Raw genomic sequence first — 144,179 nt, 5'->3', positions numbered from 1 at the left:
ATGCAAGTCATTGAAAATGGTAGTTTTGCAAGGCAGTTAGGATAAGCGAGAGAGTTCTTAGAACCAGATTAACAGTTGGGTATTAGATGTTTGTGGTGAGGGTGAGAGAGAGAGAGAGAGAGAAAGCAGTAGAGAGTGAAGAGGAGTCACAAAGAGGAGCTTTGTTTATGGCCGTCTCTCTTGGCCACACGCAGGGCTTAGCAAGAGAGCATTTCCTGTACTGATTCATTCTCCACTCCATCATTTGTGTAAGTCACATCTCTGTTAACAAAAGAAATCAAATACGTCTGGGACTGCATGCTTCCCTTATGTTTTTTCCTGACATTCTCATGTTCCCAGATTAGTGTGGTTAACCTTTGAAATCTCACCAGTTACTGTATTAATCAAGCTGCACATTTACTGACAAAGTAACCCGGTCCAGTCCTGAGATGGTGAAGAAAGTGCCTCAAAGTCAACTGACATCTTGGCTGTATATTGTTCATAGCATGTGCTTCCTCTTGACTGGTGAGCTGAAGTGAGTGAACTTCCAATCACTGTCATTATGACAGCAGCCAGGAATTAGAATCCGCAGCATTTTGACACGACTCACTTACAGGACAGCACCTTCTAATTAACATGTACGTAAATGAGGCAGATTTCCAGCTGAGGTTATAGCAACAGTATGAAAGTCTTACATATTAGCAAAAGTTAAGACCCTGTGTTGTACATGGGCCCAGTGTCAAAATGTGGTTTTGAGGGCATTGTCATCTTATCTTCTGTTTATATTGAGTTCACAATTTAGTTGTTTCTAAATCTAGCAGTGTTTAACCAACTTATCACACACACAACTGGTACAAAAAAGAAATGTCATTCCCGCATACGGTACTCGGGATGTTTGGGAATACACACAAGATGCATTGTGGTCTTCTGTTTGCACTTTTATGAATTTTGAGGTGACAGTGGCCTAACTGTGGGCCAGTAGTGCCCTCTTTTTCCGTAGAGAAGCAGTTTTTAGGAGACAAAATGGAGGTGGGGTGGGGTGGGGGGGACAGGTAAAATACCTCTAAATAAGCAATAAAATGGAATTCAAAGTTAATTAATTATATTAGAACAAGGCTGGAAAAAGGCTGATCCATAGGAACAGTAATATTTAATACAGAGTAAATGGCATCAGAACGTTCTTAGCAACTTTTTGGGCCCCCTCTGTTTCACTTTTTCCAAATTCAAAAGCCTGATTTTGACTTGCTTTGATCGTTTCCTCAGTAAAAGATCTTCTATTTTCATGAAACTAGACAATTTGCTTTTGTTTTTGACAGAGTATATTAGTAGCTACAAATCCCCTGCTTAACGCAGCATTGGTGACTATGTTATAATCAGCGGCTGCCAAAGAGTTTGATGGACACTGTGGACAGGACATCCCAGCCCCAAAGCTCATTTTGAGGACATGTAAATATGCTCATTTTGCCGAGGATGGAGGAGTAATAAAACATGTGGGCTGTTCCACCACCAGGGCCTAGTTAAGCTTGGCTCTGCTTCTGTGTTTGGGCCCAGCAGGCGGTGTGTCACAGCAGCATCTCTGTGTGTGGCCTCCTTGTTTTGTCAGCATTTCTTATGTGTTTAGGAATTGTCCTCAACAATCTGACCGCAGTGTGTCATCCTGAGATCTAAACGTGGAGAAAGTGCACTTGTGTGCTGGGTGCCCCTTACTCTGTTTAGCTGTAAACATATGCACACACACAAATAAGAAGATACACATGTATGTAAACACACACACACGTACGTGCATGCACTCTGGCTTGCCGCTTCCTCGACTGATTTATAAAGGCCATAAAGATATAATTGCTTTGGTTACATATGGAGGATCAGAAGTGCCACATGCAGAGCTGTAGACGTCTCGCTGTCAGCTGCTGCCCTCTATGTCGCAGTCGTCCTCGAGCAATTCAGGGGAACACCTGAGCTGTTTTCCATATGATGCCAGCATTGGCGAGGTGGGGTAGGGAGGACGGGAGAGGAGAGCACCACGACATGGGCGGCTGTCTTGCTAATGGGACACTTAGACGTCTGGTCTTATGTCATTCAGTCCCAGCGCGCTGCATCCAATTGCCCCCCCTATCGCAGGCATCCAGCTCCGTGACGATCGATCTGCGGCTAGCCTCCTCCACCCTGGCGGTCGTGGCTCAGGCAACTGGAGCCGTCAGGGTCTTGAGGCGTCCCTCTCACCGTCTACCTCCCCCAGCCCAAACACACACACACACTCAGTACTGTCCCACTGCCCGTGCAACTCCTGGCCTGACCTTGATCTGCCTCTGGAGAACCCAGCCAGTGCACTTTGTAGTTGCATTCTGAGTACACAGACAGAAGCATAACAACCCTCATAAAAGTACAATGAGAAAAGGGACATATTAATGCTAAAATCATGCTGATACCTCGATCCGTTTAACAGTCTGTAGGACGGCATATACTGCAACTGCTCACGAAATGAAGAAAGAAATAGTTGTTTGTACTCTAAACCTAAGCTGACACTCAGCAATGATCATGAATAAACAATCACAAATATGAAGAAAAGTTGTTGTAGTACAGAAGCCCAATCATTGATCTTTCCTCTTAAAAGTCTCCAGAACTTACAGTTAGTCTAAACAGCTGACTAACATGAATGACTCTTTTCATATTAAAAAAAAAAAACACTGGTAAATGGTGGATAAGTTAATTTACCCCTCTATACAGCATTTAAGCTGTTTACTCTAAGGTTTATCATCATAGACAACACCTCACTTCAGGTAGCATCCATTCCCGCTTGCCTGAAGGCTGCCACTATCATACCGATCCCCAGGTCTTCCAAAGTGATGGGCCTGAATGACTATCAACCTGTAGCCCTCACACCGATAGTCATGAAGTGCTTTGAGAGGCTAGTGATGGCCCACATCAAAAGTTCCATCGACGCCACTTTGGACCCCCACCAGTACGCCTACAAGAAAAACCGCTCCACTGACGATGCCATCTCTTCAGTGCTGCACACAGTCCTCACCCATCTGGAGAGAAGGAACGCATGTATCCGTGTGCTCTTCCTAGACTTCTCCTCCGCCTTCAACACCATCATTCCACAGATGCTGGTGGGAAAACTATCCACCCTGGGGCTCAGTCCTTTACTGGGGAACTGGGTTCTGGACTTCCTGACAGGCAGGCGCCAAACTGTCCAGATTCACAACACCACCTCCTCCCCAATCACCATCAACACTGGCTCGCCCCAGGGCTGTGTGCTAAGCCCCCTCCTGTTCACCCTGCTCACGTATGACTGCTCTGCAAAACATCCGAGCTGCCATATAGTGAAGTTCGCGGACGACACAGCAGTGGTGCGATGCATCACTAACAACGATGAGTCCCACTACAGAGAGGAGGTAGAACTGCTGGTTGGCTGGTGCAGAGACAACAACCTCTGCATCAACGTTAAGAAGACCAAGGAGATGGTGGTGGATTTCCGCAGAGCCAGACGTCCCCCCGTCCCCTGCACATCGACGGCACTGACGTGGAGGTGGTCTCCACCTACAGATACCTGGGAGTACACCTGTCTGAGGACCTCACCTGGAGCCACAACACCTCCCAGCTGATTAAGAAGGCCCACCAGCGCCTCTACTTCCTCAGGAAGCTGCGGCGTGCCGGTCTGGGAGGCCCAGTCCTGAAGAGCTTCTACCGCGGGGCGGTGGAGAGCATCCTCAGGACTGGCATCACTGTATGGCATGGCAGCTGCACGGCTGCAGGAAGGAAGGCTCTGCAGAGGGTGGTGAAAGCGGCTCAGAGGACTGTAGGAGGCAGCCTACCCACCACCACTGACATTTACACAAACAGATGCAGGAGGAGGGCCACCTCCATCCTGAAGGACTTCACCCACCCTGCACACAAACACTTCTCCCTTCAGGGAGAAGGTTGCGCAGCATCCGGACTAGAACTGCAAGACTAAGAAACAGCTTCTTCCCCGAAGCTGTCAGGCTATTGAACAGGTCTCTGTAGACTCTGTTTTCATATCATCACCATCTCTCCCCGCAAATACACATGCATGCACACATCCCCACATACACACACAAGCATACATACATGCATACACACGCACACACACATGCACACATACATGCACACACGCAAACAGGCACACACATTCATACACACACTGCACTACTGCACTAGACTCTTTATTTATCTATTTACTAAATATTGCACTAACTGATGGTTCACTGCACATATATTTATGTTGTAGGTTTGTATATATTGTATATATTAGTGTGTCTCTTTATACTTATATTGTCTTTTATGAAAGTGTTTTTATATTGTCTTATGGCTAAAACCGGGACCAGGGTCCAATTTCGTATTGGTTCATGTGCAAATGTGGAATGATATGACAATAAAGAACCTTTTGACCTTTTGACTTTGACCATAGTATTTTAGACTTGTAATATGTACTTGTTTAGTCAAGTCAGCATATGTCACTGTCAGTTGTGCCATGAAGTTTGGAAATAAATTGCCATGAAATGTATGACAGTATCTGTGTTGATACTTAATGACTTTAGTAATTCCCTGACCCTCATATGGCTCATATTTATGGTTTTGACGGAAATATCCTAGGAATCATCAGATGAATTATCATGCACTTTGTCACACACATCAATTTCCCCCCTTAGGGTAAAATGCAATAGCTTTGATGACCCTTAAAAGTTCCTTTAAAGCCATCGTCAGAGTAAAAACTGGATGTATCTAGTACTGTTTTCCATGGTGCAAAACTAATACCATTGCCACTGGCTGGAAACTACTTTCTGTTTTGTGCTAACTAGCAAATGCTTGCATACGAACTTCCTAGTCTCACATGAACCTCACTATCATTCTGAGACAGAACGCTCTGGCGTGTTTGCATTGCTTTACAGTTTTTTTACAATTGCTTAAACACAATTTTGAAAACAGGGCTCGGAATTTCAAAACACTACACACAATTAGCACAACCACACACACAATATGGAAAACACTTCAGATCCTGTGCAAAATGAAACACTATTGTAAAAACTATACACGTATAAAAACCATACTATGTTACCATATGAAACACACAAATTTCATAAGGCTTAGTTCTGTTTGAACCAGTTACACACTGCTGTGTTTAACTTAAAACACTTTTGGCAGTTCTACCTCTGGTATCTCAATCTCAATTCTACCTTTGGCAATTCTACCTCTGGACCTTTCAGTGAATAGATTACTGTAAGTGAAGTACACAGAGAAAGTGCAAATATACAACATAGTAAATTCAAACACATCACAAGATCAATGCTGCAGACTTTTGAAAATATGATTTAATTTTCTTCATATAACCACATTCAGTCAACATAGACAATCACAAGAAAACATATCCCAACACTGTAAACCCACAAAATAGACAAATAAAAATACTGTACTACCAGTACAGGTTAAAAATATGTAAAGAAAATGAAGAAAACAAAAAGAAATCTGAGTAAAATAAATTAAATACTCAACATTTCTTCGCCTAGCTGGATCTGGCCAGAGAATTTCATCTACATCACAGGCAATATCTTCATTGGCAAGACAACGTGGGAAGAACCGTCTTGAATGACGGATCCATCCTTGCACAGCTGCAGCGTCAATTTGGTCACAAGCCTCTTCCATGGCCTGAATGAGGGGCATCTGAGTCTGGGGCCGGAGATCATAAACTTTCCACCGCCATGCCGAGAAAAATTCTTTGATGGGGTTTAGAAATGGAGAGTATGGTGGAAGGTATAGGACTGTAAACAGTGGATGGTGCTGAAACCAGTTCTGGGCCAGAGCAGAGTGGTGCAATGACACATTGTCCCAGATGACAATGTAGTGGATCTGGTGCATTTGGTTATTTACTGGGAGGAGGTTGTGCAGTTTGTCCAAAAATCTGATAATTTGATCTGTGTTGTAAGGGCCCATATTGGCATGACAGTGGAGGACCCCATTCAGGGAAATGGCTGCGCAAAGGGTGATGTTACCCCCATGTTGCCCTGGGACATTAATTATAGCCCTGTGGCCAATGATGTTTCTGCCTCTCCTTCTGACTTTACTGAGGTTGAACCCTGCCTCATCGATGTAAATAAATTCATGTGGGATTTCCTCAGCATCCATCTGTAAAACTCTCTGAAATATAGTGAAAGACAAGATTGTGTAGTTCAGCATAGGTCTAGTATGCAGTAAATTTACATGTAGAAATTATTACGTGTGCAGTATGTAACATCACAATGTTAAAGTGAACAATACATACCTCCACATACTCATGCCGCAGCTGTTTGATCCTCTCTGAATTCCTCTCAAAAGGTACTCGATACTAGCCTAGCCATGCTACACCCATGTTTCTGACGGCACAAGGGTATAGGGAAGCTCGACAGGGAGGGAGGCGGGCTAAAAGGTTGTCTATCAAATCCCTCTGCAGCAATTGGGTAGGTATACAACCAATCAACGCAACGAATAGGCTGACGTAGTTCCGAGAGCACCGGCGGATTGTGGCTAAGTCCCATTAGCTTCCCAACCAGCGGAGCCGCGGAGCCAACTGGTATATTAAGGATTTGCCATATCCCGTCGGCATAAGTCCAAATACGTCTTTCTTCTCAATGAAACACTTCAGTGCCGTCCTTTGTTTATCTTTCAAGTTGAATTTTAGCTTCAAATTTTTAAGGGCTGTGGCCAAAGCCGAGTCGAAAGATAACTGTTTATTGTTTCCGGTTGTTTCTGTCAGAATTGTCACGCCTCTGTCGTCACTTCATTACGCCCGCCTTCTGACTCTACACTTCATGGTGATTGGTCCGGCCAGTTTTAGGAGAATCCAGCCTCGAGCCTTATGGAGGGTAACTAGACCCTCCCTGGCAGAGAATTAAATTCGTTGCCGTGGGTTGTCTAGCGCGGCTAGGCTAACTCGATACAGTTGTTTCATGTGAACTTGATGTTTTTTCATCTTCACTCGTATTCCTCTGGCTGCTTCCATTTTGGTGGAAAGCAGGTGAACTCATCCGTTGCATTTTTATAGTGCTCAAACCTGATTGGTGTGTCTACAATAAAGCAATCATGTGTTTGCACACCTGATGTGGGTGTTTAACCAAATGGCTCATGGGTGTGGTGATTTGTCAATCAGTGCTGTGGAATTGCAAGGAAGTGACATCATGATATACGTCTGTGTCTAATGTATACAAGTGTGTTTAGTGTTTTGCAAATGACTGTGTGTATTGTTCTGCAAAAAGTGTGAGGCTGACTTTGTGTTTATAGTGGTGAAAATCTGGTCCCGTGTTTTGCTCCTTGAGTGTAAGGTATTGATAATTATGTGATTCTTTTGATTTTAGTGTTTATGCAATCATAAAAAACTGTAAGCTAATCAGAGTTGTATTTGACGGAGTTAGCAAAGGATGCAGATACAGTGCTGCTGCAAAATGCTGACTGTTGGAATTGTTTTTGCATGCAAGAAAGTAAGCTTCTTCTTTTTTAAATAGCTTACTCAAAGAAAAAAAGCCTGAGTTTACTACATTATCCAAATTCTCTGCAAAATGAAAAATTTTCATTGTTTTAGGTTCCTAGCCTGGAGGTTGTTGTTATTGTTTCACGTATTGATGAGTATTTTTGAAAATGACAGCAAAAGGGGAGCATAAAGCCTTACAACTGCAATCTGCAAGCAGTGAGTCAGACATAATAAACTAAGATGATAAACATGATAGATATATATCAGCTAAACCTTCCATCCAACCATTATCTATACACTGCTTAATCTTCATTAGGGTCGCGGGCAGCTGACTTAGGGTGAAGGCAGGGTTCACCATGAACAGGTCACCAGTCTATCACAGGTCTACACATAGAGACAAACAATCACTCTCAATCACTCTGGACAATTTAGAGTTACCAATTTACCTCAGCATGGGAGGAAGCCAGAGTATCTGGACAAAACCCATGCATACACAGGGAGAACATGCAAACTCCATGCAGAAAGATCCCAGGCCAGGTACCTTGTAGCTGTAAGGTGACATTGCTGACCACGGATCCACTGTGCAGCCCCAGCATGTTTGGTTTGCTATTGAAATCAAGTCACTACACTGGCACACTAGACGCCTTCTTACATTTTCTATCATTAATATCCCAAACACTCTGGGGATAAACAACCAGACAATATAGTAAAATGGAATAAAAAACAATCATATTTCCATTAAAAAGATGTTTATATACCATACTTTCCTTCAATCTCCAAAAAAAATAATTTTATGCTCCACATATATCACAGGGAGAGTTGCAAATCACATTATCACAGTGCTGTTAGTTCAAAGATTTGTAGTCACTATCTAAAAAGTTTTCCCAGATTTTCTTTCCATGCAATCATGGCAGTTGCAGTCTAGTATTCACCACTCAAAGTTACGTCAGCACTTGTAACAGTCGAGGAATTTATGACCATTCACACAACTTCAGTGCTAAACTAACCAAAGCAAGCACTGCACTCAAGTAACAGACAGTTTTGCAGATATGTTTATTACACGTTTTGTGGGGCCGTGAATATTATTCAGAAATCTCTAATATAAATGTAACCTTGTTAGTAGACAAGGTTACAGGGCTTGTGTTTTGTTGAGGAATAGAGCACACATCCATATTATTAAATGCTGCTGGTGATTAAAATCCTCTTCTATGGCCCCTGTATCACCATGAATGTTCAGATCGTCTGTCATGACTCAAAGCTTCTCAAGTTGCGTGGATCTTACGGTGCTGTTGTGAACAATGTGCCGTGAGGAAGGTGGGGGCTTATAAGCTTATGAGTGGCCCTCTAACTCCCATCATTGTCATCTAATATTGATGCTGTGTCTTCTTAGCTAAGCTCCGGTAATGAGAGGGTTGATTTGAGATCAGCACACTGATAGAGATGATAATCTGCATATGCTCTCTCATGAAAATGGAGAAGGGCCCTCTTGAAATAACCCTGTATGTCTCGCTGCATAAACCTTCGGCATAAACAGACAAGAGGCAGATATCTCAAGTGAGACTGGAAAAGTGAGGTGATTCCTCAATACGACTCTGACTCAGGGGTTATCTGGCAGCGCAACAAGCAACGGCAGAAATTAAGTTCTCATGAATTCAAAGCTAAAGCCTCAGAGTTGACCAATTACATTAATATTTATAGTATTTACCAGTTACAAAATAGATTAAAATAGATCCCTCTAAATATTTATGATTTGAAATTGAAACCTTTTATGTCTCACTGTCTCTTTCCCATTTTCTCCCTCTTGCACACACAAACACAGACGGCACCAACAGAACACACTTTGAAATACAGGATGTGAATCTTCTGATGTTCCACGAACCAAAGTTTGTTTTTGTCTGCATGCAATCGCAAAAACCCCATATTCAAAAGAAGCATTTGCAATCACGCTATTGCAATGACACCGTTGTTTAGAGAAATGAAGGCACCCACAGAAAGCGCACTGAAGGGCGGGAGGGGGCTTGTTTGCAGTTTCCTTGTGTTCTAATATCTTCTTTATGCAAAGCTTTACTAAAACACTGTGTGTGGTCCACTTCGGTCCGGTCTGCCGAGCGGATGGCCACGGTGGCCGCGTTGTTGTCTTTTTGACTTCATTTTTCAACATTGGCCAGTGTTGCTTATAATAAAACCAGATTATGAAAACATTTTGGAGTCCCAACATGTACTGACAGATTCAAATATCAACAAGGAGATATGACAAAAAGGGCACCCAAAGCACTCTGCCAGTGCTTGTGTAAACAGCATTAGTAAATGAATTGAAGGTTATTGTGACATTGTTTGTCTATATTTCATCATTCTATTTTCAGGTTTGCTCTATAAACAGCTGAAATTCCAGTGAGTGATCCAAGGTAGGAGGTTTCCAGGTTGTTCTAGTGTCTTCATGTTCTTGCAGCGTACATAAGCGGCTCTCCAGGAGACATCTTTAATATAATTTTACAGCTTGATCTCCTAATCAAATCAACTCTTCATTCTTCATGTCAGGATTGGACAGATCCTCCTGAGACCAGCCCATTCATTTATGTCCTCTGCACTGGACATTTATTTTTGATCTATATCTTTTGAGTTATTTGAGCTACCCTGCTAAATCCTGACACACTTAATAGAGAACATCCTGACCTTTTAAATGATATCTCAAGTGACTGGGTGGGATGAGGGGAACTTTGTTTTCATGCTGAGACAAAGGGGAGATGGCAGTAAAATGCCATGCCAGGAAAAGAGAAAAGTTAAGTCAAAAATTGTTAAGATATCATTGTTTTACGAATGGTAATAATATATTTTCTTGTTTATGAATATGTCAGGAATTATAAATTGGGGTCAGTGTTCAGTTAAAAGTTTTGTCAGGAAAAATAATATGAATGTCAACTGTTATGGACATGAGAACGATTTAATGGGCGTAGCTAAGAGCTAACCAGTGCTAGTACTCTGTTTATATTCAAACTTCTGCTCCAAAACAAATTTCTTTGTTGGGTAATAAACACACTGAATGTGAAGTAATTAATCTAATAAATAAATGGTTGGTTATTACTATGTTACATTCAACCTCTGAATTTTTTACACTACTGTTATCTAATTTTGTTTCTTGAAGTTTCATTGTTTTCTTGTCAGCCTATTTTGATTTCAAAGTGTGGCTGTTTTTTATGGTAAAATTAATCTGTTGTATCTAAAAAATATTTTTATAAAATTCTAAATTGTGAGTTGTTGTTTTAGCTCCATAAACACAAGAAATCACAAAAAAATTACACTGAAAGATTCTTTTTTTCCCTCAGTTTTCACAAGGATTTGATTTGATTTGAGAAATAAATAACTTCAGTTTTCTTATCCACCTGTTGAATCCTCCATCACAACTACTGTGATCACTCCACACACTGTACAAATCCTGTGTAATCCCTTCTTCTTCACTCCACACAGCCTGAGCATCCCTCTGATGGTGAAGTTTGGGCCCCTGCCCAGCCCACGACCATCTCCCAGGAGGAATATCACACTGTTGTGGGTGCTAATCATGTTGAGCGGTTTAGCCTTTCATAAACAAAGTGTAAAAATTAGGCCACACTAACAATCTGGTAATTCAGTAGCGGTCGGCAGACGCTGCTGCTATTCCATTTCAGGCTGGATTATGAATGCATGTGCAAAGCCGTTGCCCTCTTAATGATGGCCCTGTGATATTACAGCTGCTCACAATTAGCTAGGACTCCCCCCCGGTCGCCAGAGCTCCCCTACGTAAATAAACGGAGGGACCGGGGAGGCTGAGCACAGTAAGCGCTGAAACAACATGGCTGATTTGGACATCTGGTGTGGCAATAGAAATGTCTCTTCCACACTTTGACATAATGAATAGGGATCAGAGTCCTGGTTTAAAAATGACTTGTATGAATGATGAAGATGCAGCGCACTTCATACATCACAGTTTTTTCTCATGTAGGGGGTGAGGAGGGGAGGGCTATTCCAGGTCAGGAACAGTGATGCAGAGACACGTGAAAAGTGGCTTTTCTTCATAAAAAAACATTTTGCTGCTTTTCTTCATTAAGTATTTAGTGTCTCCGTTGTAGGAGTTGAACAAAACATCAGAAACATCACATAATAATGGAGTAAATTCAAAGAAAATATACAAAACAAATTCCTATACTAATATACAGAGTAGATATGGTAGAAAGCAAAAATGAATGCTTAAGTAAAAACAGTGTTAAAATCAGCAACAAAGAACCATTTAAATCATATAAATTATATAAATCTGTGTGCCTTTATAAGATCACTTAAGTGTCAAACAAAGTGGGATAGATATAAATTAGAAAAGATGTCCAAAAAGCATGAGATGTTTGTACTTTTATTCTCCAGTATGCATTTTAACTTTTCCAAAATAAGTCTTTTAGTATATTATATTCCAATATTTTCCTACTTAGTGAAAAGAACAATAAAAAGTGTTAAAATGCTATAAAAATGGCTACAAAGCTACTATTACTGGCTGTTAGAGCTACATTAAATCCAGTATTCACTTTTCTAAAAATGATGAAGACATTCACTCTTTAAGTTTTGTTGAACATTAAAATGAATGTGTGTCCACTAGACTAGCATGTGATTACTACCTTGGAACAGTGCATTAGCACTCAGGTTTTCCTAGTCTTTCAAACTCCCTGTCCTCTGATTATGACACAGTGTTAATTTTAAAAGTTTTAAGTCTCTAGCCTAATCCAAGTAAAGCTCTCAGACCTGACAGTAAATCTCCTGAGAGAGCTGCAGAAGACATTCTGACACTGGTATGTCTAGTGACAAGTAAGCTGATCTCTGTGTGTCAAATCAGTAGAGTGCCTCTTTAAGCAGCTAACAGGGTTACAAAGACGCCAGAAAGTTGGTCACTTCATGTGCATCGTCCAGAACAACAGCAAAATCCTATCGGTTTACATTTTCTACTGTATCTCTAAGTGTCCAGCATGGAGGAGGATACATAATGTAACGTACTGGTGTTCATTAGCTCTGATAAGTGCTCCTCTGCCTCATAATGGCCACATAATGACAGACGAGTACAAGTCCATTCTACAGGACCAAAAGCACCCAAGGGTGCAAGCAGTGTTCCCTCATGATGTGCCCGTTTCCCTAGATGAGTATGCCCTTATAGAACGTGGCCTGCATTGCAATAGGATTCAAATATGGTAGTTATAGTGAAATGTGCATGTGTGCACCTTTGGTTTTGAATTCATTTTGTGATTCAGTGTTCGAAATTCAGATTTTAACAGGTATAAAGGACAAAGATGGCAACCACAGCACTGCACTCTCTAGGAATTTGTATGTTTTTGTTTATTTTCTCTGTGTTTGGTCATCTGAGTCCGATAAAGTACAATGTTTTTGCATCATGAACAATATTCTTTGCTTTTTGAACTATTCTCACTTTAGCAATTATCGTTTTGCACTATGGTATATTCTTTTCTAGATATGTAAATCTCAATAGATATGCACTACCGTTCAAAAGTTTGGGGTCTCCCAGAAGATTTCATGTTTTCCATAAAAATTCACACTTTTATTCATGTGCTAACAAAATTGCACAAGGGTTTTCTAATCATCAATGAGCCTTTCAGCACCATTACCTAACACAACGTAGCATTAGAACACAGGAGTGATGGTTGCTGGAAATGTTCCTCTGTACCCCTATGTAGATATTCCATTAAAAATCATCTGTTTCCTCCTACAATAGTCACATTAACAATGTCTAGACTGGATTTATCATTCATTTAATGTTATCTTCATTGAAAAAACTTTTTTTCTTTCAAAAATATGGACATTTCTAAGTGACCCCAAACTTTTGGATGGTAGTATACTTTTTTCTTTACTTCTAGTTAGTCTATACTGAATTATTGATGTATTGAATTTCCCTTTGGGGATTAATATAGTCATTGTATTGTATTGTATACGTTTTCTAGAGTTATTTTATTTTTCTCTTTTCTTTATTGCTAAGGAGACACCAACAGCTGAACCCAAATTCCTTCTATGTTGTGTACCTACTTGGCCAAGCTTGTTCTGATGAACAAAAATTAGTTTTTATATGCATTCCAAATTTAAGAGATGTCTAAAACCCTTTCAGTGCGGGTTTAAAATTAGGTATTCTTAGGAACTTGTATTTAGTCTTTTTTTTTTTTTTAAAGAGTTTATAATCCCTAAATAGTTCCAAACATTTTAAAATGCTTTTTTCTACAGTATTTTTTTCAGAAATGTACTAAATTCAGATCAGTTTTCAAAAGAAAAAAGATACAAACTTTACTCCTTACATTGTGTACACACCACTTGCCCAGACAATCTCTAATTTTTCTTTTTCATATTCCTCTGGTCCTCCTGTGTCTCTGCAGCCAGAGCAGTTAGCCAAAGCCGCTCTCCCTCAGTGTGGTGATCAGTAATCAATCTGCTTTGATACATAGTTTTGTAACCTTGACTTTCAAGATAAAGTTGCACTCATCCATTGGAAAGGTCAGGAGCAGATGTTAATTAACCAAGAGGGAAATGAACTAATGGGGTTTTTCGAGTGGCATTTAACGAGACACCTAATCCCATGGAAAGAAGCATCACAGTATCACATTTTTTTATTTGGTGTACAGTTCCGATGCGCAACAATGGCAGATCCGCAGGTGTTACAGTCACATTTTGTATGCAGTACTATTATATTAATGACAGCTTAGTGTTCTTTTATTGACTCTTTGGTAGAAACTGCTTGTGGATTTATTCAGTTGGATGCAATAGAACTTCTTCTCACCTGTGAGATAATAATGGATTATATGTTGATCATTAGTGCCTCCTGCTGTGCCTCCTAACCAGTTTGCTTGTCTGATGGAAAGTAAAGGTGTAAGCAGGTGTTTGGCTGCTAAAAACCTGTTGGTTCCAAGTGAGACTGAGTCAGTTTGTTCTATTTCTGTGTTAAACACAAGACATACAACTATATTTAGTGTTCTATTTCTCATTTCAAGTGTTGGAATATGATGAAATGGCAAATCAGAGTTTAAATTTCTTTAATGAAGTTATTATTCCTTTCTGTTCTCTGTCTGTGCAGGCCTTGTTCCAGTGGCGTGACTATGTTCCAGCTCAGTGGGATACTTTGTCACAAGGCCAGCAAACGTAGACCAAACACTTAGGTTCATATTTATGGAAATTTAGAGTTGATCCGGTTGGTAGAGGAAGCCCTGGAGAGCTAAAAGCAAACATATAAACTCCACACAGAAATCCCCATTCCTATTATCTGTGACTTCAGCATAATATCTGCAGCTGTTAACATTCCTTTCACCGACTTGCACCCCCCACTGACTGCAAACAACGAATGCCACTTTGTGTGGTTTTGATCACGTGTCTGCCTGAGTAGACAACACTGTCTCTGCATAGCGCTTTGCATATGTGTTTGTATATGCGAGCCCCAGAATAAAGTTTACACAGCGTGCGCACTGGCTTTGAGAGCTAACGTGGCATGCAGGGCACATGTCATCAACAGGAAGCTGGCAATTTTACAACAGCAAACTCTCTCGGTGCGCTCTACGTCACACTGAATGGAGCTTCACCTGTAGTTTTTTTTTTTCCTTTCTTTCTTTTGACTTCTCACAGCTTCAAAGATGAAGCCTCTGTTTTGTGGAGCATGAATCCAGGCCACAGCGGCACCTTACCTGTCTTTACTTTCTCCTTCTTTCATCTTGGCTCTTTTCTACCCTCCTTCTCGTCCCCCTTCCCCCCTGTGGGTATACATGCATGACCCTTGTATCACCATCTGGTCCACATTGGGGACTGCCGCTGTCATCTGCTGATAATTACTGTCACCTGCACATTGCGCAGTGAGATAAACACTTGGCGTTACCAGTGGCGAGCCGCAGCACCGCAACGCTTGTTTAGGCCACCTCATGGCTGGTGGGGGAGAGAAAGGCAGGCTCAAGGAAACATTCAAGGGCTTAATTGCGGTATGAGTCGCCTTTTCACAGATCTTCAGAAACAACGGTTGAAAAGAGTCTACCTGTGTGGAACCTCGGCTGACCATATCAAACACGGTTCCTCACCACTAATGCTGCCACATCCCCTGTTTGTCATTACTGCCAAGACTCTCAGGTCAAGGCACAGAGGGTTCCCCATTCGCGTGTTTATGCATCTAAATCACTGACCTTTGCTTGCACAGGAAATCCATCCGCACTGATATACAGTATCGCAATGATAAATACTTCCCTTCAAATATTTATAATAGGATCAGGAAACCACAAGAACATAATAGTTTAAATTAGGGCCATCAAATGAGAGAGGCTTGTTAGACAACATCCAATTTTTGAAGTTCAGGATACTCCTCCTTTCACACGCTGTGGTGGGTAAAGAAGAAAAAAGGAAACGAAAAAAGGAAAAAACCTCAGGAGTCAAGGGTTGCAATCATAATGATTTAATGACGGGCTTATCCTCGCTGCAGTACAGTGTAAATCCTCCCAGCCAGAGAGTATAGCTCTGTCCCCTCTAGTGGTTCATCCTCCGGTGCTTCAGTCACTAAATCTGCCCTTGACAATTTTTCAACCCTTGTGGAGGAGCTGAACACTCAGCGGCTAAAAACACAAAGATTCAGTGCTTAAAGGTGTTCCCATTTTGTCAAACAAGAAGTTCCATTATGTTAACAATGCATGCAAAATAAGTTACTAATGTTATGAAATTACAATGCAAATCATTACATTTTTTATTGGTAACTGAAAAGTTTCTAGTTTTGACAAGAGAATCTAGGTATTTGTTTATTTGTCAGTCTCTTCGCAATTCATTATACGGTTTTACAGTGAGCAGAAATGACGATGTTTTAATGCAGTTAAAATAAAGACGATTTGAAGAGTATGTGACTGTAAATTGTTGTTTCAATTATTAGTGCATACATATGTATATGGCAAGGCTGTTAGCGAATATAACATCTTCTTTCAGAAAGCATTGTCAATTTAGTTTTTAGTCTTAAAGTCCAACTAACAATTTTTTTTAATAGATTTGTGTTTTTCAAATGTTGCATACTTTACGGCACTGAACTTTTTATATATCTCATAGGAAGAAGAAAAGGTTTTTCTGTCATTTTTGAAAACTATGCCTGAGCTACAGGCCTCAGAGTGAGTTTATTTCATCAGCATCTTCTGAGATTTGTTGCTGTTCAGGGATTTGGAAAATTTCACAGCATCCAATCTTTGAGCTCCACCAAGAAAGCTTTTTTTTTTTTTTTTTTTTAACAACCGGTAAGTTATTTTTCATGAATGATATTGCAAATTTGAGGATTGTAGCTTTTTCAAATGTGACATTTCGCTGCTATTTCTTTTGATTACTTTGGTAGATTAAATTTAGGTTTGAACTATTGGTTTAGCAGAACAAGCATTGTGACAGAGCTGTTTTTCACCACTGTGAATTTTTACATACCGAACAACTGATTATTGCAAGAAATATTCTGAAAATGATTATTAATTGCAATCCAATAAAAAAATAATAGCTAGAAATTATTTCAATCTCAAACAAATCTAAAATAAAATGTATTTATAATATCAGTCTAATAATGGAAAATGCACTTTATGTTTATTTATGATGGACTTTAATTTTTTTATACTCAATAAATTTGTCAAACTTAATTAAAATTTGCATTTTCAAGAGTTTTACGAGCATTTTTACAGTTTGCTGATGGGTAAAGAACCATTGCTGTTTCCTGGTGTTAATTTAACATCTATTGAATCATTAGCAGGTCTCATGAACTCTGTCTTGTGTGTGTTTTGATTTATAGAAAGGAAAGCAGCTAACTAACTTTAGCTTTCTCCCTTTCATGGGTGCCGCTACTGCGACAGCAAACAACCAGGCCGTGGCAAATCTCATCGCAACAGGTAGTTTTCTAACCTCAGCACACAGTATTTCACCCTATGTCTCATAATGAAGGCTTTCCTATGATACCTGCTGCCTCACATGTTTGTCTGCACATGTAATTACCCTCATGTTGTCATGTTTCATCATATTTACCATTGATCTCGCACATTATGTTTATATGAACACCGAGCACGACTCAGCCAGTCTGCTGGTATTATGCTGATGTCCTTTCCTTTACAATTGAAAAGCAGGGAGAAAATGTCCTTAATTGGAGTTCCTAAACTGTCCCCAGTGGCCTGAGAGCAGCTAATAATTGTGAGCGGGATAGATGTGTATATCAAATAGTTTACAAAATGAAGCCAGCTGTGTTTCCCCTCCATACTGTGGCTTCCTGACACGCACCATTAAACCTTATTAGCTACTTCCTTTAACTGAGATCCTCCTCACCCCATCTTCCACCCCTCATATTAACGTTTTTTCTGTTCCTCCAACTGGAAATTATTTGCTTTATTGTAGAGTGTCAACCTCTCGCTGTAGTTTTCTGACGCGACATAATTGGCACTTTAGAATATAATCATGGACGAGGGCTGTGTGATTGTGGTCTTTTATGCACAAATTTCAGCAGATTGTTGATCACTTTGTTCTGCCTGCACCCCCTTGGTCTCGCTGTGTTTGCGACTCATCTCTGATCCCTCTGTCAGTCTGGGTACCTTCTCCCAAAGGTCCTCTCTTCAGTGCGCCGCTCACAATCCATTAGCTTTGAAATGACTCATAAAGAATCAATTGAAAATGATCACAATAGGAAGTGAATATCAGAGGGGATGCTGCGTGGCTCGTGAACAGATGTCGGCATACACACTGCATGTCAGACACATTATTGCTTTATACAGACATTACCAGCGCAGCCAAATGGGAGAGATAATTGCAGCAATGTTTAGATATGACAATAATTTCTTGGAATGCAAGAGGAAGAGGAGATGGGGGGTGGGGGAAAGCTACAGATCTGTGAGCTGAAATGACTCCAAATGCATGGGCAGGTTGGCGGTGGACTGTTGGTGCAAGGACACAGTCTCCATAAATCAGGACATGCAGAAAAGTGGATACATAATATTTGCTGGGGGTGCCTGTACGAAACTAAGCAATGCAGATGATGTATCGCTGGGGGTTGAGAATGTTGATGTAACCCAAAGTTGTTGAAATAATTACTCCTTGTACCCGGGTGGTCCCAGTGAGTGCATGATGCGTGCATGTGTGTCCGTATTGTGGTGGTTGTAGGGTTAGTGTTGGCCTTTTCACAACTGATAGTTTCCTATATGTACAAATATAGCAACAGTGTGTGCCATGATATAAAATTGGAGCAGTTAACCCCTGCAGCACTGGGTGGATTGATGGAAGCTTCTTACAATGAGGCCTTTATGCAGGAAGGCAGGAAGCTATCCTGATAATTGTGAGAACCTGGGATTAAAAGTGACAACACATGATTAGCTATTGAGCTATTAGAGGAATAATTTTCTCTTGAAACATGATTAGAGCTAAATTAATGAATACATTGCGTGTTCCAAATATTTAACCACAATTAACTGCAATGTCTGAAGGAGTTCATTTTGAAAAATTAGTTTCCATCAATTTAAGTTTTTTTCTTTTTGACATGCTAACTTTCACATTTGTGTTGATTTGTGTGAAACTTCTTTGTTCTACCATTTCAACTCAGGTTTTAAAAGGTCTCCCTCTCCACAATCAGCACAGATATTTTCTTAACCCTATTTTCCACACCAGTTCAAGGCTAACTGTGGTAAATGCATCTTCAGTAAATAGTTCCCTTTACTATTCTGCATCAGGTCAGTTTTTACTGTTTAAAATGTCTCAGGAAAATAACTAAAATATTATTTTGGAAAATTGCATGAGAAAAGCCCTCTTCTTGATTGAATTATTTAAAAATCGCACAAAAATAATTAAACAAGAAGCAGCACAAGTGAAGTCATAACTTTTTATATTCTTTTTAATGCAACACAGCCTGATTAAATGCCTAACTCGACTATACTGAGGATTAGATACAAATATTTCTTCTCTCTTTGTCTTAGAGGAGCCTCATATGTCCTTGAAGCTTTGCAAAGTGTGATTTGTAAATGAGATAGGCGAGTATTACAGACCCTTGGTATTTCTCTTGGCGCCCTGCGATCAATTAAAGCATGACAATAATAAATGTATACATTTAGAGGGATTTCGCAGTGGTGACAAATGATTTTACCCTTGAGCTATTGACATTGTCTGGGAATAAGCTGTCTCTGTCCCTGTTGTGTATTCTATCTGAGGGTCCCTTCCTCTGCTCGGGGAGTCTGCGGACATGGCAGACGCATATTCATCATTAACATTTAAGCCTGGATGCACACAAGCACACACACAAGCGCGCACGCACGTGCATTTTCCCATGCATGCTCGCATCCTCTGCTTAACGGGTGCAAGTCTCAGCCACATTGCACACCTCCCAGCTCACAGGTCAAAAGAAAAGTTAGATTTAATCATTGTTCGTACTTATAATGGGATTTAGAAAGAAATATTTGTACGGCTATGTTGCTCACTGATACCATCTCCAGATCAAGGTAATTAGATCCCCTGTAGTCAAATGAATGATGCTTGTGAGATCTCTTATTAAGTGAGAGGAGAAAATTGAAGACTCAATGTGGTTACATGTTCTTTGTTGCGCGAGTGACATTTTCTCTGTTCATTAATTTCACAACTCTCCTTTCAAATGTTTGCTCTATTTCTCTTTCTCCATGGCAGGCAGATTAACTCTTGAGTGCTCCATCTCGTTCGCTTTTCATACTTCTCCTTTAGTATCTGACATAAAAATTGGAAAATATATCTTCTAATCCCCCTTTTGATTTTATTCATGGCTTTGATATGTTACCTAGTTCATATGATTGATTGGCTGAGGGGGTGATGGAATCGTAGTAATAGAAGTCATTAAGCTGGTGGGGATCTAATATTACCAATCTGCGAAGCCCTGAAAGAGCCATCAATAGGTGAGATATTTTCTCGTGGAGAGGGGGGTGACACATTTAACATATTTCAATAACGTAATTTTCATGTGGGGCAGGTCAGGCTGCGAGTACAAAGGGCAATAGTGTTGGATTGTGTGAGTTGAGTCGGGGCGTATGCTAAGCAAATCAATAAAACATTAAAGGCAGCATGCAGAGAGCAGCCCATTTGGTACCTGTCTGCCAAGGGCAATGGTCTAGCCACTCAGAGAAGAGAGAAGGATTGGAGTTGCTGGGCTTGAGGAATGCTCTGGCACTAACATAATTGGAAGGTAGTTGCCTTATGACTGCAAATTGGGTTTTTGCGCTTCATCAATAGGCATTTTGACAAGCAGCGTCCATCACGGCGCATCTCACTCTTGCCACACTGAGCAGAGAAAGTGTCTCAATAATTACATTAAATCTCTCCCTCTCACCTACCCCCAGCAACCCTCCTTATTGTTGAACAAGAAAAGCAATATGGTATAATTAGGTTTGATTGGGATGGTGGCGGTGGTAGAAAGAGGGGGGTTTTAGACACATTTCCGGTGAGATTTGCAGATGAATGAAGTTACCATAGCGACGTGCATCTGTATCCACTAGTGCATAAAGCATAAAGCAAGGCACGTGGGTACAGAGGACAACACATAACATCTGTTAACTGAGAGCATGCCAGGCGTATTGACACTGACCTGCTGTGACAGATGAACTCCTGGTGCCTGAATGCAGATGTGCATCAGTTATAGATGACCTGCTGGAAAGATTATGTGCAGGGTTTGGTAAATTAAGGCAGCACAAAGGTTTTCATTTGTTGAGGTTTTTACCTTCTTTCAATGGCCCAATGAACTAGGTACTGGCTGATGTAATTTACGCTCATAAAACTTATATTAAAGGTATATTTAATGATATTTTTTTAGACTGCAAAATACATGAATGTTAGTTTGGTTTCCGATATGGAGAGCACAAGGCATCGTCAGTGATTCTTAGTATATCTAGCAAATAATATATTAATATAGTTGTGTTTTGCATCATAGGAATGTACTAAAAAATAGATATGGACTTGCTTTTTTAACCTTTAAAGCATAGAAAGTTGAAATGGAACAACCTCCACATGCTCTGTATAAGGCTACCTCTTACAGATATGTCAACTATATATTGCCAGAGAGGCCAAACAAGGTGCTAAAACACTTGCTTTTGTTCATAAAACATATTGCTATGAACACCCCGTAAGAACTAAAGAATTCCAGGATGAGCCTTTAAACATTTTTATCAACTTTTGTCCTCTCTCCTCTGGATTTTGGCAGCTGCATGGGGAATAAGAGAGATTTCAGCCTATAAATCAAACAAACTGTACAAGGGGACCAAGTAAAAACAAAATGAATAAAATAAGAAGTTAAAGCAAAGCAATCTAAAGATCTCTACAAATTACTTTCAGTCAATAGGCCTCTTCTTTCTTGGTGACCGTTGAATCAAGTAGACTGTAATGGGCAGGTCTAGGCAGTATCATTGCTACAGGTAGCAGCATTACACCTACTAGTTTAACTACTCTTCTCAGTAGTGTGGTTATAACAGCACCAAGTGTTCTGAATCTAATACATGGTTATGTTTTGAGGGGAATGTAATTTTGTTTTGAAATAAAAATATTTTGTCACTTGTGACATTGTAGGAAAGGCGGCCATTTTCAAAGAGCCCCAATGAGAGTGGAGGACGGAGGCATACCATATAGAGACTAGAGTTCTTTCCTGTTGTTTACTGTTGATTTTCTCACTGTCTGGTTAGGTTTAAGCACCAAGATTACGTGGCAAGGTTTAGGAAAATGTCATGCTTAATTACAGACTTTTACATCTTCGAAGCTTGGTTAAGTACTAAAATTATTCGGTTAAGATAAGATAAGATAAGATAGGTTTACATGCATCACTTTTACGACATATTTGAAGTTTCTCCTTCATATATTGGGTTACCATGGTGACAAGTCCCCTAATCTTTTGTTCTGTGTAACCATGGACTGTATATGAAAACTTCTGGCACTAAAAAATGCAGCCAATGAGGAAATGCCTTACATCAGCAGTCCTTCCAATGGCCAACATGGAGCGACTCCTCTGGTTGTAGAATAAAAATGTGACTGCATAGAAGTCTATGAGAAAAAGCCCATACTTCTCTTTTCATTTTTTTACCTCAGAAAACATTTCCCTGATGCATTTATGGTCTCAGATGCTACTTTCTAAGACTTGTTGAATACAGCATGAGATTATATTTGTGAATTATGGTCCAATTAAGACTGAAGTAGATGCTAAAGCAGAGTATGATTTAGGGCGGGACTACCTTGTGATTGATGGATTGCTACCATATCAACTTTCAGAGTGTCCTCAGTTGGAAGATACATCTTACAGATGCGCTGGGACACATCATCAGTAATGTAACCTGGGGTCATTGGGTGTTTCGGGTCTTTCAACATCATACACCCTCGCCCAGGTGACCCGACCAGGGTTGATCAGACCCCGGCCTGTGTCCCAGCAGCATTTCCCCACGGTTTTGCCCTCTTGATGCCATAGCCATCTTGTGGCCTTCTCTGCAGCTTCTGTTCCGGATCTAATAGCCTTCCTCTTTGCCTCACCAGTGAGGCCCAGCAGTGTAAACACTTTGCTGAGTGAACGCCCAGCAAATCCTCGGCAGCCCACCTCCAACGGCTCACAGCGAGTTCTCCAGCCCTGTCTCCTACACTCTTCCACCAGCTCCTGGTACTTAGCATGCTTTCTCTCATTAGCTTCATCCATACGCTCTTCCCAGGGCACTGTAAGCTCCAGCATGATCAACTGCTTGGTGGAATCTGACAGTATGATTATGTCTGGTCGAAGTTGGGTTGATGTTATCCTGGCTGGGAACTTCAGCTGCTTGCCAAGGTCCACTTCCAGTTGCCAGTCAGTGGCAGAGGTGAGGAGACCAGACTTTGCCCATGATTGAGTGTTGTGCTTCTCTCTAGCTCTGTGGAACATAATGGTCTTTGGCTGGTGGTGGCCTTTGATGGTTTTGATAGCAGTGGCTAAGCTGTCAGCAACTGCCCTAAGCACCTGGTCGTGGCGCCAGCGATAGCGCCCGTCTCCAAGGGCTTTCGGACAGCTGCTGAGAAGGTGTTCTAAGGATCCCCGTCCAGAGCATTGGGGACATGATGGTGTTTCAGTTTTGCCCCAGACATGGAGGTTGGCTGGACTTGGTAGGACATCATAGACAGCCTGGACTAAGAACCTGATCCGATGGAAGTCTGCTTTCCAGATGTTGGACCAGGTGATCTTTCTTTGCAGAACATTCTCCCATTTAGTCCATGCTCCTTGCTGTCCCATTCCCACCATCATGCTGGCACGCACTTCCTCTACGCCTGCCTGCACTTCCTCCTGAATGAGATGTTGCCGCTCTTTACCTTTGGTGTTTTCAACCCTTGCTGGGAAGTAGCCAATCCCTGCGTGCCCTATGGCTACAGCCCCCACCAGCGCCTTCTGCCTCAGTCGCGACGCAGCCACCTCCAGAGCTTTGTCTGCACTCCATTTCTTGCCTGTTCGCACCTGAATACCAGCCAAGGCCACCTTTGAATCCTTAGAGTCCCTGTAGTGGGAAGGTTTTAACTTCACTGCCCACAGGGGGGAGGAGAGTGAAGGTGTAACATGAATGACCAATATGGATGAAGCTCTAAAAACATGGATTTCTTGTTAATGGATTTGTCACCTAATATTACACTAAAAAAGGGGTTACAGAAACAGTCGATGCTCATTTTTAGTTCAGACGTGTCCGCATATTGTCTGGTTTGCTGTGAAACCCCCTCGTCTTTGTGTCTGCTTCTTATAAACACAGAACTGGACAAATAAAACAACAGGAAGTGTATGACAGAACAGCTCTGTTTGGTGTACGGTTTGATGTGTCATCACATTCGGTTTATGGATGTTTCTGCCCTTGTTTTTGTTTTGAAATTGTGTAAACTTTTTTGCGAGAGATGTACACAGATAAGTGAATGTTTGGATTGCTGCTTGTTTAGTCATTCCCGGCGTCTGTTATTGCAGTTATAATGACAGGCAATAATTGCAAATATCATTTTCATGATGGGATTACACAGGCAGGAATATCTGAGATGTTAGCGTGCGATGTTGGACTGTGACGTTCGTAGAAATGGGTCAGCCAAGTGAGATAATGTGTGTTTGAATGCTGTGAAAAGAACACACAAAACCCTTTGCTCTCCATCATGCACCACCTCTATTCAGCTTTTATAAAATCTAGTTTGGTTGCCATGTTTGATTTTCCTTCTCACGGCTCACCAGAAAAAAAGTAAAAACAATTATCCTGCTATTTTGGAGGCATATTTCTTTAAAATTGGACAGTCTGGGGATCTGTAATAAACCTAAGTGCTGGAATGAAGAAAAAGCTCCTTTTAAAGGCGTCCACCTTGGGGAGCCTGCCACTGGAAATCCTCTGGCTCTTTTTAATACATCAAAGGGGCAAATTAATCCTGAATACAACACATGTACAGGCAGGTAAATGAAGACAAAGCCACAGTGGACCTAGGCTACATGCCTCTTATTACAGGCCCTTGATAAACTCTACCTCAAGCCGTACAAATGGCTTATTGGGAGGTGTGGGATAAACTTATTCTTAATAAGCCTGTCACTTTACAAGTGAAGTGTAAGCAGGAGAAAAATGGAGCTAAGAACACAAAGACAGTCTCTACACACACTGTTGGCAGTGCTATACTGTAACTTCTCAAATTAGGCAATGTATAAAATCTTATTTATCTTTTTCTTTTTTGCCATAAAGCGAGTATTTAAAGCAAAACAACTGGTAGAAGGCATCTCTAGAGTTCCATTCATTTTCCACTCAAGGACACTTAATGATACCATCCTCATTTTTTGCCTCCTTTTTGACTGTGGCAGTGCTCTTGCTGTTGTGACAAAGAAAGGCAAACCATGAAGTGTTGTGGAAGATTATGGTTTGGGGCAGTGACTCAGGAGGAGGTGACGTAAAACCCCAGGACATCAGAATTGTCAACCAGCCCTTAATTGCAGTTATTATACAGTTTTAATTGTTGCATGATGGGTATCAGTGGTTAGTTCTCTAATAAGGGATGAGAAACCCACATTTTAGGCTACAACAAACAGAGAGGGAACTTCAGATTTATCATCCAATGGGCAACTGTATTGTATAGAAGAGATAACAGATACATAATTTTACTGAGTTGAAAAAGAAAATGTGCTATCCACTGTGAACTCTCTATAAATAACAACCACTGATTACATAAAACTGCTCTGCAAAGGCAAAAAAAAAAACAGAACCCAAAATAGTTGATTTATATTTACGTTTTCCAAATATCATTAACTATAACATCTCAGATTGATGCTTAAGGTCATGTTTAATGTTTCATGTCAACTGTTCATCTCTTGTTTCACTTTAGTTCTGCCCATCCCCAATTACTTTGTGTGTGTATTTAGCAGGTGAATGTTCTTCTATCTGTTTTAGTTGGTCTTTCCATCTTGTGTCGAGCACTACACTACTGGTCAAACATTTTGAGACACTTTCTCATTCAAATAAGTGAGAACCTTTCTCAAAACTTTTGACCAGTAGTGTACAGTCATTCTCTTGGGGTTAGCTTCCTATTATTTGGATCTTTGTTAACTTATATCCTGTTATTGGGTTGTGCTACTGAGGATGTAGACATACTGTACATAATATATTTAGTGTGTCTGTAGAGAAGATACGCCCCTTTTGTTGTATAGTTGCAATCTCTACAATATCTGTTTCCAGTATTAATCAGCTATCACTTTAAGGTCATAATGCTTCCCAAATGCAATAGCGAGTGGGGATTTTAACTCCATGTTCCCAATCCCAATCGCGCAACATTGTCTGACAACGAGGAGTACAGGAGGGGGAATCTGAATATTTGGATCTCAAAATAAATATTCGGATACTACCGTAATGACCGAATATTTGGGAATTCGGTTATTCGGGTCCAGCCCTAGAAAACAAGGTTGCATAATGTGTAGGATGAATATGTCAAGGAACAAGTCGTGAGGAAAAAAGAGAGTTTTCACCCACTTTGTCACATCCTCTGTTGTCAACACAAGAAAATGCATTCACCACAGACATAGGAGAGGCTAATTTCAATTGTTTTATTGTCCTGTTGTATAGAATGTGCACATGGAGCATTACTGCAGGACCAACAAGTATGTTGAGAGAAATCAGTACAGAGGTTGGATTGCGAGGTCTGTAGCCAGCTTCGGGATGAGAGATACAAACTAGTATGTATGTACTCATTGCACATGTTACACATTTGTGAGGTGTTAAACTAGCTAAACGGATAGCCTTTTAATTATAAATTTATACAATTTGACTGTCATCATAGTGAAGCAGTAGAATTGTTTTCTAGCTACTTTGTTTCCCCAACTTCCTGACACACAGTGCAGTCTCTTGAAATTCCAACGCAAAAGTTAATTTATTTATTTTTTTAAATTCTTGAAGCAAATTCCAGACTGGAACAGAGTAGAAGGAGGCTTTTTGCATTTAAACTGGAGATCAAGGGCGTTGTCACAAGAATGAATGGATTTCTAACTAACTGGCATCCGTAGCTATGGAGAAACTGTGTAAGAAGCTCCCTTTTGCAAGGCCCTGTCTTATTCCTTCCATTACTGACCACTAGATTGTCAGGCTAATGCAATGCTTTGGCAACACTGTGTCTTTTCTCCTACTTTCAAATGACTGTTGTGTATCAACTGGCAGCATGTGGAAATTATTCCACCTGAGCCTAACTTGAGCTTGAAGCAAAAAGAAAAAAAAAGTGATTGCAGCAAGAGATGTGTCTTCTTGCATGTCATAACCTCCAATCTCACCCAGTGTTTCCTCTCTGCTCCTTCACTGTCAGCTATCCAACAATAGCAAATTGTCACAAAAAAGATAAACAGATCTTAACTGAACATTGAAAGGTCCAATAACTATCCTTCTTAAACTCAGAAGTTGTATAGAGATTATTTTGGAAGTGCCTGCATTCTTACTAAAGGGCAGCAGGAGGCGACCCCTCTGGTTCCAAAATTAAATCTCCTTGTATAAAAGTCCATTAAAAACAATTTGATTTATTACCTCAATAAACATTATCCTAGTAAGTTTATGGTATTAGTTGCCAGTCGAAAGTCTTCTTCAACACAGCAAGGTGTTGATTTTGTAAATTATGGTCACATTGAAAGTAAAACAGACAACTAAATAGGGTATGCTTACCTATAGCTAGCCTTTGATCGTGTTTCTTGGGCTCTCAGTAAGATCCAGCCATTTGTCCATATGTCTGCTTTAAAAAACAAAATGGTGATAATCAAAATGTGAAACGCTAAACTTCAAACTGGTGGTCCACAAACCAGTTGAAGACGTCACTGTGGCTACATCCACATTTGAGATATTGTTTGTTTGAAACCCTCCTTGAAATAACACTTGGTCATTTCTTGAAGTCACATGCTCTCATTTGCATATTTGCTCTGATGAAGGTGCTAATTTGATATCAGAGGATAGATCTTTTGCTGTAATAGTTATATATTCTATTCTATTCTAAAAGTCAGTGGTTTCAGGATTTTATAGTACACTTTATACACAATACACTATATAATGTATGATTAAACATTTGGTAGTACAAATGTATTTTTAAGAAGGACTGGACAGTGTGATTGAGAAATGTGATGTGACCTAATAAAATGTTAGCATATCCCAGAGGAGCCATATCTGATAAGTGTTTATAAAAGTGATCCTTTTCATTTCTATTCTACTAGGTTATGACTGGATTTTGTTGAGAGTGGGTAACTTTAATAAAAATTTAGTGCAAATATTAGACAGTTTGATTATTTGAAGTTACTTTTCCAGGGGTTAAACAGATGTGATGTCCAGGGTTAAGCCCTTATGAGCCATTATTGATAGAGCTTTACAACTGAGGTGACATATTTTATTCCCTGCAAGCCTGGAGGACGGTACGATCCCTCAGAGATGACTTCCTTTTGATAGCGAGCTCTGAGAGCTTCCTGTCACTTAGTGCCGTTTGACAGCATCATCGCAGTGACCATTGATCTGTTTGCTTGACTCTGCATTATTAAGATGACAATTGTGTGCGTGGGTGTATGCTGCATGCTTGTGTGTCCCAACTGTAATGCATGTCTCAGATCCATTATAACCCGATTAGATTCCCCTCTCCTGGAAGCGCCGCTCTATGACAGAGAGCATAATCTTTAATGGAATTTGTGTGAAATTAAATTATACGAGCATCAATAAACATAACATAATTCAGAAGAGTAAATGGGTTTAATTTATTGGATGGGCAGGCGTAATGACATCGCTGTGTATAGAATGAAGATGTCAGGGAGGCAGGTTTGAAACAGTGGGGTGAGAGGGGCTGACAAATGCATCATCGGTGCGGGTTCGCGTGCGTTTGTGCGTTTTGTGTTTGCATGCGCGACACTTTAAGTGAAAAAGATTAATGTTAACGATGAGGAGTAGCAAAGTCTTCACTGTTCTTACTGTTCTCTCTGTGTCTGTGTGTTCAATATTCTGAGGCAGGAATTTGGAACAGCAGGAAACTGGCAGACTCTTCATCCACATGAGTGGTTAAAGAAAGTTCAACCTTTTATTAGAGAGGACTGCAATTAATGGGCAGGGTACACACATGGACCCAGAGAGCCGAGCAAGAGATGAAGACAGAGGGTGGCGAGAGAGAGAGAGAGAGAGAGAGAGAGAGAGAGAGAGAGAGAGAGAGAGAGAGAGAGAGAGAGAGAGAGAGAGAGAGAGAGAGAGAGAGAGAGAGAGAGAGAGAGGAAGGCAAAGATTAGATTGAAAGATAGCAAGAAAGCAATGGAGATGGAGAGGGAGTCAGATGGAAAAAGGGTGGGTTGAAAAGGCTCGCGTGAAAACATATTGAGGGATGGGGTGAGAAAGAAAGACTTGGAGAATGTGTGCTTGTGTGTGCTTTGAAAGAAAGATTTGATGGAGTGGCTCTTGTAGCGGTAACAGTCAAGTGTTTGATTGCCCGGGTGGTGCGAGGTTGTCATTTTGCGTCTTAACGTTTTCGAGGGAGCCTCTCTTTTTATTTTATTTTATTTTTTTATTTTTTTGGAGGGGTGGGAGGTTAATAATCAAAAATGATCTGCTTCACTAGAGCAGATAAATAGTGTCAAACACAGCTGGGATAGAGAGGGGCTTGACTGGCCACCACAGAGCTAAATTGATGGTTGTAGCTGCAAAGGAGAGGAAAAAAGCCCCTTCGCTCTACTGTATGACATGAATAGACTTCTAGGTGTCGCATTTTTTTTTCTGCTCTGTCGTTTTTGTGATGAGCCGCAGTCAGAAGCTGGGAAGCGTAGATGTAAAGTGCCCGAGATGTGAGAGAAGCTCTCCGTAGCGGCCCTTCAGTTTACAATCTGAGAAGTTGAATTTTTATTCATTATTTCTTTTCCTTTCAGTCCATCTGTGTATATTTAAGAAATGCCCGCCACAGTGTTGACTCTGCGTGAGGGATTATGTCATAGTCAGACACACTCGTGCACGCACACACACATAGACACACACTACAGACAGAAAAAAAGGCGCAAGCTGTTGAAGACATATGTCATTGTCACATTTTTTTCTTCTCCTCCCAGAGGGCCTGACTGTTTTTGAAAGATATACTGTCCACAAAAGTCTCTTCTTCTTTATCCTATAAATCTGTTTGTGTGGCGGGATAAAAGGAGATGGACTGAAAGGAAAAAGGAAAGCAACTCACTTTACTTTATCATCTTTCACTCTCCCACCCCCGTCGCCCCACCACCCCCTCGCTCCAGCACCCGATTTGTGGCCATAATCGAGGATAACTTACAGTATAATCTTGTTTGTTCCTTTCTTAAATGGAGCGATAACATCTCTCCGGATCATGAGTGGAGCCGCAGTGAGAGGGGGGTGGTGGGAGTACTAAAGAAGGGAGGGGGGGTGTGGGATTCGGGGAGGCAACGGGGGAGGTGGGAACGGCTAGAGAGGCTGTTGCACTTCTTTTCTTTATGTGGAAATCCTATAGCGCTGGCGTTTATGACCAGCTGCCTCTCTGCTTCCACTCCAGAATTTACTAACCCCCTCACACACACACACACACACACACACACACACACACACACACACACACACACACACACACACACACACACACACACACACACACACACACACACACGTCTGGTTCTTATATCCCCATGGGGACTTACCATTGACTCCCATTCATACCTAACCCTTAACCCTAACCCTAACCCAGACAAAAACAATGCCTAACCCTAAAGACACTTTTTTGCACTTTTACTATTGTCAGTAACAACAACATGGCCAAGAAAACATTGTTTCCCCCCATGACGCGAGTCCCCACCGATATAGCGTGGAGTCAGGTCAAAGTCTCCACCGAGATAGCAGAAATACAAATACACACACACACACACACACACACACACACACACACACACACACACACACACACACACACACACACACACACACACACACACACACACACACACACAGTATAGGCCCAGTGTTGTCTGCAGAAAGGACAGTAATAAATATCAGCAATAGAAGAGGTCAGCAAAGGTCGATCGGCAAGGAATATCCGCTGTCATAATTTGTTTAAGGACCAGCATCCCATAGCTGTTTGGAGGATTGTTGACGTGGCATTGGAAAGGGGGGGGTTAAATGCAAACAGTTCATTATTCAGTGAGGCGAAATGGGCTTTTGTTTAGATCAGTCACAGCCGTAAGAGCTTCCAGTGACACCACCATATAAACTGTGTTTAAAAATCCTTACAGGGAGCAGCCAGTTTGTGATGATTGGTGATGTTTATCTTATTAAATACACCGACAATCAATAGTGGAGGGTAAAGCCTGTAATCCTGGTTCATTCCAACTTTTGACAGGGTGTAAAAAATCAGGAGTGGTAATGAAAAGGAAATGCACTTACAGGGAAAAAAAAGACTGAAATTATTATCAGTTTTTCAGATCAGAGTAAATCTTCAACATGACTTGGATTTTATCGAGATTTTATCGAGAATTTTTTAGCTCATGAAAATGATAGTACTTGAAAATTCAAGTGGGAAGAGAACATGTGCCCATTGTTTGTTTGCACCTAACACAGAATTAGCCAAAACAGGCTATATATGGGTTTACATACTGCTAATAAATGCTACATAGGGAAGTAAAATGTCACTCAAAGCACAATATAGTGTTTTAGTTTTTCTTTCTGCTGTTTCACAGTGGTACAATACTTCAAACCTCAAATTCAACAGATTTTTTTTTAATTTGGAGGAGGAGGTGTGACTGAAACTGTCTACCTACATTAGCTACTTCCACCGAAGATGTAATGTAAGGCCTGCCTGAGCACTGCACTTATTCAAACTTGTTGTTTAAGCCCCTGCTCCTGAGAGAAAAAGGACAGCTTTGCATGCAGATCCCTCATCAGGAGACCTATAGAAATGTACTCCTTGTTAATTATTTAAAAGGCTGCGCAGCCTCAGAAGCTTTAACCGATAAAGCTCATCAGAGATGAGGGGTTGTTTGCTCACTGTCAGGGAGGAGGCACGATAAAGAAGAACCCCAGCGTGGTGTCCGTAGACCCTCCTTGCCAAACCTTCCTCACATTCAGGGTGTGGCTGATGGATGGACCTGCATTCCCCAGTCTGGAAAATCACCAAACACACACCCATCACCCCCTCCTGCAACTCCTCAACCTCCCCCGCTTTGCCACAGCTTGGACAGGTGATACAAGTGTATATTTATTTATTTCCTTTAATACTCTTCTTTATCTCCTTCATTGTTAGTGGGCCTGTGAGATTGATCAATATTTAATTTTCTGGGAGAAGCGGTGGGGAGGAATCGAGGCTGCAGTGACACTCAGGAAATCTTCCTCCGCATATTGGCTTCATTCTCTCATCCTCTCCCTTTTCCTCATCCTTCCCTCATCTCTTGTCTCATCCCATCCCTCTATCTCCCCGACATCTCGTTTCACACCTTCTTCCGGTTGCCCTGTTAAACACTGTTTCTTCATGCTGAACAAAAGGTGCCTGATAGTTCTCCTCACCCCAGTGACAGAAAAAAAAAGGCAGAGGTTAACCTTTAATGTAGTGAAGTATCATAAAGGAAGTTTGTGTGCCCTCTTGGAGGAAGGCCTTGCTACAAACAGACCCCTTTGGTGACCTTTCACCCCACATGGTCATTGCCGGTGGTTGGATTTGCCCTTTAATGACTGAGCAGTCTAATCAATGCATCATTTTTCACTTTGGAGACTGGCTAGTCTAGCTTTATGCCATTATGTGAAGAGCAGAATGGAAAAAAGACAGAAATAAAGGCAAAATTGCTGGATATTATCTGAAACCATGTCTCTCTCTCTGTCTGATGGCAGTCTAAGAAGATGCAAACATTGCAATGTTAAGTCCTAAAGTCGAAAATGCATCCATCAAAATAAAGGATGAGCTGTGACAGAGCAAAAACTGCATCGCTGTGCTTCCAGAATGAGAAATCAGAGACTGCCAATAAAGCCTTGAGACAACTGCTTAGTCAGGTTCAACTAATCATGTCTTTTTGTCGATGTATTTGAAATGAGCGAATTGTCGTCACTGACATAAGCTAATATTGTCTTGACCCTAGAGCCCTCTTTCATTAAGCCATACTTTTGAGGTGGTACTGACAAAACTGAGCCTTTTTCCTTGTTTTTGACATACAGAAGTTACATGCTGGAAAGATTAAAAACCAAAATCTATGTCTTATGTTAAACGTCTTTAAATGTTTTGATACAAATCAGAATCTAAGCCTACTTTAGGTATCAAAGGAGTCAACACATGTTGTGGAAAAGAAGGGCATTTTTTCCTTTCAGATGCCAATTTGCAGAGGAATGTTAAATGTTTCTCTGTGGATAGAGCACATTCTCGCAGTTACTTCAAAAAAAAAGTAAAGATGAAGCATCCCTGTTTTGCCCATTGTAATATCAGTGCTACCATACAGTAGATGATCATGAAAGGGTGCTGATAGTTTTGACTGCAGGCCACTGAGGCTCTCTCTAGATAGAGGGCAGTGCCACTCCAACGCTCATTATACCCCCCTTCCCTTTGCCTCAGCTTGGTAATCGCCACCAGAAGGGAGTCAGGAATTTTTCTGCACATGCTGGTGGTTTCTGGCTCGTTACAAACTCTGCTTTCCATTGAGTGGGGAGGAATTTAAATTTTCATACGTGGAGAGAAGAAATTACTCTTGCAGAGTTGTTCCTGTCTCAAAATGCCCGGCTCGCTTTGAAATATCCCCCCTTAAGACTTTGAACGCGAGTGATAAAATGTTATCAGAAGAGCATAAAGTTTGGGGTGGGGGGGCAGGGGGGGAGCTACTCTTTTATGGCTCTCTCACTCTCTGTGAAGTGGCAGCAGCCAGTTTTAGCTCTCTCTATCTGTGATCCACATAGCTGACTAATAGTGTTGTGCAGCATGTGGTCTCAGGGGCTTCAGGCCAGGTGTTGGTGTTAATGCTGGAGCCCTCACAACACCTGTTAGGGCAGCTTCAGCTTCCACACAGACGCTTGCTCCGGTTGCCCTGCTTAACCAACCTGACGTACTTTCTCTGAGAAATTTAGTCATTTAGAAACCATTCAAAATGAAGCCATATTGCCAGTTGCCATTTGTATTGACTCTACAGGGAAGTTATTGAGAGTCAGTCATTTCAATCTGCAGTGTAAAATTTAGACGCTATAGCCAACCAATTTTTTTTAACAACTTCCTTACTGAAAGTGTGTTCAGACAGTGCACATAGCTTTTGGTAGATGTTCAAAATCAACACATGGACAGACAGGAGCAGTTGGTATTAGCATGGCAAACAGATGTTGTAGTGCTGTTAAAATACCAGTTTTGTTTCTAATAGAAGACAGTCCTTATAATGGTTGGTCATAAGAGGTCAGGAAAACCTACACATACTGTGTATAAGTTTCAGGACAGTACAGATGATGATTAATTGTTAATTGTTAATTAATTGATTAATTTAACTTTTGCACAATCACATAAGATCTGGCTAGCTATAAAATTGTATTGTGTCAAATTAAATATTTAAACAAGCGACCAGTGCCATGGTCATGTCATGAATTGTCATGTGATCTGCAGTAAGTTGTCATTCATCCCGTCAATTAGTGGACAAGTTTTATCTAATAGCAACCTAAGAGAAGTACTAGATACCGCTTAGCTGAAACACAAATCATGAATAATGACCCCCATTACAAAATGTTTTTGTTTGAGTTTATACGTCAAGTTTTATGAGATGATGCAAAGTTATGAATCATTGCTGTTCAATTATGTCCAAACACAGAGCTCAGACCACTTGTGTTGTGACAAGTGTTGGGTAGTAACACAATATTTAGTAATGCATTGTAGTAATGTGATTATTTTTTTCAGTGATGAATAGTGGATTTTAGTTTGAAATCAGACAATTATGTCCAAAATATGTTGCTTTCTGTTTTCACACAGATCTGTGATTTCTTTCTTTTGTATTCTGTTGTTGCTGTAAAAACACAACATCAGTTAAGTATATGTACCTAGTATTGTAAAAATGTCCTTATTTTTGAAAAAAAAATAATTTTTTCAATGAAGATAACATTAAGTGAATCAGAAATCCAGTCTAGACATTGTTAATGTGGTAAATGATTATTCTAGCTGGAAACGGCTGATTTTTAATTGGAATATCTCCATAGGGGTACAGAGGAACATTTCCAGCAACCATCACTCCTGTGTTCTAATGCTACATTCTTTTTTTTCATTTTCCCCCAAATAAACATGTGAACCACTAAAGTAATTTGTCAATTTACTTTTGCTGCTCAAAAATTACATTTTCCATCAAATACAATGAGTAATTGATTATCAAGATATGTACTGTATATACAAGTTCTGATGCATTCTCTTATTTTGAAGTTGCTCTCAGAGAGCTTGTGGGAAAATCAGTCAACTGTCGATGCCATCAGAAGATAACAGGACAAAGTGCAACGAGCCTATGAGAACCTGAAGATGCAAAAGCAGAGATGAATGAAAGAAATGTGGCGCAGTTTAAATTGAAGCTTTATAACCAATCTTAAGCTAGAGACCAGAATCTCCCCATATGGAACAAAAACTACATTAAATCATATCTGGGCCTTGACAGCTTGCCCTTTGTCTCAGAGACCCTCAGCAGCCACCACACACAGCTTTTACAAGACGTTATGACCTCTTAAACAGTGGCACTTTAAAGTATTCCTCTCCTGTTCAGTGGTCCACAGAGGCCAAGTTCTTGCCAGGGATTATCAAAGTTAACAGGATTTTAATGGGTCCAGAGAGACCGGTAAAGACCCTACCAGGGCCAGGTAGTGCCGTTCTCCTGCTACCCCTCTCACTCCCTAATGCAGTCGGGCTGCACATCCAAGCAGCGGCTAAATAATAAACAGATGGCCAAGACCAAATATAGCCAGCCCCAGTTCAAACTACAAAGGGACCCCAAAATGAAATGATAGGGTATTAAAGGGGAGATACAATTTGCAGGTCAGAATGTAATGGTAACCCTTCACTGTGCAAATTGAAAATTAACCTTTGGTGTTACTGAATCATTCACAGCTGATGTTGTATGCTCACGGCAGGCACTTTGGTTGTGGCAGAAAAAGCTGTAGGAGGAATAAAAGAGGGGGGATATAGGTGGTGATGAAGTTGGATCATATTTATGACTCTGGGTTTTGTTCTTTTCATTTCTTTCCCCTCTTTAAGACCCACTGCAGCCAAGAAACCCAAGAATGAGATGGAACACTAAGAGAGCAGAGCGTGTTGTGACTTTGAGCTCGGCGGCTGTCCTGTTGTCACATTTAATCTCCATCGCATTTCATATTTTGAAAAAGTCTGTTTTGTGGCCTGCTGATTGTAAATCAAGGCTTTTAGTGTGACTTTATAAGGCACGAGTGCTTTCCAGATGATTTTGTTTGCAAAACAAAATGCCACTCATTTTTCATAGAATTATGAAATCCAATAACAAATGAGTCAAGGTCCAGCGTGTTTTTCCCCCTCCTGGATTATTGCATTTATACAAATAGGCTGGCCTCTTTTCACTGTTCCTGGAGCATTAATCCGTGCCCTAAACCCCCTCTGCAAGAAAAGGCTTATGATGCTAACCTTGTCATATTCAGCAGCTGTCAGCGAAATGAGCACTGTACCAGGCCAAGCTGGTAAAGTGGCCTATTCATTATCCTAATCTCATTAGTTAAGATCTGTTAAGTAGAGACTGGTTTTAATGCATGCTTTTCCCTTTTAATTATTGACCATAAATACATTGGAGTGCATTAGGGTCCTAGGGCGAAGAGCAGAGCGGCTCCTAATAGATTAGGGGACAAGCACATTATCTAAATGTACATATCTAGCTAATCATGCATCAGCCATAGCCATGTGAGCATTGTGACATCAGTTGCAGTTTGACATTTGACCCCAGCTGCGGCCTTTCGAGAGGCCCAGCCTCATAAAGGTCTAATGCTGTCTGAAAAAGAAAAAACAAAGTAATAATGATTTCATGATTTCAGCAAGGCCCCAGAACGCAGGTCTACCCCGAATCATGTACACCTTTCTTCCCATGATGATTAAAATTGCAGTGTTACTTTTGAATGCTAACGGATTATTTCTAAATTGCCTCACGGTTAATCATGTTACAGATTAAATCATTGTGGGAGATTAGCTTTGAATACATGAATAAAGCGCAGTACGTACTGTGCTGTATGTCGGCCTGCATTGTGGTGATCTCATGTTGAAATAGGGGAGAAGGAGGAGGTCTACTTCCGCTCGCTCTCCTTTCCCCCCTGCTGAGTCTCTTCTTTTTGTCACTTTGGTATTCTGTCTGTCAGGCACAAGCATTTTTCTCTCTCCCCTCCTGCAACACTCAGACATGCTCATTCTCCCGGTGATGAGGGAGAAGAGTGAGCTGTTTGCCACACAGAGGGGCTCTTGTACAGTTGTGAGAGGCTATTGTGTAAAACAACAGCGAGGCCACGCTCCTCAGAAGTATCATCCCAGCTGAGGATCATTGCCATGTTTCTGTGTGTGTGTGTGTGTGTGTGTGTGTGTGTGTGTGTGTGTGTGTGTGTGTGTGTGTGTGTGTGTGTGTGTGTGTGTGTGTGTGTGTGTGTGTGTGTGTGTGTGTGTGTGTGTGTGTGTGTGTTCTTAAAGCACTAGGAGGTAGATTTACTGTCCTTTGGTCTGAATGTTAAAGGTCCTATGACTCCTACAACAAATCATTAGTTTGGTATAATGATGGACATGGTACACCCTAATTTTATTTTATATACACATCTGCAACTTTTACGTGATTATTTCAAGTTAACATAAATCTTTATGACAAAACTATGATCATCTGATCTTCTAGCTGATGAGCTTCTGTTGTAAAATATAACCATTTCTGTTCATTCTGGTATCTGTTATTGCTGCATGAGGCGATAGAACAGCTGTTGAACTCCACTGCACAATCATCCCCTCACTCCACATCCAGTCAGAGACACATAGAATAAGGACTATTGTCTTGTCCTGCAAATATCTGTAACAGCATACAGTGCGTTTGTGTCTGAAATAAGTGCCTCAGTGTTGCTTAGCCTTAATGACCGGCTACAGCAAAAGTCACCAGTTACAGCCAAGCAAAGCACATGTGTAATTTAATGTCCCTCTTGGGTCTTTTACTACAACATTCAGCTAGCTGCGCAACTGTTTGCTACACACTGCAATCTACACATATTCATGTGTGATAGAAACACTGTCAGAACATAGAAAAAATAATAATTTTCAATATTTTCCCATGAGGCGAACAACACTGTCACCCCTCTACAGTCTTTTTCCCAGTACACTTCCAGTATGTGTGCATTTAAAAGGCCACTAAAAGGATTATGAGTTTTCCAGCATCGCTTGTATATTGAGGTCTATGGTTGAAATTACATTGTGTGCTTGCAGAAATTACTGTCTTCTTTTCTGATGTTAAATACAAGTGATGCATTTTCAGTGTATCGCCCCCCGATCCATTTAATTACTGAATGTCTGACAACACATGTATATGTATACATATAAAAAACTCCAGCTTCATCATTATCAGGCCGCTCCATACATTACAGTCTAATTCAGCCCAGGCAATTATTGCTCAGCTAACATGTATGGATGGATGTCTGAGAGCAGCAGGTCATAACAGTCATTGTATCGTCCATATTAGTGAGTCAATACGAGCCCTGGGCAGGTTGATTTAATTACTCTATTATACATTAGGTTGATTAGACTCCCTTCCCCGGAGTAAGTACAGACTATATGTCATAATTATAACAACAGTGCAAATGATGAACAATTCAAAGTAATATCCCTTTGTGGTTTGTCATTGTTAATCATTGTGGTAAATTAATGTGTGTTGATGTGTATTCGTGCTGTGCCTGCGGTGCTGATTTTATTGGGTTTTGACAAACAGGAAATGAAAAATGACATGATTATTAGCAGAGTACTGTAAAAGGGAAAAAAACACATTTAACCGCTTTTATCTTAGTGTTTGTTATTTCCTACTTGTTGAAAAATGAATGGCAAATTTGCACTGATATAGTGACAGCATATACAGACATGCATAAACAACACCCTGGAGCTCAGATATTCATATCTCCTGAAAGCATGCTGGGGAAAACATGAAATGATTTGCTCTCTGTTATGTTCAGGAAAATAATGAACTCCTCAAATCAAAGCGAGGTTGACATGTTGTCATTTCCCCCTTAAATAAGTAAATAAAGGAATTAAATAAAGGAATGGGGTAATGTTTTTGCTGTCCTTGTTTTAATTTAAGGATTACATCCCAAACCGAGCACCTATCACAGTATAACATAATTAATTTGGAAATGTTATTTAGGCATAATTTACATATAAATGTGTTTTGTATTGAAATAAAGAAATAATACAAATATACCATAGTAACAAATGATACCCTCAAGACTACAATTTACAATTAAAATGTTAAACATTTTGAATATATTCAAGAACAACTTCTTCTTGACCTTTCTACATTTAGAGAATGTTTGAGTGATTTATTTTCTGTTTACTTTTCATCACATGTATCCATTTTACAAGACTTTTGACTGCTTGGTTGAATAAAAGGGACATTTCAACTAATTGATATAGTGATCAGAGATGGAAAATAAATTTATCCAAGCAATGTGCCGACTACTTTTCTTGGGTATTTGCCATTTCTTTTTACATATTTTTACCCCACTGCATTTTAGAGGGAAATATTATACATTGAAACATATAATCATCTACTATTAGTCTTTCCACACACAATAATTATCGTAAGTACGAGTGAGAACGTTATATTTGATACCTATGTTGCTGATAATACTTCTACTCTACTCTTAAGAGTAATTTCAAATGTAGGACTTTTTATTTACACATTAAAAAATGATTCTTTTTACCACTGATTGGAATTAAAACAGAAAATTCCAAAAAAAAAAAAAAAGTGTGGGAGAATGTAGAGTAGGAATAACAGTGAAATGCATTTGTTATTGGCATTTGTTTAGAAATAGTTTTTTTTTTTTTAATGTGTGCTAAAGTGAGATTTGTAAAGACAGAAGGCGTGACCAAATTTTTTAAAAAAAGGCTTGGTCAGAGATCAAAATTCTAAATAAACATTGCCCATAATACAATATTAACTTGTGATTAATTGTGTCTACACTTTCAGTTCCCTCAGTTACATGTGCTCCTGCCACCAGCTTCCCATTGTTGCTTACAGAAGCACATGTCTCATGTCTTTTCCACATGGTGGCAGCAAAGTAATGAGTGATTTTGCATGTGTTCACTAATAATCTGTGTCTGTGCGTCCGGATGTGCTTGCACATGTGTACGCTGTCACATATTTGACAGCGTCGATCTGACCCATGCTAATGAACATACTGACACGGACTGACAACGAGACAAGAAAAAGACCCTCTTCTCTCTAACGTCTCCATTTCTGGGCCTGTAAATAGCCCCACGCAGTCTGATGCATGTTTATTAGTCATGTATCAGGCTCGCGGCTGATGGACACGGATGCTCATTACCAGTTAGTGTTGCTTCAGAAGAGGCCAATCTGGCGCCCTGTGAGGCTCGTCACTCAGCAGCAAACAGGCCTGACAGCGGCATAAGTTGCAACTTGAATAGGAAATGTTGCGCATTACATTTAACTGAATGAAAAAGCAGCTTTTACTGACAGAAAAGGGCTTGTGATTAGATCCTGCAGCATGATGGGGATATTACTTTAACACTGCAAAATGTTTCCATGAGAGTTGTGATGAACAATAATAATAATGTGTCTGTCCTTTCTTTCACCTCTCCAGGTATTTTGTCAGTGGGTTAGGTTATCTTACATCTGCATAAGTACTACACATTTTTTCCTTTTTTTTCAGTAGTGGCTTATGTGATATTTTGGCAGTTGTGCGATGTGACATACACAGGCCTGAGAGGCAGACCTGCTCCTCCTCTCCCTTTCAATGCATGACATCACCACATCTGCTTTTAATTAAAAGACACAAAATGGCAGTTGGGGGGAAATATGAGCAAAATATTTGAATTTCAATCACTATCACGTTTCCCTTATTTCACACACGCTGCATCTGCGGAATGCGGCATACGGCTGCATATCCAATGATGGGATCAGTCGCTGAGCATTAGGGCAGGGAGTGGAGCAGACAGGAGAGCGCTCCACAGGTTTAGCAGGGGAGTGAAGAAAACGCACTTCAGTCTGCCTGAGGTAGCAGGTGCTTTTTATGTAAGAGGACACAGTGTTCGGAGACGTTTTCACTTAATTCACCCTTTGCAGTGCTTGCACAAGCCACAGCAAAACCATCAGATTTGAACCTGGGAACAATGTCTTCTTTTGTCAGTATATGCCTGTTAAATTCAAACTAAATTCATCTACTTGGTATGTCAAGTGGGCTGCACAGTGGAGTAGTGGTTAGCACTTTCGCCTTGCAGCAAGAAAGTCCCTGGTTGGTGTCCCGGCTTTCCCGGGATCTTTCTGCATGGAGTTTGCATGTTCTCCCTGTGCATGTGTGGGTTTTCTCCGGGTACTCCGGCTTCCTCCCACAGTCCAAAAATATGCTGAGGTTAACTGATTACTCTAAATTGCCCGTAAGTATGAATGTGAGTGTGATTGTTTGTCTGTATATGTAGCCCTGCGACAGACTGGCGACCTGTCCAGGGTGTGCCCTGCCTTCGCCCGAGTCAGCTGGGATAGACTCCAGCCCCCCCGCGACCCTAGTGAGGATAAAGTGGTGTATAGAGAATGGATGGATGGTATGTTAAGTGACAGGTAATAGTATCCATTTTCTCCACCAGATGGTGCAAGACTTCATAACTGATAGTCAAGTGTTCTTTTTATGCAACATACATATCTAAAGCTAACAATTACCTTTTTTTTAAAAAATTTGACCTCTTATTAATAATAATAAAATAATAATAATAAAAAATCTGGATAATGCTCTAATATTCATAAGGTAAAATCTGCATATTTGTTTTCACATTTGTGATATTTTATAACGTCCCTGGGGTCACTCCAAGGCATAAAGAATGCATTTGTGATGTTTTTGTTTTATATTTTTATTTCTCTAATAGTTTTTCTATTTATGGGCTGCACAGTGATCAGTGGTTAGCACCGCTGCAGATAGAAGTTTCTCAGGTTGCTTCCCAGCCTGGGATCTTTCTGCATGGCATTTACATGTTCTCCCTGTGCATGCATGGGTTTTCTCCAGGTACGCTAGCCATCCAAAATCCACACTCCCACAATCCAAAAACATGCTGAGGCTAATTGGTGATTCTAAATTGTCTGTAGGTGTGAATGTGAGTGTGATTTTAGTCTCAATATGTAGCCCTGTGATAGACTACTGACTTGTCCAGGTGTCCCCTGCCTTCATCAAGTCAGCTGGGACAGACTCCAGCCACTTGTAACTCTAATGAGGATTAAGGAGTGTATAGACAATGGAAGGATGGATGTTTTCTCTTTATTATGAAAAAGTGTCTTGCAATGTAGGGTAAAATGATGCATTTACTCAGCAACCCAGCAGATGGCAGCAGCGACACACAAATCAGCATCACCCATGACACTCCAGCTTTAGAGAAAAAAGTACTCCTAAGATAACTATAGCCAGTCAACCCCGCTATAAAGTAAAAAATCTGGGTGCATTATCTCAACGTTTCATTAGTCACGCTCCTGTTTAGTTTTTTTGCACACTCAGAAATTGTAAGCTATTAATACACCATACACTTCATGAGAATGGTCCAGATTGGCAGGTGAAATTATAAATGTGAAAGCAAAGTAAGCGTTAAAACGTTTTATGCTTTTGTTAGACAGTGGAAGATTCCACTGTCCGCAGTTCAGCCATGGAATTGAACCAGAGATGCTTCTCTGTGCATATGTGATACACTCCTAACCACTCAGCTTTTTGGTCGCATTTCAAGTTTTAAAATCTTATTTGAACTACAGATTGAAAAACATTCAATATCCTTAAACAGTCATGGGATTTACAAACAGCAATGAAATGCATAACCCTTTCAGTGTCACATTTTGCCAGATTCATACCAGATAAAGTTTCATGAGGGGAAGAGTTCACCATCACATGTGCAGTATCGACTCTAACAGTTGCCACAGAGAACTGCTGATGTGCCGTATAGATGTCTTTGTTATGCAATTGTTATAGAGCATATGTGTAAAAGACTGAAACAATATTATAACGTGTATTATCTCTGTATATAATTAACTGCCACTTTTCAAAATGATATTATATTCTGTATTCATAGCGACTGAATAATCCAATTAGTTTATTACAGACAGGTAGTCTTCTCTGACTCATGCTCTCCATCCACTCTATCATTAATGGCCAACTGAAACCCAAACAAAATATATATTCTTGGTGATTGATGTGATTATTTGGGAGAAATTGCAAATCAATGGTAACCATAGCCTGAGTAATCACAACCACCCTGCAGCTGGTTTGGCTTTCTGTGCAACTTCTGTGTTATTTAGAGCCAGAAAAGTTGAGACATTCACGTGAGCAAAATAATGCGGTTTGGTTTGTAGAGATTTTCCCTGCTGATTGGAAATGCCAGAGACCCACAGAGATTCTGAAAGTCTTCAAAGTTGCAGTAGACATCAGCGTCATTAAATCAAACAGGTAGATTGGAGGTAGTTGTTCCAGAACTGAGGATGTGCTTTCCACTGGATAAAGAAGTAAAAGAAACATCTGTAGATGTGATGTGCCCTGAATTGACATTGGTCACTGTAAAGATTCAAAAGTTCTCCTGAACTCGGCAAATGTCCCTCCAGTTGCTGCACCAAAATCAGTTCAACCATATACAAGAGCACAGACCAAAGTTGGAAGAAGTTCATGGAAATCCTATATTATGAGTAAGAGTGTAGAGGAAAACTGCTCTATCTTTGTCACATGACCCATATCTGTGAACATATACAGACAATATTGGACAAATTTACACTGTGCTCTAGTTTGGAAAGACTTCAGTAGCTAGTTTTTAGACATCTTGAAAGTAAAGTGATCATGTTTCGTTTGCATACACTGGTGGTCCAACATGTGACTTCAGGAGCTGCGTCCCTCCATAACCACATCATGGAACCATAACTGAGGTATAATAACCTATTTCTCCGTGAGTTTCATAACAGCCTGGATGCTTTCAAAAAGTCCCCATGGCAACCAGTCTGCACTCTGTACCTAATGTGAGGCTAAGACACAGATCTGGTTCATGTGACGATATGTAAATACTTTCAGGGCTAATTTTCCACCTTCAGGATTTTGGACCGCCACAAAACCCACAAGTTAATGCACACGCAGACACAATACTAATGTGTTCCGACGGGGGATCTATCTTGAATCCAACCGATGAAAAAGTGGGAAACCTCTTTTGTCTGGAGGTCTCCTTATTCATGGCCCAGTATGGGCTTCTGAGAAGCATGGGAAGCTGAGACACTGAGTCACTCTAGACAATGGGTCAGCCTGGTTTCAGACTGTTGTAAGAGAATTATGTCAGAGGAGCCAATATGGAGTGTGTATTCTCAGGCAGGCTAGCAGGGATTCCCTCTGACAAGCCCTGAGCTTTATTTTCTTACAAAGCAAAGCTAGAGGGAGATGGGGGGTGGGTTTGAGGTGATGATGTGTGAAATTATATTGTCCAAATGTATTTACACATGCGGCCACAATTGCAACAGTTGAGAGAGGCATTATAATTGGCAACAAACCTTTCCTGACATGTGTGCACAGGTGTGTGTAGCTTACATCACTTAATACGTACGTACATTTGCCCGTGCACGTGTGTGTTTCTCAGCCTGCTTGCCTATTTTTCCTTGGCAGCTTCTGATCTCCTTTTACTGGAGGATGATTACGGGTCCAGAACGTTTCCCAGAAGCCATGGTGGTGTATGTAGATAGTAGGAAGCCTGTGACACATGGGAGCGGCTGAGTAACACTGCCTCCTGCTGCCAGTGCTGACAGACTAACAAACCATGAAGGAATGCAGGATTTCACAATCCCATATTGGTCACTGGTGCTTATGTGTCATCAGTCCAAAACCTATCGAGCATCTAAATTGCGAGGCATTATTTTACCATATGTTCTGGTAAATGCGATGTAAATATGTAAAGCCTTGTGAATCCACTGTACCACATGTGCAAAAAAAAACAACACAGATATGCATCCTCTTCATATGCTGTATATCCCTGCTAATGCTTTAGATAAATTGAACAAAGCACAAGCAATCTTTATATACACTCTAATGCTGTAGCCTTACCCTGTTGGAAAACACCACAGTATGCATAGAGTTACCTTCTTCTCACAACTTTTGAATGTCATGTCAATAAAAAAACGCCCAACACCAGGTAGCTGGGCGTGCAATCCTTGCACATGCTAGTTCTGGACATACTTGTACAGCACAGATGGGGAGTATCCTATTTATAGTCCACCAGTTAAGCTAATGCAAAGGTGCCAAACATTTCAGGTCCTTAATTGTCCACCTGAGGTTGGCATAAAAAGTAAGTCAATCCCTATAAACTCCATGTTAAAATGTTCAGCTTTAAAGCAGAAATAAATATGTTTACTGCCTAGTAAAACAAAAAGAGAAATATAATTTGGTTTATATAACTGATCTCTTCATTCATGGCAACTGTAAGCTAAATGGTATTAAGTTATGCATAATTAAAAGCGTAACAGTTCTGAGGCGATGGCATTGTAGTCTGACTCACTGGGTATATATTGAAGCTATAACCTTGCCATTGGCCCTGTGACACCATTTTTACTCCACCAAAAAACAGCAGAGTTATGTGACCATCGACGTACATTTTTTTGTCTCTCTGTCGGTTTGTCCGTCTGTCTGTCTGTTAGCAACATTACTCAAAAATGGACTAATGGATTTGGAGGAAATTATCCGGGAAGGTCAGAAATGACACAAGGACCAAGTGATTAGATTCTGGCAGTGATGTGGCTGGATCCATGGATTTGTTAAAGATGTCTATCATTGGGGGATAGCGGCACTGTGTCATTGCCTCCTGATGATCAGCACTGCAGTCCCACAAAAAAAAAAAAACATTGCAGACTTAAAGGGACTTATCCATTGGAAATCATACAAGGAACGATTGATTAAATTGTGGGGGTGTTTCTGTGTCCCATCAATTCCCCCTACGTATTTATGTCACGTGGTTCAGTATCTGTACATAACCTACACATGCATAATGCATGCCTGTGTTACCCCAAAGTAATTTTGTTTGTGGGCATGTCTACATTAAATGGCCACATTCTATAGTGTTGTGATTTCTGCCACAAATGTTTTTAAGATTTCACCTCTCAGAAATGATACGACTGAGGAGCCTTGGTGGAGTACTGTGCTTTCTGAATGTGTTTCTTGTTACAATTGCCCTCCATACAGAAAACAACAAGAACTGCTGGGCAGAAACCTACTGTACATGCTGAACATTTCAAATTTTGCTGGAGATTTTAATCGTTCAAAACAGCATGTCTGCTACATTTTTTTTCAGAGAATTATACAATTTAACAGTAGTGTTTGCCTCCCTGCATGCAAATTTGAATTTCCACTATAGATGTATCCTGTTCTTCTCAAGGCAATTGTGTTTGGTTGAAAGAAACACGAACACTGGAGCTTTTATTTCCCCTATAGCAGAGTGATAATATGGTGCAGCCAGACCATTCTATGCAGCAATGTGTCTTTGCTAAAGAATGTTCTGGTTATGCAAAATCAATGGCCCAGTGATGTTTGTATAATCCACCTCAGCTCCACTCATGCTCCATTTCTTTCCTCATTTTCAGATTGGCTGAATTGCGGTGGAGTCAGGTGCTGCCAAGATCCACACAGAGTTTCAAACCTGCTTTACATGAAACCTATAGGTGATGTCCATCTTTATAAACAGTCCATGATCTGAACACATAGGAATGTGCAACTTCCATGCACTGTTTTATTAATTGCACAAGATCCACACAACCACAGGATGATCCACACCAGGCTCTGGATTTTCAGACACTGGTTAGCAGTGGCGGCTGGCGATGAAATTTGTTGGGTGGGCTAACAAATGCATAATACCGATTAAATGGTTAACACAGCTGCAAAAGCAACATCACCTATGACACACACAGTCATAGGCGTCAGTTTAGGGGGGGACGGTGGGGACGGTGGGGACGTGTCCCCCCCACTTTTTGTCAGGGGTCATTGTGTCTCCAACACAATTAAATTCTTCACATGTAAGCCGTTGTAAACTCAGTTATTTTCAGTAGTAGAGAAAATTCCGATGCTCATGAACGCACCATCCGCACTCGGCCGAGAGCTGCACAGACACGCAGCACACCTTCGTGAGGTTAAAAAAAAAAAAAAAAAAAAAAAAAAAACCGCACAGATGCTAAATTTGCGCCTGTCCCAAGTGGAAGCTCCGACCAGAGGCGTGCAGGGGCAAAATTTCGGCCTGGGAGAATTAGTACTATAGCGGCCCACAGACCCCTCTATGCATGTACCGATAGCTGAACAGCTTGAGCCTCCGCCTTTGGTGTGGTGATTGTGAGTTCGAGCCCAGCTTGTGGCATTTTGCCGCAGTTCTTCGACATTTTCTCAAAGTGCTGTGGTCTCCATCCCCCCCACTTTTAAAAACAAACTGACGCCCTTGCACACAGTTACATCAATTACAGGTACACTATACTTTTTTAGTGCTCTACGTCAACACTCTCTCTCACTCTCTCACTCACTCACTCACACACACACACACACACACACACACACACACACACACACACACACACACACACACACACACACACACACACACACACACACACACCATTACAAAACGTGTTCCAACTGCAACGACTGCCCACAGATAGCCTGCTGCAACTGTCTTATTACAACTGTTTGGCGACATGTAGTGCAAAACACACCTTCAGTACAACAGAGGACCTCAGCAAAAACAAGGTGTCACAGTCCTTTAACAGGTCAACATGGGCCTACCTTATTTGAAAAGAAGCTCACATCGACGGCCGATGTGATCCCAGTCTCTTCCAGCTTTTCCTCCAAAGACATTGAGGAAAATGGACATGAAAGCAAATAATCCACCTCGTTCATGCTAACGCCCGCCATAGCTTAACCTTTTCTCGCGTCAAAGGCCTGTGAGCTGACCGAAGTTAGCCCAAATGATCAGTAAATCACGGGGGCGGGACATGACACCTGTCAATCACAAGAACGAAATGAATGAAAGCCACCGCTGTATTAACTCGCTGCTATTGGTCAAAAGTCAGTGGCCTGTGGGCTGCCTGAAGTTAGCCCAAATGATCAGTAAATCACGGGGGCGGGACATGACACTTGTCAATCATTTACAAGAACGAAATGAATGAAAGCGGACTGTATCTGTTGGGGCTGTAAAAAATAAGCCCATTTAGAGATATTCTATGTTTTTCTTTTGACTGATTGGTGCTGTTGCTACCTTTGTTTTCACCTAAACTTAAAACAATCTGTTGTAAGTTATTTTAAAAATAATTTTCTCATCTTTTTTGTGTTGGCCTGGGAGGGCTTAGCCCTGTTAGCCCATTTATACCAGCCATCCCTGCTGGTTAGTGTTTACTTGTTGGAAAAGAACTGAACTTCATGAATCATTACATTTTGAGTCACTCTGCAAGAAAAGATGACAATGTTTTAACTGAAAGCGCTGATTTTTACTGTGGGTAGCAAATATGACTGTAACATTGGTGACCACAACTAAACTAAAAAATGAATTCTACATTCTAACAGTCATCAAAAACTAAATGGTAATTTGTAAATTGAGACTATTACTTACTGAAATTGTGCTTTTATAATAAACCATGCAAGTTATCAGCAGGAACAGCATCCAGTTTTCCTACTTGAGTATGTTTCCTGGATAAGGATCCCTCATTACACAATTATACTATTTGGTTTCAGCACAGAGGGTCCAAACTGCAGAATCAGGGTATTCCTCCTGATTGGGATTGCTGTGTGAGGTCAGAAACACCACTGTAGGATTCAAGCTGAAAAACATACCACCGTATCAGGTTTCCCAAAACTGGGGAGACTCTTACCGGCTGCAGGGTGGAAGGGAATAACTTCAAATGGATCCAAATTACGGCGGCACGTTCTCTCCCAGTGGATCAGCACTTTATTAGTCTGGTTTAATCTCGACAGCATTTTAGTGGGGTAAAAACTTACTGAGAGGGAAGAAAAACGGTTTCTCCTCTTGAGTGTATGAATATGTTTGCTTGTGCAATTTAGCCACCCGTGAGTCATTCTGACCTGATGAGATTTTCATCCGGACACACACATTCTAAACGTGTGTGTCCGTGTCATGCACGTTTAACACATGCTTTTAAAAAGTGCTTGTGGTTGCCGTTAGAGCTTGTAAAGATCTTTTAAAAGCAGAACATGGCCCAATGTAAAGCTGACATCTACCAGTGCTATCAGGTGAGGGATGGGAAGGTCAAGCTGCTCTCAACAGAGTCGTCCGACACTTGAACATCACACTATGTGGCGTATTCCTCATGTGACACATTCTCGGCCCAGTCATATGATGGTGGTGAATCAAAGGAGATGGCTGACTAACAACGTAGTGTGAATCACTACTTTTTTAACAAGGGTCTTTGTGTTGTGCTGCTTACAGCCACAGCAGGCAGCCGTGTTGAACAGAGTTTGTGACACTAAGATGGTGAATTATTTCGTAGTCAAGACAAATATTTGATAATGATTATATTAATTATTGTTCCAAAGTGACACAGAAGCTGACTAATATGAAAGTTTTGAAGTGAACGGCCTTGGTGGGTTTTTTTTTTTACAAGTTACATTGACAAGATTGCGGAAAGCGAACCAATGTAAGATGGGTTTCTTGTTTTTTTTTTTAGAAAGAGAGATGAAAGAAAATGCCTTTGTGTGTCTGTAGTTCTGTGCTGGATGGGATGTGTACAGTGGGCCTATCAGATTTGCTCCTAATAGATGCCTGCTGTGGCTGTAAATAAAGCTGGTGAGACACGTGAACCAAAACAGAATGTAGCAGGTCCCAGAAAAAATGGATTGAGACGACTAAGTTTCTATAAATTAATCACGTTTTGTGTCACAGGGTAGTTGTAATTTGCCCTATTTTTAGTTTAAAAAATATGGTAGTGATACAGAAGTACATAAAACATAGTCATGTAAGAACAAATACATATAAATCAAAAGTCCTAACTATTTTTTCCCATTAGTTCACTAAATCACTTTGCATTCTTTAATTAAATTCTGCTATTTTTACACAGTTTCAAGGCTAAAGAGGTGGATACATCAGTTTAGTGGAACGGGGCATTACTGTTGCCCATATATCAAAATGCCAGCATGAAAAGTGTAAAGCATCCAGCCCATATACTGACCTTGTAACCTTCCAACCCCTCCAGTCACACCAGTAAAAAGAAAAAAGTCCCTGACAACTGGACAGCTGCCTCAGTTTCCAAGCAACAAACACAAACAGCAGGAAACAGAAGAGGGGATCCCATCAGAGGGGCCGTGAAAAAGGAAAGGCACTGACTGGAGACAGGAAAAGGAGAGAAAAAAAGGGGAAGAAGTCGGGGTTGGCAGTTCAACAGACCCACCTCCACATAGAAGCCATGCAGGCATTATTTTTCTGGACTCCTCAATCAGAATGAGTGTCGGTCGATCTTAAAGTGTGACTTGCCGCGGCACTGTAAGCCAGGATCGGGCTATTTTTAATCTTTTTATGACATGTCAATACCAGCACCAAGGACAGGTCATAAAATCACAGTAACAGCAGCGTCCATGACCTGCTGCAAACTTTCTCTGGGTCAAAAGAGCTTAAAAATTACACCTCTGCATTAGCATTGAAGGATACTAACGCTAATTGACATTTTTCAGTTAGTTAGCTGCCACATTCTTAGAATTTATGAATGATCTCAGTTTAAAGTTGAACTTTAGTAGTGAAGTGCCATAACCTAATGGATAGGATCCTGTTTCAACTTGTCCCTGAAAAGCTTTGCACTGCCGGAGAGCATTACTTGTCTACTATACAATATGACAAAGTTAAAGAGGGTGCAAACATATTGCTCCTTCCCTGGAATGTGAAACAACATGTGGACAGTTTGGAACAATCTGAAACTGGTTGGACAGATGCATCAGTTTTTGTTGAGTTATTGTAGAGCTTCTACTGTGCATATTTCTGTATAAATCAGGAAGGAAAAAGCAGCAATGATGAATCATCTCTGAGCCAATTTGGAGGAAATAAAGTATGATATCTTGACTTTCATGAATATTTTAAAGGAGTTTGTGATTTATTGCAGTACACTGAAATGCATTTCTATTTTTCATTGAACACTGAAAAATAAAGACAACAGCAGCAACAAAATGTGCTCGGTAAGGCTTCCAACAGTAGCTCATTTTAAAGCCTTTTTCACTTTTGCTGTCACAATTAGCATAGAACGGAGTAGTTAAAATGGCTTGTTTATAGTTGAGCTTGTTGAATAAATGCTGTGTGTTTTTATTACGAAACGCTCAAGAGATATGGAAGTTGTTCCAAAGTTGAAAAAGTGGCTTGATATGGAGGCCGGTAATATGTAAGTCATTAATAACAGTGAGCGTCAATTATGTGTCTATCTGACCAATAGCTAGATGAGAAGATTGATACAAAGGTCATTCCAGAATTGGAGGACATTTGGGCTTCCAGTTCTTATGTAAAATTAACCTTCTCTTTTATCTGCCACATATTCATCCATAATAGGTAACAAACTATTAAAGGCTTGATTTGCTCAGTTTACACTGTAATGGTACCATTTTTATTCCATGTTTTTGTTGTTTGCAGTAACAGGGTTGCTAATTCATGCTAATGTTAGCTTTTTCTCAGGAGTAGAAGCTAGATATTTAGCTACCTATTACTGCTGACCAAGAGGACAAATGTACTGATGGAAAACAGCAAAGGAAAAAAATAAAAAGAATTAGTCTTATCCTGATAATATGCATAACAGGGTTGCATGAGGTAGAGTGAGACATTCAGTCATGCTGACAATGTTATGAAAATATGAAAAATAGAAGAGAGGATATTTTTCTCTACCCATTCTTTAAGAAAACTGTTTGAGGATGTTAATTCCAGCGTATCATGTGATTCACTGTTTTCTTCCTCAACAGGGTGAAATAAAAAGTTCCCACATTTACAAGAGACATCAATGAAAAAAATATTATCAAAAAGGGAGATTTAAATTTCATTTTAACTGTTTCATTTGAGATTCAACTTGGTCATCAGGGAAGTAGAGCAAGAGAAAAATGTCAATTTAGGGGGAATTCTAGACTTATTTGGTATTCAGAAAGTTTTTTTCAAACATCCTTGTCTCCTAGTTTATTTAACTGCACGTTCTAGTATTTTGTGCATGGATTATTTGAAATGTGATGGGTGGGATGTAATATGTCCTCCAGTTCTGGAATAACACACAACTTTCTTGTCAAAGTGGCTGATGAGACTGGAGTCAGGAGATGGTTGGTTTAGTTTAACTGGGATCCTTGGAAGAGAGTGAAGCCTGGCTGTGAACAAAAGTTAAAATGCCCATACAAAAATGGAAAAGACCAACAACTGGATGAATTTTTTTCATCAGTCTTCTAAAGCAACTAAACTTATGTGCCAAAAATAATTGAGTAATACATGTTGTCGAATCATATTTTAGTCCATTCAGTGTCCCAGAGGTGTTTTTCCAATTAGCATCTCTAGCAACAAGGAAAATGTTCGATTCTTGCAAACGCAGCATTATGAAGTCTCAAGAATCTGCAACCAGTATATAAAAAGAAAAAATAAAATGAATGCAGTAAAATGCTTCTTGATGACTGACCTGTTATTCAAAATCATGTGCAATGTACATCAAAATGTGTATTCTTTTAGAATTATCTCATGCCTTGTAAACTCCCTGCTCTTGTTATCTTCTTGTTAAAAAACATAACTATGGAAACAGTGACTGCCTGTGACAAATGTTCTGCCCATATTTAGTCGACAGGATGATTCAAGACACTGGGAGATTGAGCTCAGATTTGTGAGTGACCCTTTTGCATTACCGGGACCCGAGCTGTGCTAGCCTATATAAATATGTTTTAATGTAGAGCAGCCAAGCTGGAGAGCCCTGCAGTAAAAATGGCCTTGGCATATATGCTTGGGTTTAAATCACCATAATGGATCTGGATGTGACAGTCATAGGCTAGAAAAATGAAACCATCCGCCCTCATAATCCCATAACCATGACAGGGATTGCAACAAAACTGAATGGATACACATTTTTGTTAAGTCCAAAAATAAAATTAAATTAAAAAACAGTGCTTAGATCATAGTATTTTGTTAGAAACTGACAATCTTGGCCTTCTCAGATGTCTTGTCTGAGTAATTATCTGTCTTCCAAGTGATGTAGGAAAATTGTCTCATAGGTCATGTGCCTTTGACCTATAGAAACTGTTCTTGGCCTCAGGTTTTGAATTAGCGAAACATGTGGTTAAAGATACAGTACCCATGGCGGAGCTCTTATCACAACTCACACTGTCAGCAAAAGCAGTCGTAGAAGAAACAGAGTGCAGTAATAGATCATTAGCTAGAAAAACACTGTTCAGATATTTCTGCCCTGTAGAGCTGTTTTTAATCAAGACTATAATAAAGATAGGAGAGCATTACCATACTTTTATGATCTGTTTTCCCTAAGTTACTCTTGTCTTTTCATTCTATATCATATGTTATTTTATGCCATATTTCTTTTTTCTAAAAGGCACACAGCCTCTTGAGTTGACTTAAACTGCACAGTTGCAGGATATGCAGCACTAAGTGGGCAGCAGTAGTTTGAAGTAGTGCATTCATCTCACTAATACCAAAGCAATGTTCCGAGAGACAAAAAAAAGCTTTATCTTCTCTATGGCATGTAAATAAGAGTGAAAAAAGAACCAAATTCATGAAGTTTCTTCCTGATTTTCAAACAACACACGATCTTAGTCAATGACCGTGTGACAATGACAGCTCTGCTTCTTTAGTTTATGAGCCAGACATGCATGCTACTTCCTATTCATAAGCGGAATCTCTGAAAAAGCCAGTAGCTAAACATACAGCGGTGTCCAGACATGCCTAAGATAGCTTCAAGCAGTTCTCCATTGTGAGCCCAGAAGCATGCACCTCCATGCATCTACACACTAACAAAGGAAAAGGAGAAGTGTGTACAACTTGTGCGTGTGTGCTACACTAATGCCAAAGGACGGATCTGACCGCAGCCATTCACAACTTGCCTTCATTAACCGCAGACTTCTTCATTTAACACCGTCACCATTCACATTAGACAGAAGAAAAACAATCTAAAGAAGTGACTAGTAACCACGTCTGTGGCTGCAGTAGCTGCCACTTATGCTGCAGGATTAAACATGGCTGAGTAATAAACTTGTATCAACAGAGTGCACATAAATGAGTGTTTACGGCTATTAAAAGCAGCCTGAATCAAGTTATGGCTCATAGAAAATCTTAGAAAATAGACAATAATAGTGTAGGGAACTCAAGATGCCAGTGTGCACATTTCTCCGGATATGTCAAACAAGAATTATATGTTGTAAAAGCAGAGGATTAAGTGTGCAGCTTTGAGGGAACTGCTTGGGTTTGCAGCCTTGAATTTTGTGGATCACAAAGATTCACCCGGAGTGAGCTGCACTTCTCTGGGTTTACATGTCTTGTTAGTGTCCATGTCCATATTATTATCTGCCTCAAGCTCCCTGTTTTCCCCCAAATGGTAGCATTCCTGATGTCTAGACAAACAAATATGACAGGACTAAGCCCAGAGCTTGGAAAGCTTTAGATGCGATTATTTATACATGTCAACTTTTGGTCTATCTTTTACATATAAATCTTTTATGGAGAGTTCTAAGAAATGTAGTCCGACCGTGCCAAGATGTAGCCTGACTCCTGGGCCAAACCACTGCTAGTAAATATTATAGAAGCTGGCATCAAGTACTGCACTCATGCTGCAAAATCCACTCTTGTCATTTATTATATCATCAGCAGCATTGGCAAAGATTTCCAGTCCCTTTACAGTGATGCACCACACACTGTAAGAAAAAAATCCGTAAAATTACGGATAATGTCCTGGCAGAAAATTACCAGTACATTTTCCGTTAAATTTACGGACACTTCCTTCAACCCTATCACAGAAAATTCCGTAAATTTACAGGATATTTTCTGTGACATTCACGGACACTTCTGTTACTCATAAAACAGAAAATTGCGTAAATTTACAGTAAATTTTCTGTGACATTCACAGACACTTCCGTTACTCATAAAACAGAAAATTCCGTAAATTTACATTATATTTTCTGTGACATTCACGGACACTTCTGTTATTCAAAAAGCAAAATTCTGTCAAATTAAAGCATTTGTTGAGCATTTCTACACCACTGAAAATCTATACCATGGGCAGTTTCTTCAAAGCTGGAATGTAAAATTCTGTGTAGCCACTTAATAAACTACATTTTCTTCCAGTTGGAAACAATGTTGAAATTTATTCATGACTGCTGTCCATCATCAGACCACTGCAGTGTTCTAAAGTGATGAATAACATGGTCAAACAAATCCACCACAATACAAGCAAACTGAGCATGTTTATTTTTTCTTGAACAACTTTTCTTTTTGTAAACATCGTTCCATAAAAGTGCATTAATTGAGTATTTCCTCATGAACATTTTCTTAAAATTAAAAAAATGTCATTAAAATGGTTTAAACACTGACATGACACTTCATTAAACAATGTTCAAATCAGGGATGCATTATAATATCAACACACTATGCCGATAAAGGCTTTAAATTAAAAGTTGGTATCAGCCTAAAATGCCATCCCTTTCTTTGTATAAGAGGTTTTTTGTTTTGCTTTATAAAGGAACAGAGTACAAGACAAAATAAAACATCGGAATGAAGATGCATTCAATAACGAGCACTGTAACTGTGAAATCGTGTGTGGCACCAAAGGGAGTCACAATGCATTAAATAGAGCTGCAACAATGAATTATTAGTTGTCAACTATGAAATTAACTGCAAACCACTTCAATTCATTTTCAAATACATGACAAAAAACAATACAAGAAAAAAAGATGATTGTCACCATCAATACCAAACAATTCAATGTTATTGCCAATTCCGTTAACAGAACATTTAATGTTTTTTTAAGTTGGGCTATTCACCTCTTTGCCAAGCATGCAGTGAGAAGCAGGGCTCTCTGTGTATGTGCGTGTGCTGCTGGTACCTCTCTGCATACGTCAGTGTGAGAAGGCTACCGAGTACAGCCTCCAGTTTTATTTTTCGTCTCCATGTTCAGTCTGACAACTTCCATTTTGAGCTTTGAAAAGAAGCTCAAATTGTCCATGGACTTTCAAAGTTGTTCAGTTCATACAGGAACTTCAGCAGTCTTGGAGGAATGTGTTGCTGTTTCGTTCCCTTTTTCTCAGCTTTGGACCCTCGTTCAGGATTTATTCCCCGGAGAACTCTTTGAAAATGTAAAAGTGTATTTTAGCTACATCAGTAATGAAATGAATTAAACTGAATCTCAGGGTAACATGCCGACCATGTTCAGATGTAAAAATACTCATACTTTCATTACAGTATTGAAGTTACTCAAGAAGTTACTCAACCAGCAAGGAACTTTAATTGCAATGTTGCAAAATAGGCAGGTACTGGAAGCTTCTTGCCAAAATAAGTTGTTCAAATTCACAATTTTGTTAACAATTGGATATGCCTATTCATATCAATGTGTAATAAACAACTCTTGTCTGAAACTGCTACAAAAAGAGCATGTATCTTTATTCAACAAAATGGTAGAGACAAAACAGTGAGACACAGATTAAGCCTAGGACTGGACTAAACTGACTTTTCTATGAAGACTATACATTTAAAATACAGATTAATCCAGAACCAAGCTAAATCTATGTCAAGAAAACCATCACATTAAGTGTGATAAAACTAATTGGTGCGCATGCTTCAGCCAAGTCATGCTTGAAATTTTTCCAATCCAGCCATTGCATTTATAGTCTTCTTATTCTTATGTTTCCACTGACTGCCATTTACATCTCAGTCATGTGAGCCTGAGCTTGCCAGTGCAATTATGAGTTCAAATATATTTCATCCTGAGGAAAGCATGACTTAACAGTGTCCAATTTTAATAAACAGCAACACAACATATGTTCTATACACAGCATTTCAAACATTATGAGTTGCTTACCTCTGTATGAATTCCAGGGTAAGTGACATCTCCTTTGGGTATTTTATGTTTAAGACATAAAACAAGGAGAAAGTGTAGCTCAGGGCCACAACAGGAGAGTTGATGTGGTCATTAACAACTTCCTGATCGACAGCAATCTTGAATCGCCCATCACCTTAAACGATAAGATATTACACAAAAAGAAAAATATTGTAAATTTATTTTGGATGCACTTTAATGTGCTGTACGTTAATGTATTGAGGAAATGTGGAAATGTCTGTCATGGTGACAGACATTTATTGAAGTGACAGTGTCACCTCAATAATTTTAAGTTAATTTCTGTTTATGTTTGTGTGCACTTTAGTCATTTACATTAACCCTTGTACCTGATATTTTTTTTCCGGTATATTTACCACCAAGCTGGGACTAAATACTTTGCCTGCAAACCCAAGTAAAACAAAGCTAAATTCTCTGTGTAGGAATCTTGCACTTCCTCACTCTCAACATCCTTACCTTGGTCTGCATCAATCCCATAATCTACTTCAAGTACATCCTCACTTTGGTCTGCATCAATGACATCACTTCCTTGAGGTACGTTCTCTGAAACATGTGCTTCCTCATTTGTCAAAGACTGTTCTTCAACTTCACATAGATGAACAGGTGCTATCTGGGTGGCATTCCACCCTCTGTGATATCTGGAAATATGAGAAGAAAAGGATGTTTTTATGTTAAATGTCTTAAAACATCCATCAAAGGGACAAGTTATAGTCAGACCCTCTTGTATGTGGTCACTCAAGTGAGACACAAGGCCTTTAACATCTGCATATTCTCTGCTGCAAAAGTTTGATGAACACTTCAACTGCACAGACATACTTCGATAACAAACTGGTCTGGTCCTTGCGTCTGGGTGTGTTCGTGACATATGAACAGTAAAGCAGTTGAATGAGGAAAATCGCCTTCCACAATCTTTATGGCCACAAACAAAAAATACATTGTTAATATGCCTGTGTGATCTACAATGCTTAAGATATTCAGTCACTGAGATGCATTTAAATTCACAAATGCTACAAGTCAACATAGTGGTAAGATGGCCTTTTACTGTTTCTGCATTGATCAAATTAGTGCATGTATGCACGTTTTTAAAATGCAGGCAAACCTCCTAAAATGGGTGACTGACCCTTTTCCCACTGTCAGTAGCCTACACGTTTCTCCTTTTTCCCCTGATGTGCTCTGAGACTCAGTTCCTGTGTGTGCAGAGAGGAAAGCAGACAGAAAGATGTTTTGAAGTCTGTTCAGCTCTCAGTATTTTTGTTGCTTCCAACTGAATTGTTGTGCTTTGAAATTTAGTTTCTCTCCTGTGATGCTCTTTGTACTTTAAGATGTTTACTTATTTACTCTCACTTTAGCTTTCAGCTGCATTAGTCATGTTAAGTTACTGCTAATGAAAACGCAGCATTTCCTGCTTTTACTGCTTCATAATAAAAGCTTTTAGAAGTCAAAATAACGGGGGGGGGGGGTGCTTTTATTGTGCAGTTTTGACAGGAAGTAAACGCTTTATCGGCTGTTCAGATACTTTACGTATGAGCACGTCAGGTAAACGCACTTTTAAAGTGAATGTAAATTCTGCTGTGCTGAGCTGCAGCACCGACTCAAAAAGAGTCAACGAGGGGGGCAAAGGGGTGAAGATAGCGTGCCTAGACTGTCGTTCCGTATCGCACACACACACTGAGGCACATCACACCACTGAGGCTAAAACTGATAAGCACTGATAGCCTACCTCTGCCTGGCGTCCGCAACAAAGTAAAAGCACTAGAGTCCCTTAACAAGTCCACATCAATCTCATACTTTTCTTAATTTAGTAGTAGCCCGCCATGTCGCTAAATAGTGGCAGTTTATTGCTGAAAAGTCAGGCGAGGCTAGCTCCGCCGATTTGCGACATGACAGGACCACTGTCTGCTTCACCGAGGACTGGACACTGTAACGTTAGATTCGTTTAGTTTTTTTGATAATTTTTTTTTTACCATGGACGTGTGACAAAGGTTATTCGAATCCCGAAATCCTCTCATTCACCTTTAGTCCGACCGAAGTGGGTAATGGCCGCTGTCACTCCTTCCGCGCCAAGCGAAGGTCCTTGTACCCATAATGCAATGCGCGCTTCAAAAATATGGAAGAAACACCTGTAAAGAATAATTACAGAAAATTCCTTCACAGTAACACGGTACAATGTGCCGTATTTTTACGCACTTTTCTTACAGTGCACTGAAGCAACGCACTAATAGCGGAGGAGAAAGACAGTGAGGTCTGAGCTCTGCATCGGATGCTCCTGATCAGGGTTTTGGCTCATGATGACGTGAGTGAATTGTTCGCTTTAGGGAATGACAAAATGAGACGAAACAGCAAAACAAAACAGAACAGAAACAACTCGATTTGAGACAGAAATGAAAAAGTAGCATGTTTCTGTTTACAAGGAAACAAGAAATAATGGTTTTCTGCAAAACACACAAGCAAAGAGCAGGCCACTCGTAAATCTGACCACAAGACATACGTCTCTAATGCTCTCTGCAGACATGTTGTGGCTGCCTAGTGCATGCAATGTCACAGGGCCAGATGTGGTTGGCATCCTTCAGTCTTGGCAGACTATGGAGTAGTGTCGTTTTTTGTTGTGGTTGAAGAGCATCTCCTGGAATGGCTGTGAAGTCCGATCCGGGATTTACATAGACGGTGGCATCTTTGGCACTGGAATACTGGTGCATCTGGTTGTGTGTGTGGTAATTGTGTGTTGCTGAGACTGGAAGACCGACTCTTGCGCTTCGCTCTTTTGTCATCAGCAGCTGTTTGAAATAAGGGTTTGCCCCTATGCATGGCTTCTGACACTACGTGTTTCCAGCCTACCCTGTCTGTGGCAAGGTCTTCCCAGTTATCTGTATCCATCTGAGTTGCCTTCATATCACGCTTGCATACATCTTTAAATCATAGCTGTGGGCATCCTTTTTTCCTTTGTCCCCTGGCGAGCTCTCCATACAATAAGTCCTTGGGTATCCTGCCATCCTCCATCCTGTGAACATGACCTAGCCAGCGAAGGCGACGCTGACGCAGTATGGTGTACATTGATGCTTTGGTGAGGACCTCGTTGTTGGTTAGTTTGTCTTGCCAAGAGATGCCCAGGATACGTTGTAGGCATCTCAATCAATCAATCTTTATTTATAAAGCCCTTTTCATGCCAGGGAGCAGCTCAAAGTGCTTTACATAAAACAATAAAAGCAATAAGAGCAATAAAAATTAAGATAAATAAATACAAGGAATAAAAGACTTCAGACCGGACTGAAGCCGACGTAAAAAAGTAAAAACACGATAAATAATAAAATAACACAAGTAGCTAAAACCAGACTAAAAAGTTAAAATAATAAACAAATAAATAAATATAGTTTAACCAAAAGCCAAGCTAAAAAGGTAGGTCTTGAGTTTGCTTTTAAAAATGTCCACATTCTCTGTTTTCCTCAGGTCCTCAGGCAGACTGTTCCACAAGCGTGGGTCGTAATGGCAGAAAGAAGCCTCACCATATGTTTTGGTTAAAACAAGAGGAACAGTTAGAAGAGCGCTGCCTGAAGACCTGAGGGTTCTAAAAGGCACATATTTCAAAAGCAGATCAGATAAATAATTTGGACCAAGACCATTAAAAGCTTTAACCCTTTAAGCTTCAGTCAATTCCAGCCGTTTTCAGTACAAAAAAATCGCTAATATTCTATTTTTAAATTTAAAAAATGACGAAAAATACAGGGAATATTGGACGCACATCGTGAGGTGCACTTCCTTGAAAACAACTGATTCGTGGATTTTATACCGACTTCAGGACATGTTTTGGACAAAATAGTTTACTGGCTTGTGTTGTCTGGATGTAAAAGGTTGGATTATGGCTGTTTTTTGTGGAATCTTTTTTTCTGTGTGCAATAATGAACCCGGAAATGTGAGTCGCGCTGTGTACGTTGAAGCCATGTATAGAGAACGGATGGATGAATATTTGTTTTTGTCGGACAAATGTGTTTTTCTCACCCGCTGTGGTAATCACATCTGAAAGTGGTTTATACCGGTGGATTCATGAGAATCTAAGCTTTCCATCGGCATATAGTGTTTGTATAATCGGGTTTGCAGCCGTCGGACATTCTTGAAATTCCTATGCAAATTAGTAGGTGTACCGCCGGCGGTTCACCTACGACGCACTGAAGCGTAAAGGGTTAAAATGATCTTAAAATCGATTCTGAAGCAGACAGGTAACCAGTGCAGAGACTTTAAAATTGGTGTAATGTGTGCTCTCTTTCTGGTCCTCGTCAAAACCTGTGCAGCTGAGTTCTGAAGATGCTGTAGTGGGATAATACTTTTTTTTAGAGAGACCAGAAATGACACTATTATTGTCTCATGTGGAATACATGGAGTTTCCATGGAGTTTCCTTTCCTGTGACGAGTAGGTTGTCCAAGCCTCGCTGGTGTAGAGGAGGGTACTGAGTACACATGCCTTGTATACAGCTATCTTGGTGGCTATGGTCAGCTGCTTGTTCTCCCACACCCTCTCGGTTAGTCTGGATAGAGTGGAAGATGCCTTGCCAATCCGTTTGCTAAGCTCAGCATCAAGGGACGCGTTGTCTGTGATGGTTGAGCCAAGGTATGTGAACTCATCGACAACTTCCAGTTGGTAGTCCTTGATTTTGATGGATGGAGGACTTTGGGTTCCTTGACCCATCACCTGGGTTTTCTTCCGACTGATTGTGATGTTGAAGAGATCACATGCAGGTGCGAAACTGTCCATCAAGGACTGAAGTTCTGGTTCAGAATGAGCTGCAAAGGCTGTGTCGTCAGCATAGAGCATGTCCCAAATGAGCACTTGCCTTGTCTTGATCTTGGCTCTCAGGCAAGCAATGTTGAATAACTTGCCATCTGACCTAGTATGGAGATAAATGCCCTCCGTGGCGGGTTTGAAGGCGTGCTTCAGCAGCAATGAAAAGAAGATACCAAAGAGGGTTGGCACTAGGACACATCCTTGCTTCACATCACTCTTCACTTCGAATTTATCTGACAGGGAACCTTTGTGTTGAACTGTGCTGAACATGCCTTCATGGAAGGACTTGATGAGGCTCAGGAGCTTGGCTGGGCATCCAATCAGAGGTAGAATGTTGAAGAGGCCATCTCTGCTCATGAGATCAAAAGCTTTGGTCAGGTCAATGAAGGCGAGATAGAGCAGTTGCTGTTGTTCGTGACATTTCTCTTGGAGCTGCCTCAGAGAGAAGATCATGTCTATTGTAGACCTGTTGGAGCGGAAGCCGCACTGGGATTCCGGATAGATTCTGTCTGCCAGCTTGTGGAGTCTCTGAAGGACTATGCGAGCGAAGAGCTTGCCTACTATGCTTAGCAGAGAAATTCCCCAGTAGTTGTTGCAGTCTCCACGTTCGACCTTGTTTTTGTACAGGGTCACAATATTGGCATCTCTCATATCTTGTATGAGAAAGGATCTTGTATGAGAGTGGATCTAGCAGAGAGGGTTTCCCGAATTTGATAACCTCAGCTGGTATGCAGTCTTTGCCTGCAGCTTTTCCCGGCTGGAGCCTGTCAATTGCCATACTGAGTTCTTCCCATGTGGGGAAGTCGTCGAGCTTGGTCAGCTGTGGTAAGCATTCTATTGCATCGAGAGCAGCCTGGTCTACTTCGTTTTCCCGTGAGTAGAGTTCTGAGTAATGCTCAACCCATCTGTCAAGCTGCTTCGACTTGTCTGTAATGATCTCACCTGAAGCAGACTTTAGAGGTGCCGTCTTAATAGGGGTAGGACCAGTGACTTTCTTTATACCGTAACCCTAACCCTGGACTCTGTCGATTCATTCAAAAAAGCCCTCAAAACTCATTTATTTATTCAAGCCTTTGGTTGACTGTTTTATGAGGACACTGACTGATCACTGAGTTGTACCTGTTTTTCTACTTGTGACTGTACATATTTAATTACTGATACTGTTCTCTTGTTTTTATTGTAAATGTAAAGCGCCTTGTGACCCTGGTTTGAGAAAGGCGGTATACAAATAAAACTTAACTTACTTACTTACTGGCAGGAGAGACCTACGCACTCGGCTCTCTTTTCGCAAGTGCTAGCCAGCGGTGTTAGTTGGGAGCGAGGAGTAACAAGCAAGTTACACTACACTACACTACACTACACTAACACACTAGACGCATCACAACAGCCATTGAGACACACAGGGCCAGATGTAGTAACCCCATAAATTATACTGTCATAATTCCAGGGAAGATGTAATGTGAAATGAGGGCAAATTCTTCCTAAACAACTTGTTTAGAACTGAAAGTTTACTGGTGATTTGTTGCAAACTACAAAAGTGAACAAAGGACAAAAGATCTGCAGACTAACTTTATATTCAGGACAGTCAAAGAAAATTATACCAAAGCATGTGAGATTCCAATGTGACACAATATAACATATATTAATGCTTTATCAGGAAAATTTGGATGTGAATTTTTGATTTGAATTTCTGGTAAAAAAAAAAAAAAAAAAGTAGAAGCTTATTCTGGCAAATGCAACACAGTCAACACAATATGTATTTTTTTTTGTTTGTTTTACATAAAAATCAGTTAAACTCCAGTGGAGATTTAAATTTGAGCCAGAATCATCCTGCTAAGAAAGACTTACGAGAAAAGGTACTGTTACTCAAGCATAGTTACTTTAAATACACATTAGGGTAATCATTACACCATCAGGTTTTCAGATCAGACCTATCTTTTTAAATGATTTATAGACTGCTTAATGAGCTGATGGTTATGCCTGTTGCTGAAGATGCTCTGAAGTGCTCAGACTATTGTTGACAGACTGTAGCTAATGATACTTTACTCAGTATCACAGAATCCATCAAGATAAGCCCTCAGTCTGCCATTGAACTGTGCCCCATCACAGGGTTTTAAAGTTGTTCAACAACTGATGTAGCCCCATCCCGCTGACACTGCCAATCAGCTCCTATTTTTCCCCGACCACTGGTTTATATCATAATTCATCTCCTAAAGTATGTGATTCTGCTTTTTCATCTTTGAGCTCACACATGCACATCGGCCAAGCCGCAGCTGATGCCAGAGAGCTACTGTAGGCAAAGAAAATACAGCGTACTATTACTTTACCCCCGTGCTGTCTGCTTACGCCTGCCCCACAGCCTGCCTGCCTCCAAAAGGCAGTGTGCTTTTGATTATATATGATCATCCTCAAGCTTGTCAGCTACATTTCAGACTCATGGGAGTCTCTCTCTCTCTCTCTCTCTCTCTCTCTCTCTCTCTCTCTCTCTCTCTATTCAAAAGATATCCCATTGTTGCTTGTCTAAGACAGTGTTATTGCAGTCATGGCAGCTACCAGCACTTCTCTGTTCTAGTTGTTGCATGTTTGTTTTTTCTATTAATCATTATGATTTCCATAGTATTTGTAACCCAAATGATAGAGACTTTAGTTTTGCACGTGCCAAAAGACTTGCATAACACAAATGTTTACCACTTATTAGAATCTTTCTCTTTAGAAAGCCTCTGTAAGTACCATACTGACACTTACTGTATAACCATAGACTGTATATAAAGATGGACGTAGCATCTAGCTCCAAAAATGAAGCCTACCCGTAAGTGTCAAAAACTTGCAATATGACGCCACCCGCTAGGGTTGGCTCCAAAAAGCTTTTGCTCCATAGACCCCAATTCATCACCGGAAAAAATAAAATTTGATAGATTGATTTTCTACAGCTTAGGATTTTTTTCCCGTTAGTTTTCATGGTCAAAATGAACCATGAAAGTGAAGATCAGGTGGCCGATCTTCAAATAAATCAATATTGAATTTTAAATAAATCGTTGAAGTTGGCGGACCCAGGGGCCGTGGATATACTTGATAGACAGTCTTGTCTGGAATGATTTACAGATCCTTTAGGGCGAGGCTTTCAGCAGTCTGGCTTCAGTCTGGCCCGCCCATAGACTGGTCCTGCCCCTAGTTGCTCTCCGGTCCAGCCTGTTTGATGACGCTTTTTACGTCACTGGCTCCAAAAAATCCAAAATGGCGACCAGGAAGTAGCAAAATCCGGGCTTCATTTTCTCGGCGTTGAAACCAATGGGTGATGTCACGGTTAGTTCACGCCTGAGTATAACAAGAAAAGCAGTGAGTGCAGTACTCTGTCAAGGCTGCTCAGTCATTTCATTTCCAACAGCTGAAATCCTGAAAACATTTGTGGCAGAAATCGTGCGATTATAGAATGACTTCATTTAATATAAATGTACCTACAAACAAAATGACCTTGCACTGAGCGCAGACGTGTGTTACACACGTGTATGTTATGTACAGATACCAAATCATGTGACTTAACTATACAACGGGTGGCAGGACTCGATGGGACTTGGAAACACATCACAATTTATTCAATTGTTCCTTGTATCATTTCTGATGGATACGTCCCGATAAGTCCCTCAGCAGTGGATTTGTAGTAGGATCGCTACCAATTGATCGTCAGCAGGCAGCTGACAGTCTGTTTTTGAGCAATGTTGCTGACAGACAGACAGATAGACAGACAAACAGACGGACAGACAAACAAATGTACGTCGATGGTCACATAAGTCCACTGTTTTTTGGTGTAGTAAAAATGGTGTCACAGGGCCAATGGCAAGGTTATAGCCTCAATATATACCCAGTGAGTCAGACTGCAATGCCATCGCCTGTCACTCAGAACAGCTGACAATGAAGCTCAGTGTTTTCCTCCAGAAACTGCATCACCACAGATTAATAGGGGACCAACTTCATACAAAGTAGTAGAAAACAGAGATGAGTGTTTGTGCTGTCATTGGTTCACGATCGTCATTTTTGGGCAAAACCGCGAAACCTCCTTTTCCCTCAAACACGAGGTAAACCGTTTGACTTCTTAATCATGTGGATAGAATGAATGTTTGAATAATGATCATATAATAGCATGATTGCTGTCATGTTAATGAGGAAGGCCATTATCCCTACATATATCAGTGAATGCGTCTCACTGCTGTTGTGGCTGCAGGATACCTCCAACCAACCCCATCATCAACACCCTCTGAACCTCATCTATGGGGAATCAGATAGCATGCAGGGTTAAATACAACAAAAAAAACATGAGAGAAACATGAGACTCTTGTGCCCTTGTGAGATACAAGAGTAGGTATATAGCTATGAATTGTGCATTTAACACAAAAACCAGCAAACTAAGAGGATTTCTTTATAATCTGGAGTGATTCCACAGTGGGAAGGGAACTGGAAATACCATATGATCATATTATTTTAGTCAGCAATCAAGGTAAAAACACCTAAAGTTTCATAACAAAGACTTAGCAGCAAGTAAATGGATTTTATGCTATTTTATGACTATATTTGCATCATAAAAATGTGATGATGTATCATTTCTTAACTTTGGTAAATGGCTTCGTATTCTCTACCAGTCTTAAACAGCACAAACACACACACATACACACACACACACACACACACACACACACACACGTCTGGTTCTGCTATTCCCGTGGGGACTTACCATTGACTCTCATTCATATCTAACTCCTAACCCTAACCAACACCAAAACAATGCGTAACCCTAAAGAAACGTTTTTGCACTTTTATATTTTTTAGTAACAACAACATGGCCAAGCAAACGCTGTTGCCACCGTAAGACGAGTCCCCACCGATATAGATAAACATGTACACACACACACACACACACACACACACACACACACACACACACACACACACACACACACACACACACACACACACACACACACACACCTCCTCCGATGGGATTCCGGGGTGAAAGACATCATCCGGCGGTCCAGGAGGCTGCAAGAGCCGGTGTCGCGTCACTCCTGGATGGGCGGCGCGCTAACCGGAGGACGGAGGGTGTTTTCCAGCTTTAAAAGCACCGGAGCCGGCCCCTACGACAACAAGCGCGCTGCGTCATCGACCTGGGGAGACTCTTTAAAAAACCTTCATTGTACCGAAGTGAACCAAACTCACCTCAGCCACGGTTCTCTCTTTCCCCTTTCTCCCCTCCTCTCCTCTCATCTCTCTCAGCAGCCGTATTACCTGCGCCAGTCTCCTGCTGCCGTTTATTCCATTTTCGTGCGCACTGTCAAGCGCGTTGCGGTTCCAAAGTTGTTATTCTTTTTCTTTTTTTGCGAAATTATTTGCGAATTATGCTTTTGTTCAACGGTGTGTGAAGTGACGTGTTGTGATCACAGTGTTTGGTGAAGGCGTTACTTTTACAGTCTCGCTGCCGGAGAAAGTTGCGCATCTCTTGTTGAATGCAGGATACCTTCTGCCTGAGCGTCGATTCCAAGTTCAGCTTTGGAGCAGCAGCCGGTAAGGAGCGGGGACTCTAATTTCTCACCTCTCTCGTCGCCGACATGAAGTCTGCAGAAGAAGGTAAAGCATATTGCCTCTTTTATTTAAAGTTCCAACCGGCGCCTACGTACGTGTCGCCTGCATGTGTTGACTACGGGTGCTGATGGGGACCTTATGCACAACTGTGAAGTCTCGTGTGAGCTTATATTCCCATGAAAAAGAGCTATCAGTTGTTAAATGCAACAGAATTTGTATTTTTAAAGTGAATAATCATATAAATAATTAAATGTATTATAAGTTAAAACAATTAATTGCTTTACCTTTGATGATCCATCCATCCATCCTCTATACACCGCTTTATCCTACCTTTGATGATATTTTTCCTTTTTAATAATAATGCTTTGCTTGCTTCAGTATAGTGAGGGTCATGCACCTTTTTTTCTTTCTTTTTTTTACATCCACACCGTTAGGTGTCTCCAGCTGACTTTGCAGGTGCTTTTATCACACATGATGGGGTTACCTGCACTCCTCTGGTCAATAAGTGCAAGCCAATTTAAGTCCTTAGAAAATTTTTAAAAATCAGAGCCATAGTTAACTCTCCTCCATGCAGTAGGAGGTCAGATGTCAGAGATGAGAGAGAGGAGTAGCCTTCAGTAGCTGCTTGTGATCCTGTGCTTTCTGCAGACATCAGTATAAAGGATGATTCAGCCTTGGTTTGCTGTTTAAAAAAAAGGAAGTCTAAATTAGAAATTCTTTGATTCAGCATTTATGGTAGCAAACTCTAAATTTGCTCCATCTGCAGTCACTGATAGTCTGTCTTGTCTTCATTCACAGAGCTGATGTCATTGGCTTTTTGTGGATTTAGGAAATGTCATTTTGTCTTTGAGGTTTTTTAGACGGATGGGTGCGGGCAGTATTATTATTCATTTCAGTCCCTCAGAACTAAGCCTGGTAATTGGTACCAGGCCTGTGTGTGTATGTGTTTGTGAGTGAGAGCAAAGCTGTGATGTGTGAGTTCAGGGATGCCGGGGTAGCTGGCTTGCTTGACAAGGAGACGTGCTCAACCACGCACAGCTTCAGCAGCAGCTGATACACTGTCTCACACACACACACACACACACACACACACACACACACACACACACACACACACACACACACACACACACACACACACACTGAATGCAAGCACACGCACACACAGGCCATGCTGGTGTTTTACCATAGCCCCATACTCAGCCATGTGCGATAAGTGACCCCAGGGCTCTTAGTTCCAAAGGCTGCAGATGACTTCTGTGGGCAACCACCTATCTCCCTCTGAGGTCCCGTCAGTCAGAGCCCGGCCTAGACCACAATCCCTGCGGATAAAGCCATCCATTCTTTAGTCACACTGGTTTGGTTTTGGGGAGAGAGTGTTTTGATCACGGTAGCGTAATTGAGAAAAATTGTTGGGGGGTTAGAGGGGAATGAAAGAACATGCTATAATCTGTGTGATAGTCTGTGTTTTCAAATTAGCTCCGCATTTACCACATTTTCAACACACTGCAAACAATTGCAGAGTTATTGCCTTGTGTTCTAAGAGTGAGTCATTTTTTTTTCTTGCATTGATTTCATCCCCCAAAACTCTGATCTGGTGTAATTTTCTTAGTTCAGCAGATGTGACGTGTGTGTGACCCGGAAAGTCAAGTTTCGAGATCAGCCAGCACACAAGAGTGAAAGCTCCACTAGGTTTGAGTGGGCGTTAGAAGTACGTTGCAGTGCAGTGCACTGATCACACACACACTCAGAAGGACAAAAAAATAATTAACAGCTGCAACTCTAAGCAAGTCAGTCAGGCCTGAAGTAAGAAGGTGTGCCACAACGGGGGTGGAGAGGCCAGGAGATTCTCATCTGTTTCAAACCAGAGGAGAAAAGCATCAGAGAGGACTGAACTGAAGATTCACTAGTTTATATATTGAAACAGTGCATCGTGGCAGGGGCAGAGATGAGCTTCCAGCATGAAGAGCAGGAGTTTGATTTCAGTCGTGTGTCTGAACACCACCAAGGTGTCCAGAATGAACATGAGAGAGGTGGGTGCTGAGGAGTTTCTGTCCTTTGTTCTGGCATCACAAGTAAAGTGACATGAGTGATTGTGTTCTCCTGTGAGAAATAATCCTTTAAAGGGTTTGATATTAATTATTCTAATAACCAAGCAGCATACACTTTTTTTTAAATGAAAAGAATTTGCTAAGCTTCTGTTTTGGGAATAATGTGTTTCATAGATAAATGTTTTAAAGTAGAAGTGGATTTCAGATTGACTTCTTTGTAATATTTGTGCATAATATCTACTTGTATATTCAACTTGTGTGCTGTGCAGCACATAATCACTTCTGAAAATAGACTCTCATAAGCTAATTTTACCTTGCCGGCTCACATATTATGTGGTGTGTGACAGATTTGTCATTTCATGTGATACGCAGCATTGTGGTTAACAAATATAACACACTGCAATGAGGGGAATGCCCTTCGCTGGGTTTCAGACTGAATGTTATTATTTTTGCAACCACTTTTACCCTCTTTAGCGTTATCAATAAAAGGCAGTCGTGGGGTTTACTACTGTTGACACAGCCGCCGGCCACCGTGAGTCCAACTCAGGAGGCAATACCTGCCAGGCTACATGTGCTTCTGCTGACTGAGTTTGTATGTCACTGCCTGTGATTTCCTTGTGTGCCTGCTCGTGCATGCCCCTTTGTTTGTGTGTGCGTGTACCTCGGTGCATCTGTGTGTAGCGCTGCAGCAAACTCTCTTTGACTTAATCACAAGCTCGGAGCGATGCGAGAGTGCTGTCAGTTTTCCACAGGGGAGGGCCTAATTCACTCAGTGAGTGATGCAATCAATCAAATAAAGCATCCATCAGCGCTGCTGGAGGAATTCCTGTAGAGTACATATGACAGCGGGGTGTGCTAAACAGAGCCTCAGACGAACTGATCAAACAAACAGAGTGGTGGTGCAACTTGCATCTACGTACACAGAAACCGCATACAGTAACTGCTTTGAGATGATTGCTAAGCTTCTCCAGATGTTTATAAAGATGGAGGGTAGCCGGTCTCTGCATGAAGCTGTTTTAAGATATATGTAGGGTTATTGTTCTTAAATGTCAATTACCACCATAATCTACCAATTCTGAGCATTTTCCATTGGAATCTAGCTATGTAGTATCTTTTTAGATTTTAAAAATATACTTCTCTTTTTCAGATGCATACAGCTACACACCAAATGTCAGCCTGTCCCTTCCTCTGGGTATGGGCAACCCCTGTCTGGCCACTCAGTACCACACCCTACAGTCCAGCCCAGTCATTTCAGTTTCTTCCTGCCACCCGACAGGCTACAGCCTCCAAAATGACAACCATGCAGCATCAGGCTACTACCTGCCCCACGGCTTGAGACCCAACGCAGCTCCAGCTCTGGAAAGCCCTCGCATTGAGATCACTGCTTACAGCCAGTACCCCGACGATGAGGTAGAAGAGAGCAGCAGTGAGGACCACATCATTAAACGAGGTGTGAACTCCATCGTTACACTGACACTGCCTAATGCAGACGGCTACCGTGATCCCAGCTGCCTCAGCCCTGCGAGCAGCATTTCCTCACGCAGCTGTAACTCCGAGGCGTCATCCTACGAGTCCGGTTTCTACAACTACGAAAACTCCCCACAGAACTCCCCCTGGCAGTCTCCTTGCGTTTCTCCTCGAGGGTCGTCCTCACTTCTGTCGTGTCCGCATGCTGGCGGCCCTGCAGGCTCCCCTCACCACTCACCCTCCACCTCTCCACAGATCGGAGCTGTGGCCGAGGAAGGCTGGCCAACACAACTTCGCGGCTCCAGGCCAAACTCCCCTTCCTGCAGCGGAGTTGGCGGAGTCAACAGCGGAGGCATCGGAAAGCGAAAGTACAGCTTCAACGGCACCTCCTACCGTCAGACATCCTGCTCACCCAACCAGTCGCCCACCCCCTCGCCCCATGGCTCCCCCAGAGTCAGTGTCACAGATGAGAACTGGCTCGCCAACACCAACCAGTACACCAACTCTGCCATTGTGGCCGCCATCAACGCTCTAACCACAGACGGAGTGGTGGACATGGGGGAGGGAATCCCAATCAAGACACGGAAGACCATGCTGGACCACTCATCCTCCATGAGTCTGAAAGTGGAACCTGGTGGCGAGGAACTGGGTCCTGATGGGGACCTCTGTGCCGATGACTACCCCTCCCGCCTGGCTCTCAAGAAGGAAAACTACTGTGGAGGGTTCCTGGATGTACCCCAGCATCCGTACTCCTGGTCTAAACCCAAACCTTACCTCAGGTAGGTTGAGCTGCCCCACCTTCTGCTGAGTCAAAAACTGAAATTAGTGATCATGAATCAAAGTTTCAACAGTATAGAACACTGAGCCACCTTAAGAAGACAACGATACCTCTTTGGAGAGAAGTTTTAGTCTTTAACATTTAGTCCAAGGACCCTATTTACAGACGTTACAGTTCATCAAAAAGCATCACTACATTACTCTGTTGTTGTCTTTTTGTTTCCACATTTAGTGCTAATATTTATTTTGAGCACAATATTGTTTTAGTTTTTAATCTTCAAAGGCCATATCAAAAGACAGAAATCCAAAGTTACATGCAATTCACTTCCAAAAGAGCTCTCTTTGAAGATCAAAACTATTTCATAAATCATATTTCACAGAGAGGCGCTGCACAGCATGTGTGTGCCCCAGTTGCTATAACAACCCACACACAAATATTTAAAAAATGCACACATGCACATAAGCAAGCCCTCAACAATATTATTGATTTTTGTCCTTTGAGCAAGGTGAGCTTTTTTGATTTCTTTTGTTTCTCTCGTGGCATTTTTTTCTCCCCCTGAGCCAATAACACACTTTCCTGTAGGAAATCAAGTGTTTGATTAAGATAGTGAGCTGCAGGAAGTAATGGTGACAGGCCTGGCTGAAGGGGAAGCAGTCTGTGAGTTAATCAGCTGGCTCGCTGCGCTGGTCTGTCGTGCCATCAGCCCATCTCTGTGGAGCTAACGTGATGTCATGCACTGACGGGGCAGATAAAGCCCTGCTGGGGGAAATCAGTTCGTTTTGGGTCAACAAACAGCCCACAAGTTCCACAAAGATGCCAGAGATTGGTTTCAGTCGAGCCACCCTTCAGGTCACGGGTTTGCGTTTACCAGGCATCCGGCACACAGAAATATTGTCTTGCACATGTTTGTTTTGGTTTAGATATCTCCACGGTGTTCACATGGGAAGCTCTGACTCTCCATCTCGAGAACAATGATGTTGAGGGTGGCCAGCTGCAGTTCTGAGAAAGAGATATCACGCTTCAAGGCAGAGTGTTCTGCTGACCTTATTCCATTGTATAAGTCACACTGATGTCTTCAACATCAGTGTGGCTTTGTTTTTTGTGTTTGCAGTTATCAACTTGAAAAGGGTAGTAATTGTATCAAAGGCAGCCTGATTGACAGTTAGTCTGAGATTTGTTTTTGTGCCCTAGATACGTCTTTCCTCCCACCGTCACTTTCTTAACTCCTCGTGTCTGTTTCCACCTGTCACAAGATAATGCAAAACACACCACTTTAACCAGGGCACATTCGTCTCTCATTTATTTTTCATAAAAATGGGCCACTAATTATTACCCCGCTCAAGGAATTACACACGTCAGGGAATGACTTCAATTGATTAGATTATAGACCATGATGAAATGGAGCAGGATCAAGACAGTTGGATTACACTAAAGTGTCCCAATTTAAAGCTAATTTAAAGCAAGTTTAGAATGATTTGAGTCAGACTTCCATGACAGTGATGGAACCCTGAGTCCCTGGAAAAAATACAACCTTACAGTTCCTGCTTAGGCAAATCAAATCAAAGCAGAGAAAATACATAAAACAACAATCATTGTCCATGTGTTTTCATGCTTCTATCCCAAGTAAAGCGGGAATGTAAAAGAGAGCACTCACTGTTCTTCAAGAACATATAGCCAGACAATAGGTGTTTAGCATAGAAAGTCATAATCTTTTGACTGGATAAATATTGATTCACTACCCTGTTGAAAAGCAGAAAATGGAATGTTATGTTATTTTCACCTTAAAACAGTCAATTTGTCATGTTATTGCAGCCCATCTCTGCCAGCGCTGGACTGGCAGCTTCCATCCTGCTCCGGTCCGTATAACCTGCAGATTGAGGTGCAGCCAAAGTCCCACCACAGGGCCCATTATGAGACCGAAGGCAGCCGAGGAGCCGTGAAGGCGCTGTCTGGAGGACACCCTGTCGTACAGGTATGTCAGCACCACTAAACATCTTTGAATCAGATCTTTAAGACTCACTGCATATATTTTTTATACCTGGAAGACAAGGTTAGCTTTGTGTGTTTCAACTGTCATTACAGCACAAGTGCTAACCATAGTGTGCTGATTACCTGTAGTTTTTCTGTCCAACAACAAGCTTTTGACATGGATTTTTGGCAGTTGCTTATTTTATGTTAGCATGTAGTCAGAAAACAAAGTCAGAGCAGCCCTGACATTTCTTTTATTAGTCTTCACTTTGATGTTTTCTTGCTATTTTTTCTCTTTTTTTCCATCAAAGAAGTCATAAAATCAGATTTGCATGGTCTGAATTAGTTTAAATCTGAGCTAGATCATTCCTGTTTGAAACATGCATAAATTATATAATAGTGCCACATGTGGATGACTCAAAATATCAAACTGCTAGATGTCATCTACTGTTATTTTGCACTGTAAAATCAGAAACCACTGTAAAAGTAACTACACTGCACAAGTCACTTATCTTAAACTTTTATGACATTCATTGTGCTGTTACATTATCATTGCAAACTTGTAAACTGTCTTTTAAAAGGCCTTTCTTTTAACTTATGTTAGCAGCAGCACAGTATTTACACACTGTGCTTCAGTATGAGCCTGTATGCTGTCTTATTAATGTTCCCTGAAGCTGAGAGTCAATCTGCTGCTGTAAAAGGTCGTTCTGACCAGCAGCAGTGCACATTGACTCAATTAGTATAGAGGACCATCGCCTCTCACTATTGTACTTGGCAAACACTTAAAGAGCACATGTCAGTCTCAGTTGCAGCACAGCACAGACCTCCTTTCTTTGCTACGCTGTCATCACAGTATGCTGACAACTCAGTTTACACAAGGTGGGGCTTTGATGGTGTATGCATGTCCTGAAAAGAGGGTAGATTTGCATTAAATGAAGTTTATTTGAGCTAGAACTGCATCAGTCCCACGAATTGTTGGAGTATTCATTAGTAAAAACTTTGCTAAAGAATCGATCTGACAGATTTCTAGATTCAGATTTTGTATTTTTCTTGCAGCCAAAGGAAACACTGCACACTGGGAAAACATGTTTTATAGACCAGGACAGTCTAAGGTTGGTGGTCCATCCCTGTCACATACTTAGCATCAGATGTTGTTCGCACTGCAGCTCTTTTGTAAATAGATGCTGTCAGCACATCCTGGTCTGCTTGCTGTCAAATGTACTTGACAGCTGTTGCCCAACGTGTGTTATAAACAGGCCTGTCAGCCTTCAGGTTTTCTCTGTAAATACAGGTAATCGCTCCCCTTCATTACAAACCTGTGTAGATCAACATGCGAGTGAATCAACATTGTACCCTCACACCTCCCCACGCTGCAGTAAGAAGCTGACCAGACTCAGCTTGCCATGCACAGCTGTGGCAGGTGAGACTGGTTGTGATTTAGTTGATGCCACTTTCTGACTCATTCTTCAGGGACCAGAGAAAGAAGTCATAAGTATGTGCCTTGTATGTGTTTGCACACACAATACTCTCCAGATCTGGATTCATGACTTGATTATTTCATGCGTCACAGACACCAATTCAATGTCAATTTTTCAAGGACATTTCCAAGTCTTACTACATGTGCCAATCATTTATTAGTAAGCAGTAGCCACGGAGAAAATATGACAGCTGCTTTACCATCATACCTGCTCACATATTGGCATACCTCACATTTTTCTGTTACTTCATAGTGAGGAGTGATTTATGCCTCTGATATTGCATGTGCAGTCAATCGGAATATCTTGAGGGTTTCATAACAGTGGAAACCACTGCAAGCATGGCAGTTGGCAGAAAGATAAATCTATCAGGATTAGGAAATCATGTGTACAGAGTAGGGTAGGGTAAAATGTAGAAGAAGTGTATCTGTAGGGAGTTTTTGCAGAGGTCGAAGTACAAAACCTCCCATAAACCTCACTTTCCCACTACTTATGGCTGTCTTTGTCTTTGTTATGGTTTTGTGTGAAATGCTGTTGTCGTAATCTTGGAGGATAGAACCTACTGTAGTCCCCAGTGCCCTGCGGTAATGAGTGACAGGCGCTGGATGGGTGAGGTGCAGTCAAGGAGAATGAGTCAATAATGACACGGGGGCACAGATGTAGGAAACAGCTAAGGAAGCGTGTATGTGTGTGTGTGTGTGTGTGTGTGTGTGTGTGTGTGTGTGTGTGTGTACTTGTTTCTGCTATTCCGGTGGGGACTTTGACCTGACTATTTGCTATAAAGGTGGGGACTTGTCTTACGGTGGGGACCTAAAATGAGGTCCCCACGGGTGGCAACACCGTTTTCTTGGCCATATTGTTGTTAATAAAAAATGTAAAAGTGCAAAAACGTTTGTTTAGGGTTAGGCATTGATTTGGTGATGGTTAAGGTTAGGGTTAGGGTAAGGGTTAGGAGTTAGATATGAATGGGAGTCAATGGTAAGTCCCCACCGGTATAGAAAAACAAACGTGTGTGTGTGTGTGTGTGTGTGTGTGTGTGTGTGTGTGTGTGTGTGTGTGTGTGTGTGTGTGTGTGTGTGTGTGTGTGTGTGTGTGTGTGTGTTTGTGCTGCTTAAGACTGGAGTGTGTAGAGGGAAAGAGAGAGAGAGAGAGAAGGGGCAGAGGGAGTCACCAGGCAGGTGGGGCTTTGCTTGGCTGCCCCTAGAGATGCTCTGTATCCTGCTGATTAGGACCTGAGCAACCCTGAGGTTGGCTGAGCATGGAGGGGGTGTCAAATTGGAAGAGCATCCGAGTAAGAATCCCAGCACCCATCAGCTGCCACCTCCCCTTTCCATGCACCAGTGCCTCCCTCCCTCCCTGGGGAACCTGAGGATGTCGCTCCCTGTGAAGCATTCATCCTTCAACCATCTCCCAAACCCACAGCAGCAGGCCCCCCTCCATTAAAGCCCAGTCATTCACAGCTTTATTGTTTTTTTTTTTTGTTTGTTTGTTTTTAGCTTATGGATGATCAGGCACACGTGCGATGAGTGATGGTGACATGTGTGTTGGAAAGCAAGACTGGGTGAAAAAACAGTGAAATGAAAAACATGAAGTGATACACTGTTTCTACAGCTTACACTGCATCCTAGAGAGACAGCAAATGACATGTAGTTAAACTTAAATCCTCAAGTGGTCATTCCCTGTTGTTGTCTTGTTATTTCTGAACAAACTGAAATGTTTTTTCACACCTGTAAGATATGACTTCATTCTGAGCTCCAGAAGATTAACTACTCAACAGTGTGGATAGATTATGGGATGGATGGGTGCACTGGGAATGAAGGGTCTTTGCTCAAGCCACATACCAAAGAAAACCTCTAGATTATGGGTTACCTCGAGTCATTACCCTTCTGCTGCTTACACCAGCTCTTGGTCTACTTTTCCAAATCTCAATCATTTATTCTTGATTCGCACTTCATCCTTTTCTTTCTCTCCTCTGCATCTGCAGCCTTTTAACCCCCTCTCTTCCCATCGGTCCACTCCGTGACCCCCATGGCTGCTTTTCCACTTTATTTACTGCAGCAGACCACAGTGCCTTTAAGGGGATCTAGGGTACTCTATCGGCTCCTTGCACACTGCTCCAGACGCTCCCCTCTCTCACCACAGCTATGTCAAACGGCGAGTGATTTTTCGAACTGCGCTTAGGAAAAACCAACAACCTGGTCAACCTTAGCTCAGACTACCACTGTGACATTGATTGATGCGTTTTTCCATAGGAGAACATTGGGGGGAAAGTGGATTTGTGGCAAATTATTTTCATTGAGACGATAACAGAGGGTGTGACCTTGTTCTGATCTAAAACTTGGATTCAGTTGAAGATGTTGTAAAAACATACAGGTTCAACCTCAGTCAGGAAACACACAGACATCCGACAGGCCCTTGGTAATAGCAGACAACACCACCTGTGGAGTATTAAGTCTGTTGTGCAGCATGCAGTGCAGTCCCGCTTATGGCTGCTTCATATAGCATAATCACTGGCCTATAGGGCTTTCCCCTCCCCCCTGATCATACACTCTCTCATTAAGTCTAAAGCAGCAACAGACATGGTGTAATTTCAGCAGGATGTGGCCATCATCCCTATTAACATGTGCGTGACTTAATACCCATCTCCCTTCCTCTACAACTGTATGTAATGCACATCAAATTTGCAGTATGTTTCCGCCACAATGGCATGAAAGACCTTGGCGAACATGTGTGGAGTTTCTTGCATGTGCGGTTTCACCTTGGGATCCGGTGCTTGTTGGCTGCGTAATGTCTCAAAGAAAACCCCCTGATCTACAGCATCCTATACTGTAGCTGCTAATTGCTCATTAAATCTACTGCCGTCTCTTGTTTGATATTCAAAAGGCTTGGTGTACCCTGTAGTGCTGTAAGAGCTTAGTCAGGCCTATTATTTGTTGCCCAAAGGGGTATTTATGCCACTCTCAAATTGTGGTTCTCCATCTGCGGGGCTTCCCTTACACTGGTATTGGGCTACCACTAATTACCAGTTAATAACAAGTGGAAAAAGTTGAGAGAAATATGCATCATTTTCACTGGTTTGAGGTGATACCCAGACAGCCCACAGATTTATGAGGCAAGACACTAGTGGGTAGTTTTGCTATTAGGGCGGCCCAGCAGTCATCTGTACATCATCTAAGTCTCTGTAGGTTTGGATGATATTTCTTATGGCAGGCTGTCTGGTAACAAAGCCATTCTTTTATATGGAATTTGGCCCCTCGCTGGTCTAGACATAGGCTTGTGCTTGAAACTATGCCCTAAATGACATAACACTGAAGCACTCAGTTCAACAAAAACTTTGAGGGATATAGCTGTTTGGTTGCTTATAAAAGAAGCAGAATTTGGAGTCATGGAAACACAGCACATTAAAAGATTGCATATGTTGCCTTATGGATTCATTATGAGGCACTAGAGACATTAGCAGGGCAGGAGGATGATGGAGTAAAGTCTGGAAGGAGAGACAACTTAGATGAGCGTACATTTAATTGGGTATAGCAAAGGGTGGCTGTGTGAGTGTGTCAGCACTTGACAGAGAAGGGAGCGTGATAATGGGAAAAAGCCTGAATGTGCTGTTGTATTTCTCCTCCCCTGCCTCAGTCTCCCCCTCTCCACTGCCACTGCACTCAGTCATCTTCTCCTTCTTCTCTCCCCAATCCTCTGCCACGTGGACTTCTACAAGTCATGACATTTCTCCAGGCAGTGATGAAATCACTGTAGAGCGATAGAAGGCAGCCCACTGCAGGCCTGTGGAGTGTATTCACACTTAATTTCTAGCCAGGCCAGACATATCTAATTTACCATCGAGTCATTATTAAACTTTACATGTTAAAGTCCTTTCTTTGAGCAATTGAGGCCAGATGCAGGCAGCATTGAGAATGTCACTATTACTAAAGAAAATGACAGATGTGCTATGAAACTATTTATATTTAGCTTATGAAACATTGCCCTCTGTAATTATTTAATCATGAGCGATTTTCATTGAGTGAAGCAAATAAGAGAATCAAAAAAACAACATATGGGACTGTATCCCAAGGGCTGAAACTTAGCGGTGATGGATGTGAAACGGTCCAAAGGCGAATCAGAGATGAATGGTCGTAAGCAGGACTGGGTGCAACCTCCTCTCCCTTTTTAGCTCACCCTCCATATCATCACAACTGACCCAGACAATACAGCTGCAAACAATTACACAATTAATGCGTCAGCAGCCATATCCACAATGTTTTACTTGAGGCTCAGCTATCAGAAATGGTTCGTGCTACAGTGGCTTGCGGTGCGAGGTGTAAATGGATCTAGCTGACACAGTGGTAAAGCTGGCACCCAGAAACAGCTGCAAATCAAGCCTTGATTTAAACTCGGTTTAGATTAGCTCAAAATAAATATACAGTACGTGTGCCAGATAGGCTGCTGTTACAGCAAGAGAAACTCATCTGGTCAAAATTATCAACTCTCTGATCCAATTTCGCAGGGAGCATCGAGACAAATACAGAACTGAGGTCACAGGTGTGTGTCATCAGATTGTGTAGTAAACTTAGAGTTTACTACACAATCTCAGCTCCCTCAATGTTATTCATCCATTGAGAATAAAATGAAGACGTAAGTTTTGCGCTCTTCTTGTTGTGTGCAGTTGAGTGAGCATCACAAAAGTTTAACAGAAGCGAAGGAGGGACCGTTGGGAGAGGGTCAGAGGAGCACATATGGTAAAGGAATTGAGGGAGGTCACCTAGGGGGGACCAGACTGCCTTCTTTAGTTGCTGGGAAGACCAGCGTCACCAAGAGGACTACCTGACCTCATTAATCACTTCCTTTACCTCCATGGGGTTGCTACGGTTTCAAGTGAGGACGCCACCGTCATAGTGCGCTACCGAGCGAACTAGATAAGCCCACCCACCCCACCGACCCACAACCACCCACCACCCCACCCCCCACCCCACCCCGGCACCCTCCGCCCGCTCTCTCCCCACTCTCCCCCCACATCCCCCCTCTCTTGTGGGCCTCCATACAGCCACGTGGCAGCTGAGGTAATGCTTGGAGGTCAGAGAAAAACCCAAAGAAGTCTGCTGAGGCAAAAAGTAGCAGACGACATGGCTTTGTAGCGCGGTTGCCTGTGTTTTATTAAATCATAAGGCAACGTCATGCAATTTTACGCTCCGGTGTTTCAGATTTGTACCTCATGCTCCGCCATAGCCCTCCCGTGAGTCAATGTGCCAGTAACTGGTAGCATGTGCGGCTATGGATAATTACTTCTGGTGACACCATAAGTAAAATATAACAAGGGGAGCAGGGTCTGCTGGTGAGATCACTGCATAGATGAAGTGGTCCCTCAGGATGCCGAGACTTCAAGAAGCTCCTGACCTCGGTCTAACTCACTGATGACTAGCATGTGTGACTAGCTCACAGGTCAAGACAGCTGCTAGAGACACTACAGGGAGCTGAGGAGAAAAATATGATAGCTGGAACTGGAGATGAATGACAGCCTGAGCTACACCACTCCCTATACACTCCCTTGGTATCTGAATCAAAGAGCAAAACCAGATAACCACTGGTGCTTAGATTATTGAGACATATGGATATATACTCCAAGCCAATGTCTGGTCAAATCCTATTTTTATTCAACATAATTAATTCTGAATATTGTATAACTGGAAAGAAAGAGAACACATCCACTGTCTTGTCAAAAATCCAGACAATCTGTCGTCAACTACAGACCAAAGGCATTTAATCTTTGTGTTTATTATCAGACCAGACGACTTTTAATACAGTATCCAGACAAATTTGTTTTCAAACCAAAGGCATGAGGTGTCCATGGCTTTGGAGCACTAATTTCCACAGACCTCCAGTGACAGCTCCACAGTCTTCCACCAACCTTGCTCTTCTTTAAACCCCATAATTGCTTGCCCTCTCAAAGGTAATTATAAACCCATTAATCAGATTATGTCATTGGTTACATGTGGTCTGCATTTTCTTAAATGACTCAGTGAGTTAGATAAACAACAAGGGTCTTTTATTCCATTTGACATGACCACTGTTTTCACTCGGACGGCGCTCAAAGAAAATTGGTCTGAAGCAGTACACTGCGGTAATTGATCAATTTGTGGGTTTTTTTCAGATGATGGCCATGAATTGGTCAGCCGTGGCTTTGAGTTGCTGATCCCTCACAGTAAATGTCACATGTGGTCAAGTAGCCACCGGGATGGATCTACAGAGGTCCGCTTGATGAGAAGTTGGTCTTCTCGATTTTCTGTGCACCAGATGGTTTCTGCAGCTTCCTGACAGCTTCTAGGTTTGGAGAGATTTCTAAGCTCACACCAACATCCGCTGTTATGACTGTATGACCACTTTGCACTGCAAAATGAATGAATATCCTGGGAGGTCTCTGGTGTTAAGACTCTTTTCCACCAGAAATGACTTGGTTGGCAAATTATTCTGGTCAGAAATCACTCAAAGTATCAGTTGTCCTTCACCACATTTTGAATTTTGAAGCCCTGCCTCAATGTTCATATTTTTAAACCATTACACACTTGGTTAAATCATCAATTTATGTTACATTAGACAGTGTCAGAAAATGATCTAGGGACGCTAAATGCAAATTGGCAGTCACAGTTCATATTTGAAGTGCAGTTGACCCCAAAGTCGACATTACTTTTCAAACTATGCATGGAGTTTTTCTTCACTTTTTTTTTTTTTTTTTAAAGATTTGATGTTTTTATTAGTTGAGCAGTGACAGCTAATGGAGGCCTGCTGGAGGAAGTGGTAGTTGTTTGAAGTGGTGGTTCTGATACAGGAGTCTCTTTCATCACAGTGGGATGCAGTCTCTGAGCTTTAATGGAAATCATAATGCATGTTCATAACTGGCCAAAGGCAAAAAGGGGCTGGATCATGTCTGCATGCAGCGCTCCATGAAGTATTTTGGTGTTGTTGCTGATCAGATTTAGGTGTTCAGCTCTAACTACTGTACCTGCAGAGAAAATTTTACATCACTCTAAATGAATGTGGGGTTCAATATAGAAAGAATGGAGAAACCTTAAACAAATGTGCATGTCATGATTTTGTTTCCAGTGCTACGTATGTATTAATGTTTGTATGATGTAAGTATGAATAGCCAGTGTCTCTATTTTGATTTTACTCTGTATTTATAGTGGAACAGTTTTATTGGCATAGCCATTACTTCTTCAAAGCTTACGATGAGAACACCACACCGTGAAACAAATTAGAAATGTTTGCCCTGGTTTCTTATTTTGTCTCTGCAAGGGTCTCTTTCCAATGACTCACTGTCAACTGCTTACCTCTCTGCCAGCACCTTTTTAAAAGCAACAGTGAGGTTTTAAAGAAGAGTGAAGTGATGAGAAGCCATCTTCTCCGCCAGGCTGGTCCATACCACAGGCACAAACATTATTCTTCAGCTGCTCCTAAAGGAATGTAGAAGTAACTTGGGTAAAAGAGAACTTCACAGACCACTGAAAAGGGTCTCCAAACCAACCAAAAAGCACACAATGAAAAGAGCCTTATTTGCACAGCCCTTATATCATGTCAGAGCTATCATTAAAAACCCTTTTTACTATCAGTAGCTGATGAGCATTCAATTTCAATTTTCTGAATGAGGAATTGCCTGAGATGGGGGTCTCAAAACCTGATGCTGGCTCTCACCTGGGTCCCTTTGTTCTCCCGCCAGCTTTATGGTTACATGGAAAGCGAGCCGCTCACCCTGCAGCTGTTCATAGGGACCGCAGACGACCGCCTCCTGCGACCACATGCCTTCTACCAGGTCCACCGCATCACTGGCAAAACCGTCTCCACCGCCAGCCATGAAGTCATGCAATCCAACACCAAAATTCTGGAGATCCCTCTGCTGCCTGAAAACAACATGAGAGCCATGTGAGTGCTCTTAGACCTCTGCAAGTTGATCCATCTTTCCACCTTTTTCTTTCCACATTTTTCTCCCTTAATCGTTACTTTCAATCACACACACACTGTTCTTTCTCTCCACATTCATCTTTGCTTCAGCTTAACAAACAGAATGGCTGATGATAGGTACTGTACAGCACACACTTTTAAAAAGGCCTTCAAAACTGAGAAATGTAATTTTGCCCCGAGGGATTCACAGTTTCTAAGGAAGTAAAGTAAGTACTCTGTGTTGACACACTGAGACCACGGGTGACTTAATTCTGCCCAATGCTGCACAGATTTAAAAAATTAGAGCAATGAAATGTTGAAAATCCAATAATGCAGTAGTATGATGTGGTCCTATTACATTAGGCTTGGTTAATATATGCCAGTAAGGTGAATGTATCAGAAGATCTCTACTGAACTAACAGGTCTTGTGAAAAGAGTACTGCTTCCCAAAAGAATGACTCTGATTTTGGGTCCAATTAATCAGCCCTATAGCTTGCAGTACCAGAAGCAAAGAAAAACAGCAGAACTGCAGTTGAAAAACAATGTCAGTTGGTGACCACACAGAATTCATCCATTCATTCTCTACAGGGTGACCCAAAAGTTTGGAAACAAATGAAAAGTCTATAATCCAAATAATATAATGTTATTTCAATAAATCAGTACCGCAGATATATTCAGAAGAGTAACAGATTAGTGTAAAACAAACATATTTCGACATGTTCATGTTTGTTTTTATACAAAGTTGTGAAAGTTTCCACCAACTGGTTACACTGGTATCTTCTGGAATGTATCTTCAGTCAAGGTTCCTCAAACTGCCCAGTAAATGTTGCCTCATAGGACTTTTGAATGTTTAAAAAAATTAAAACTGTCAGATACTTTACCATCAAGAGTTTTGAAATCTGACACTGATGGCCTGCATTATGAAGTTATGCTCCAGGATACCTGTACCTTACGGTTCTATTAATTTTCTTCCGAGTTATTGCACTCGGCAAATACTATGCTTTTAAGTTATTTTATTATGCTATAACAAAAATGGGTAAAATAAGAGTGAATTCATGCACTCCCAACTCAAATAGACACTGCAGTTAAACTTTGTTTCCAAACTTTTGGGTCACCCTGTATACACCGCTTTATCCTCACTAGGGTCGCGGGGGGTGCTGGAGCCTCTCCCAGCTGACAGGGAACACCCTGGACAGGTCGCCAGTCTGTTGCAGGGCTACATATACAGACAAACAGTCACTCTCGCATTCACACCTACGGGCAATTTAGAGTAGTCAATTAATCTCAGCATATTTTTGGACTGTGGGAGGAAGCCGGAGTGCCCGGAGAAAACCCACACATGCACAGGGAGAACATGCAAACTCCATGCAGAAAGATAGCAGGGCCACCCCGGGATTTGAACCGGGATCTTCTTGCTGCAAGGCGAAAGTGCTAACCACTACTCCACTGTGCAGCCACACACAGAATTCTATATTATTAAAAAAACCTATAAATTACTATGTAAAATCTAAACAAACAGTTTTTTTCATAGCACTCATTTTGAGTTGCTACTGTTGGAAAAACGGTAGGTGTTAGCAGTAACACTAACACTGGCTAGAAATTTAGTATATTGTAGCACTATAAGCTGCAGAAAGTCTTCTGTTTCACTCCTTTCAAAGTTGACAACAGCATTGTTGCCAAGCTCATTAATGTTTATCCAAAAGCTGTAGAAAAAAAATCTGAAAAGTGCAACTAAAATGAAAGTTTGCTACAAATTCTAACAGCCTTCAGGGAGTGACACCTCTGATTGCAGAAAGAAGTCCAATTGTTTCAAAGTCGCTGAGAAACGGAACCTACTTCTCCCTTGATTTATTACCGAAGTAAAAATGTTCCTCCTAAGTTTATGGTCTTAATAACCAGCTTCAAGACTCTTTGAATATAGCACAAGGTTCATTTTGTAAATTATTGCCCCACTGAGGGCAAAATAGACAATAAAGCTGGATCTCAATACTGTATTTTTCCTGCGCAGTAGCTTTGAGTTGGTCATTACATCTGGTTTTAAAAGATTGGCCAAATACCATACTAGATGCTTCAAAACAGTGTTTCACAAACCAGTGGGTGACACTACAGTCTCTATTTCCATCTTTAGAAATACAGACTATGTGTTGACCTTATAACGAGCTAGCTAACAAGCTAATTTTCTTTTTCTGCCAGTGGGGCTTATGGTCTGCTTATTAGAAGGATCAGAAACTAAGATGATATATATAATAACGAGGGCTGGACCCGAATATTCGAATATTCAGTTGTGACGGTGGTATCCGGATATTAATTTTGAGATCTGAATATCCCCCCCTGCTAGCTGTGTGGGATGCAGACAGTCGAGACGTGCCATCAAACTTTGAGACAGATTCGATCTTTCTTTTGTTTCCTCTTCTAGGAAATTTATCTTATCCAAAACAGATCAGTTCATCTTAAGTGTCTCTACAAAATCTAACTATGACACATAGCTATAGCCTAACCAGCAGGATTACATTTAGAATAAGTTGTCGCCTTTATCACTTGAGTTACGATGCAGGAGTTGTTTTAAATTCACATATTGTCTTAGTATTAGTATTGCTGGTGGAGAATGCTATCAATAATGTGTTATCTATATCTAACTTCTGTTTTCTCAAGATTTATCTTTTCCATACCAGGTTATACTGTTCTGTAAACTATAGAAAGTGGCTTCTAATTTCCACTATCTGCATTATCTTGTGTTTATTTACATCAATTTCCATGACAAAAACCCTAGATCATGCAAGACTGATAAGTAATAGGTACTTTGCATGACGGTACATGCTATTTTTTCTTGATTTATATGGTGCTAACTAAATTCAGGGAAAAGCAGACTGGTATAAAACCTGACTTTACCATGTTCCAGGAATGGGGCCCAAACAGCTACCATGTAAAATAACTGAAATGCCAAACCATATCCCATTTGCATTCCCTCACTTTTTTACCAGCCACACTAGTTTTATTTAAATTCATGAAAAGCCTTACTTTCATATGAATGCGTTTTTTCCGCAAAGGAAAAGTTAACCTATTAAGGTTCAGCGGCCCGAATACGGGCCGCTTTGAGATGCGCTAAAGTATTTCGCTTAATTGACCGACGCTGCAAACTCGATGATAGAAACATTATACACAGATGGAAAGCTTAGATTCTCATGAATCCGCCGGTATAAACCACTTTCAGATGTGATTACCACAGCGGGTAATATAAACACATTTGTCCGACAAACAACGAATATCCATCCATCCGTTCTCTGTACACGGCTTTAACGTACACAGCACGACTCACATTTGCGGGTTCCTTATTACACACAGATGAAAATATTCCACAAAAAAACGGCCATAATCCAACCTTGGACGTCCAGACAAAACAAGCCAGTAAAATATTTTGTCCAAAACATGTCTTGAAGTCGGTATATAATCCACGAATAGGTCGTTTTCGAGGAAATGCACCTCGCGATGCGCGTCCAATATTCCCTGTATTTCTCATCATATTTTTATTTACAAATAAAATATTAGCGATTTTTTTTGTACTGAAAATGGCTGGAATTGACTGTACCTTATAGGGCTACAGAAACTTTACCCCTATTCCTCCCAAATTGTGAAATGAAGTAAAGACGGACAGTTTAGTAAATGGTGTATTGCTACATGTGGTAATGATTAACTGTGGATTAAGCCCAAAATGCATCAAGGGAACGGTGTGAAAGGACAAAGCAGGCTTGATAGCAGAATGACTCTGCGCACTGCGGACCTCGTGTGATACTCTAAGCCATGCCGTGCTCCGTCCAGAGGGTTTCTCCAAGAAACGGCTAATTCTTGGACCACTGTGACCATTGAAAACTGTGATGTAAAGTCATTAATGTCCAATTTTGCCTTCAATGACATGCTGGATTAATAATGACATGGTCATGCTCCAGTGAACCTCCAGTGCATGATCTGTAACACCAATGAGGACTTCACTGCCGGTCTGAATGCAGTGCAGCTCTGCTCAATGTCTCTGTGTAAACAACCAAGAGTAAAGAAATCTAAAGAAATATGGTCCCAGTTCAACCCTAATCCATACTTTCTGTGTAAAACATCCTATAGAAAGTACCCTTTGTGATTCCTGGGTGTGTCATAAAAGAGAAAACACAAACTAATGCTTTTTTAAAGCGGCTGCTCCATAATAATGAACAGGTCAACTTCACCTTTCTATTGTCTTAGTTATGTGTCATGATGTGCTAAATTTTGCCTTTTCCTGCCTCTTTTTCTAGAATTGATTGTGCAGGAATCCTGAAGCTGCGTAATTCTGACATTGAGCTTCGGAAAGGAGAAACGGACATTGGACGTAAAAACACTCGTGTAAGGTTGGTGTTTCGTGTGCACATCAACCAATCCAATGGCCGGACAGTGTCCCTGCAGACAGCTTCCAACCCCATTGAATGCTGTAAGTCTTGGACCCACACACACACACATACACAGAGAGAGAGAGAGAGAGAGCGAGAGAGAGAGAGAGAAATATGAATCTAGCATGCCTTTCCTCTTGGCTTTACACTTAGGCAAAAGGTGGCATCTATTGTTGTAATCCAATAAACTGAGCTACTATTTTATTACCTGCTGGAGCAAATTCAGTACCTCTGCACCCAGTGAGCTTTATATGATCAAAGGTATTTGCCAAGGCAATAGATGCATTATACGCTATGCCAAACACACATGCTATCTATCTCAAATTCACATTTTATGAGTAAATGCACAAGTTATTGTGGTAAGCCTACCCCATTAGCACAGGTTCCACAAAGTTCGTTTACCAGCCCCAGGTTTGGCACAGATGAATGAGCACATTGAAAGAAACCTCTGTTTCTTTGTCATTCATTTGTATAAAGAAGTGTGATGTTTTTTGCACCCATGGAAGCCAATTAAAATTGGTGAGACAGAACTGGCATTATAGTTTGTGGTCCAAAATAACTGTAGCTTATTAGTAGATGTTAATCTGAGGTGGGTTATCTGTAATGGTTCATTATTATAGAAGATTAGTTGGTGAGAGTTGAAGTAGTTCAGTGCTATTAAATACAATATTTAGATTTAAATTGCACAGTGTTAATTAACCTATAGTGTTTGTCTCTGGTTCTTAATCTAGTCACCAAATTCCAGAGGTCAAAGGTAACTAGCTAGCATCATTTCATAGAAAGCAGAGGCAGGTGGTTGGCCATAGGCTGCTCGAGGGAAAGTAATGAACAAGGATCCGACCATAAAAATGTTGTTTTCATCAGTTGTTCTCCTTTTTCGATGTCATTTAAAGAGCAGTTGCTGACTGAAAACCTCTTTGCTATGGGTCATGAAATCATCATCATAAAGTTGATAAGCCTGTTTCCCTAACCAAGAACTCATGTTGGCTCACTGGCTGTGAGCTGGGCTTGTGTTGTTTTTTTTGTTTGTTTTTTTAATAGATGGAGATCATTCAGTGAGTTTCTGTGGCATTGAAATGTGCATTTCTGTCCTTTAACAGCCCAGCGCTCAGCTCAGGAGCTTCCCTTGGTGGAGAAGCAGAGTGTGGACAGTTTCTCTGCCACTGGGGGCAAAATGATGCTTCTCAGTGGTCTCAACTTCCTCCCTGAGTCCAAAGTGGTGTTTGTGGAGAAGGCTCAGGGTAAGCTTCAATCCACAACCATGTTTTCTGCCTTTCAATTTCCCTCCCCAATATCTCTTTCAAATGTCTTTCTCCCTTTATTCCTCTGTTGCGTTTCCTCTGTCTCTCCTCCCGTCAAAATAGAGCAGGACTTGCCAGCGAGCCACATGTGGTGTGCATTAAGCCACTATATTTTTAACCAAAGCGTATTTACATTTGTTGAAGTTTCCATTGCCTGCTCAGTGGTGCTCGCCACAAGTTAAGGAATGAATCACAACCAGGGCATGTGCAACGTCTCTTTCTCTCACTTTCCCTCTCTCCCTCTCTGTCCCTCCCTCCCTGACTCCCCTGCTTTTGACAGTTAACCCGTTCATTCACTTACTTTTTCTAAAACTGTCCTCAGTCCAATCGAGCAGACATTCTTCCTGGCTGCATGGTTAAAAGGCTGTTTCCTTTTCTTTTCTTTTTTGTCCAGATTTTTAGCCATGTGTTTCCTAGTTGCGTAGGTGGAAGCAACGTTTAGAAAACTCCACCGATGAACTTTGCAGATTGAATGATGATTGTGATCATTTCCTTGATTGCATCCAGTAAATCAAAGCAAAGGTGGAGCACAGTGGTACTTCTGTTAAAGCTTGACCTAACTGCTGCTGCTGATGAGCAACAACTATGGAAAGACGAGGGAGGAATATCACAAGTGTTACTCATCACTAATGACAGTATCCGCCAATTTATCAGTCATAGTTTTCAAAGTTCCCTGTGTTAGTGGTCAGACCTCCTCATATATTTAAAAAAACTTACCACCATTTTGACCTTCAAGACAAAGATCACCTATATGTTACACCAAAAAATTCACCAAAATAACACCATTTGTTAGAGTAAGAAACTGTAAAAACAGATAGAAACATTTATTTTTTTATACTTGATGTGGTTCAAATGGAAAAATTACCCACATCCAAGCTTAAAATCGTGATATTTCAACGAAAAACCATTTATCTACATGTGACATTTTTATAAATTGCTTAAAAAAACCAAGCTGTTTATACACAACATTCTGTTAAAGAAAAAAAGATGCTGTGTTCCTTGGTGCAACAGAGAAATTATGAGTATGACTTGGTGGGGACCAAGACTTTTGTGACAAAAATTCTGAACTTGGTTGAACTGCAGGCTGTGTGTACACAGAGCAGGTGGTAGACTAGTATAGAAAGAAATTAAAAATGTAGATCATAAAACATTTATGTATGTAGATGTTTTCCAGTATCAGTAGTACCTGTGGGTTCTTGGAAAAATGATGTACAGATTGATTCTAGTTTTTTTAGAATTTTGTAAAAATGAATAGTAGAAGAAATTCAGTTTCAATTCTTTGTTGTGGCAAATGTCTGCACATCTGTGTCATATTGCACAAAACACATCTTTGAGTTTGAGTTCTCTCTTATTCTAGCCATGTTTGTGTTTCCATGGAGTTGCAGAACTTTATATTGTAGTGAAAAGTGATCCCATAGTGAGTAGAAATGTGACAGAAGCAAAAAACCACCAGGAATTTAGAGGGTTCAGATGGTAATCTCTAAAAAAAATAAAGAGACGAAACATACTCCTAATTGCACAATCTGAGTTTCCTGGTCTTAGTCTAACTTGTGCATGCTGATCAGGGTCATACAGAGACCTTTGGAGGGTCAGATGCTCAAAGTTAAAAGGGGGCACATGGAGCACCAGTTTGAAACACCATACAGAAACATACCTTTCAATGTAAATGGCTGAATTGTAGCAACCCATATTAATGAAGAATGTAACATGGAAGCAGTGACATAATGGACTACTGATCAGAAGGTCAGTGGTTCAAACCTCGATGTGGCCACCATTGGGCCCTTGAGCAATGCTGACAAAATGTTGAAGTTGAATTTAGATCACCATTAAACACTGGACTGTTTAATTGTGGCTATTCTTCCTTGAGTCCTTGCTTTTAAATTTCATACCTTTTCAAGACATATGCTGTCTAGCCACGGATTTGCTCCATGGTGCGGAGTCATAATCTGTCCTTTATTATCTGTAGTGCTAATAATAAAGTAAAAAAATAATTAAATGATACAGAAATCATGTATTTAAATGTATTTGTGCTTGTATTCAGTTTGACTATCCACTTGGCACAAGACAGCAAAAGTATAAAAGTTATAGACTTTAAATTTATGCATGTTATATTAAATTTGTCTCTATATGCAAATGTTATAAACAAGTACTGATATCTTTAAATGAGAGGTTGAGAAAATCACAATTTAAATTCTTCTAATTATTATTGTCATTGTATTTATACTGCAATAGTCCAAAATTAAGTGAAAATGCATGTACATAGTTTTAGTGAAATAAGTAGCCTATGCCTCATTGCCTCTAGAAACACAGGAAACACACTGCAGCTCACTGACAGTAAGATACATCTCTCTGATGCACTTAGCCCATGACAAAAGAAACATACAGAAACAAAAAGAAGCCTGGCATATTTGTCCTCTCAGCATGCTGTGTGTGGTTAACTAGCGACTATAACTTATGAGAGGTGTGTGTAGAGTCAGACACACACACACAGGATGCTTATTTCACTTTGTCTGTCATCTTGCAAAAATACACCATACACAAACGAATAAAGCTGGAAAACCTCCTCATCAGTTGTTGAAGTCCTCCCTCTGGTCTCTGGTTTCTAGACTAGCAGCGCGAGCACTGAGCTATAGGGCTTCTGGACACCTCAGAGCAGGGAGGGATGTCTACGTGGATCATGTGACGACCGAGGGTAGATCTGAATTATTATTTTTTTTATTTTGTTTAATTTATTTATTATTTTGGGCCTCAGGGCTGCACAGTAGAGTAGTGGTTAGCACTTTCGCCTTGCAGCAAGAAGATCCCCGGTTCGAATCCCGGCCTGGGCCTGGGATCTTTCTGCATGGAGTTTGCATGTTCTCCCTGTGCATGCGTGGGTTTTCTCCGGGCACTCTGGCTTCCTCCCACGGTCCAAAAATATGCTGAGGTTAATTGATTACTCCAAATTGTCCATAGGTGTGAATGTGAGAGTGATTGTTTGTGTGTATATGTAGCCCTGCGACAGACTGGCGATCTGTCCAGGGTGTCCCCTGCCTTCGTCGGAGTCAGCTGGGATAGGCTCCAGCACCCCCCGCAACCCCAGTGAGGATAAAGCGGTGTATAGAGAATGGATGGATGGATTTTGGGCCTCAAATGCTTTTACACACACACACACACACACACACACACACACACACACTTACAAATAAAAAAACGAAATTAAATAAAATTACATAAAATTTAAAAAGCAACTTCGACAAAAGTGCACTTTGGGCATCAAGGGGCAAAAGGGCAGGTGCGTCAGTCCCCTCAGCACCCCCAGTGGAAAAGAAACTAGGACATCTATGTGTTCAGATTGCTATGCTTGAATGCATCACATGTCCTTTGAGGATCAACAGCTAATTCTTAATTCATGTTCAACAAAAGGTTAGAAAACTCTTGCAAAATGTACTCTGAATCTTTTGAAAATGCTTGAATTGTTCCTCACAAAGTTCACTCAAAACTGAATTTGTTCTTCTTTTCTACATTGATCATTTGTCTACCTCCCTTTTCCTTGTTATATCGGTCTCCTATTGAGCACCTCAGGGGTTAAGGAGGCAGCAACAATGGGGCAAGGGGAGGTGGATGAACTTGGTATTATGAGGTCTCCTTCCTCCTGGCTTTCTTTACTCATGGAGGGGGATCCCCTGGAGAGGAAAGCCCACAGATAAACAACTCCTTTACCCCTCCACCTCCTGCTATTTGAGACCTGTGACCCCTTCTAGCTTCCATTTCCCTTCTTTTGCCTACGCGCCCCACCTCGGTGCTCCACTTCCTCCTTTTTCTCTATTTTCACTCTTCGTTTTTCTTACCTCTATCCTCGATACCCGCTAAAGACATTAGTCTGTGTGGAGCGCTACACTAGCGGGATCCCCACACTCGTGCCTGCCGTTGACATTTCAGTGGTTTGTTTTCCGTCTCTGTGGTGTCGAGAAGGAGACTGAGAGAGAGATCGAAAGAATGATTGTCTGCCTACTACTTAGTATGCTTTTATGTAAACTTTAATGACCCACCACTTCCAGGGTCTCCTAAGTCAAAAAGTCCATTACAGACAGACCAACACTTTATAAACATACACATACACACAGGAACGCGCACACACACACACACACACACACACACACACACACACACACACACACACACACACACACACACACACACACACACACACACACACACACACACACACATCAGTCACTAATGACAACTATGTATGTGCAAGTATGAGTCTGGAAAAGTACTTATGTCCAAAATATACTGCAAAATATTGTCTTTTGGCATTTTAATCAGAGAATCCTGCTGTTTCATGAAGTCTCTCAGACTTAAGATTGCTCTGATTGTTGATTTAGAAGGACCGAACTGGGATGAGGAAAAAAGAAACCAATAAAATCCTAATTATATTACAGATTTATTCTATAACTGTATTTTCCTCTGGAAAAGTTCATGACTAAATGCACTCATGAAATACCGAGCAATGCGCCATAATAATTACTACTTGCAGACATGTGCTTGCACACGCAGTAGGACACACATGTGCACGTACAGCCAAGCTCTTTGTAACAGCACAACACCAATCACTGCTTTCGCCGCAGTGGTGACAGCCATTATGGTTACTGCCATCGAAGGTCAGGATGGCTGCTTACTTTCCAAAATTGACTCCAATAAACACCTTCCAGAAAATTCCGCAAATCCTGAGGAGCAGCAGACGGTTTTTGAGAGTCCCAGTCCAACTTGTGTGAATAATTATATGCAGTTAAAATCATCCAAGTTGAGTCAGGGGAAGATCACACACAGCACAAAAGCCATTAGTGCAAATGAGACAGCTATAAATCATAAATACATGTGTTTCGCCAACTGTTTCCATTTGTTACTCTTTTGTTGCATGGTGTTGCTGCTTTTAGCACAAGCATATGAAGGTTTTTGCACATGTCAAGTACTTGCTGAACTCTTAAATAATGAATACCATTAGTATTTGCAAGATTGTCCCAATAAAACCTCTTAGTTAAGGGGAGACAACAGGGAAAGCTAAAAACACTTATCCTTTGAACATAAATTTAGTTACTTGTAATTTTAAGGACTGGCATTATCTTAAAAATAAGAAAGTGATCACTTTGAACATCAAGCAACCTTGATTGAGAGATTATTTAAAATGGCATGGGGAACATATTTTAAAGCTCAGAAAACCATAAAGCAACATATGTCAAACATTCATAAATCTAACAGCACATGGAATTTGTACAACGGACTGTCTGTTGTGAAGTCCACTTTTGCTTAATATTAGTATAGGTTAGTTTAATTATACAATAGTTTTAGCTGAAATATAACGTAGTGTTGGTGCAAATGAGGGACAGTCATGGTAGTTTGAGGAAGCCGAGATATTTTGGTGCTGTCGCCTTTTGGGAACGTTAACAAATGACAGACCTATATGTCTTGTTTTAACCTGTTGTGATGTTAAATCATAGTTTCACTCTGTTTGTCTAATTTAATCTCCCTCCTCTTTCCTTTATGTTGTTTTGATTGTCTGTCTGTTCCCCCCTGAGATGTCCTCAGTGTCAAATGAGCTTGTCACCGTTGCCACGTTGCACAAAAACCTTAATACACCTTGAAAAATAATTACTTCTACTTTTTAAATGCCACGTCCATCCCCACTGCTCCACTCCACTCCATCCACAGGATGTGGGTGATGCAAACGCTGCGTATCCACTGCATGTGCATGTGTGTGTTTGTTGTTGTGTACATGTGTACCCACTGCAGCTGCTAGCCTGCAGGACTGTTTGCATTGTTCAGTAGGAAGTGTTTTCAGTGACTCATTCACTAAGGATTCCCTGTAGAGGGACCAAACAGAAAAGACGAGGCCTTCAAGACTGTAGGCAGAAAGAAGAGGAAGAGGAGAAGCAGAAAAAACACAGCAAGGCTTCCTTAGAAACCCTGCTTGTGACCTCGTGCATAGAAATGATCATACAAGCTGACCTGATGTTTACTCTCAGTTACTGAATAAATGACAAGTGTAGGTTTTATTTCTTCCTGTTCCAAAAAAAGATACATTTATTTATATGACATTTTCAGATAAACTTTCATTTCATAATAGTTTTTCAGTTGATCCTTGACCACACAAGGAAGGAAGTACAAGATAATACACTGTGGATGCATAACTATAGACTCAAAAAAGCACAGAAGTCCTAATTTTTGTCTCTTTTGCAATTTAAGCATTCTTTTTCACTGCATTAATTATTGACAAATATATTTAATAGGTCATTTGTTTTGCCTTTTGCAGAGCCGCAGTGTCAGCATTTAGTAAAATTTACACCTCCTTTCGCATTGTTTGGCACTTGCTTCAGTTTTGTCTGTTATTTTGATTATGTGTTTTGTGTCAGTGTTTTGGTTTGCCCAAACCTCTCTTTTGGCACAGGAGTAGGAAGGCATACCTGGCGCACCTATTGCAGTGTGTGTTCTGGCTTGCCCTACTTTCCATGGATGGAATGAGTGCTAGGGGCAGGGAAAATAGAGAGAGAGAGAGAGAGAGAGACAGACAGACAGACAAACAGAGGGAGAGAGAGAGTGGGAGAGCGAGCTAGGGAAAGCCTCCACTCTGACTCAGAGGGGAGGTAAGGGAATTCCCTGGTGAGCTGGATAGTTTTTACATCTGGTCAGATTGGAGCATTGCCTGGAGCTCAGCAGCACCACATAGCCTGGTCTGGAGCGGGGAGAAGTCTGGTCTTCTCCACCTCTGCTTCAGGCTGGACAGAGAATTCTGAGCCGCAGTATAATCTGTAACATTAGGACAGCACAGTCCACTACAATACCCTCTGGCTATTATTCTTCTCGTGTTAAAACTCCTGAGCAATAGGCTGAAATGTTTAGATTTTCATACCTTCGTAGTTCAAGAAACCCATACCTCGCAGACTGCGATCTGAACTCTGAGAGTTCATTCAGACAGTGTTTATACTTTACTGAACGCCTTCACCTTGAGCAAATCTAAACACCAGACAAACTGGTCGATGTATTGTACTTCTAGCGATATGTCTAGACTGTCCTTTGGCTTTGGGCTAGGATAACCTTCATAATCTTGACTCATAGTTTTGGCAGGATAAGGTCAACCTCCACCCCTGCTTCAGGCTAGAGATTTGAGAAATTATGGTCTAATTAGGGTAGTATAGTGCACTATTTCAAAACCAATCATTATTTATAACTCCCGTAGGAGCTTAACCTCTCACCCTCCTTTGCCACCCAACATAAAATGAAAGCAGTACACTTCTAAGGCCATACCTATTAGAAATGGATGGATCAATACCCAAGAAAAGCAAATTAAAACATACAGTAGTGGAGAGAGAGACGTCACTATCCCCTTTAATGAGATTCATACAGCTGACATAGCCTTTATTGAGTGTATTTTCCCTTTGTAGATCAGTAACACTGGACAGTTTCACCTGCTATTTGTTTAAGAAAGCTTGCTGCTACTTGGGGCATCAGAGGAATCATTTGATCACAATGGGGAGATTTCTAGATTGTCCTGTGGTCTCCACCCTTTCTTCAGGCTTGTCTGAATGTGTCATAGCCAGATAAGCTGTTCAAATCAGTGAGTGGCAATTGTTCTTTGTGGGGGAGGTCTGCAAGAATGTCCCCTCTTTATGATAAAGATAGTCATCAAACCTTAAAGAAATGCGGCTCAATACGCGGGTCTTTGTTTCTCTTATCTATGCAAACTGTTACACAGACCCCCTGCTCAAAAACCAAAGAAACCACCTATCTGCATTTCTCTTCACCATACAGTCAGTTTGAGGTTTTATCTGCACAGGTCTGAGAGTCACAAGATTTGATGTCTTCCCTGTGAGCGCTTTGCACTCAACAATTATTACCCAAATATACATCCGAATGGTCCTCAGCCATCACTCTGACTCTTCAGATCGTTCTCAGGAAAAATGCCACACATCTGGACTCTTGATAAAAGGATGAAATTCCAGTCTACTGACCGCTGTCCGTCTCAGCGTGCACCCGACACTCAGGTCAAGTCAACTTACACTTTCATTGTTATACACCAAGAATAACTCACTTCCTCACCGTAAACCATCATAAATCTACTGTCAAGGCATAATTTATATGTAAGCCTCTCGATCCAAAGCAGACTTCCATTTCTCCAGTTTCACCAGTTCTCAGATTGGCAGCAGCCAGGTGTTTCAGAGGGGAAAGCAACGGCAACGCTGGGATCAGTTATCGGGGAATCCCTTTGGCCTTTTGACTTTTTCTTCTCATTGGACAACAAAATGACTGCTGTAAAAAATGTGTGTAAAATTACTGCAGTGTTTTCATTCAGCATATCAGGAGGGTTATAAAATGGAAAATAAACTTGACATATGTAAACAGGAAAGAGAGGAAAAATACTCCCTGAAATCTTCTCTGGAAAAGAGACATAGCTGCAAAATATGTCTGGATTGTTTCACAAGACGACCTCTGCAATTAAGGACGTGAATCATATTTTCCATTCTGAAAAATCCTGACGTGAACTCTCTTTGGTCAGTGGAAGCTGTCGTTCTCTACACAACACTTCACCTCTGGCTGTCAGAATTAAAGAAAAAAAGAAAAAAGTCTCTTAATTTATTTTGAAATCTAATACGTAACTAGTCAGCAGTCTGGAGCTCTGTATTTGGAAAGTGGTAGATATAAAACCCACAGAATATTATTGGCTTATAAGTGATAGTTACCATGTGAAATGGTTGTTTAACATGATGAGACCAGGTGAAGCACATTCTGTCTACATCTTGAGCATTAACCAAAACTCTGTCAGTAATAAAATAACAAATAAGGAGATTTGTTCGCATGAAATTTACTATAACAGCAACACTGTTGCCAGGTTTTCACCAGGTACACAACATTATGTGTTGTCAAGAACTGAAGATGAGATGACTCGCAGAGGCCTCACCCTGCATGCGGTCTAATTGTCTGATGAATAAGAGTGTTATCCTGGTTGTCTGGTTTTAGTCTTTGTGGATCTCATTTGCACTCATGAGTCATGCAGACTAATAGACAGATTATTGGTGCACCTTTGAGCACAAAGGCTAAAAATAAGAGTGACTATTTGCCCATGTGTTTGCACGTGTTTTCTAATTTTGGCTAAATTGCAACAGGATTATATGAGGACTTCTCCAGACAGGGTTTCTTTATGCCACCTATTGTTTTGTGCTTTCCCCTCTTATAATTCAAGTTGAAGGCCAGAACAAAAAGTGAAGGATACTGTGGTTGCGTGTGTGCATGTGTCTGCATCTGTATGTGTGCATTATGTGTGGGTGGAGGTTGCATGAAGGAGTAGGTGTTGTCGGGAACAGAAGCATTTTGCAGATGTTGCAGGGAAAAAGGAGCAAATGGAAAGTACTGTGGTTATCAGTCGAACAGCACACTTCTGAATCGCAAAAATATGCCACAGGTGGCTTCATCTCAATTCAATAATAGCTTTAGATTTTTGCTCATGGAGCAAAAGCTGAAAAGTTTTGATGAAACAAAATGATTTGGAGGTAGAAAAGGTGAGACAGAAGATCAGGGGGAAAGGTAGAAACAGAGGAATAAAAGTTTGAAAAACATGTTTACCAGTGGAGGTTGGGGTTGACGTCGTAGTCTAAGGTTTCCCTCTTGGAGAGTCTCCCAGAGCAGAGGCGGGTGAGATTCCCTCTTGGTTCCCCTAGACGTAACATGAGGAATGCTCATCTCTGTCTGTCTCTGTCTCTCTCTCTTTCTCTGACCTTCTCCCGGTCTGTGCTCGCTCTAATTGCCCTTCCATACTCTTTACAACTTCACAGCATTGCATGTGCATCTCAATCACCTGCCACATGCACAGAGTCATTGCCCCGTGGTGGATCTCGAGGCGTATCCTGGCTACTATTCCCCAGTCATCCACTCCATCTCCATCAGCGAGGCCCATTTCTCCATATGCAACTCTTATTTCCTCCAGTTCAAATAGAAAAGCTCTTATCTGATGTCTCTGCATCTGTTTTTCTCTTTCCCACTTTTAATATGGCCATTTTGGAAAGGTATACCAACTGATGTTCACTGTCTGAATAATAAAGCTGACCACCCGCCCCCACTTCCACATCTCACCAGTAATATGTCAACCGTGACTGGAATCCTTTATTCTTTCACTCACCGCATGATGTGAAAAACATAACGCTTTGCAAAAAAAATAAGGGTTTTACAACTCCCAGAACTGCAGGTTTTACGTTACTGGCTATTTGGAAAATGATTCTGATTATCTTATCTTGTAGCTCCCTGATTCTAAAGTGAATTGTAGCTTTTCCGTTGCTGCTTCCATCCAGTATCATATAGTAGCCGTGCCACAATGCCCATGCTGTTTCCTCACATTCTGTGCCACTGACACAAAGGCTGTTCTGTGTCACTTCTATTTCTGACAGCCTTAATGAGTCATCGGTTCTGAAAAAAAGATAGCGCTGTGGTGGGTGCTGATTGCCCTAGCAGAGCCCAGAGCGTCTGTTCTCAAAAAGGTGTGGCATGAAATCACAGAGAAAACGCAAAGAATGCGAGCTGAGCTTCTGCAGGCTCCCACCAGCTGCAGTAGCTCACGGGCGTTTTATTGCATGGCAGCAAAGGGAAACCTCCTTACCACAACAAGATGGAGATGAAAAGAAAGAAATGAAGAAATGAAAGCTGCTGCTTTCTTTGTAGCATTTCACAGAGCAGAGCTTTGGACAGAAAGAAGGGACAATAGTAGTATAAGAGAAAACAGAAAAAGAAATCTAATCAAGGATTCAGTGAGTGGACAGAAATAGTGCGAAACTCAATGGAGACAGACATTAAATGAAGTATTAAGCAGAGGCAAACTTGTTGGTGTCAATTTTGCAAAGCCTAAAAAAAATCTTCCCTGTATTATTTTGTCGGAGTCCAAAACCTGACAGTTTTCAAAGACTTAGAGAAGCAACAGATTTTCACATTTGACAAGTCAAAACCAGCAAATTTGTTTTTGTCATCTTGTTAAGCAATTGAAATTACAGATTATTTAACCTATTATTATTTAACAATGCTAAAAAAATAACATCTAATCCACCCCCAAAGCTTACGTGTCTCTTTTGCTTATATGAGTAACATCCTCACATTACAGCCACCTGCGTTTGTCATATCTGTGAGATTATACAGTTCATAATGTATGATACTGAATATTGTGTTTTCATTAATAGATGGGCATCATCTGTGGGAGACAGAAGCCCAAGTTGACAAGGACTCCGTCAAATCTGTAAGTTCGCCTCACCAGCGTGATTTATTTGAAACGCTCCTGCCGTCTTCTGTCTCACCTTCCCTTGAGATTTTCTCCTTTCCTCCCTCTGTCTCCTTCTCATCTGTCCCCTGCAATGATGTAACCTTTGCTAAGGCATTACAAATTGCGACTTAGACAATGATGACTAGCCAATGCAATCCCGAACGGAATTTTCACAAAATCTCCTCATGAAAGTAAACACAGTCAGGCTCACATATTGTTTTTGCATTTATTGCACAAAAATACACATACGGAGTACAGAATGGAAGCACAAGCATAGACACACACACACACACACACACACACACACACACACACACACACACACACACACACACACACACACACACACACACACACACACACACACACACACACACACACACACACACACACCACAGCGGTCTCGTCATAGCCAGACGTTTAGTTCACAGCAAAGTGTTGTGGTGGTGATGAATTGGGCTTAAACACCTCATCTGTGCTGAGATCCTGCAGCCAAGAGTCGCTCACACCCCTGCTTTTTACCTGCTGCTTTTCATGAAGGCCGTAATGAGAAAAATAAACCAGCGAGCTCATTTTACTGATGCTCAGTCACACATTTGGAGTGTGCTAATATAAAACTGAGCGAAAGGGAATCGTCAACCAAGGGAATGAAGCAAATGTTGTTCTACAGAAAGCTGCTCGTGCTCTGGAGTTAATTAAGATTTCGTCCAGATTTGTTGGGTCTGTGGACAGTCAGTTACAGGGTCTGCGAAAGCCAGTTTGCTTGCGCATGATCGCATTTTGTTATGAACTGCTGCTGGCTTTCATCAGTGGTGTCTCACACCGGGTCAAAAATAAACCCCGTGCGTCTAAATGCTGCAACACGAGGATTATTTTTCCTCTTGTTGTTGCTGTTATTATACTCAGGTAAATGACTCGGTTGCATCAGCAGGGTAAATATGGACTCTGATGTCTAATTGCTCTGTAAGGCTGGCTGATGTGCTGTGGCTGGAGTCCCAGATGTTGGAAAATTAGCGGCCGAGCAAGGCTCAGCCGGGGGTAGTACTTTGGGGAGGCAACGCTGATAAACGACAAATATTGCACCGTACTTATTTTGTACATCTGACAAACAAGTAGGGGAGAGACAACGAGAGAGGACCGGCCTTCTACTTTATGTCAGCTGCGACCAGACTGCTTTAAAGTGCTCCAGTCTGCCTGCCTGACTGTGTTTTTATTGCCGTCCAGAGCGTGCTAACTTTTGCTGGTCGGGATGGAGAGAGAGAAAGCCATGTGTATGCACACACTTACTCAGCCACCTGCATGTTTTCTTTGCCATCATCTGGAGGGCAGACTGGTCCCGAGCTCTCCTGCTTTACCTCCCACCCCGTCCCTCCTCCCACCTTCCTCACGGCGCAGTGATTACCAATAAAACCCTGCTTCCTGTCAAAGTTCCCCATTCTGGCTTGTTTAGCCCCACATGAGAGTGACAGCTATCCCAGGAATTAGACACAAAAACTCAGACAAATTTCTCTGTGTTCCCCTGTCAGAAAAAAGCAGTCGAAAGCTCACATCCGTCCAGACTTGCCATAGTCTAATGGGGTGGGGTCGGGAGAGGGGACAGGCAAGCCTCCCTCAGCTGTGCAAACAAATAAGCCTGTTAGCTCTCTTCTCTTGCAGTGCACAGGGAAGTAACTACCCAGATAGCAAAATATGGGTGAATCAATGTTGAATCTATGTTGAGACCTAAAGTAGAAATTATACAGAAAGCGCAAGGTTGATAAAATGTTGAGTCAACGTTTGCTTTTCAACCATAAGTCACACTTTATCAATGTCAACAACAGTATATACTCATTGAGTATGTAGTATTTAGTACGTTAGTATGCGATTTTGTGCAAATATCAAGAAATGGTCCTGCTTGAAACAAAATGAATTGCAATCATGTAAAATAATTGTGATTAGAAGATCATGTAATAATTGTGTCAGGCCTGTCTCCCTCAGATTACCTCCCCTCCCCCAACCACCCCCCTTTGCTGAAATAGAAAAAAGAGAAGGGCAAACATAGATTCAACATTAATTAAACATTGACCTGTCAAACATTTTAATTAAACCAAAATACAATGTAGATTCAATGGTATCTTTTAAACACAAACTCCAGTGTTGACAAAATGTTGTTGAATCAACGTTGATCCAACCATCAATCTTCAACTGTAACCAAAATTCAACCTTCTTAACCCTAATTCAACATTGATTTAACATCTTTTGCTATCTGGGTAAAGCCCAAGGGTTCTCCTCTGAGACAAACATGGGCACTGGACCAACCTCACGGGCACCACTGGTGCATCTATATAGTCCAGACGACCTCATTTAGACCAGTCCGGCCTGTTGGAAACAGTAACTGCAGGCCTGGTGCAAAATAAACATAGCTGTTGATTGAACTTAAACCCCACAGGCTCACAGTCATTATAAGCTCCTGCTTTGTAGCCGAGCTTTCAAATACACACAACTTCATTTTACATTCTAGTGGAGATCCCATAATTTCCAAAGCTGCAAAACATCCCAGGAAACTGGGAAAAGTTCATCATCTAAATTAAAAATGATTTTTCAAATCCAAGTGCCAATTTAGCCGCAAAGTGACTCTTTTTAGTGTTTGTGTCCTAAAGGTGAAATATTGGTTTGCATCTTATTTGTATTTTAGAGTACTCTTGTTGTGGAGATCCCGCCGTACAGGAACCAGAGAATATCCAGCCCAGTGCAGGTTAACTTCTACGTCTGCAACGGCAAGAGGAAGAGGAGCCAATACCAGCGCTTCACCTACCTGCCTCCAAATGGTAATCATCACTCCCACCTCTTTGTTATCACTGACAGAAAAAAGACTCATTTGTTTTACACAACCTGCTCGCTTGTCATTCATCATTTGGAGTATTTCTCTGCTGTCAACTTGCCATGTGAAATTTGGGGCCTTTTTTTTTTTGTGTGTGTGTGTGTGTGTGTGTGTGTGTGTGTGTGTGTGTGTGTGTGTGTGTGTGTGTGTGTGTGCGTGTGTGTGTGTGTGGGGGGGGGGGGGGGGGGGTTGACGTTCTGCCCGGCGACACTTGGCTGTAGCCTTTGAGTGAGAGCAGAAGATGTGAGGTGTGTTTATTCTGTAGCCCAATCGCGTTCCCTCGGCATGAGCTACACCTGCTGAGTGACAGAGCCTCCAAGCACTGTTGATGCAGAGAAGTCAATCTCCCAGCGGCCTGACTTTCACACCCCGCTTCACACAGGGCTTCACCAACGCACCTATGAACTAATCAATACACACACACACACACACACACACACACACACACACACATATATATATGTCCAACAGCCAGTGCTTTCCTCGTTATTCATGTAGCAACCTGAAAACCCCAGGAATACCTCTCTGTGTGTTTTTCATGTGCCCCTGGGCTCACTGTTTATAGATGGCTTTCACATTGGAATTTGAAGAATGTACTGGTGAGAGCTTAGAGAAGAGTTTAGCCTCAAATTTGCATTGCGACTTATCTGATTTTCACAGTAGGCACAGGTGAAACATCAACCTTGGTATCAGTCCCCAGCATCCCGCTAGAATGCTGCTATTTTATCATGTATGTATCCAGAGAAAGGTGACTAAGCATGTTTGCTTTTCTTCCAGCGAGACCACACCTCCCATTTATGGTGCCAAAGTCTTTTTTTCTGCTGGCTGCTCAAAAGCTGTAAAAAAAAAAAAAAAGAGTTTCTTAAGATACTGTTCTGGCAATAGAAGCTCTATAAGATGCTCCAACACTCACAAATTCCCCCCACACTCATTGTCCCAGCAGGTTTAGGGATTCCAACTGGCAACCATGCATTTACAAGACCTGCATGCTCCCTCTTGTGATAACCAGCGAAATCCATTAGATCAAAACAATGGTATCTTGTTTTCATTGATCAGCGCCTAATGGGTCTAATGTTTTCTGGGATAGCGAGCGTTGTGTTTTAAGTCTACAGCTGTTAATAAGATGTGACATTTAGATTATCAGCCGATGCATTTAAGGCCACAAGAGATAAGTGATCAGGATTCTGGACAAGGCTCTGAGAACAAGTAGAGCGCGGCCCCTATTTGGAGATGTGAGGAACTAGTGCACTGTGGGACAAGCAGACGGTGGCCATATATAGGCTATCCATTTCACATGCTGCCATTCCACATAGAAAAAGACCCAGAGAGACAACAGAGAGACACAGGGGGCTTCTCAGCCACCAATGTGCATCTCTCAAGTCATTTCCCTGTGTGTAAACACAGCTCTAATGAAAAGATGACTTGTTGTGTTCTCTCTTTTGCTGCCAAGTAAACCACAAGTACAGTGTGGACCACACAAGCGGGGCCAACGTTTTCTCAAAGAACCATAATTACCTTACAAGTGCTGCAGCCAAAGAGGCTGTGAATCACAAGCAATTGAGTTCTATTTTAGGATTTACCACACTTTTGAAGGCACACATTAAAAAAAACACAACATTGCATATTTCCAAACACAAATGCGCGGTATTTAAATCAGTGGACTGAGTGTTATGACTGCACTGGGTAACAGCTGAAGTATGTGCTGTCTGCAGAAGCAATTCCACCAAAACGCACAAATTCTCTAATGAAATAATATCAAAGCAAGATTTCCATTTTACTGTACACTTCTTATACAATGTCAATGAGACTTGATAGCTACATTATAGGCTAATTTATCACAGCAGAGTAGAATAGTTGGAGTAAGAGTAGACAATAATGTCAATTAAATGGCAACAACATTGACTCCCATTCATATCTAACCCCTAACCCTAACCTTAACCCAGACCAAAACAATGCCTAACCCTAAAGAAAAGTTTTTGCACTTTTACTTTTTTCAGTAACAACAACATGGCCAAGAAAACACTGTTTAAACTTGTGGGGACCGAAATGAGGTCCCCACAAGTGACATTGTTTTCGGTTTTCCTACAGTTGTGGGGACATTTGGTCCCCACAAGTATAGCCAGCATCTGAGCACACACACACACACACACACACACACACACACACACACACACACATACACACACACATATGTTGTGTACTTCTATCTTAGTGAGGACATCCATAGGCGTAATGCATTTCCTAGAGCCTTACCCTAACCTTAACCATCACAACTGATTGCCTAAACTTAATCCTTACCCTAACCCTAACCAAACCTCAATTCATACCTGTTCTCTAAAAACAAGTCTTCACCCTCAAACATGGCTGTTTCAAAGTGAGGACCGGCCAAAATGTCCTCACTTTGTAAAAATGTCCTCACTTTGATAGTTAAATGCAGAAAATGGTACTCACCATGTAGCAAGTACAAGAACACACACACACACACACACACACACACACACACACATATGCTGTTGTCAACACTTTTTTTCTTCCTCGCTTGTATCAAAAGACTCTTCCGGCCTTATGTCCCACTTCAAGCACAGTTGTGGTCACTGACGTTGAGAGAGAACATTTCTTTCACACTCTGGTGTCTGCTCATCTATAAAAAGGCAAACCCAACCCTTAAAATAGCCCCACTTGTTTGAAACAGCGGAAGGATGAAGCAAACACTCTCTGGGGCACAGATGCTAGTGAAAACCACCTTTATTTTCCATTCAGGTCATGTGACCACCTTGTTACTTTTTGACGCTAATGCAAATGTGGTGCCTGCATTTGAGCTTAACATGTCAAAAAAAGTTTTTAAAAAAACATACACATACGTACCCCCACCCAAACTGAATCTAACTTATTTCTACAGATTGCATTGTTTGAGACATATACACAGACTCTCCACCTTGCCCTTCCTCCACTATAACATATTTTTATCAGACACCATCTGTAGCAGAAGCATCACTGTTCTCTCTCATACTTAGTTTTTTTCAATTACTAACAAGCATTGGTCCAAACTGAAGTCACATGTTCAAAACTCTTAACACAGCCTGCATTTCCATCATGCATCTCAGCTAAACAGTTAATCTTGTCCCCAAAACTGTTTATCACCAACAAAACACTTCATACATGTCTCAAAATAAGCTCATTCAGCCACAACACTCGCAAATAGTTTCAGTTTGGAAACAAACACTGTCACTCTGAGCACACTGACCCACAAAATACAAACAACAGAGAGCATTACATGAAATAAATTTTAATCTTTCAAGTTTGGATGATTTCATTGTAGATAAATCAGTTTTTTTTTTAAATAAAATCTTTGCACTCTGAGTGTTCTAAATCATTGTAATATATTGCAACAAGAATGAATCAGGAATGCAGCAATTTACTTCAAGAACATTTATGTATTTTCTCTGTGCCTTTGCATCTGTACTTTAGGACCTTACAAAAAATAAAAAGTTTACTGTAAACAAAAAAAAGCAGAATCTCAGAATTCAGAGGGCAGAATACAAATCAAGAGATAAAACTCAAAAACCAACAACACATGTATACTGTAACATTCACAGTCGTCTGCATTTGGACTCATGTTTTCATCCACATCACATCTGATGTCTTCTGGCAATGCACTGTGGGTAGAATCTTTTTGAGTGTCTCCTATATATAGTTTCTGATGAGGCCAAACACAAATCACCTGAATCAGTTTTTCAGCTGACAACTACACTCAGCTGTGCTTGGAATTAGATAATCTTTCTATTTATTTTTATTGTCAATATTTTGATATGATTTTCAATAAATTTCAATGTGGCTGCAGCAGAAATTCCCCATGTTTTCCCCCCATGATTGTGTTTTTAACTGTTTTGAACACAGTGTGTTAGCATTTGAAAAATGTGCTGTAAAAGTCTAGTGTTTTGCAGGTGGTGAACTAGTAACTGAGAAAAGAGTTCATGAATTTTGGTGACTGTGGTCACTGAATGCATTTTGTGTGAAAGCAATGGAAAGTGATTCACAGTTCAGTCCACATGGAGCGCTCTTTTGCAGGCTGAGTTAAGAGTTTTGAACATGTGACTTCAGTTTCGACCAATGCGTGTTAGCAATCGAAAAACACTGTAGCTGACAGACAAACATAAGCTTCAGTGATATGAGAAGAAGGTTGCTGTAGATCTTTTGAAAACTGTGCCTAACTGATGCATGGTGAAATAAAAACTAGATTCAAGGCAGGAAAATTGCTTTAAAATTTGTCAGTAGCACCATACAATACAGTATGCCATAAGTATGCAGGAGCAAAACAACTGTTTTTGTCACGTTTGCCCCATCAAAATAAGTCCAAGGAGTTGGGTTTGAAATTCTCATTACGCATTTGATGATGATGATGGTGTCATAGGTAGACTGAATGGGTGGAACTTTTACTTCTGCACATTTGGGTTGTTTCTTCAGAATTGTATTTTTTTAACAAATGAAATGAAAAAAACCCATCCATCCATTATCTATACACCACTTAATCCTCATTAGGGTTTCAGGGGGGCTGGAGTCCCAGCTGACTTAGGGTGAAGACAGGGAACACCCAGAACCGGTCACCAGTCTTTCATAGGACTACATAGAGACAAACAATCACACTCACAGTCACACCTACAGACAGTTTAGACTTACCAATTACCCTCAGCATGTTTTTGGACTGTGGGAGGAACCTGGAGTAAGTGGAGAAAATGCATGCACAGGGAGAACATGCAAACTCCACGCAGAAAAATCCTGGGAAAGGCCGGGACACCAACTGGGTATCTCTTCAAGCTGTATGGCAAACATACTAACCAAGCCGCTGTGCAGCCCAAATGAAAAACCAATACTCAATATTCTAATTTTACTTTACTCCTAAAACAGAAGAAAGTCAACATAATTATAATGCCATTACAGAAAACATCTAGAGCATTTTATTCATACCTAACATGTAGTTTGGCCAATAAATGATTGCATGGTCAGATATGCTATATAATGTGTAATGTTGCTGCACAGTTGGGTCCATGACTGGCTGTAGACTATATATTGTATGCAAATGGTTAAAAATTAAAAGATGATTTATGAAGTAGTCGAAAAAATGGATAGAAGGAATTGATTCATTTTATTCATTTTGATGATGTGAATCGGAACAAAGAACTGTTAGGCTGATCAAAGAACTTCAATTTAAGACTTCCAGAAAGAAAACTTTTTTTTAAATCTAGAATTCATTCAATTAAGTATATAAGAAAAATCCAACAGTTTTCTGCTCAGGAGGAACTGAATATGAGGTGAGTCTACCTTCAGCCATGAATCAAGCAGACATGTGCTGTTCAGATATACCATTCATATATACCATTAGCATTTGCGGTTTCCAGCCTAAGTGCTTGTCTGCGATGTTGAGATGTACATGCAGTGCAACTGTCGTTGTCCGGCCCTGAGAATGAGTCTTGCTTTTCCAAATGCCCTTCAAATCATTCTTGTGTGAGTAGAGATGTGACGCATTGCTCTTCAAATAAGAAACAGTTTTCACCAACCACATTAAACAACTAATGCCAGAAGAAGTGCTGGCAATGACCGAAGCTCTGGCGAAGAACTTCTCGGAACCCCTTTATTTTTACAGGCCGTTTGGAGATTCCTCTGTTATATCAAGTTCTATTCTTAAGGCAAATGGGTGCCTGCTCCCCCCGTCACATTGGTTTGTGGTTGGAGCTGGAGAGGAGAAAGCCAGAAACATGTTCTGTGACACATACAGGAAAACTTAATGAACCACACTTTGTTCTTTTTTTTTCTAAATATTTGCACAGTCATGTTTTTTTTCCAAAAGCTGGACAATGACTGGACTGTTTCTGTCATGTCCGCAGCTTTGGGTTTTGTCAAACTCACCTTCGGTATAATAAGGTCCACAGTATGCTGGGCAACCAGATTGCCTACACAGTGGGATATGGTACACCAGGTACCTTGGAGTTAATGAACTACCACCTGCTCCATGGTAAATGTCACTGCAGATTCATGCCGTTAGAAGACGATGAGTTCAGCATTTCTGATTTTCTCTCAGCGGTGCAGTAATGTCATGTCTTACCATTGGAAAGAGGATCTTCTTTAAAGATACATTATACATCTATATATGCCCTGTTGCTTGCTGGTTCTAATCAGATCCACAGATACAGAGACACATCTATGTCCTGTTCCCTTAGGAGGAAACAAGTGCTCAATAAAATACCTAGATTATGCCTGATCAGTTTAATAGGAGCAGACAGATGGGGAAGCTGCCAGAAATGGAGAGAGAGTCATGTGCAGAGCATCAACTGTCTGTGGGCCGTAACCCACGGGTTGGGAGGAAATAGAAGCCAGCTGAAGTTAGGACTTGCTTGGTGAATCTGTTTTCTCAGCTTACAGACAAAGTGGGAAGATGGATGAATCAAACTGAAGGGAAGACTTCTGTTTATATGTGAAGCAGAGAGAAGAAAAATCTTTGTAACTTTAAAGATCCCAAGTCCCAAGTGATTTCATTTCCTATTTTGCCACTCTGCTCATAGTTTAAAAATATCCAGGAAAATAATTTTGACAGGTTACCTCAAAGTTAATGAATATTTTTAGGTAATATAAACCAAGCTCCTCTTTCAAAATACACCCTTTAATTGGATTAAAGACAAAGCTGCAACAGCATTCCTCCCTTATGAGATAAAGCTTATTCACCTTGAATGAGATTCTCATGTTGGTTGTAGTCACAAGCAGGAAATCTTCAGTCACATCAGAACTGTTGAATCTCAAGAATCGTGTCCAGAAAAATCTGCAGTCATCATCACAAGACAATTTGCCTCGTTCATCAGTTTGGTTTTCTTTGGTTGAATTATTTCTAAACAGAAAGACCGGAAAACACGATTGTGCTTCACTCAGCTCTGACTTATTTTGTTATTTTTTTTAATGTTTCAAGTACATCCTCACAGACATAGAAATTTAGTTAGTGACTTCTACCATAATATGTGATTTCATCTACATTCATTTTGTCTTGTGATATTTTTAGCAGCCATAAGGAAAAATACACGTTTAAAAGCTTAGACGACACTTATGGTGGTTTTGCTTCTTCTGGTGGTGCATCCTCCAGAATAGAGCTTTTGTGCTTTCTCTTCGGATACACGTGCACTGTGTTGGTGCTGCTGTGCCCAGCGACCAACCTCCTTTTTACCGGGTTGTAGTTTAAATGCTCCCATACTTTCAAGACTTGGATCTTTGGAGGCATTTACACTGAACCAAGACGGGCTCAGCTGCAGTCAGCATTTTCTAAAACAATAGTGCAACTGACCAAAACAGCTGAAGTCATGACACAGCAAGTATGTAGTGATACAGCAAAAGCCTACACTGAACTGACCCATTGGGCTTTATAATACTGACACATTTTCTGTATAAAAGTCATTGATTATGCCAGCTCATCAACTAATCCATAAAGCTTGATGATAATTCAGTGTTTCCTATTTATTTAACATTATTATTAGTTAGGCAAAAAGTCAAAATATGTTTCATCTCAGAAATAACAGTGCAGCTCCTGAACTAAAGCTAAGTCTTGACATTTTCTATTGAAAACTCTGACACCATTCTCTCATTCTCATAGCTCCTTGGTATTCTACTATCCATTTAAACTAAAGAAATGGCAGGCAGCAGGTACACAATAACTGAAGGAAATGACTGTGGATGTAGTGTGATCATGTGACTGACTTGTTAATCCCCAGGCTGAGGAGATGAGGCCTGTGCATCATGGGACTTGCCTTACGATGCTCCCTCAGACACTGAGCCTGGTCCCTGAGCTCTGAGGGCAGACAGGGCTGACGTAAATGTGCTCCTGGCTGCGTTATCACTGCAGCACCCCAGAGGCTGCAGGTGCGATTAATGTCTTTGCAGATCCAACTCTCTCCAAAAAAATAAAATGAAATAACACACCGAAAAACAACCTGCGCTTCATATGACACACGGACACTTCATTCACACCCTTTTCTTTTTGCTGTCACTCAAAGGTTCTATTGTGTTCAAAAATCAAACGCACACACTTTGGACAGACTTCTTATTCATACTGGCATCTGTTTGCCCTTGAGTAAATGTCACTTTGAGCACGTTTTGCCAAAAAAGTCTGAATGGTTGGCATCAAACATTCACCACACCCATTAACACATTTTAACAATGTGTAGAAATAGAAACAGTGTGTCCATTGTGACTCAGAAGCCTTTGCTATGCATCTGGGTATCTTAACACCAGTCTATTAGTTTAGCGCTGGCACAGTCTGTACATAACTCCTTGTATAATAACTCAGCAGCGAGCTTGTTAATGTGGATCACACTCCATCTCTCAGCCCAATCCATATACGCACCTCTGTTTGTAAAGGCTGTAGATTGAGACTGAAATTTTCAATTAATAGAAAACCTTTCTTTACACTGAAGAGGAAGCATGTGATACCTGTCAGTCAGAACTAATCAGGAAACAATGCAGACAGTCTGCGCTGGATTAGAAATTAGAAGAGAGGAGGCAGGATGATCAAGTGGGGTCACTGCACTCTCCTGCATTAGCTGAGGTCTGGAGCTCCTGAAACCACAGGCACAGCTCTGCAGGCTCTTAAGGAGCTCAGGAAGCCCAATCAAAATCAAATCATCTCCTCTTTTTCTTCACTCACCCCCTATCTTTTGGTCCTGAGAGAAAGAATTACTTCTAGAGTGTGGAGGAAACCTAGGGGTCCTGGGCTCCTCAAGCAGCAGCAGCAATAGCAACAGCAGCAGCAGTCCAGGGCTTTAAAGTACTTTTATTGGATATCTGAGTTGGAGGAGAGTCCAAAGAAAATAGGTCTTATTCATTATTAGAGCCAGCTGTGGCTTTCCACACTGATGACTCATCCATTTTTCTTTCCCCCCTATTCTTTTGCTTTTTTTTCATGGTGTGGTAAAGATGGGTGGCGGGGTGAGGCATGAGGGTTTCTCTGCTAGAGAAGTCTGCCAAGTTGACACTGAGCCCATATCCACTGGTTGTTGTTTGTTTGGACTGTGGAGGGTGCCTGCTCACTGCCTTACTCAGCCTAACTCGTGCTCTCATTGCGCCACGTGGATTCCCTGCACGTTTTTTTTTTAACATCTCCGCCTCTCTTTCTGCTTCTCTCCCCCAGTGCCAATAATAAAGACAGAACCCAGTGATGAATATGATTCTCTGGGGACTGTGGGCCTGTCCATGCATTCAAGCCCCTACTACAGCCAGCCCAGGCTCACTCCCATCTTGCCCGTGGCCGACCCTGATGCCTGCCTGGTTGGTGGCTACCCTCCCTGCCCGCCTCGCCATGCCGCCATGCCATCATCGTCCCCCAGCTCCAGTCCTACCCTGCATGACCTGTCCCCTGTGGCATACAGCAAGTGTCTCCCCAACAGCCCCACCCATGCGGCACCGCCAGGCCCCGTCGTGCCCCCCATTCAGGAGACACCCGGCCACTCTAACCTCGCTCATCCGCCGTCGCCAGACCACAACTCTCCCCTTGGGATGCTCCACTCCCAGGGCAGCCCAAACCACCTGAACAACCCTGGACCCCATGGTTACCACCCTATCTATGCCAACAGCAGCCCCTCGTCCTCTCCAGTGTCCCATCCTTCCACTCCTGGAGGTCCTGCAGAGAGCCCCTTCGTTCAGGCTTACAGCCCCGGTCAGGCAGCAGCCAGCTCACCCAGCCTGCTGGCTGAGGATGCCAGCCCCCCTTCAATGGTCATCACCGTGAAGCAGGAGCCTCGGGAATTGGACCAGATGTACCTAGATGATGGTGAGCAAACAAGGTGTTCATACATTATCTATATTAATAAAAATAAGGGGTGTTTTTTTTTTCCGTGATGAAAGCCTCTCCTACTGAGCTCACTACCCAGTGCCAGGAATGGCTGTTAACGCAGCACGTTGCATTTATTTGACACCTTTCGCTTATCTGCATGCCCTCACACATAGCCACACCCTCCTGCGCCCCTCACTATTTCCTGATGAAACTCTGACAGCAGATTTACGTCAGATTTGTTTAATTTTAGAACCGGCAGATTTATTTGCCTTTGGTGTAACACGCAGCCCGGCTTATGTTGTCCAAGTGACTGCTTTACTTTAAAACAGTAAATTGCCTTAATGGGATTTTGAAACAATCTGTCAAAACATCAGAGCACCGAGGTCAGCCGGGGTGCAACAGAACAAAAACAGTGGCACACGCATAGCGAACCAAACTGTTGACACAACGACTAATGAAGGAAGCAAAACAATGGGTAGGGGTTTCCTGAACCGAGCTGAGTTTCCCCCCTTCTTCATATTTCTGGGAGGGATGCTGGGAGCCAGGAGGCAGAGGCTTTGTTTTCCCGTCATTTCCCCATGGAGTCGACACCATGCGACTGTCGTCATCAGGGGAGGCTGTGGGGTCACTGGTCTCCCTCTGGCAATGAAACCAGTCACACCCAAGGGACCATATGGTCAAGTTTATTGCCTCCTGTGTCCATCTCACTTCATGTCTCTCGGGTCAGCAACCTGTTATCTGTGTTAGCAGAGACTCCACTTGTTGTTATGATATATATCCGTGGAACTCATCACTGGCATGGTGCCAGTTTGAAATGCTGAAATCCCACGCTGCATCCTAATAGAGGCGGTAGCGGGGGGCCTTCCACACTGAACTCAGAAATATCACCCTTTCTGTGGACCTTTTGTTCGGTAAACTGAAATTGTGTGTGCATGCGTGCGTGTGTGTGCTTAAGTATACCTCATATGCACTTCACTCAACAGCTCTGGGAGTAGAGGGGTGATAGGCACGAGGGGACTGAGGGAGTTTTGCTGTGGAACTGTAATTGAGTTGAAATTTGGTTGTCAGCATATCTGTCAGTCCTGATGAGTCCCATTAGTCCTCACCTCATAAACAGAAAACACAGAGACAGGAGGGATGTCTGTCTGTTATCGGCTCCATAAATGCAATTCAAAGTTTTTCTTTTGTTTTTCCTTTTTCTAGTTTTTTTTTTCTTTTTTCATTTTGCTGAGCTCCTAGCGATGCTGGTTTGCCTGGAAATCTAATTTGAAACAGCAGCACTCATTTCAGATTATTTGCCACAGAGGCTTTCATTTCAGTATTAATTAAATAAAGTGAAACTATAGCTTTAGTCTGCATTTTGTACTAAGGTCGGCAAGGGGTCTGTTTACGCCGACACTGTGAAGTTATACTAACTGTACGTGGCAGCGCTGGTGCGAATAAAGTCGAGTAACCTTGTTTCTCTTCCCCACTACTCCATCCACTGTCACGTTAGCAAGCTAAATCTTCCTCCAACTCGGTGGCCAAATGTATCCAGCCAGTGATTACAGTTGCATTAGGGACGTGCAGGAATGCATATCGATTGAAGGAGGACAGCGAGGTAGCCCCTTGAAAACCTCAATGTGCTGCCGTTTTGCATCATCTAATGTCTGCACAAGCATCTGTGGTGAGCTCCTGGACTCCCGGTAAGTGTGCGGTGGTAACAGCATACTGCAAAGGCATCTGCTGCTCCCAGGCCCCGCCCTATCCCAAGCCCTTCACATGAGCCCTGAGCTAAAATAAATAAGATCAGAAGGCAGCTCAAAGGGCGTCCCGCTCCCCGTCCGTACACATTACCGCCGTGCGTTAGCGAGCTCAGCGCTCCATTAGAGAAGGAAGGCAAGCGGATGACCTCACCACAGCAGTGGTGATTTAACGCCAGCCGTGTGTGGAATAGTGTTCCTCCCCAGCAACTGGGGGCTGATTATTTGGAGTCTGTGGGAGCACACTTGATCTTCCCCAAGAGTGGTTCACCTCCCACGCTCGAACGCTGAGGCCTCCGGCTCTCATCAGCCAGAGGAAATGTGTCTCCGTGGCCAGGCCCAGATTTTACACAGCCCCTGAGAAATCACTCAACTTATCAACGGTGAGCTACTGTACCGCGAGGAACTGGGTTAGTACGGAGGGAGTCTCAGATGCGAACCCCCCTGACCACCATACACAGTCTCCATTGTGCACTGCTAAACTCTTCCCTCTGCTGTGATAGAAACTTACTAACAACAGTGCAAGGCATGAGGTGATGATTCTGGAGTCTGAAATGAGAGTTTTCTGGGAAGAATCCAGTTTGGCAGTCGGACAACTGTTGAAGCGTTCGTTTTCACTCAGTGGCTCTCATCTGTTACACCTAGAAGCAAGGCCACAGGTCAGCACGAGTTTGGATAATGGAGGCAAGACATGGATGAAACACACCCGCTGCTGGAAGACCGAGCCATGTTGCATTGTTGACTCACTGTCGTAAACAACTCATGGTGGGACTCATAAAACCGAAGTTTTCAGACATTTCGTACTTACTCACAGCCCACTATCTGTGTTTTACAGCGCCAGAGAAATGGCAGTCAAATGACATCAGTGTATACAACAATTTATAATAAATTCGGTCAGCTCCATCTAGTTAGCACTACTAGTTAAGTCTAAAAAAAAAGTGACGGTATATGACGCCATGTTTTGTCATATGTCTGAAGGAGCAGACATCATGCCCCCCTCTTGTCTCAAATAATCACGGACACACGTGCCCATTTACATAAAGACTTGAAAAATGTTGCCCATCTCACGCATTTTAAAATCTTCTCTTAGAGTCCTGTTCCGTTATAGGTGTTTTGCAGTGGGTGAGTGTGTGTGTGGAGCAGTGAGGCTGCTGCTATGTCCTGTCTCATTAGTCGCTGCTGTGATGGGTGATATCATGAAATGCAGCTGAATGCAGCACACAGCAAAGGAACCAGTGCTAATCAGAGAGCCAGATTTCTACCAGCTGCCTCTCTGGGAAACAGAGGGCCCTTATTCTCTTAAAATAAGAAAAACACAGAGTGCAACGCAGACTTTGCCCATTTCTGACATTTGACATATGTGCTCTGATTGCCTCGTGTTGCAGCGGAGCTTTCCTTGTGATTTGTTTCCTCCTCAATTCAAGGGTGGCGTGTTTGGATTTCTCAAACTGAAAACAAAGTTGTTGTCGATTCTCCTTTTTCCTCCTTGCCTCCCCAACTCCTGCAACAACAGCAACAAAAAAAAGTCATTCTAACCTTCCTGAGGATCTCCGTCCACCGCTGATGCTTCTGAAGGCAACTCGAGGCATTCCTCATGGAAACTTTTACACATCCTGGCAAGTTGCCCAGACCCCAGGACTCTGCAAAAACCCTAATGATGATTGAGAGCGCGTCCGCACCATGAAAACATGCTGAGTCGCTAACATTGGAGTGTGGATCGTGGGGTGGGTGGGGGACAGGCAGAAGACTGAGAGGGTTTTAGGGGGGGAAGGGTGTTCATTAAAGCAGAGGCTAAAGTGTCTAATGGGACTCACTAAAGCAGAGCTGCTCCTGTATGTTTAGACACTATGCATGTGTGTGCCTGTTTGTCTCTATTAGCGGGTGGATGGTGGAAGTACCCTAAGTGACTGTGTGTACTTTCACAACACTCCACCTCTGACCCTCTGCCCTTTTGGGAGCAGGTCAAGGCCCAGCTAATAGTGTACAGAAAAAATGCCTGTCTCGTGGTTAAGTGCAATGCCTAGAACATCGTCTCCTTCTACACGTAGTGATATCGACGGGTACAAGAAAAAGCGTGATGGCTTTTCTATTATTTATGACTGCAAAGAGGATGTGGATATTTTACTATTGTTGTTATTGCTGCCCTCTCTTATTAGGAATCTGTTTTCCTGGCAGCCCTCGACATGGTGAGGTATAAGTAAAAGTTTGAACTTGCTGGGGAAGTTTTATAGTCACGGGAAAAATTAATAGGTGGGCGCACTCTCAGATTGGCCTTTGAGAGTCATTGAGCGGCTAAGCTATGGATCAACAACTACACTGTCGGGATGGGCAATAGATTTGATTCAATTTCTTCTCATTAAGATGAAAAACCATTACTTTTACTGTTTGAATTGAGCAGCTTTGGCTCTTATTACCCATTATCAGATACTACAGTCCTCACCAAGCACTTGAAGAAGTGTGCTCCGTAGAGATCTGCACAGATCTGCTTCTGGTTGTAGAAGCTGTGTAAATTGATCAGTTGGTTTAGAAATTTTCTTGATCTTACCAACTTGTTAATCAGAGCGCTGGAACAGAGGATCATAGCACAACTTTATGTCCCATAGCAGCGCACAGTTGGAAATGTGAAGTAGCTCTCATACAGCAGATAACAGTGTGGTTAAACACGTTGTTAGTTTGCACTATAAAGTATGAAAGTTACAATCAAAGTACATTAATGAAAGCCAGAATTACTGTGCAGTAGAAGATGAATACCTTCACAGTAGAGTGGAAGTCCTCTGGATTACCTTTGCACCCTCTGTTTCCTTTTACATCTCTTTTATCTCAGTCCCATTGGCTGAACATTAGAGCCGTTACATTCCTGGTTGTGATCTTTTTTTTTTTTTAATAATGAAACTGACTCAACTATAGACACTGTTGTCTGAGACTGCTTGTAGTTTAGCAAATAATTGAATCTAAGTGGTTACATATGATAGTGGCAATGGGGTCACCATACATGCGCTTTGATTTTTAGGTCTTTGCAAAGCCATTGGAAATATTATTAGTTTTGATAAGCGCAGCAAGATGAATCCATAAGAATTCAGTCCATTTATTACCGCAGCAGGTTGGCTATTATTCGTCTGTGTGCACCCCAAACCTTGGCAGCCAAGCCAGAGGATCTGGTCTGGTTTCAGTCGCTCCGTCATAATATCCACAGTCACTGAGAAAGAATGCGTCTGCTGAAAAACTGCAGCTAAATTATCTAAACAAATTGGGTTCCTTTTGTGTCTGGGATCTACACACAAACACATTTAGATGAGAGATGTTGATTCTGATTTTGACTGGGTTTTATGTTTCCGTTGCCAAATGTGTGATGCAGAATCGCTACTGTAAAGATTTGTGTTTTATTTTTTCTCTCTCATTTTTCCAAGCCGTGTAAAAAATTAAACACTGTGTGGACTTTGTATGGAAAGCAATTGTCTGGCATCAGGAGCAAAATGGACTTCAGTGATGGATACAATCAGATATAGCAGAGGAAAGCCACAAGGCACAGTTAGATGCTTCACTCTCCAGAGACATTAAAGTCTATTCATTAAAGCTATATTCCTTCAGTTCATCATATGTCATGTATTTCTTATAGTTTCTCCTGACACAGCCATTTAGAGGCTCGGTTTATGTGGCTAACATTCTGAGGTTTAGGAAACATGCGTTGAAAAGCCACAGAGCCACATGGATCACAGTGGGTCAGGACTCAGACAGGGGCTGTGGCTTGGCTGGGATCTTCCTGTGTATATCTGTGATCATGGAGCTACCACCTCATGCCAGACACTCTCATTACTGAATCATAATATGACAAATGTCAGTGTGGTTGACTGCTCTGACAGGATATTCACTGTCTCCTTTCCCTAGAAGGCTTCAAGGTCGCTATCTGTGCCTTGGTGAAAGCTGCATTACACTGTGATTTCAGCCTTATCCAATCTCTTATCTGTTTACTGTCTGGCTCTGATTTTAAAGGCTTTTTTGACCTATGTTAATCCTGAGGTGAAAGATATTAATGGCAAGTGCAGATTATGATTTTATTCACTTGTGACTAAAAGAACTTTCTGTCAGCTCAGCAAATGCAAACATTCACTACTACAGTATTCGTCCTAAAACAGTGTTCCTCTGTAGAGATAGCTAATCTTGCTGTGAACACCACAAATGCTGCACAGTCAACGAAACCATAAATTTGCCTTGAATCTTGGATATTTCCTTCTGGCATTAACAAATATGAACACATGGAAAACTCATACAGTTGAAACACAAACAGCCAATGAACACAATTTGCTAAAAGACAGCATTTGCTTTTTAGACATCCGAGAGGGAAGTCAGAGGTTAAGATCGGCTTCCGGACAGCAGTGCTTGCAGTGCGCCTTGCTCAAGGACACTTCAGCAGTCACAGACAGTTGAATGTGCTTCAAAGGAGGAATCCTCCATTTGAACATAATAACCACAGTGTGCTGTTTGCTCCTAGTAGTTGTATTTAGAGGATATAAATACCTGTGGCATCAGTAAACAGGAGCAGGTCTCCATCCTAGACCACTTAATAACAGCTCCCCATCTGAAATTTGTTAGCTCAGTGAAATAGTATCCTGTAGCGACGGATGTCAACAGAGAAGTCTGGTCCAGCCGGGTGGGATGGGGAAAGCCGTCGAGTTTTGCAACTGCTGGCAGAGTTTGCCGTCTCCTTCCATGCACAAATACCTCAGAAAGCAGTGGTTGGGAGAGATAGTCGTAAAGGGAAAATAAAAAGAGGCGGGAGACTTCAGCAAAGAAAGTGCAAGAGAGTGAAATAAAGATGTAGATATAAACTTTGAGAGAGTATAAACCAAATGCACATGTCCCCAGTTTTAGTGTTACAGCCCACTGACAGATCATTCTAAACACAGTCAGCGGCTGCCAAAATAATGGATATGCCCAAAAAGATTTGCCATTCTCAGTCAACCTCTTTTTCAAAATGCTCATTTGATTCTCTTGACAGTGACAGAAAGATTTATTATTGGGGCATCTGTTGCCACGCTGTATCTTATGGGCCTAAATATGGGACAGCCATAAGTCATGAGATGTGTTTCAGCGTTTCGAGATTTTGGGGTCAAGAGATTCTCATTATGTCCTCACATCCAGGAATATTCAGCGAGCATGAGAAGAAGCAGGTCAGCCATAGACATAAAGGAGACAGAAACACAGACAGGCTAAAAGAAAGAGGGGAAAATGTGAGGTGGAAGAAAGTAGCCGGCAATCTTGGTGATTTTCCCTGGCAGCTTCTCCTGCTGCCCCTGTTCTCCGCACACATACACGCAGTCGCACTGACACTACATTCACGGCTAAACCTGTTAAAACCAAAACACTAAAAGTCAAAGAAAGAAAAACACCTCCAAAGTTAAGGATCACATTTTCTTCCTCTCCCACCAGTGGCCGCTTGCAGTGCCGAGACTTACCAAGCAGTGGGTGAATGGGTTTACTTCAGGGGAGGGAATGATCATAACCACTGAACTGTAAGTGTCCTACTGTTGACATATGACCCATGACAGTTATAAACTTCAACTGGGCCCACGACTCTCTGATTGTACTCAGCTGAGCTCAGTTCGGCTAAAAAACAACACACCAACAAATAGAGAAATCTTTTTTACACTCACTAAGCATTTTTTTATTGTGAGGCACTGAGAAATAAAATCATGCAAGGTTGCCTCTACATAAACATTGAAATTAAGCTCACTAGTAGCTCACGATTTTAGTACTAAAATGTCCCAAATTTTTCAAATGTATTCAATGTAATAGTGGAGTGAGCCCATTAGTCATAGCCACTGCCTTTATTTTGTACAGAATTAATAAAATTAAATGTTTTCACAAACTTTAATACATACACTACCGTTCAAAAGTTTGGGGTCATTTAGAAATGTCCCTATTTTTGAAAGAAAAACATTTTTTTTCAATGAAGATAACATTAAATTAATCAGAATTTCAGTCTAGACATTGTTAATGTGGTAAATGACTATTCTAGCTGGAAACGGCTGATTTTTAATGGAATATCTCCATAGGGGTACAGAGGAACATTTCCAGCAACCATCACTCCTGTGTTCTAATGCTACATTGTGTTAGCTAATGGTGTTGAAAGGCTCATTGATGATTAGAAAACTCTTGTGCAATTATGTTGGCACATGAATAAAAGTGTGAGTTTTCATGGAAAACATGGAATTGTCTGGGTGACCCCAAACTTTTGAACAGTAGTGCATATGCTGTGTTATCGATGGTGCATTAGCAAGTTGCAAATGCTACATAGAGCGAAAAAAGAGGGGGAAAATAGCCTTAAATCTGCTTAGAGCTGCATTGTGGTGTGTTGCAAATGTTCTACTGACAATATATTAAGGGAATTTTAATTAAAGTTTTGGCTTTTTAATAATGTACCCTTGATTAAGTGCTCATAAGTTGTAATTAATGGCTTTATTAATACTTTATAAAGCTATTAATGTGAACACTTTTTTGGGGTGTGGCTCTAAATGACCATAAAAGCAGTGATAAATTATTAACTATTATTAAAGCCATTATCTACAACACTTTATAAAGGGCATCCTAGCAGAGAGTGATGCCATGTTTTAATACTCTGAAACCTCTGTTAGACCCATTCTAATCTGTTGGGCTTTCTGGTAGTAGAAGGAAAGTTCATCCTCTCTGCTCATGTAGTAAATCAGCCATGTCAAATCTGCAGGGAGCTGGCATTGGAAACCTCTGCTTTAAACACTACGTGAAGCAAAATGTCACGTACATTTTAATTTGATCACTTAGATTTACTACATAATGAAGTAAAATAGCAGGCTCTTACTTCTGTTAAGGTATTCAAGTGGCAGGTTCACTCCCTGAGCCACAGCAACGGTTAAAATCTGTAAGATTTGAAACAGCACGGACAGAAGCAGGTGAAAAATGTGGCTGTAATGTCAGGTGGCAGAGAATGTCTCTGTCTGTCTCTACTATTTCTAGAAAAGTAGCTCTGCCTCCAGCACCCACTGAGACAATGTGGGCTTTGTGACATCTATACGGTCTCCAGATGGATGTAAGTTTGTCTGTCTATGAAAATCAAAGCGAGGTCGAGGCTGTTGGAAAGGAGACAAGTGGAATTTTTGCCAAGATTGCCTCTCTCCACCTTCCAGACTGTGAATAAGTCCATGATGTGCCCTGAGGAGACCTCCTTCTCTGTGTACTTGAATCCCTGCAGGTGTTGAAGATTTAAAGTTGTAGGGGAGCTCTCAGGGTCAGCAAGCAGAGTGTTAATCAGATCATTCTCAGCTTTGGTGCAGAGTCGGATCACTAGAGCTCCGCGAGCATGTTAAAAAAGAAAGGGGCTGCGCTCTTGTGCACAGCAGGAGCTGTTTAAGATTTAGTTAAGTTTAGTATACTGTTCAGCATGTTCGCTGAATTCAGGATAAAGCCTGAAAAAATCCTCCATCCAACTAACCGAAAGTCTGGATCAGTGTAAATGTTACTTTCATCAGAGCATGCAATCCAAAGCAGTAAAACAACATTAAGAGACACTGGTTGACAGTTCTGGAGCAGGGCGACTGCACTGGAGAGTCCTGTTTGCTGTAGCTCCTTTATAAAAGGCATGTTAGTGTTGCTTTTATTCACAAACCACTTTGGTTGGAAATGACAGCAAGTGAGCAGCTTTGGCATCTTTGCAGCACATGACAGCAAGCAGAGCTAATGGTTTTGTCATGGATGGCAAAATAGATGGGGGAACCAAGCAGACATGCTCACTAAACAACAGGAAGGAGCCTTTCCGAGCCATATATCTATGATAGATAGCGAGCATTAAAGTCAGCACTGAGGTAAGCCTTTTTGGAGACGAAGGAGCTCATTTCTCTATATATGAATAAAAGAAAACAATCCTGAAATCCCACATTTCAACTGCCAGACAACAGGTGATTTAAAGAAGCACACTACAAATCCAGTTGTAAATCATATTATATGCAAGTGCACAGCCAAATTCTCACCCAAATGGCCACAACCTACTGAAGTGTGATTGTTTCAATATGTACATATTTTTACACCGTGCCCCATTTTCAAAACGGAGTGAAATCTTGAGCCGTCTGCATCAGGCCCCGCCAGAGCATACGTTTCTAATTTTGAATCAGTCACAGCAAGTTTATCAGATGGCTGAGTTATTTTACCATAAACGCATCAGTAATGAGCTGTGCAAGGAGTTTTACTCTGTCTCCTTTCATATCTCAATCACTGTGATGTGTGCATTTTGCTCAAATTTGGTGCATTTTCAGGCTTTTGGTGTTTGCTTCATGCATTTATGCTTCACTAGTTGCGTGAAACGGAGCATTTGATTTTTGCAAAATCTTGAATAGACACGTAAGCTTTTCAGCTTCTTACTTTTATGTTTGCTTTTGATCAACACTTTGATTGTTGGGTTCTGTTGTGGTATTCTTCAACTACAGCTAAATAACGGAAATTTAATGCACTGAAGATGAAAGGAGTAGCCAATATAACTGAAAGAGCCTTTTTTTTGCTGAGGATTCATGTATTTGGACAGTACTGTGGCATCCTTTTCTTTTTGCCATCCTCAGTGTTGAAATGCTTCTTTTCCTCAAGCAGTGCTTCAAGGGACAATATTGTAGACAAGTTTTTAACTTTTGGATATTATGCTTTCAGTTTTTAACAAACTATGCAGTATAGCACAGTTCCAACATATTTCTATACTTTGTTATTGTTAAAGATACACTGTATTGACTGCACACCAAATCCAGAGAAGTCAATGATGAGGGCACTGGAGAGCCGTTCCAACCATGTAAACACCTCCCCCTCATCCTCCCCGGAGGCCGACCTCAGGCGAGCACACCCATGGCCTCCTGGGTCAGGGAGGAAATGAGGGGAGGAGGACGAGAGGGAAGTGGAGGCTCACAAAAGAGACACCGAGCGAGGTGAGATAGGGAGAGGCAGAGCTTACCAAGCAGGATCAAAGACAAAGGTTCTGCACCGCCACGGCCAAAATAAGCACATCAGTGGTGAGACTTTCAAGTAAAAATTGTTGTCTGTAGCTTTCTAATTTGGGACACTGCTGTTTTATTCTCTGGTCTTTTTAACTTCATTTGACTGTGTTTAATTGACTGTAATCTGGGCTAGGCAGACACCATGAGTCTCCTGGGTCAGGTCATTTTATTTGGCAATGTGTCCGATTCATCTGACTGCAGAGAGCCATAAAGTACGTCCTCTGAAAAGTGAGGCACATCAGAGACTCACCGGTGGAGATTAGATCCCAGCTCCACTTTGTCTCTCTGCATGAGGCACACGGAGGATGTCATCGTAATTTCTCAAAGCTGCTCTGGCTCTCTCATCTAACTGACCCATCAGGCCTCACCTAAAAACAGCAGCAGACATATTGATTGGAAATCTGTTCAGCAACACTGGAGCACTTACTGTTTACACTATACTTTATTTCTTCTTTTCGCTGCATCTGTCCAAAAGATGGATTGTATCACTTCTCTCCTGGCATCTGTGACCTGCCTCCTTATGAGACAATTCAAACTGAAAGTCTTGTGCAGGTTTCGAAAAACGAAGTGCCATACATACATTACTTCCTGTTTTTGATTAATCACCTCTGCCCTACTTCTTCTTCTTCTTTTTCTTCTTCTTCTTCTTCTTCTTCTTCTTCTTCTTCTTCAGGGTTACTTTCAGAAATGCTATAGGGTGGAGTGGGATGCATATGAATCCTAAGGTTCTTCTTCTTCAAGAAAATGACAAACAGTAAATTCACTGTCTTTTTACATGTATTCCAATCCATTATATGGTACAATTACAATATAACTTATTAATTATTTGGCCTTTCAGATTTATTGTTGCCTTGTTCTTAAATGCATTTTGCATTTTTGCTTATTGACACTTGATATGAGCTGATAAATATGCATTTACATCTTTATTGACTTGTTTGGAGGAAGCTCAGTAGAGATTTAGGAGCATCCTGACCATATTATAAAACACATTAAATGGTTTTGAAACCAAAAATCGTGCAGAGGCTTTTGTGATATTTTTACATTCCTGCCTCCAGAGCTCAGTCTCAGGCTGCAGGTAGTATTCCAGCTCTCAGACAGCAGGGCAGTCAATTCTGGGAGGTGAAGTAGAGGTCAATAAAAGTCTACAAATCACTGGCTGCTGCTTGTGTAGCTTACTTACTGTAAATGCATGCTTATTTGTAACGGTAATTGACCTCAATGAGCATATAAGCATTTTTTGTTTATCAGCTCCTCTCTCGTCTGAACTTTGGCAACTGGACAATCCACTGATTCTGTTTAAGACTGATGTAGTGAGTAAATCAAACTGAAAATATGAAAATGGGAGAGACAGAAATATGATTCTGAGGTGGACAGGCCTCCCCTACCCCCACTGATATGCATCTACTATTTCTCTCTTTCCATGACCACGTGTACATCACAAATTTCATGGCATCACTGTTTATCTGAGCGGTGCAGGGAGATGATTGGCTGCAGCCCACAACACAGCAGTGTCTCCACGGCATCATGACAGCTGATGCAGGGCAGCTCTCGGGGTAAACTCGACTTTTGTCTTCAAAACAAAATTCTCACTCTGCAGTCGTGTCTCTTCATCTCCAGCTACTCAGTCAGTTGAGGAGACTGAGTGGTTCCACATGCGAAGGCCTGGGGCTTCACACATCAGCTTAGCAGTGAGGAAGAAATATACTGTCTGTACATATCATCACATCATTAGGCCCAAAGGGATTGCTGCGATGGATTAGGAGCTGTCTACCTGCAAAGCTCAGATGAATTTATGAAGCACTTTATCATGATGAGGCATGAGTGGAACGCTTTGTCTCCTTCCATTTGTGTTTATCTGTGGGAATAATGATTGTGTCTCACTCCAATTCACTCGTTCTCTTTCACTCACTCTATCTTGATTTCTCTCTCTGTCATGTTTGTGTGTGTTCTGACCTTTGACCCCTCCCTATTTTTGACACTGCTGGTTGTGAGCAGAAGATAAGTGATGTTGTCCAAGGCTCTCCGTCCAGCCGTTTGAACTGTGCGTGGGAGGAAGCAAATTGTCCATTAAGTGTTTCTGCTGAGGCTGAGAGAAGATTTGATATAGTGGGGAAACAAAAGTAATATGTAGCAGGAAATTCAATTGTCTCTCTCCACCAAGTTTGGACTTTAGTTTGGCTTCCCCACCAAATCAATTTCACATGAAAGCATGAGTTCAAATGAGGTTTAAATGTGAGTCTGCCTTGCAGTCAGCCTCCTTTCGCCCTCGCTGAGCTCCTGCGCAGATTCGATGCAAGTGTTTATCAATGTTTACATAAAAGAGCTTCTATGACTCAGACAGACTTCCTCACATGCTGCTGAGATTCGAAGGGGCACAATAGAAGGAAACTACCTCTTCGTTCTCACAAGGCTGATGCGGTACTACATGAGGTACTAGTAAGCATAGGAAACACTCCCCTTTGCTACAGTGTGAAGGTCCTTGACCCCCACACAGCTGTAGTTAATACATGTTTCGAAAGTAAGAGGAGTTCAGGAAGGTACAATCCACTCCTTCAGTATCAAGAAAAGACAGAAGTCGCTGCCAGGAAGCTGCAGTTACAACCTAGAGTTCAGAGGTCGTGTTTTGGATAGTCAGCTGAGGGAAGCCGGGGTAAGGTGAAGTCACTCTTTACCATGTCTCTGCCAGGCAGACCTGATTTGACTGCGCCGGATCATGTTACGACAGCAGGAACCTCCAGGAGGCTCTCAGGCCTCGAGGCTCAGCCTCTCTCCAGACCACAGGGCCTCCTCTGTTCTCTGAGGAAGGCTGGCTGTTATCTAACCCCTGTGCACAGCGCTCTCCTCTAACAATGCTAACTAAATCCCTAGTGCCGGTCAGGTTCACGCTGAACTCTCAGAGTAGACAAATGAAGTCATAACAGCAATGCTTGGATTACGGGATAACAAGGAGGCCAAATCAGAGCACCAAAGCTTTTTTTGCTTGTATATCACGGTCAAAATGACCTAACAGATAATTTTATGCTTACAGTATAACCCAGATGTATGTTAACAGCTGAGTAAAATATTTTTATACCTATAAGTAGTTATATATTTATTTAAAAAGTATGCTAAGAGTAGAACAGAAAATTCAGTATACTGTTAGCATATTTTTGGAGGACAGTTGCTGGACTGAATGATAAGACCCATTAGATGTCTATAGGTACACAAACATCCAGGGTTAGTGTTGTGTCTAAAACATCCATCCATCCTTAATCTACTCAACACTTAATCCTCATTAGGGTTGCAAGGGGTTCTGGAGTCTATCCCAGCTGACTTAGGGTGAAGGCAGAGGACACCCTGGACAGGTCACCAGTCTATCACAGGGCTACATATAGAGACAAACACTCACACCTGCATTCACACTTGCAGACAATTTAGAATTACCAATTAACCTCAGCATATTTCTGGACTGTGAGAGGAACCCAGAGAAAACCCACATGCACAGGGAGAACATGCAAACCTCAAGAAGGTAGGAATGAAACCGGGCATCTTCTAGCTGCAAGGCGAAAGTGCTAACAACATAGCCTGTCTAAAACAGCATCACAGTAAAGTATATAAAGTCATTTTATGTCATGATTGAAGTCAAAACTTACATTATTTGATTAGACTGATTCACTGCCCACATCTCCAACTTTTACAGCAATTCCAGCATACTCTACTCAAACCTTTGGGGCTATTATGATCTTATAATAGGTGCTAAAATGCAACAAAAAAAGCAACAAAAAAAGCAACCAATTTTCACTTTTCTGTCGATTCCTGCCTTAGTGCTGCATCAAAACGCCGTCTTATGTCCTTCTTCTCCTTATTATTTGTATGTGGCCTATCTAGAAGCAGAAGTCTGGCTGAAGCTTTTCCTGTAACTACTGTTCTGGTGTTTACCTTCAAGACAGTTGGTGGACTACCTGTTGCTATAACTTTCCACCACTGTAAAATCCTGGGCAGTTAGTGTTTTAAAACACTCTCCAATGACAAGCTTTAGGATTCATAGATGCATAACTCAAACTGTGCGTCCTACAGTAGATTTAGGGCCCTGTCACACTCTAGCGTATAGAGCCAACGTCTGAGGAACGTATCGAATATTTCGAAAAATTGTTTATACGCACAACTTTTCAGCGTATGGGGTCGATTTTCGGTTTATGACCGTTAGGGTAACGTGAGCCTAGCGTACCGTCAGCGTATGAGTAGCATTTGAGTAGCGTACGCATAGCGTATGTCAGCGTGTGTGAGCGTATGTGATGATGTGTATTTGAGTTGGACGTATACCGACGTATGAGTAACGTATATCAGCGTACCTCCGATGTATGAGAAACGTATGAGGAACGTACACAGCTGGTGATGTTGGGACCAACCCTGTCCAGCAGTTCATCATACATTTCTGGAGGCATGCGTAGGAAGTTCCTGAAGGCTCTCTGATCTTCATTTCTCAATTCAACCATAAGCTGGTCATAAAGGCCAAATTGACGCCGCCTTCCAATCCAAGGTTTCACCCAGATTTCACGTCTCATTCTACGCCTTCTTCTTCTGTGTGTAGCATACTCAACTGCCAACTGTAACAAATCTTGGTGATGTTGCAGCACAGCAACCTCCATCTCTGAACTGCTGGTACAAACTGATACAGATTTGGAAATGTGAGACTTTATATACCCCCCATACACTGGAAATACGCATGTAATACGCATGGGATAAGTTGGCTGTATGCTCAGAACACATTTGGCATAAATTGAGTACGTTAGACTGTCGTTAGAACTACCATCATAACGTTAGCCATTCATTAGACACACGTCAGACACACGTTCATTATACGCTCCTCTAACACTAGGTTTCCTGACCCACTCAATTTCAACGTATGAGAAGCGTACTCGACGTATGAGTAACGTACCTTCAGTGTACCTCTAGCGTGTTCAGCGTATGAGAAACGTATGAGGAGCGTAAAATTCATACGTCGGCATACGCTGAAAATTTTTGTGCATGTTCAAAAAAAATTTTGGCCGTCAGCGTACATCAGCGCACACTGACGTACCCCGACGTAGTACAAACGTATTCCAGCGTACCCCTAGCGTGTTTCAGCGTATGTCAGCGTATTCCCAAAAAGTCCATACCTTCCTCAGACGCTGGCTCTATACGCTAGAGTGTGACAGGGCCTTTATCTTCTCACCAGTACCTGCTGGGACATGTTTTTTTTTTTTTCTTCTAGGAGTACTATTTTTGGTCTTAGAGTTGTGGTAGGTCTTAACCTGTCATACAATGAGCCTGATGTTGCTTCACACCAACATTATGTGTGTTATAAAAGCTCCAGTCTGTATTCTGAAGGTACTCCACAGCTCCTCCTAGCAGCAAATCATCATCCTCCATCATAGTTGATACAGAGAGGTTATTTTAGCGAGGTCAACATTTATTCAACCAGCAGTCACACCCAGTGGAGACATGGCTTTAGCAGCGAGCCACTTCCCTGCCCAGAAACACAAGGCCCCTCACAAAGGAACTGAATTGTCTATTGACCTGCTCAGCATCACAGTGAAGCACAGTCATATTTGTGTGTCACTCTCACACCTGCCTGAAATAGATCTCCCCAGCCGTCCAGCCTTAAGTAGAAGTCCCGACAGGTCCTGACTGTGGTTTACAGATTGCACTTGCAGCAGAGCTAATAAAGGATGTCACTCTGTTTGACTAAGACTAGCAGCACACGTTTTGTTTTTACGTTTTTTCAGCAAGGGAATATTTGGAGCTCAGTTTTCCACTGTTTTTGTTTATTCCTGAGAGGGTGTCCTCCCAGTTACAGTTTTCCATTATTAACCTGGGCAACTGAAAAGAGAAAAAAAAGAAACAAGTTTCCAGTGCGGTTGAGAGAGATGCCAGCCCACTTTGCCTCATTATTGTGCAACCTAATATAGAATTCTGTCTCTTTTCTTTTTTACAATGATATATAGAAATCACGAAAGTGGAGAATTAATACCTGGCGTGCTTTTTTCAAACAATACATCTGACTTTACAAGACCTAGTTTACGTATACCCCTGCCCATCCACGTTATGCAAGGGGCTGAATTTTTGGAGCCAGATTCCAGTCAGAACAAAATGTTCCCCAGCATGTCTGACTGTCTTCCTCTTTGCTGCATATTTGTGGTTATCTAGTCACTTCATGGAAGGTGAGACACATTCAAAAATGCAGAGATGTCATGCCAATGTCTTAAATGGAAAAAACAGTTTAAAAAAAAAGTGCATTGATGGAACTGTGATCTTGGTAAATTTTTTTAAGCACGAAGGATTTTGCTGCCAACAAAAACTGATCAAGTCAAGAAAAGGTTTTTGAATTGACTAAAACTAAATGTATTTGGAGAGGTGTTAGCATGTGCAGGGCTTTTTGTTCACACAGTCATTACCTGTGTGTGCTTATCTGTTAGTCATTCGGGTTCTTTAAAATTTCTTCATTTCCCCGAAGTTGCAGCTAAATAGTGACATGAGCCCCATTAAAGAGCTATAAATAACATCTTGGTGTTGTCTTGTGGTGTAGCAGTAGGCCACATCCTGTTTCTAAAATTCTCACGTTGCCGACAGAGAACATAGATGAAAACACAAGGGCCAGTGTTTTACCTTTCCTGTCACTTTGTTGCTCGTTTCTTCAGAATGGAACATCATTGGGCATGCCAATGGAAAAGATTAGTTGATAATGAGCAGTAAAATAACACCACAGTTACAATGTGGGTGGAGGAGACGTCACATTTTGGTTTTTTTTTCAGTGACTGAAAAGAAGAAAGGAAGCCACAGCTTTCAATCTGAGAAAAACAAAAGGTACATGTGTGGCTTTTCGCTGCCGAGCTGTCGGATTTTCCCGTCTCTTCTTCAGAACTACCTGGAGCTGTTTTCTCACCTCAGCCGCGACATTAAAGTTTGATCATTTAATTGTTACATGCGCTTGCACTTCCTCTATGGCCTGCGATGGCAAGGCTAAAAATAACCTCAGCATGTAAATGCCTGTTTAGCCTGGAGCGGAATAGAGTTGAAAACAGCCAGCAGTGTTGGCACAGGATGGATTTTTCCAATGGGAGTTCCTCCTGTTGAGGGAGGTGAGTCCCAACCAACCTGTGTGTATGTGTGTGCAGAAAGGTGGGTGTTTCTGCAAACAGAAAGCAGGGCAGACTATTATAGGTGTGTGGCCTACTTTTTAAAAAAATCAGTTACACATTATTTACTCCCTTCAGTATATTTATTTTTGACTCCAACTGAAATTGATTCGTTCATTAGTTTTGTTTATTGTGCTTTTAGAAAATTATTTTTTCGTCATTAGTAACTACCAATAGATTTAAATACAAAGAAGAGACAAGAAGTTCCACAACAAAATCCAATCAGTCATGACAAAAACATGCAAGGGGCACACATTTCATGTCACCCAAATTTGTCAAACAGAGTTATACTTGAGAGTATTAAGAGTCTGTGGTCATGGGAAATCTGCAGAGGTTGTTATACAACCCTAGCCTAGCCATGCTAGACCCACCTCTTAAGACACAAGGGTCTAGGAACGCTCGACAGGGAGGGAGGCGGGCTAAAAGGTTGTCTTTCAAATCACTCTGCAGCAACTGGGTAGGTATACAACCAATCAGCCCAACGAATAGGCTGACGTAGTTCCTAGAGCGCCGGCGGATTGTGGCTAAGTCCCATTAGCTTCCCAACCAGCGGAGCCAACTGGTATATTAAGGATTTGCCATATCCCGTCGGCATAAGTCCAAATACGTCTTTCTTCTCAATGAAACACTTCAGTGCCGTCCTTTGTTTAACTTTCAAGTTGAATTTTAGCTTCAAATCTTTAAGGGCTGTGGCCAAAGTCGAGTCGAAAGATAACTGTTTATTGTGCGCCGGTTGTTTCTGTCAGAATCGTCGCGCCTTGTCACTTAGTTACGCCCACCTTCTGACTCTACACTTCATGGTGATTGGTCCGGCCAGTTTTAGGAGCATCCAACCTCGAGCCTTATGGAGGGTAACTAGACCCACCCTGGCAGAGAATTAAATTTGTTGCCGTGGGTTGTCTAGCGCGGCTAGGCTAATACAACCCCATATCTCTGCCCAGATGGAAACTGCTCATATTCACCATAAGAAAGTGTGTGATACATCACCTAAGATTACTCACCATTTCCTCCCCACTCTGTGCTCACAAGGTGACCCCAGACTTCTGAACGGTGGTGTCACCGTTCAGAAGTCTGGGGTCACTTTGAAATGCAGTTTTTTTCAATGAAAATAATATTAAATTAATCAGAAATAAAGTCTGGACATTGTTAATGTGGTAAATTCTAGCTGGAAACTGCTTATTTTTAATGGAATATCTACATAGGGGTACAGAGGAACATTTCCAGCAACCATCACTCCTGTGTTCTAATGCTACACTGTGTTAGCTAATGGTGTTGAAAGGATAATTGATGATTAGAAAACCCTTGTGCAATTATGTTAGCACACTGTGAGTTTTCATGGAAAACATGGAATTGTCTGGGTGACCCCAAACTTTTGAACAGTAGTGTATATGTCATAGCAGGACTTCACTGACATGCAGTCTTGCTAGTACTATCAACAAGTGTGTTGAGTTACTTCTTACTATATATAGTGAAAAACACCAAGTGATAAAGCCTAAATGTAGAATACTCTCCACAAACTTTCTACATGAAGCACTATCAATCTAATAAGATCCTGTAACCTTGGTAGTATCTATTTCTATGGAGTTTCTGCCCTTCATCTAACATAAATTACTGCAACTGTCCCTCTGTTGTAAAAGAAAAATCTGGAAAATGCTATTTTTTTCAAGTTTTATCTGCACCTTTGCCACACAATATGACATTATAGGGACAATGATAAGCAAAATTGAAATAGTTGCATATTAACATATTCCTAATTGTTTTATTTTCATCTCGATCAGTGCTGAGGCTTCATCATCCACCGAACAGTATCTCGTAATAACAAACTACAGACCCACTTTGAACCTCAGAGTGGGTAGACTTCCCGTCTCGGCTCCGATGGTGGTTTTTTGCCAGACTCTTTCTTTCTCTCTGTCTATATCAGCATGCGTTATCACAGTGAGTTCTATAACTGCGGAGCTTCTTGTTTGTGTCAAGCCACAGGTCTCGGGGTCCTCGCCATCTTCTCGGTCACTTCCTTCTGTTTTGCCAAAGAACACAGAGCAGATAAAGGCAGGGGACTGATCTCCGTCTGCCCAACTGTGGGAAAAGCGCGGGCACAGGAACTAGTGCAGGAAAGACAAGATGGTGACATAAAACCAGAGATGTGTGTGTGGAGCAGATATGAGTTCATAATGGCATTGATATGTTTGGATTGCAGTTACTGATATCCAGTATTTCTCAACGTGGCCATATGTATGCCAAGTATGCAGTGAAACATAGATCACATTCAGTATAAGTCTTAAGCCCTATTTAACAGGAGAAATGAATTTGATGTGATTTCATCTAATAAAAGCTGTGTTTTTAAATATTAACATTGCTCTCATTGGCTCAGTCACAGACGCATAGGATCACGTAGTCCTATCTGTTTTTCTGCTTTTAAGTCATTTTTGATTTCAACAGTGATAATTTGACCCTAAATTTAGAAGTTTACGACCCACAAGCACAAGTTTGGCACAATGAGGACATGCCAAGATTAGACCACGAAGCAGCTCCTACTGAAGGGCCTTAGTCATGTAATTTATTGTGCAGTGTTGTATTTTTAGAGATAGTGAAACTAGAGGGATTTAGTGTTCGATAAAGGTGTAGATTTTTTAAAAACTAAATATATCCTGACTTTTTCTCTCGAGAATAACTCATGACCCAGATATTACTACTCTGCTAAGGAATGTGGTGGAGTTATGTGATGATTGGCGTACGTTTGTCTGTCTGTCTGTCAGTAACATTACTCAAGAACGGACTAACAGATTTGGATGAAATTTTCAGGAAAGGCCAGAAATGACACAAAGACTAAGTGACTCGATTTTGGCAGTGCTGCAGCTTATAGTCTGGATCCATGGATTTGCGACCGATTACTGTATCGCGAGGCACGGCGTCACTGTAACTATGACAACAAGTGAACACTACTTTAGCTGCCTGCTGATGATCACAATTGTGATCCTTCTACAAATCGACCACTGCAAAGTTATCCAGACTTGTTTGTTGGAAATCGTACAATGAACAATTGATTAAATTGTGAAGGTGTTTCAGAGTCCCATCAGTTCCTGCTGCCTGCTACATATTTAGGTCACATGAATCGATATCCGTAGTTTTTTATTAAAGATTTCATCCATCAGAAATGATAGGACTGAGCAGCCATGGCGGAGTACTGCGCTCTCTGTGTGCTTTTCTTGTTGTTCCTATATTTCCCATACTACCAATTGATAGCACATTTTATTATGCCCTCCTGTCGATTTTTTTCACTCTCCACGTTACCAGTTTGCGACACAAGTTTTCTGTTATAATGTCAAACTTGAGATAACCCAGGTGATGTCATCAGGGTTGTATTTTCAGACTTCAGAAAGCCCTCAACACGGTCACACGACATTATACAACTGTTTGGTGTTAACAACGACAAGTAAACTAATGTAAACCCGTAAAATCTGTGGAATGACCCTTTAAATTAGCCTGGATTTCATTTGGGGACCTGAATCAGTTGCCTACTTTGCCCCTTTCCAGGTTTTCAAACTGACAACTCCTCCAGGCCCATTTTTTCCATTAAATGTAATGAGGCTGCAATGATGTGAATCGTTACTCAATGTGGCCGGTTTATAATAATCTGTTATGTCTCTTTTTTGTTTCCACAGTTAATGAGATCATCAGGAACGACCTCTCCAGCATTTCTGTGCACACTCATGCATAGACATCCAGAGGTTCTCTGCAGCAGCAGCACACACACAACTTCAAACAGCAGCAACAACAAAAAAAGAGGACAAAAAAAGCCAGAGACCCACATTATGAAGAATAGTTTTGACCAGGATTTCCCTCCTGAACATCATCACCATCAGCTCCTCTCGCTGCAGAGTCACATTGATAATCACTGGCAAGAATCAACAGGTGAATGTTATATTTACAACAAAAAATAAAAGGGAAATGATATCAGGGGGCAAAGTATACGACTACACTTGCCTTATTTCACAGAAGATGTTTAGTGGACCAAACAGCTCAATAAGACTGAATTACTCTTCTATGTTTAACAAATGACAATCTTCATTCGGTGTGATCTGTAAGTTAATGCATGGACAAGCTAATGGGATAGTAAGTGTCGAGCTTCATCACTTTGGTTCATTTGTTTGTGCAGTCAGTCCGCAACAACCGAATCGGTGCCTTACAGCAGTGATACTGACAGCAGACAACAGCAGCAGCAGTCACACAGATGCAAATGGTTCATTGTAACCCAAAGTGGAAGATTTTATATGACATTTTTGTATCATTTCAATGATTTGTTTACAGGGAAACAGAATTTTAAAAAAGGCTGGAAAACTATGTAGGGGAGTATGTGAATAGATTAGAATTGTATTTTTCCTGCTTCCTTATTATTATCTTTGTTCATTTATACTGAATGTTATGTATGATATTCTTTTGTATAAACATGTATTTGAAAATATGTATGCCTTACCCTTATATCATGCAATTTGCTATTAGCTTTCCTGTTTATTTTTCTTCATTTGTCTTCCCCTGACATGACTTTGTACCATTTCTCTTATCCTGCGTTATGCTTTTCACCTTAGTGCCTATTTTTTAATCACGCTTTTCCCGGTCTTCCAGTCCTCCACTCAGATCATGACATAATGATGCAAAGACAATCAGAGGAAATATCAAATATGTAGAACATATCCTATGACAGCAGTTCCTGGTTTGCAGGGGCTTATAAAGGCAGGTATCAGAGTTTTCTTCTTCCCCAGCTTTGAGATAGTTGAACAACGGTATGCTTACCTGCTGAATTTAAAAGAGAATATTCCTGGACAATTTATATATTTGTCTGTTACTTCTTGCACTGCAGGTTTGCATGTAAACTGGCACAGGGATTATCTAAGTAGGCCACAGGCTCAGTTTTACTCATCATCTGGGTGATTTCACTAAGGAGTCGGCAGGACTGTTACTTAACAGCTGGCAATAATTGATCTGAGTTAACCAAAGGATTTTATCTTTGGTGAAATTATTGTCCAAGTTTCCTTTTTCTGTCAGAGACTTTAGCATAGAGCGGTTTTCCCTCCGTACAAAAAATAAATAAAAACATTATGCACTTTACCGTAGAAACAGAACAGATTTTCTTGCCTTCAGACCAAATATCGTAGGCTGATTTCCACTGTTGTGTCACAAACATATCTTCGTTAACTCATAGCCGCAGTCTTTTCCATGTGATCTGTCTTTCGGCGCATGCACACTGTACTATAGTCGGGGATCATTTAGCTGATCGTAGCTTCCAGAATAGCTTCCTAATCCATTTTTGGACATATACTATAATAGCATGACTAAACTGTATGGGGAAAAAAGGTTTCTATTTTGTGCCTTACTCTCTTTCTCGGCTACAAAATTGTTGCAACTCTGTAATGCTTTTCAGTGTAGGCACAAGGTGAAATATATTTCTCTTTAATATGAAATATTTATGAAAATTTAAATGTGTTTTAAGTGCATTTAATGTGTTCTCAAAAAGGAATTAATAAATGGCAAAATGGTGACCAGGAATTACAAAAGGCTTGGTGTTATATTTACATTAGAGCAAGTACTCTGTTGATATGTCTTTTCGTTATTACTTTTAATGATAACATTAAATCTAGAAGGGAATTTATCATCAGAAATTAGAAAGTAGCTTTAAAGCCCTCCAAAAAAAACTGCAAGACTTTTGTTCTTGTTTTAACTTGAAATTAACTTGAAATATGAAAAGTGTGCAACCCTTTCTTTATTCCAGAACTTTTTGAGAAAGTATTTCATTTTTTAAGTAAAGCTGAACATTTAAGCTAAAAAAATCATTGTTATTATTGTGATTTCCAGAAAATCACAATTAATTTTCAAGTTTTTCAAAATGTATTTATATATTTTGTATTACAGCAGTTGAATCAGATGGACATTGTGCAGTTTAAAGCAATGCATTTCCACCTCAGTTTTACAACTTACACATGTACTTTTTGCCACCCACACTGTACTTTGGCAGGACAAAATGCAACAAGCTGCTGATATGCCAGGTGCAAGCAGAGGCCTGTGTGTTTTCCGGTGAGTATTGTTAGCGGTGGGTAGTTATGAGTGAAACAGCTCCTCGCCATGGGAGCTGTGCCATGCTCCTGTGTACCACCTGCCAGTCCTCCAGACTTTTTCCATTCAGCAAAGTTAAGAAGCACCCATTCCCATAGTGACAGAAGGCAGGCCTAGGCGGTGCTCCCCTGTACGACCGTGGTACAAACCCAAAATAGCCCAACTATTTACAGATGCAGTCACGCCCCTTTTTCCTGGCACCCTGTTCTCCTTACCTTAGTCTTCCTCTAACAGCGCCATACCCTTTGACACAGTGGAGAGTTGACTCCGGGCCACGGTTTCCACTGCAGAGACAGCGGTCAAGAAGAGAAGCTGCCTAAAACAATGGAATATCACTGAAATGAAGACAAATGGAGAATAAAAAGTCTTTTTAATGTTAAGAAATACCAATTTTAAAAAAATGCCACTGCACATATGTATATGTGTGTGTGTGTGTGTGTGTGTGTGTGTGTGTGTGTGTGTGTGTGTGTGTGTATGTATATATATATATATATATATATATATAACCCCCCACTCACCATGGCAGCAGCAGTCCTCGATGCCAGTTGCAGCAAGACAGTGCACCACGACAAACCACAAAAATTGCTCAGGAGTGAGTGACCCGAGAACACAACAGAACTATGCTGTTCACCCGGGTTCCACACTCCCCAGATCCAAATCTTACTGAAGATGTACCAGGATCAGCCTGATCTAGGTAGGTCCCACTCTGCATCCCACAGGACCCACAGAATTCACTGCCACCATCCCGATGCCACAGGACATGTGTCATTGGGTTAGAGAAGTTTTAGCACCATAAAAGGGACCAAGACAATATCAGGCAGGTGGTCATGATGTTATGCCTGATCAGTGTATATGTCTTAGTTATGAGAATGAAACATGGGATTAAGTATGCTTAAACAATGACTGCTCAAAAGGCTTATTTTCTTGAATTTTGCACATCAGCATTTCTAAATTTAGCATTCCATGATTAGCTTAGCTTTGCACCAAGAATGAAAACAGGGGGCACAGCTACTACAGAGTTAGCAAAGTCTGCCTAACCACAACTCTAAAGCTGACTAGTTAACACTTCAAAAGGTACAAAGATGACAAGTTGTGGTTTTAAAGGGATTAAGAATAATTCTATTTCTTTCACTACAAGATATAACAACATGTAATGTGTTTCTTCGAGAGCTTTAGGGGAGGTGGAAGCTTCTTTTTTTGACAGTCGGCTACATGTTTTTCCTTGTTTTCAGATTCTGAGCTTAACTCTTCTGTTCATATGTATATTTAACTGGCATATTTGAGTGTAGCACTGATATTCTCACTTTGTCTCATTCAGAAAGCATATTTAAGCTTGAATAATTGTGTTACAGCGACACTTTATTCATACACTGACAGCAGTGCTTTGGATTTGAGTTTAAAAGGTTTAAAGAAAACGCTCTGGTGTTACTTGAATCTCACACAATCTGCTGCATGTATATAATCCTGTCTTTATCGGAAGACTGATAGTCCCACTGTGTCACTGCAGCTGCATTTATATCTGGGTTTGCCAGGAAATGTGTTTTACTGCACTGCTTATCTGAAACCGAGTAGGTTTTTAAAAAAAAAAAACAACTCCTGCAGTCTTTTCTTGTTTGTCATCAGAACTTTGTTGTTAGCTATATTCTGCTTGGCTTTAGCTACTGATTTGGTTTCCTAATAATTTCTTGGAGATCTAAAAAATTTGTGGTCTTACTGAAACTCCAAGCAACCTGCTGCTTCTCCAGCTGGAAATATAGAGTGTGTGTGACTGATTCCACCAGTTGTCTGACCAAATGATCAAAAACATGATTGACTGACAGGCTGACTTACTCACAGACAGTCTGACAGATTACAGACACACTCTCCCATTCGATGGCCACAGCATCCTCACAGTGAAGACAACATCACAGACAGACAAAACATCAATCCCTGATCATAATGATTGCAGCGTGTTCCATTTTTCTCCCCGAGGTCCGCATGTACACACCTGACAGAGGGCACGACTTAGAAGTTTCATTGCACAGATTTATAGTGTCTTTATGGCCCTACTTCCTCCCTTATTGTATTCCCACAGAGCCCTTGATTTGGGCTTTTATAAGGCGAGCGCATAGGCACAGTGCTGGAGCTGCTACCCTCGTCTCTCATCGGCCATCTGCAGGCAGTAAATCCTCAATATACCTCTGTTATGAAGGACATGTTGAGAGAACCATGGGGGTGGCTTTAAGAGATGCTTTAAGAGATAATTGCTTGACCATACTAAGGGACCTTTGATAGTTCTGCCACATAAGTCGGTTGTGGCTTTGGTCTCTTTCGGCCTTGTGAGCCAGTTTTTGTGATTTTTTTTTTAAATTCGTCAGAAACACATGTCAGATGACTATAAACAGACCTTCTTATCAGTTGCCTTTAGGACGATGAAGAAAGAAGATGAGGACCATATGTGTGTGTGTGAGCATGTGTGTGTGTGTGCTTACATGTGTCTTTTGAATCTATTTGGGGTGGAGTTCCACAGGTGTACATCCTTTTTATGGGACTGTTTCACATGTGACAGGATCAGCAGATGACATGCTGACATGGTCACATCGTTGCAGACCCACAGACAAATCACCTTTTTAAAAGACACTTTTAGAGACTCTAAGAAAGGCAACCAGATGGGGCCTGGAAAAATCTTGTGCCGTCTTTTATTCTTCCATCTGCAATCATTCAGCTTGATTCGCTCTTTCTTTTGTGATGCGTGAAATGTTGTGCAAGGATTTATAAAATTCGGCGGCGGGACAGATGTTTGAGCTTAAGTAATGTGAAAAGTGAGAATTGTCTTGAAGTGTCTGTTTATACGATCACAACACGTGAGTTCTCTATTCTCCACATCAAAGTCAGAGCATTCAATAACTAGTTCGCTCTGAGAGCTGTGTATCTTTGTGGAAGGAAAAAAAAACAAAAAACTTCAAGACATCCAAAGCAATCATTCTTCCATTGTTTGCTGTAAACGTTTCGGTACATATGCAGAATGTTTATGTTGAAGTACACTGTAGTGAGCATTAGGGATGCTCTTAATGGGCTACAGTAAAAGCCCTTGCTAGTCAAGAGTTCAGGCAGGTGCAGACTCTTACTGTAGATAAAGGAGCCTGGCACTGGAGATGGGTTCACGACAATCACTGCGAGGCTTTTAGACGCCTTCTCCAAGCTCAATCTTCATTTCCCCTGACACTGATTTTGCAATAAGGATCCGGAGAAAAGGGGAATGTCCATCTATTCATTTTAATGATCCCTCATTATTGACTGCTGGCAGGGAGGGGGCGGGCAAAGGTAATGATTCTTTGTCGTTGCTGGCCAATCACTCCTCTTAAAGGAATAAGACTTTAAATAAGGCCACTAATGGATGCCCGGTGTGACCTAAAGCTGACCCCAGATGTAACCCCTGCAAACTGACTTCCCGAAACAGAGAACTGAGAGTTTACTTCTTTAGTTATTTCTTTCTTTTTTCATTTAGTTGTTTATGATTTGCCCAAATAGGAGGAAGAATTTTCATGATCATAAAAGTCTAACCACAAATTGTGTGTGGTCTGTAAATATTGATTAAAAGAAACAAGCAAAGCATGCCACTATCCGCAATCTGGCTTGCTTTTTTTTTTTTTTTTTACGATGAGTTGAAGGTCCAGTGAGTAGGATTTAGGGCAGGGGTGTCGAACTCCGTTCCTGGAGGGCCACTATCCTGCATGTTTTAGATGTTTCCCTCTTCCAACACACCTGATTCAAATGATCAGGCTCGTTATCAGGCTTCTGCTGAGCTTGATGATAAGCTGATCATTTGAATCAGGTGTGTTGGAAGAGGGAAACATCTAAAACATGCAGGATAGTGGCCCTCCAGGAACTGAGTTTGACACCCCTGATTTAGGGGATTTGTTTGCTGAAAACAACAATTGTGGCACTTTTGTTGCCTTAGAATGACTCCTTTATATCCACAGAGGGGTTCGCCGTTATATAGTACACAAAAATGAGCCAAATGTTGTTTCTAGAGAGGACCTGTGTGTTTTTTAGCAGGTTCCTACAAGCTTGGAAGAGGAAGCAGATATTAGTCAGCTGCAATCTGCTACTGTACTGCTAGATGCCACAAAATCCTACACACCAGACCCTTTAAATGAGTAAACTGTCACTACACCATTAAACGTGAAGCTTGAGTCAGCAGCCTGCTACGTTAGCTTGAAAAAAAGTAGCAACTGGGTAATAACTGAAAATCTAAAGGTAACAAAACCTCAACTCTGAAGCTGACTAATTGTGTAAATAAAAGAAAAAAGTGTGAAAATGAAGTGTGGTTTTACAAGGGTTTACATGCTGGGCTATTCCTTGGTTGGGCATTTACCTTCCTGGAATTTACCCTGGTTGAGTGATGACTGCACAGTGATGACAAGACAAGTTACTGCACCAGGCCAAGAAATAGCCATAGTGCCGTCTTCTGTCTTGTTAATGGACAAATATGACATGACAGCCAAGCAGGAAACAGTTAGCTTAGCTTTACACAAAGCCACATACAGAAGAAACAATGTGTCCGACCTCGTCCAAAGGTATAAAATATCACATTACATCTTGTTATGTCTTTTTGGGGTTGTATGAAGTCCCTGTATCTAACCCAAAAATAGTCAGATACACCAATCATTAAACCAGCTTACAGGTGAAGTGAATGACTGTGATCATCTGTTACAAAGGTCCTGACATTCATGTGGATGTTACTGTGACATGCTGTACCCAGCTAACCGTTGTTAGCTTCCTCCTGCAGGACAATATGTACAGTCACCTCCAAAAAAAACTCCTCAGTAATGGATTAAGGAACACAACCAAGAGCTCAGGCCACCAAACTCCTCATATCCCAATCTGATGAAGCACCCTCACAATTCACAGAAGTAAGGCAAGTCAAGTTCATTTCTATACCACCGTTCATACACTATGGCAAAGAAATACATTCAGAAAAATTATTTAAAGGTAGATGTACATTAAAATCGTAGAAACAAAACATAAAAGTAGACATTAAGATCATAAAAGTGCATTAAAAGTCAAGAAAACAGATTGAGCATATAGAATAAGAATGGTCCACTGAGGCCTCATATGACCCCAAGAGTCTATTCCCAACATACTGGTCCTGTCTTGATGCCCTGACAGTTCAGAGTAGGTAGTTTTAATGTTTTGACTGATTCACATTACCAGCCATGAAAACCCACTTGTTGCTTCTTCCCTTTTTGTTTTTGTACTTATTAAATATCAAATATTTTGTGTTAACTTACAAACTTTAGAAGTGTTTGCTGCCTTTGAAAAGAGTCACTGTCACTGTTTGCCTGTTTCCAGTCTTTATGTGTAGCTATTGGTTTCATATTTACCACAAAGACATAGTAGGGGTGTTGATATTCTCATTGTAACTCTCGGCAAAACACAGAACCTCCCCAAAAAAAAGTCTTTTTATTGATATTCATTTTCTTCCCACCAAATTTTTTCAAATATTTTCTCTGCACCCTTAGCATAGCTATCACATATTGATTTAGATGTCTTCAGCAAATAACTTTCAAATGACTTGCAAGAAGTCAGAGCTCCAGAAAACACTGAGGCATTTCCTTCTTTCACTGGAGCTCAGGCAGTCTGATTTATGCAAAATCCTCCTATGTGTGAATAGCATGCAGGCCACCGATAGCACATTATGAAGCCTTTATTTTACTGGTTATGAGCATCTCACCCCGGCTGAGCTGTCATCAGTCTGTCAAGGTAACGAACCCCGGAGTCTCCAACAGCTCTTTAAGGCATACTTGTTCACACCGCTGAAGAAATACACTCAGGTATTGGTTGTTCTGCGTGAATCGTCCAGTAGATGATGGGTGGGCGGGGGTGTTATTAGGAGCATTCATCTACAAAGCTCCCCAAGCAATACTATACAGAAACTGACCACAAGACAACCCTATCATCCTCAAAGATTACCTGTCTCCTGCGCTGTATATGAATGTTTTATCATAAAAGCTTTTCTTTTTTGCTAAGTGCCTCCTTGAGTGTTTGCTTTTAACTTTTGATTACTTTATGTCTTGTTGCAAAGAAGAAAAAAATAAAAAGGCCCGGCGCATTTAAATATAATGGACCTAACGGGAAAAGTAGTCCATTTTGCTTCATTGACAAGATTTATTGCGGTGGTCTAATCCAACACAAAATGTGTGAAAGTTTGGACACTGTGGTAACATTAGTGCTTTGGAGAAAGTTGAATTTTTAATCTTGACACTGTCAAAGTGAGCCAAGCAGGTGGAGAGGCAAGGGAGAAAACAGACATGACACAATAATATAAATAAAACACTATGGCAGGCTTTGTATAGGATCCACATGTTTCCGTCTGTGAGGAAATATAGGATGTCATGCATTACAGTGTAAAAAGACTCATTTACCACCATTAAAAGCAACCCTGTTGAACATCTCTGCTTTTGATGAGACGGATCACATCTCATTTGGCTCTTTTTTACATTTGATAGCCGAGTTTCTCCTTTTATGAAGTCTTGAGTCATTTAGAAGAAAAAATATTTTTCTCTTTTTTGGTCCAGACGTTGAGGTTTCCAGGCCTTAGCCCCCCTCCACCTTCTCCTCCTCCGCTAGGTTTTTACCAGACGTCGCGTTGTGAGAGGGGAATGGTCGATTGCATAACGGCAGGCGAGACTTGATCGTTCCTGGCCTTCTCACAAAATTGAATCATTCTCTGCATACTCCAATCCCATGACGGCCCATTAAAGAGCAGCGCGGGCTAGGATTTCCCCTCATGTGTTTTAAATTGAAATTACGGTCACAAAGTCTGCCATATGCATGAATCGAGGAAGACAAGGAGCTCTGGCCAAAGAAGATATCACAATAGCTGAAGAAGAGGAAGAGTAAGCCATAAAGATAGCCAGGAAGGCTGTACCATCCCACTTTCTCTCATAATGTTGCTTATTATCTCATCAAATATTTTACTTTGGATCATTTCACAATACTAAAAGGGAGCTGTCAACAGCGCTCACTTTTAGAAAACATCAAAAATGGACTTTCTCTTGAATGTTTCTCCCACATTCAAACAGCAGGTTGCTAAAATCCTTCCAAGCAGGTCTTCAGCTTTTAAAATTAGCACACTATTAGTCACATAAACTACAGGAAGCGATAAGGAGAATAGGTGAAGTATGAGACACCAGGAGATGATGACCCCAGATGTTCTCTGAGGAGCCACTGGGATCTGAATCAGACTGACTGGCCACGAGTTCCTCATTCCTATTTCTCCCTGCAGACAGGAGGAAGGATAAACACGGACGCACGCATGCACACACCTACAAGGATAAGACACTTTCTGATTTACTGTGAGGAGGTTATGACGCAGACATGACACTGGTGACCTG

At 41.3% G+C, this 144,179-nt stretch overlaps 1 protein-coding gene across 2 annotated transcripts; it reads left to right on the top strand.

Annotated features, from left to right (window-relative positions):
• Positions 1-67,388: 67,388 nt before the first annotated feature.
• On the top strand, positions 67,389-136,236 carry LOC110962995 (nuclear factor of activated T-cells, cytoplasmic 1-like). Of its 2 annotated transcripts, none has more exons than XM_022211153.2 (10): positions 67,389-67,512; positions 70,666-71,764; positions 73,576-73,735; positions 82,912-83,114; positions 87,413-87,585; positions 88,645-88,785; positions 100,044-100,099; positions 102,798-102,930; positions 112,147-112,785; positions 134,355-136,236. In XM_022211153.2, exons 1-10 carry the CDS (start codon positions 67,494-67,496, stop codon positions 134,408-134,410), a joined length of 2,679 nt encoding a protein of 892 aa, XP_022066845.2. In that variant the 5' UTR covers positions 67,389-67,493; the 3' UTR covers positions 134,411-136,236. The 2 variants fall into 2 exon arrangements, with proteins under 2 accessions (XP_022066845.2, XP_051813218.1); XM_051957258.1 differs by having other exon boundaries at positions 67,407-67,512; positions 70,795-71,764.
• Positions 136,237-144,179: the final 7,943 nt, after the last annotated feature.

The sequence above is a fragment of the Acanthochromis polyacanthus genome, chromosome 12 (assembly GCF_021347895.1).
Source record: "Acanthochromis polyacanthus isolate Apoly-LR-REF ecotype Palm Island chromosome 12, KAUST_Apoly_ChrSc, whole genome shotgun sequence".
Taxonomy (NCBI): domain Eukaryota; kingdom Metazoa; phylum Chordata; class Actinopteri; family Pomacentridae; genus Acanthochromis; species Acanthochromis polyacanthus.
This window is presented reverse-complemented; position numbering and strand designations above follow the sequence as displayed.

What these genes read in the sequence shown, in the direction of transcription:
- LOC110962995 (XM_022211153.2), top strand. An exon ending in GAGGACACCCTGTCGTACAG is followed by an intron (nt 73,736 to 82,911) that starts GTATGTCAGCAC and finishes TTCTCCCGCCAG; the next exon opens with CTTTATGGTTACATGGAAAG. An exon ending in GTTTGTGGAGAAGGCTCAGG is followed by an intron (nt 88,786 to 100,043) that starts GTAAGCTTCAAT and finishes TTTCATTAATAG; the next exon opens with ATGGGCATCATCTGTGGGAG.